General features: G+C 40.1%; 2 protein-coding genes across 2 annotated transcripts; one reads left to right on the top strand and one right to left on the bottom strand.

Moving 5' to 3' along the window:
• Positions 1–33674: 33674 nt before the first annotated feature.
• Positions 33675–99842, top strand: LOC110960824 (synaptic vesicle glycoprotein 2C-like). The gene is made up of 13 exons (XM_022208207.2): positions 33675–33878; positions 48378–49292; positions 63746–63926; positions 70632–70783; positions 76608–76741; positions 79949–80038; positions 80128–80238; positions 80345–80433; positions 83245–83409; positions 87436–87569; positions 91051–91254; positions 91437–91596; positions 93658–99842. Exons 2-13 carry the CDS (start codon positions 48686–48688, stop codon positions 93839–93841), a joined length of 2211 nt encoding a protein of 736 aa, XP_022063899.1. The 5' UTR covers positions 33675–33878; positions 48378–48685; the 3' UTR covers positions 93842–99842.
• Positions 99843–105591: 5749 nt separating this feature from the next.
• Positions 105592–109226, bottom strand: LOC110960820 (proteinase-activated receptor 3-like). The gene is made up of 2 exons (XM_022208198.2): positions 109023–109226; positions 105592–107424 (listed from the first exon to the last, which is right to left on the bottom strand). The coding sequence occupies exons 1-2, from the start codon at positions 109174–109176 to the stop codon at positions 106397–106399; spliced, it is 1182 nt and encodes a 393-aa protein (XP_022063890.1). The 5' UTR covers positions 109177–109226; the 3' UTR covers positions 105592–106396.
• Between the last annotated feature and the right edge of the window lie 11469 nt (positions 109227–120695).

The raw sequence follows: 120695 nt of genomic DNA, 5'->3' as shown, positions 1-120695 counted from the left end.
AACATGGCCGTGTAAGACTTTAGTTTAACATTGTGGAAGGAAGTAGTGCTTAATTTTCTGAAAGAGATGGTGGATGACAAAGAAAATCACAAAAAGTTGAATATTTAATGAAGGAATGATACAAACAATTGGCTAGAAAATATAAACTTTTTTTTCAAAATGCAGAAAACATCTCTGCAAAGATGAGTAACAAGTAGAACAAGAATCTTTGCCATAAACTACAGTATGACCAAGGAACTACAATAAATATTTATAACACAATCAATTATTATTATATTTCTTCTACTGCTCATGTGCTGAAAAACCTACATGGTTGGTCATGCTGAGACATCCCTATTTTTTTCAGAGAGAACAGAGTTGTGGACTTTTCAGTCATTTGCAGTGAGGATCTAAAGATCGAGGGTGATACATGATCAAACAGTAAAACTCTGATAAACTGTGGGGTTTGGGGATTTATAAGTAAAACTGACATTATCTGATATAGCTTTTGTTCTTTTTTTATCCATTTTTATTTTCATTTATTTATATTATTTAAGTAGTTTTCTATACTTGCTGAGTACAGACATTTCACTTACTCAACAAAAATATAAACACAACACTTTTGTTTTTGCTCCCATTTTTTATTTTTTATTTTTTTTTTATTTTTAAGATCTAAAACTTTTTCCACATACACAATATCACCATTTCTCTCAAATATTGTTCACAAATCTGTCTAAATCTGTGATAGTGAGCACTTCTCCTTTGCTGAGATAATCCATCCCACCTCACAGATGTGCCATATCAAGATGCTGATTAGACACCATGATTAGTGCACAGGTGTGCCTTAGACTGCCCACAATACAAGGCCACTCTGAAAAGTGCAGTTTTATCACACAGCACAATGCCACAGATGTGACAAGATTTGAGGGAGTGTGCAATTGGCATGCTGACAGCAGGAATGTCAACCAGAGCTGTTGCTCGTGTATTGAATGTTCATTTCTCTACCATAAGCCGTCTCCAAAGGCGTTTCAGAGAATTTGGCAGTACATCCAAGCAGCCTCACAACCACAGACCACATGTAACCACACCAGCCCAGGACCTCCACATCCAGCATGTTCACCTTCAAGATGGTCTGAGACCAGCCACTCAGACAGCTGCTGAAACAATGGGTTTGTATAACCAAAGAATTTCTGCACAAACTGTCAGAAACCGTCTCAGGGAAACTCATCTGCATGCTCGTTGTCCTCATCGGGGTCTCGACCTGACTCCAGTTCGTCGTCATAACCGACTTGAGTGGACAAATGCTCACATTGGATGGCGTCTGGCACGTTGGAGAGGTGTTCTCTTCATGGATGAATCCCGGTTTACACTGTTCAGGGCAGATGGCAGACAGCATGTGTGGCGTGGTGTTGGTGAGCAGTTTTCTGATGTCAATGTTGTGGATGGAGTGGCCCATGGTGGCGGTGGGGTTATGGTATGGGCAGGCGTCTGTTATGGACCAAGAACACAGGTGCATTTTATTGATGGCATTTTGAATGCACAGAGAAACCGTGACGAGATCCTGAGGCCCATTGTTGTGCCATACATCCAAGAACATCACCAAATGTTGCTGCAGGATAATGCACGGCCCCATGTTGCAATAGCTTGGAAAATCCAAACTGAATCTCCATGTAATCTCCTATCTCCATGTTAGGAGATACAGGAGAATCAGTTTGGCATTGGGCGAATTAAATCGCGTTTCCCTCCCGGGAAAGTTTGGTACGACCAATCATAGCACGGGAGGTGGGAGTTAATGCTGCGTTATCTTCAGCGCCTGGATTACCCATAAAACACCTGCGCACCTCCCGTAACCAAACACAAACATTAACAAAGTTATTCCTAACACCGCTAATCGTTCGGAAGGAGTCTTTTGTTGCGTAGCCTTTTCAAAAATAAGTGTTGTACTTGAGAGTACCCCATGTATTCGCAGATTTTTGTGACAAAAACAGCAGTAATCATTCACTGCGATGCTTTCTCGGCTGCATGCCATTGTTGTTTGGACTACATGGACTTCAAGGTCGATTTGTTTGTGCGTCACATCCATGTTACGCTGATTGGTTCTTTCTCGTTCAAGCTGCATTCGTTAGCCCGTCCTTTTTGAAATCGTCTCCTATCATCACAATGCCAGACTGCCTTTATTTGTATTTATATTAATACATAAATAAAGTCAGTCTGGATTTTCCAGGCAAATGTTGCAAGGATCTGTACACAATTCTTGGAAGCTGAAAATGTCTCAGTTCTTGCATGGCCAGCATACTCATCAGACATGTCACCCACTGACCATGTTTGGGATGCTCTGGATCGGCGTGTACCAGTTCCCGTCAATATTCAGCAACTTCGCACAGCCATTGAATAGGAGGAACTGCTCATTTACTGTCCAAAAGTTTTATTTTCTATTTTTTGTAAGGTACCGTTATTCAATTGAAGCTAAAAAGTACAATGTGTGAACAGAATGGACACATAATTTAAATATTCCCATATATACTCCAAGTGTAGTGTTAACGGCAACATTAATGACAGATGTGCTTCACATGCACCATGTCCCAAAAGTTTGTTCTCCCCAGAAAAATAAAGCTCAAAGACTGACTATGCAATATAATCAATTTGCTCATTCAAGTAATGGGCACAGAGGTAAGGAGCTTGCTAGTGTTTAAAAAAACAAAGAAGAAAACATTCATCCACCTTAACATTTGAGGGTTACCTCAAGTAATATTTTATTTGTTTGTTATGTACAAGTAAAAACAACAACATGCAGTTCTAATTTATGGTTACTGTCAAGTAGAAGTAGTATGGGGGCGACCCAGAGGAGGACGTCTATAACCCCACTGGTCAGGTACTTACAATGCAGTCTTGAGATCCCTGCTGAAGCAGTTTCATGGCCATTCGGCCTCCATGCATGCAAGTCTTTGGTAGATGAGTCATGTGATTTCAGTGTAAGAAAAATACCTGAGACTTCACCATTCAAGTTGGAGGCGAGAAAGCCTCTTCGATGAGCACTGGAACACTCAAGATTACAATGACCTGGATGACTGAGAATCTACACAGACGGAACTCAGCATAACAAGATTTATCTTGAAAAAAATATATATTATAAACAACATAAACAACAGTATTCATAATATATCAACTAGGGATCACCAGAGCAGTGAATAAATAGCATACTGGCCTATATGTTACATTAAAACAAAAAATAACTTTAAAGAATTCAAAAGCATGAGTCCTGAGTGCCACTTACATAAGATGAAGCACAGTTGTAAACGTGCTCGGTGTTCCTCGCTCATTTTATATTCTGGTACAAGACTAACTATAGATTCTGTCAGAAAACAGTGTTCTCAGTTCTTGGTGCCTCAGTGACACAGGCTGTGAATATTAATAAGATCAGGCAGGAACGAGTCTTTCTGTATTTCTGTGTGTCTTGGTCTTGAGGAAAATCTGAAAAAAGAAAGCTGTCTGGAATCTATTGTAAAAGTGATTTTCAGTTTTGCCTCCTCACATTATTGCTTCTATACTCATTCACTCTAATTCCCTTTGACTATTCACAGAGCCATTCACAGGAGTGTGTACTGGAGACGCCTCTTAACCTTCAGAAGGCTGCTAATAGTTTCTAAGAGGACTTCTGTGGAGGGGCTGCTGAAAATGAAAGATCTTTAGTTCAGTCTTACCGAAAAAAGCGAAAGAGAAGACAGCCACAGAGACAACTTTAGCAACACGTGAAGATTGTGCAGACTACTTGAATCTAAGTGCATAAAATTGTGTAACTGCGTAGAGTTTTCCTTCTGTGAAGCCTGTGACTCCTTTAAAGCTGACGTGTTGAAGACCTCCACAGCAAGCATGACATGTAGCCGGTCACTGCTAGCATTGCTGACTTCTGCGCTACACACTTGTTTTCTGGTGTTACATAAGCTTTAATAAATCTAATCAGGTAAATGTAAATCCTTTGTGTGCCCTCCACGCTGGTCACTTTCTTTGAGTTCGTTTGTGATGAATGGCGGCTTATCTATTTAAAAAAAATACTGTTAGATATGATGTGTATAGGCAGAAAGACCTTTACAGTTCTGTTCCTAATTAAATAACAAAGAAGACCAAGAGAAATAGCTTGACGCCACCAGTCAACAATTTCACAACACTGTAGTGGATTGTTACCAGGACGGTCATAAATCCAGTTACGCTTTATAACCTGGTTTCAGGATAATGGTTAGGAAAGTGAGAAAAGCTGAAATCCTGGCATAGCAGTGTCACCTGTAAGTTTCTTCCCAATGCATCATCAAATGGCATCACATTTTAATCTTACTATTCTTTTCCTTTTCTTAGTTGTTAAAACAAACAATCTGCTTTTGGCATATTTTAACAAACTAGCACTTTATTTGACAGTAAAGTGACAGTTCTGTTGTAGTCTACACAAATTCCTGAGAAAAATATGTCTTTTTTCAGGTGCTAAATGCAAAATAGAGAGAAGAGGGATTAAGTAGGAACATTCAGTCTGCCAACACATACTCAGCAGCACCCGGCTCCTCTAATGGCCTGACCAGCACTACAATTCTAAATGAAAATCCCCTGCTTTGACATTATTTTCTACGGAAAAATCAGTAGGGGGCACTGCTGCACACAAAATTCTGCAGCAGGACAAAATACTGGTTGCGTTGCATTTCAAGCTACGTAGGCAATGTCACTGATGACTTTTTAAAATTCTGGATTACCACAGTGTGACTTTTCTACACACTGCTACATGTGGTTGTTTGGGTGTTCATTTGAGAAAACATTTAATAGTGTCGTTCTCTCATCAACATAAATCTTTTTCGTGTCAACATTAAGTGCCCATCCATACCGTATGCTGAGAGACTCTCTGTCATTTAGTTCTGATGGTTCGTGGAAACAGAAGTTGTCAGAGGATCTCAGTTCAAACGATTTAAAGAGCGCACTATACCAGATCTTGTAAGGTCCAATAGAAAAAGAGAACAGAGTTTCTCATAAGTAGTATTTACTCTAACCTGCTGAATTTTGGAAGTCATCCAGCCTGGCATGCAAAAACAAACATTCCATTTCCGTAATCTGTGCCATCTATAGAGACCTTCGATGTACAGTTCTACAATTTCCTTTAGCAAATGCTTTTATCCAAAGTGACGTACATCTGAGAGTAGATACAACACAAGCAAGGATCTAGTCAGGAGAAAAGCTGGATAAGTGCATTAAAGCAAGTTTAAATCGGGTAATAGGATCATAGTGCTTATAGGCAGTGTGGAGGTATTGTATATGTTTTGGCTGTCTGTCATTTTATGTATGAATTCTTCTGAGGCAGTTGAGGCAGCTTGGACAGAGGTGACACTTGAGACTTGTGTGTGGGGTGTGAAAAATGATGGAGTGATACATCATCATGTACTGATATCTGGTGAGAAGAGTTTTCAAGACATTCTTGAAGTTGTGTGTCCTGTATGACTCTCTTAAAAAAATGATGCTTTCCCTCAAATCTCATTGTCCAAAGGTGAACAAGAGGATCAAAACACCTCGTCATTTCTACGTAGTGCTCACATAATGATGCATAGGTCTCAACTTGAAGTCTGGGAACATTGCTTGAGGACCTCGTCTGCATGTACTGACCAGGCTCCTCTGTGAAACATGGAGACAACACAAGCTACACAAATTCTTTAAGGTCCATTCATATGCTCCATGTTTCATCTCCTTCAGGTACTATATTTGAAACTATTACTGGTAATAACCTTAGCAAATTTGAGTTTTCACGCCTATTCCCATGAATGCTTAGCTTAGCAACAAAGTTCTTGGGACTCTGTTGTGGTTGGGCAAGCCTTTTATTGTGCTGATTGGAAAAGTGCAAATTTTCGTGCTGAAATGTTCAACCTTGAAATATGTACGGTGAATTGTCTCGTGGGCCAAGGCCAACTCAAGTGGGACGATACCCTCACATAGGTCGTAAAGTACGATCAGGTGGAAAACCAGTAATGGGAAGAAAGTGCCACAATCTCGCGCTGAGAGAACACTCGCTTGTAACACTGAAGTGTCTAGTTTTTTCTCACCTCATGACATTCCGCACATGAAGATCATGGGAGGCTTTTGTTCTCATGCTAAATTCCCCCTCAGAAATTTCAGTAAACTGTATCTGGTCTGCAAAACAGCAACAGACTCTGCACACACACTGTTCTCACAAACACTGCATGAAGCCTGCAAGACCACGGGCAGCCAAATTATTGGCTGCAACACACAGCACAGTGCCCCTGATATACTGACCAACACTTCCAATGAAATTACATTGATTATGGAGTTTACTGTTGTTTTTGAGAATAGGGTTACAAGGGAACCTCTGCCTCTTGCACCACTGGAATGATGCAACTTTTTTGCTCTTCTCAATGCAGCTGTCAATGTGCTCTTTTAAACAGACATCATATTTTCCCAATACAAGTGTAAGTTCTAAGAAATTACCATGGTCTATCGTGTTGTCATTCAGGGTATATGCTGCCTCGTTTTCTGACCGCATGTATGCAAGTCCCCTCTTCCCAAGAACCTTTATGACATCAATGATGCACTCCAAAACCTGTCATCTCTTTCAGACCTGTTCTCTATGATTTGACATCTGACTGCCACCCAGTAAACTGCCTGTGTTGGCACTGGAAGACTTTAAAAGATAAGCTTCAGCACAATTTCTATGTGCCTTGCTTTTTTCATGCTCCTCTGTGTGCTGGTGTATATGCCTCCAATCTGACAATGAAAGGGCTGGTTTCTGTTTTACGACACTTTCTACAGAACTGGGTTGTCCGTGTTTTGTTGGGGCTGGTAGATTTACAAAGACTGCAAGTCATTTTGATCAGGGTGTGAAAAATAATCTTGGCTTTGTCTAGCACACTCCTGGCTCTAGAGTTTGTTTGTTTTGGTGGTCATTCTGTGTTTTGGCTTGATGTCTTGGGCTGGCTGTCGCTCTCAAGGTCTTAAGTGGACTTGGCCTGAACCTGGCTGAGCTGGACAAGAGTAGAGAGTGTATCATTGGGTGAGGAAATAGCTCAGATATAAAGAACTTTTAAATTTTTTTGCAAAAATACTTAAGAACCATTCCGAAATTGAGTGAAAACACCTTTCTGGAATCAGAGAAATAACATGATTTAGTATTCTAGCATTTTTGCTAAGCTATATACCCATACACTCACTGGACACTTCATTAGATACACTTGTCCAGTCTAATGCAGTCAAACACATCGGCTCTGCCATACATCCTACATTAACAAAGCTTTTACATTTTCAGTTTTTGTTCACATTGTTGCAGAGGTTATAGTTTTACTTTGTCTTTGTTATTGAGGTTATAATGTTTGGTGGTGAAGTGCAATGTATTGAAAAGTGTTCCTAATATTTTGTCCCCATTAATGTACATTAACAGATTGGGCAAAGGTATAAGGAACACACAGGTAATATTATGCACTTAAGTACACCACAACCATCCACTACGACCTCAATAATGCAAATTTTGTAGAATGATCAGACTCCTGACAATGTCAATAAAAGCTAAAAATGTGTAAGCTTTGCAAAAATAGAAATTGTGGCATAGCAGTTGTATTTGGCCAGTGAGTGTATATCTACATATAAAATACTGAATTAATAAGCCAGCCCCCACTAGACAACGGCCCACCAGGACAACGCCTGGTAAGCCAGATGGCCAATCTAACCTGCTCAAAACAACGCTACCGCTTGGAAGTATTTATATTCTTACCGTGTGTAACTAAAAACAAAGTCAAAAGCAGCTTTTCCGTGAATCACTGGAAGCGTCGACAGGAGAGCAGGGAGGAATCTGGGAGCAAGAAATGGCACGGTCACGCCGACGGTTAACTCTTACAGGTCCCACAAACCAAACAACAGCCAGAAATTATCCTCCTCTGTTTACCCACAACATTTTCCAGTTGAAAAATTCCCTCAGCCTGTCTCCAGCGGTCTAACTTTATGATGCCATGAGCAAAAATGGCGGATTCTCCCAGTTTCTCAGAACGCGTTTGCACACAACAGTGACGTCATGCAGACGGACAATATTTGTCAAATAATTTGAGTACAATGAGAGAATAACATAAGTGGTTGAGTACTGTTTACTTAAAAGCAAAATCTCATTCTAGTAACTCAAAAATAGCAGTGTATTAGCTTTTTTTTTTTAGCAAGCTACTGTTCAGTCCTTCAGTGCAATCGTCACATGTACTCACATTTTTCTAGCCGTTTGTTCTGCCTGGGTCGTTTAATCATCTTTGGACTCGTGTTGCATTTGTGTTCTGCTTGCATGACTGGTATGAACGCTGTTAAAGCATACTACCAAAAAATCAGCTTTGGCATCCTAAGTCAATCTTTTCAGCCCATTAGATTATGAAACTGCTACAGTGACACCTTTATACGGACACATGATCAAACACATCTTTGGCACAGAGTCATTCTCTTATCTAAATCTCGGTTGGAGAGGACTGTTTCCTTGATTTTATGTTCATTTCGTAAGGATTTCCCTGAAAACCTTGCCAATGTTCACAGTTTGCACAAGGGCACAGTTGTTTTATTGGTCAAAGCCATAGCTGGCTTTTTATTGGTTGGGCATTTTGTTTTACTAAGATCAAGAGCACACATTATACAGAGTCAGTCTGAGAAGATGCTCTCAAGCTGAAGCAGCAGCATCATATCTGAGTGCAGACAGTTTAGAGCATGAGCAGATATGAACCCACGCAGGGCCTATTTCCAAATGTGAACATAAAATAATGAAATAATGCTCTAAAATTGGAAGACTGCACTCTTAATTAGAGATAGGAAAATAACTCCATATTTTTGGCTGTGGAAGTCTTGGTCTTTAATAATGCATGCAGCATTGAAAAAGCACCTCTTCAAAAATGGGACATGAATGCAGCCAATCTGCATTATTTTTAGAGAAAGGTTGACAAAGCTGATAAAATATTAAAGGTGTGCAAGCTCAGATGTGGAAGGATTTGGTGGATAATGACTTACAAAGCTGATAAAATAGTTATTTTATGGTGGGAAGCAGCTGTGCAGCGCTTATACACTTTAGACATTTATGACACCTCTTTGGTAAGGATTGAAAATACCCCATATTAGGTGGAGATGCATTATATGCCAATAATTGTGTGTGCGTGTTTGTCTTTTTTTCCCCACACTGTGTCCAACTCTGAAGCTATGGGTGATTGTATTGGGACAGTAATGGCTGCAGTGGGTTTTGAAGCACATTATCTGGATGCTAACTACAGCAGAAGGAGCCCTGATGGATATGACAAACCGGTGTGTAAAGTAATAGGACAAAGCAGCATCTCTGTATAGCTCACAAATAATTGCTGCTTGTTAAGAAAGTAATTAAGACAGGGCTTCATTCCATACTTTAACCTGTCAGCTCATTCCAGATGAAAGTGCTGAGGCAAGGATACCCTGTCACAGCCGGATTCGCCACCCGAGGACTTCCCAGCTGTGAGTCATACAATGGTTTATTGATGTGTGAGACATGCAGGAGTGGGAGGGAAAGCTGTCTTGCAGGAATCTCTGATTCCCTTCACCACTCATCTGCCTCATTTTTTTAAAAGGAGAGATGCTCACTGAAGTGCAAATCAGCTCTGATGACGGCCAATAAAGTAATTTTGATATTTTAACACTGATTTGCAAGAGTTTTATTTATCCACTGGCATTTCCTTGCTCCATTTTTGCAATAAAAGCACTAAGGGAGTGCAGTACTCCGATAAGGCTGCTCAGTTGTTGCATCATAGCTAACAGATGAAATCTTTAATAAAAAATGACCTTGTCTTGCACACACGACTGTGCAGGCGTGTGTTATGCATGTGTGCATTATGTACAGATATGAAATTGCGTGACCTAAGTATGTAGCAGGCGGCGGGTATTGATGGGACTCGGAAAAACCCTCACAATTTAAGCAGTTTTTCGTTGTATGATATACGATGGATAAGTCCCGATAAGTCCGCAACGGTCGATTTGTAGTAGGATCGCGATCATGTGATTGTCAGCAGGCAGCTCATATAGTGTTCACTTGTTGTCATAGTTACAGTGACGCCATGCCACTATCTTGCAATGATACAGAAATCTTGAACAAACCTGTGGATCCAGACTATAATCCGCATCAGTACCAAAATGTAATTAGTTGGTCCTTGCGTCATTTCTGACCTTGCCTAAAAATTTCATCCAAATCTCTTAGTCTGATTTTGAGTAATGTTGCTAACAGACAGACAGACAGACAAACAGCCACATGTACGCTGTGTTCTTTGGCGGAGCAATGATGGCACAAAACAAAAGCAGCTCACAATATCTCCATCTCCTACATCTTTCATCCATGTGTCTACTTGTGCATTTATGCATCTCTCTGGCCATATGACTCAGTTTTGATTCTTTTCTTTGTGTCTGCAAGCAAATACAAACCTCCTGCTGCAGTATCACAGCAACACTTTGCGATCGTTGAAAGGTTAATGGTAACACTAATGGTAGTACTACTTGATACTGATTTAGTGAACAGACATTAGTGCGAAACCATAAGAGATTTCTTAATGCAAGTAATTTTACAATAAAATAGTGTGGTATCTGATCTGTTACATGTATTACTTAATAAGTTAGTAGTATAGAATCTGTTTTGTTTGTTCTAGTATTTGATATGAGTTGCTTGTTATATGTAGTGTCTGCTCTGGTGTCTCTGACCACAGATGGAACCTGCATTATATTCAACCCATGCCATGGGAAAGTGTTCTCCTGTTTACAGAGCCCTGTTGGAGGTGTTTTTATGAGGGTTCTTCTGTCCAAAACACTGATTTAGGGATTCTTCAGCTGTTGTAGACAAGGGGGTTTGTTTGGGGATGCTCTCTGCTTTCCCCATATGGTAGGCAACAAAGAACCATTTGTTTTAACCCCTCCTATATGTTGAAAACCTATAAAAGTGATTGCAGGTCATTGTCCAGCAAGGGGGATTCAATTGGCCGGCTCCTTCCAGGCAGGTTCTGTCTGTACTGATGCTGCTCTTTCTTTTAATAAAATACTTTTAAAGAAAGTCAGTGTCACGGACATTTTCTCCTTCGCCTGCACATCATGGACACCAGAGAGAGAAACAACAACAATAGTGAAGCAGCTGAAGAGAAACTGCTGCTAGCAATTCATCTTCAAACACAATAAATGATACCTCCTTTCTTAGGCTTCCTCTCAAATATATGGTGTAATAGAAAATGGATTGAACAATATTTGCAATTCCGAGGCAAATTTAAAGAAGACGAGGTTCTGGGATCATGCTGCCTCAGCTGTGGAAGGACATTGTAAATACAGCCTTCTTGGGATATTGTGATCTGACTACTAGACCATGTAGAAAAGCACTTCTGGTCTGAATAGCCCAGCTGCTACTTGAGCACATAGATCACGTATCTGTTCCATTTCTGGCTTGAACACACCCTTCAGCTTTGTAAGGACACCCCCGACTCGTTGCCTTTGGCAGAACTTTGGGGAACTTTCCAACTACCCCGGTGACCTCGGCCAGTGTGACTTCATAAAAAATGGAGTTATGAGAACAGGTTGAAACACAAAAGAACAACAAAAAAAATAAGACTTTGGGCAGGTTTAGGAAGAACGTGTCAGCAATTTTTATTCTGGTTTTAAAATCACTGCACAGACGTGGCCCAGTTTTCGCTGGTGTCTTTACTGCCAACGTTGTTGCTCCCGTATGCAACACATGAAAGGAGTGTAAAAGCTCTGCAGCACTTTAGAGCACAGCCTGCAGAGCATAGAAAGTGTTTACTGCAGAATCACATATCAGTAGAAAAATGGGCTTTCACTCCTTGAATGCGCTGGTAGTCCTGAATCCTCCATGTATGTCTCTCTGTCTCTGAATTTAGACAGGATGACTTTGGTTCCACCGTTTTAGTGCAAACATGGATGTCCACCTCATTTCAAATAACTGCAATTAGAAATTTACAAAGGTTCAAGAACCTCACAATTTAACAGTCACACTTTAAGGCTCAAATGTGTTAAGTATGCTACTTCCCTGCAAAGTTAATGTGTGGTGTCTTCTCTATGCTGTGAAACTGATCGATAGCTGTATTGACTGCATGATGTGGCTTAGTGTCTTGAAAGACTGTACTGTGGATTGTAGTGTTGTAATCAGTATTTAAAAAGTTATATGATTCCTGCTGTACTAGTACCCCATGTACCCAGACCTAGCGGGACTCATCCATTGAAAATGACAAAACAACTAGGCTGCCTTGGCATAGTACTGCACTCTCTGTATACTTTTCTTGTTTTCTGTGTAGCAATCTGTTGAATCTAATATAACTAAATCAGTTATAGAATGATCATGATAGGTTGTTAATCTACTGTAAAGCAACTAGAGCTGCCAGATAGATGAAGTGAAATAAGAAGTGCAGTATTTATCTTGCAAATACACTCAAATCAAGTACCTGAGTTCCACTGATCGTAGTAAGAGTCATTCACTGTACACCTTCTCTGCTTAAATCTACCTCGTGCTGAGTCATTGTGACCATAGATGGAGGAAAATGTCGCTCAGTAAGAACCTGGTCAGTGACACCAGCAAAATATCAGTGTGAGCTTCTTCGGGGCTCTTGTTCCTGTCAGCTGGAGCCACATGACATCGGTGAACCGTGAGGTGGTTAGAGGAGGTCTTGAATGGCACCATAATAGGATTACTCTTGTCATACACAGTTATTTCTGGAAGGGTCCTGCTCTGTAAGATTGCTCTGTGTGCACTTATTCAATTGAATGTAAGCATGACAGCTCACACCACGTACACATACCTGCTTGTACCTGTGTGTCCATCCATAATACTCACACAAAGCCACGATGACCTCTTTAAGAACTCGGCATCTGACAGGGAAATGTGAGTAACTGATTGTGATGTCCCCTCCCTCTGGACTGGATTCTATGTTAAATCTCACTATTTTCTGCCCCCACTTTGTTTGCCACCCTGTCATTAATCAATGCCTGTAGTCTCTTCTTTAACCCTCACCCTGGGCTCTCTTGTATCACCTCATGACTGTCTTTGACAATAAATCAAAGCTGTGAGCAGCGGTCAATATCTCATAGTGTTGCTGTCACTCTGTGCTACATAATTCACCTGGAGGTGTGCAGCCGTCGTGACCAAGCGTCATGTAGCCGCACAATATCCTCTGTTCAGTTGCTGAGCAGGAGATTCAATTACAACTGATGTTCAGTAATCCTATTAACTGCCAGTCTTGTGCTCTTGAAGTGAGTCAGTGTCTGTGGGACATACAGATGAAAGTGTACACTGTAAAAAATGTTAACTGTAATTTTTACCTCCGCCAGGAGGTTATGTAATCACCGGAGTTTGTTTGTCTGTCTGTCCGTCTGTGTGTGTGTGTCTGTCTGTTTGTCTGTTAACAGCATAACTCAAAAAGTCATGGACGGATTTTCACCAAATTTTTACAGGATGTCCGGAAGAGCAAGAGCAAGAATCGATTAGATTTTGGAGGTGATCTGGATCACCGTCTGGATCCAGGAATTTTTTGAAGGTCGAAGGACAATTGAGAGATGGCCACCATTATTGCAGATTTAAACTAGAAAAGCACTCGGAGAGCGCATACCTCCGCCGTGCCATTTGTCTGTCCGTCTGTGTGTGTGTGTGTGTGTGTGTGTGTGTGTGTGTGTCTGTCTGTCTGTCTGTCTGTCTGTCTGTTTGTCTGTTAACAGCATAACTCAAAAAGTCATGGACGGATTTTCACCAAATTTTTACAGGATGTCCGGCGGCCATCTCTCAATTGTCCTTCGACATTCAAAAAATTCCTGAATCCAGACGGTGATTTGGATCACCTCCAAAATCTAATCGATTCTTCCTCTTGCTCTTCCGGACATCCTGTAAAAATTTGGTGAAAATCCGTCCATGACTTTTTGAGTTATGCTGTTAACAGACAGACAGACAGACAGACACACACACACACGGACACGCAGACGGACAGACAAACGGCATGGCGGAGGTATGCGCTCTCCGAGTGCTTTTCTAGTTTAAATCTGCAATAATGTCATTCTTTTATTGGGTTGAAAGAAATTGTAAAATATTTGTATATCTGGCATTTTACACATTTTTCTCCCATTTGGTTACATCCCAAATAATATCTAGAAAAATCTTCATTACTAATTAGAATTATTTATGTTCATGTTTACAGTAAACAAACATACAGGCCAAAGACAGACATAGCTGTAATGTGTATAGCTGTCTATATTTCAGTCGGCTAAGAATATCATTATTTTACAGATAGTTTTCACAGTGTTTGAACATTACAGAATCCAAACCTTTTCTAACATATTTTCTTCTGGCACATTTGCTGCCAGAATTTTATTTTTTGTGTGTTTTTGGTCTGTTTGGTTAATGTAAGGTAAGATGAAGTCCCTTCGTATTTTTTGAAAGCAAAGACAACTGTATTACATAGCAGCCGCTGTATTTATCTTTCCATTTTTCAAATGAGGACATAGCCAATTTTAGACACATTCATGGAAGCAGTTCTTCTACCTGAAGCTTCTGGTTGACACTGGCTGACTGATTTCTGCATCATCTACCCCACACAACTTTGGTTATGTAACAGTTTAGAACCCATTTCCTTCATTTGGGAGAACTCATAGATTTATGAGGGGACACATGGGAGACATCGCCATCAAAATTTAGAACACAAATTTTTCCCTCATTACACTCCCATCAGCTGAATGCCTGTAGATGTTTAGCACTGTAAAAAAGGAGCTTTTTCAAACAGTTTTTATCTGTGATTTTTGAACAATTTACTGTTATTTTACAGATTTTCCCTGTTTTGTTTTATTACAGACAACACATTTTAAAATCATAGAAAAAACATTTATTTAAATAACTGACTGTAACATTACACAACTTTACTACCTCAAAATCAGCAATAATATGCACTGATCAGACATAACATTATGATAATTGTGACAACTAGGCGGCCGGGTCAAAGCATCTCCAAAACTGCAGCTCTTGTGGGGTGTTCCCGATCTGCAGTGGTCAGTATCTATCAAAAGAGGTCCAAGGAAGGAAGGAATGGTGGTGAACCAGTGACAGGGTCATGAAGGCTCATTGATGCATATGGGCAGTGAAGGCTAACCCATGTGGTCTGATTCCAACAGATGAGCTACTGTTACTCAGATTACTGAAGAAGTTAATGCTGGTTCTGATAGAAAGGTGTCAGAACACACAGTGCATCACAGTTTGTTGCGTATGTGGCTGCTTTGCTGAAAATGAGCCAGGGTACCCATGCTGACAATGGACACATTAGTATCAGAACTGGAGCACAGAGCAACGGAAGAAGGTGGTCTGGTCTGATGAATCACGTTTTCTTTTTCATCATGTGGATGACTGGGTGCGTTTGCGTCACTTACCTGAGGAACACGTCACCAGGATCCACTATGGGAACAAGGCAAGCTGGCGGATGCTTTGGGCAAAGTTCTGTTGGGAAACCTTGGGTCCTGCCATCCATGTGGATGGTACTTTGACACATACCGCCTACCTAAGCATTGTTCCAGACCATATACCTCCTTTCATGGAAACTATATTCCCTGATGGCTGTGGCCTCTTGCAGCAGGTTGATGCACCATGCCAAAAGGAAAAAATGCTTCAGGAATGGTTTGAGGAGCACAACAAGTTCGAGGTGTTGACTTGACCCCCAGTTCCCCAGATCTCAATCCAATCAAGCAAATGTGGGATGTGCTGGACAAAAAAGTCTGATTCATGGAGGTCCCCACCTCACAACTTCCAGGACTACAAAGTTCTGCTGCTAACATCCCGGTGCCAGATACCAGGAGTCTAGTAGAGTCGATGCCTCGATGGGTCAGGGCTGTTCTGGCAGCAAAAGAGGGACCAACACAAGATTAGGCAGGAGGTGGTAATGTTATGCCTGATTCGTGTAATTTTTTATCTTTTTTCGTCACCGTTTTTACAGTTTTTAAACGTTACAGCTGTCCATTATTTTTTAACATATTTTTCCAGCACCATGCTGCCAAACTTGTAATGTTTAGTTTCGGTAACAGAGTTTGATATTTTTTTTTTGTTGTTTCATTTTTATTTGACAATGTGGCACTCTTGCAACCCCCAAACATCGTGTTAAAGCTGAAGTTACCTCACTAAGCCCAAATCCTGCTTCATCGTTCAGGCGTCTAGACTTGGCCTTAACTAAAAAAGCAAACAAACATTTTACTTTGATGAAGCTAGCTGTGTTAGGATTGTTATTTTAAGCATATTAGCATGTGACTAAACCATCACTATATTTAAATGCAGCATCACAGTTATTGTTTTGCCTTTAGACTTCAATACCCTGTTCGAAATACAGTTTTGGTTTCTAAAATTTGTTTAGTTTCTTGCAGCAAGTGAGTCATGTGTTGTTCAGTGCTTTTAAAAACTGCAAATTCAGAGCATCTCTTTACAAAAACATTATCTTTGCATCTCTGCAGTAGTTTGAGTGCGCAACCTTTTACATAATACACAATAACACCACAACTTATGCTTGAAAATAGAGGAGCAGCAAAATGTGTAGTGCGTCTGTCATGAAGACCTCCCCGCAGCATCACCTCAGCTGTCATTTATGACATTTATTCCCAGTCAAGCTCATGTCAAGGTAACTGTGCAGGCTACCAGTGGCACTGCATGTCATGTGGTCATTCTCTATCCTTTATCATTCCCTCTGATCCCTCACATGCAGTCACACACACTTCACAGGCTGCTCTTTGGGCAGAGTTTCTGAGTTATAGAAGCACTTTCAGGGCAAATGGAACAAACTACTTTACTGCATCCTCTCTCTCCCTAACACACACACACACACACACACACACACACATAGGAGGTGGGCCATGGCATCCCATATTGCGCTCCATAATTTGTCATCTTCCATTAGGATGGAGGATAATAGATGGATAGTGACAGTGATGTTAATTGGTTTTCCCCTCCTTGTCAGCTGGAGGTTGGGTGAAGAGACAGCAGCAGAGGTAGAAAGAAAGGAGAACAAACATGGAGAGAAAGGTTTTACTATACATAATATTTTGCCCCAGTGCAAGAATTACACCTCTTAGCTATGCATTCCATCTTTCTTCTTCTTTGTTTTGGTGCCACACATTCTGCTTGAATCTTTTCTCCTTTCTTACATGTGTTCGTTCACTTCAGTAGTGTCTGGCCGGTCAAATCCATCCTGAGTCCTCTATCTGCATTTTTAATCAAACTGCCTCCTCTTTTGATGCATTTCTGCATAATATTTTCTTCACATTCTTGATGAAAGTTTTATGCTAACAATCAAAAATATAATACACTGTTAAAGTAAATGTTAAAGTACATGTCAGCTCACTCTTAAAAGATGTTGTGGTGTTACTAGTGGAAAAACTGAGTTTCATATACACTGTATAAAAAATCTATAAAAACAGACTAACTAAAAAACATGTTAAAAACAACAGAATTCTGTAAAGTTACGAAATTGAAAAACCTGTGAAAACAACGATGCAAATCATTAGAATAATGTTATTTTTAGCTGATTTAAACAGTCATCATTGTAATCGAACCAATTATTGTAAAAAAAATACAAAAAAACACAGATTTTTGATGTAAATATTTTGTATAATTTTGTACTTTTTGAAAAAAAAAAAGGCCAATATGTAAATTAATCTTTGTGATTTTTCTAGGTATTATCTGCAATTTAACAAAACTGAGGAAAATCTGTAAGATAGCAGTTAAAAAAATCAGAACACCATTATCGTTATTAAAAATAGTCACAAACATCTGTAAATTGATGATTTTTTTTTAATTTAAAGACCGTAAAGCAGTGCAATTTATGGTCATACACTGTAAAAGAATTAATTATCGTTTGATAAAATACAGATTTTTCATGTGGACATTATATACAGTTTGTGGCCAGCTTTTTATTTGTTTGTTTGTTAGTTTTTCCGTGTTTAACATGCATATTTAAAAACATATGACTTTCTGTAATTTTATTACACGCCAGTTTACGAAAACAGGGAAAATCTGAAAAATGAGAAATATTTTTTACAGTGCGCCGGCCAGATTTTCACATTTGTTTTGCATTTTTTTGTTTCCAGTGTACATCATACACAGATACGAGACATGTCGTTTCTCTTTTCGTCTCACTCCTCGTAATAAATCAGACTGATCAGTTTCCAAATGAAAGCAATTTTGCTGAACCTCTCTTCACTTAACAGTTTCTTTGTTCTCCTCACTTCTGGTTGCCAGCATTGAGTTCTTTATCTCCACGCTGACATCTTAGGACTGCATGCTTCAGCACCTGAGGGACAAACTGAGTCAGTGTTCATTTCTCTCCTAAAAGAAATATCTACGTCTTCTTTACCTGAGGCACACCGCGGTTCTCTGGGTGGACCACGGTGTTCTCATCTCAGGGATCGTGAACCTCGAGGCCTCCACCCTCCTCCTCCCCTCCCAGCTACCCCCTCTGACGTCTTTCCTCCCTGCACCTCTTTTGGTCATGCTTAACATTTAGCATCTCCACCCGACCATCTTTTATGAATTGCCATTCGTCATTCAGCTTTTCTCTGCTGTCGTAGTCCACAGGTCAACTCAATAACCTGTGAGGGACTACATGCTGCTTTGACGGATGCGTCCTGGCTATCCTGCCGCCCACACTTGCCTCATTGCATTAGGTTTCATGTGACACTCACTCACGCATGCACTTGACAGCATCTCCACACCTACACACATACACAAAAGTGGCATTTGCAGTGCTTGTAATTATCGCACAAGCGCTTTGTGAAGAGCAAAGGGCTTCAAAGATGCTGTGAAGACGTTTGTGGTGAGGAACGACGTGAAAGATGAGCTGAAGGAACAGCCCTGAAGCGTTTTCCAGCATCATCAGGTTCATGTGCAAAAGGGGGTCGATTGGTCTTTTTAATGCTCTGAAAATAGGCTGTGTGTGCGGCTGGACAGAGAAAATGATGATAGCAAGATACTGAAATAGCAAGATACTTCTCAGTGCAATCATAAAACAAATTAAAGTCACTTAAGCAGCCGGGTGTCATGAAACAAATGCGGTTGGGCGAGGCTTGCTTGAAAGTGCAGATCAAAAACATATAATGTGTCAAAGTATTGCATATAAAGCAAAGGAACAAATACTCCCATGCCTCTGAATGAGTGCTTGCGTCACGAGCAAAACGACTTGACATTTTGGCATTTGCAGGAGGTTTGTGGACAAAAGTATCTGCTCTCCTTGGGGTTTGGAGACGTGACACATAAAAGATCACAGGGCAAAGGCAAATCAGGCTGTTGTCATGGAACTTTCCAGGTTAGAGACAATGAATAGATTTTAAAAATAGCATTTCCACTAGCCGGCGTATTGGCTGCATTTATTTAAGTTCATCCACAGAGCTGATCATTGATGGAGAGATTTCGTTGTGGTGCCTCTCAGTTTTATTTTCAGACATAAAATACACGGTTTAAGGAACCCCTCTGATTAAAATCAAGTTCTCACGCAGTTGCTGCAGATTTGTCAGCTGCACATCCATGATGCCAATCTCCAGTTCCACCACATCCCAAAGGTGCTCTATTGTATTGAGATCTGGTGACTGTGGAGGCCATTGGAGTACAGTGAAGTCATTGTCATGTTCGAGAAACCAGTTTGAGATGATTTGAGCTTTGTGACTTGGAGCATTATCCTGCTGGAAGTAGCCACTGTGGTCATAAAGGGATGGACATGATTAGCAACAATACTCAGGTAGGCTGTGGCATTTAAGTCGTGCTCAGTTGGAAGAAAATATCCCAAACACCATTACACCACCACCACCCTGAACCACTGATACGAGACTCATTAGACCAGTCAACATTTTTCTAATCTTCTATCAACCAATTTTGGTGAGCCTGTGAAAATTGTAGCCTCAGTTTCCTGTTCTGAGTTGACAGGATTTGACACTCGGTGTGGTCTTCTGCTGCTGTAGAACATCTTCTTCAAGGCTGGGTGTTGCCTGGAAAATCCAGACTGACTTTATTTATGTATTAATATAAATACAAATAAAGGCAGTCTGGCATTGCGATGATACGAGACGATTTCAAAAAGGAGGGGCTAACGAATGCAGCTTGAACGAGAAAGAACCAATCAGCGGAACACGGATGTGACGCACAAACAAATCGACCTTGAAGTCCATGTAGTCCAAACAACAATGGCATGCAGCCGAGAAAGCGTCGCAGTGAATGATTACTGCCGTTTTTGTCACAAAAATCTGCGAATACATGGGGTACTCTCAAGTACAACACTTATTTTTGAAAAGGCTACGCAACAAAAGACTCCTTCCGAACGATTAGCGGTGTTAGGAATAACTTTAAATCGGAGCCAAACCAAGTCGGTGCGTATGTGTAAAAGTTGCTTAAATTTACTCACACGTTTGGAACGGGATTTTCCTCTGTACAAACAATGGCAAGAAGCCAAAAGTAATGAGCCATCCACTGCCTCCTCATCGTCGGAAACGTCAAGTGAAAAGAGGCAACAACTAACGCCATCCAAAACGCCAAGAGACCACAAAAAGATTCGCTTTGGCCCCCCTCCTCTCTCTCTCTCTCTCTCCTTCTTGTTTTATAGCGGTGGTCCCCCTCCTCCTCCTCCGGCATCATCTTTATGGGTAATCCAGGCCCTGAAGATGACGCAGCATTAACTCCCGCCTCCCGTGCTATGATTGGTCGTACCAAACTGTACCGGGAGGGAAACGCGATTCAATTCGCACAATGCCAAACTGACTCTCCTGTATCTCCTAACATGGAGATAGGAGATTACATGGAGATTCAGTTTGGATTTTCCAAGCTAGGCTGGGTGTGTTGTGTGTTCAGAGATGGTATTCTACATTTGTTGGTTGCAACCAGTGGTTATTAGAGCTACTGTTGCTTTTCTATGATCTATATCAGCAAGTTGCTTGACCATGTCTACATTTCTAAATGCATTGAGTAGTGGCCATGTGATTGGATGATTAGCTATTTTTGTTAAACAAACAACTGAACCTAGTTCAATTTATAGGTGTGCCACTAAAGTGTCCAGAGAGTGTACTTTGAGACACACTCAGATTTCCAGTAAAGCCTGTTTTCATTAGCAAGAAGCCATAAGTTGATTTTCACACATTAAATAAATCCAGGTGACAAAAATATATATATTTTTTGGCTCTCAGCTCCTCCTCCCTGGTTTGAACGTTGCCGCCTCTTGGATCTGACTCCCCTCCTTCCATCCTCCTGCAGCTTCCTCCTCCTCTGCAATCCTTTACCCCCATGTGTTCAGAAATGTAATTAACCTTGCTTTAACCTGCAAGGTTATTCCTGAGGCCATTTCTCTTGTTACTTAACACATTTACTGGTATCTTAACCCTCAGGAGTTTTTGGATGTAGCTTTATGAGGGTGGAAACAGAAGCCGCAGATGAGTCAAAGTGTGTCCAACTGAGTACGAGACATAGTTTCTACATGTGTGAGGTGATGAAATGACTCATGTTGATCACTTTGTGAGTGACATCTCATTACTTGCCGATATGATCAAACAATAACTAGATTATTTCAGTAGTCAATTCCCACCTGGAACATCATTTTCTATTACTTTCAGAAAGTACTTAGTCAGTGGTTTGGAAGTTGTAAAAACAAGTGATTGCCTACCTCTCTGAATACATTTTTGAAAGAGGTGTGTGTGTGTGTGTGTGTGTGTGTGTGTGTGTGTGTGTGTGTGTGTGTGTGTGTGTGTGTGCGTGTGCGTGTGCGTGTGCGTGTGCGTGTGCGTATGTTTGTAAGCTATGAGCAGGGAGACGAGTGGAGTGTGTAATTACAGGGGAAACAAAGCAGTGTATCCTGATGCATTCTAAAGCAGACCTTGCTAACAACCCCCTTTGTTTTTTACGCATGAAATTATGCGCCCAGCAGGGTGTATAATTACAAATCAATTAAACTCCATATCACACATCCAACTAAAGAGCTCAAAACAATTTTGCAGTATATTATCGAAGCGTACTCCCTGAAGGCTGTAATACTGAGAGGTTTGGAGAAGACTACAAAAATGTCAAGTTTTTTCATAAGTTTTCAGGAGGATGTGAGCGCAGTTCTGTGCATACACAACACGGTCTCACGGGGATTCGTGAAACTGTTACGTAAATTTTTTGTTTCTTTTTCGTGCGCACCAACACGATTTCGTCATGTTTTTCGTGCCGCTCACCACGAAATGTTTTTCGTGTTGCTCACAACGAAACCCGCTGTGGTAATCACAGCTGAAAGTGGTTTATACCAGCGGATTCATGACGATCTAAGCTGTCCATCGGCGTATACTGCTTGTGTGATCGCGTTTGCGGCCGCCGGCCGCCGGACATTCTTGAAATTCCTATGCAAATTGGGGAAAAAAAAAAAAAAAAAAAAAAAAAAAAAAAAAGGTAAGTGTACCACCGGGTTATGGTTATGGTTAGGGTTATGGTTAGGGACGATGTCATGCAAAATATAGCGTTGGATTCGCCATGGTTTTACATTAAAAATATAATACACACATTCGTTTGAAATACGTTCTGGGTGGCACGAAAAGTCCGCCGTTTAAAATACATTGGTGCGCATTTCGTGGTGAGCGGCACGAAAAACATGACGAAATCGTGTTGGTGCGCACGAAACCGAAACTAAAACTTACGTGACAGTTTCACGAATCCTCGTGAGATCGGGCTGGCATACATTAGTCCTGATATAAACATGAGCAAACTATAGTTGTGTGATAGGCAGTTGCCACACAGATGTAGACTCACATGTTTTTTTTTTGTTGTATTTTGTATGGTTAAGCAGGTAATTTTATACAGATTTAAAACCATTACACTAAGACCCTCAGACAGAAGCACTTGGTAGGCCGTAAGTAAGAGCTGAAAATGACACATTAAATGATTTGTACGGTAATTGTGTTGTCTGGTGTGCATTTGTGTGTTGCTAGTAGTTGCTAGTAGGTAAGCTCGGACCAAAGATGCTGGATTTTCCATGTTTATTGTAAAAACCCATTAGCATCATCCCTGAGCTGTCTAGGAAATACATTCATTTTCCTAATGTTTCATAAAGTTTGTAATATTTGCAATATTGTTAAAAAAAAACACTTTGGGCCCTACACTGTATAGAAAAGTATGGTCATTTTCCTTTTAATTTGACAGGGTATTTGCATATTTTTGAAAGAATATTCACAAAATTACAACAATACATGTTAGCTGTAAAATAACATTGAAAACTGTAATTACAAGAATGAAGAAATATTTGGTTTTTGTACCTAGAATGGCTGTTGAAATTTGTTCACAAGGGAATCATCTATCTATCTATCTATCTATCTATAGGCATGAAATTACATATTTAGACTTTTTTCCCATGAAAATAATTACTTCCTGTATCAAAATAACTGAGATGTTACTTGATTGCCTGCAGTTTCATGGTGGAATTGCTCAGCTTTGGTGTGTACTGCTTGTTATTTTGCTCATGATGTGTCTTCCTGCATAGAAAACCCCACATGTCAACATGCGATCAATGTGAAAAACTTTTTCACCTAACCTAACCCATACTAACCTTAACCCTTAACTACAGTCTTTGCCTTAACCTAACCAGCATTTTTAGCTGCTTTATCCTATCCATAACTAATTTGCTAGAACTGCAATCTATCCTATACTTAAACTGTGCTATATTTACGTTATGTGACGATCGGCATACGTTTGTCTGTCTGTTGCACAACATTACTCAAAAATGGACAAAGGATTTGGATACAATTTTCTGGAAAGGTCAGAAATGACACAAGGACCACCCAATTAGATTTTGGCAGTGATGCAGCTTATAGTATGGAACCACGGATTTGTTAAAAATTTCTGTATCATTGCGAGATAGCGAAACTATAACTATGACAAGAAGTGAACAAGTGGAACTTATCGGAACTTATCCGTCAGAAATCATACAATGACTGAGCTATCTTGACAGAGAACTGTGTTTTCTGAGCACTTTTCTTGTTTTCAATAGTTTCCAGGCACCAGTGCTGTACAAAGTGACAAATATCTACAAACACTTGTGTTTGAGATTCAGCTTTGGCATAATTATCCAATATCATTATTCATGTCTGGTGATAAGATTGCCATTTGACAGTCCCTGTTAACGAACACCCACATCACTCAATCTCCATGTCACAAAAGCAGGCTTTTTGTCAAAAAACAAACAAACAAAAGACAAATTCAAGGGCACTCTGACGGTGGCTTCATCCAGGTTTTGTTGTTAGACATTAGAGAGCTCTCCTATAGCCAGAGAAAACTTTATAAAGCTGTCTTACATGGTGAATATTCCTTGTGTTCAATCAAATTTACCTCAAATAACTGCAAAAAAAAATAATTAAAGCAGATGTCAAAACAGAGAGATGAGCACCTGGGAGGAGTGGTGGATGTGATTACAATCATTTTATGTTACATGCACCACCTTAACACTCTTTTGTTGTGCTTTTTGCAAAGACAAAAGCACACAGAACAGAGATCTCTCTTCCCCGTCTAATATTATTCTGTGCGTCCACCCACTCGCCTATTTGCATCCTGCAGATGAGCATATTTTCTGATTGATCAAAGACTGTGGGTGAAGGTTCATGAAAAGGAAAAGAGAAGAAAAAAGAAAAAGAGACGGTGATCATGTGAAAGTGTGAGTTTATAAGCCCAGATTGTGATTTCTGACCAGTAGAATATGGCTCATGATACGGTGCCGCATGAGCAAATTAGTGGCAGTTGTGTTCGTCTGTGCGCGTCCTGATATTAATAATGTGTGTGTGTGTGTGTGTGTGTGTGTGTGTGTGTGTGTGTGTGTGTGTGTGTGTGTGTGTGTGTGTGTGTGTCTGTGTCTGTGTGTGTGTGTCTGTGTGGTTTTATTCATTTCAGCCCTCACATTAAACAACAGCTGCTGGATAGAAATGCAAATCTATCTGCATTTTTATTTGACTGAGTAAAAGGGACGTCCTTCCAGGCTTCCTTCCTCGCTCGTTGAGATTTCTCCCTTAATGGTTTATTTCTGAGAGCCGAGCAGAGGAGAGCTCATTCACTCCGCTTCATAATGGCTCTTCTCTCGCCACACAGAATAGGAAGGGTTTTTTGGGGATTGCTTACTTTCTCTCCCCAGACTTTGGCATTGAAATCTTTTAGCCTCAGTGCTTTTTTTGGGAGTTATGAGTCACTGACACTCTTCAAAAATACAAAGACATTATAAAAAGAAGAGCTTGTGCACACACATACAGGTGATGAGGATTAAAATGTAAAGTAATGGAAACACAAGGGAATAATTTGGATATTTTTGCAAGATTTTTATTCTGTCATTGGCTTTTTCTTGCTCCGTTTTTGCAATAAAAGCATAACCAAAAAAAATGAAGTTAATAACATTTAAAGATAATTAAATACAAATCAGGTACTACCGGTAATTTAAAATTTCTGACTTGGATCATCAGTTGCTTTTACTCTTCTGAACTCCTGTGACATTTTTCTCACTGTAGACTCATTTTTCACTGTAATCTAAAGTCCTGTACCTCTATAGAAACAGCACAACCATAACTGAAATGTCTTCCGTGGAGTTATAGTGCCATGAATCATAAAAAAAAGAAAAAACTAAAGTTAAATTTCTTTGATTATTTTACAAAACTTGAAAGACCTGGAACCTCCAAGTACCCACAGCTGTTACCAATAGTGAGAAAAGCATGTGCCGAACCAAGCTGTGGATAATTCAGTTTTTACATTCTTAACCCTCGTGTTGTCCTTACCTAAAAAAAAAGTTGTTGCCTTGTCTGATGAAAGTCCAAAAATTCAGAAAAAATTCCCCCAAATTTATAAAAAATTTGCAAAAAAAGAAAATTCCTGAAAAGTTTCCCTCAAAAGTTTTATTTTTTTAAAATAAAAAATTCCCCAAATTTGACAGCGAAATACACTGGATTTTGGTTGATTTTTTTCTGAATGTTCTAAAACATTTTTTTTTATTTTGTTTTTTTCCACCAAAAAATTGAAAATATGGAAGGTTTCATTGTGAAAATATAGATTTTTTTTCCACATTTTTAAAACTTTAAAAAGGGTGAATTTGATTCGCAGGACGACAGGAGGACTAGAAAATGAATGTGGTACTTTAAGGTGGACGTGCTTCAGTGAAAAGAAAACATGCAACAAAGCATCAAAGCTCTGGGAAATTATATAACCTTAAAAGATTAATCATGATGATGGATTAAGCCGCGTTAACTGGTTTATTTTGACAGCCCTAGTGTTTACTATATAGACCATTATTGCATTGCATTCACTTTATGTCTCCCTGTGTCTTTTCTCCAAGTGTCCCTGGTCCCAGAGCTGGATGCTTCTGATCTGTGGTTGCTGTCCCAACAACTGGCTTAGTCTCCATCATATCCTCTGTGGGATGCTGCTGCTGTTTTTCCTCCAACCCATTGCTTCCAGCTTCCATAGCAGTAAACTTATGAATAAGTTTTAATATTGTGTAATTCACTCTGTATTCATTATGCATCATTTTGTATGTATCATCTGTTATTGTTATCATGTATTTATGCCAATGTGTGTCTTCTCCTGTCCCTCCCCCTCTACGCGGCCAGCAGCAGATGGGTCCACACTATATAAGACGGATTCTGCTCAAGATTTCTTCCAGTCAAAAGGGATTTTTTTTTTCTTGCCACTGCTGCCTTAGGGCTTGCCCTGGGCGTTCAGGCAACGGATTCTGTAAAGTGTCTTGAGACAATCTGAATTGGAATTGATGCTATATGAATAAAATTGAATTGAACTGAGCAACAGCCCATCTCAGAGTTCTGTCACTGTTGGTAGAATAAAAATACACAATGAGGTGTTCTTCGGTTTCTAATTAAAGTCTTTGGTGCTGGAGCGTCTGAAAGGAATCTGAGGAATCCAAAGCATGGACAAATTAATTAAAACTGGATTTCTATATTTCAATCCAAGTGCCTTGAATCCCTTTCAGACTGCAATATACCAAGGACTTCCAGTAAAAAAATGAAAGGAGCAGGCAATATCTTTTCTTTGGTACTTGAACATTGCAGTTTTCACTTTTTTGGTTTCAAAAATGTTTGCCTAAAGTTGGAATGATTTACAGACTGTAGCTGCTTCTGACCGTAACTAGTAATTAGGTGATTCAGTCAAGGATTGCAGTCTCTGTACCAATGGATAGGTTGAAATTTATTGGCATTTAAAAAATGGAAAATTAAAATTCTGTTATTTCTTTCAACACAAAAATGGAGAAACTATTTCAGGTGCTACTATCAAAAAAGAGTTTTATTTCTGTATTGGAGAGCACTTGGATTCAATGTTTGTTGTTTTGAATGTGCCTTGTACAGAAGGGAGTTAACCCCAAGCAATCTAAAATTGTACCACTTTACAGTAATCAGATAATTTCTAAGTTGAACAAGAGTATTTCCACTGATGCAAAATGAACAGATTAGATTTAATTAAAAATGCAGGCCCCCAGCATGGAGGACCCCTCTGGAGAAACACTGGAGTTAAAACTTTAAAGTATAAAATAAAAGGGCTGTATGATAAGATAAATAAAATTAACAGTTAAAAGAATAAAAATACATAAGATAATAAATAAGTAATGATAAGAGCGTAGGAAGGAATTAAAAAGTTAGTTAAAAGCCTGATTGAAAAAGTGCGTTTTTAAGCTTCTTTTAAAAACATCGACAGTCTCTGCAGTCCTGAGGTTCTCTGGCAGGCTGTTCCACAGGCGGGGGTCATAGTGGCGAAATACCGCCTCACCGTGGGTTTTTGTCCTGGCTTGTGGTATGGATAAAAGGCCGCTGCCAGAGGACCTCAGGATCCGCAAGGGTCGATACTTTAAAAGGAGATCAGACAGATAAGAAGGCACAAAGTCGTTAAGACATTTGAAAACTAATAAAAGAACCTTAAAATCGATCCTGAAGTGGACGGGGAGCCAATGCAGCGACTTTAAAACTGACGTAATGTGTTCCCGCCCTCTGGTCCTCGTCAGCACGCGTGCGGCTGGGTTTTGTAGTAACTGTAGATTTAAAATGTTCTTTTTGGGAAGACCAGAGAGCAGGGCATTACAATATTCTAAACGAGACAAAATAAAAGCATGCATTAGCACCTCCATGCTGGCCTGCGAGAGAAATGGGCGGACTCTGGCTATGTCCTTAAAATGGTAAAAACCTATTTTGTTATTTTTTAATATGTGGAATAAAATTCAGCTCAGAGTCAAAAATCACGCCCAGGTTTTTTTATGGATTGTGCTAGTTTAAAATCTTGTAATTTTGATAAAAGTTTCTCTTTCTGGCCTTCAGGACCTACAACTAAAACCTCAGTTTTGTCCTGGTTGAGCTGTAGGAAGTTGGGTGCCATCCATGACTTCATGTCTAAAATGCAATTTAAAAGGGTTTCTATTGGACCTGTGTCATCAGGAGACACGGCAATGTACAGCTGTGTATCGTCAGCGTAGCTATGGAAACTGATGCCGTGTCTCCTGATGACGTCCCCAAGAGGAAGCAAATAAAGATTAAAAAGAATGGGACCTAAAATAAAATTAAAGGAGCGGCACTGGAATTTTAGTAGCAGCGGGCTGCCGCTGCAGAGTTTATGGGATTAAAAGGAAGGAACACAAGACCTTTGAGACACTGCTCATATGAGTCATTTAAGTCAGTGATTCTGCCCTGACAACTAAGCTGAACTTTTACCTGTTAAGATTGTGCACGGCACAACAGAAAATTAATGTTCCACGGACTTTTTTTCTGTGAAGAACTGTCAGAAAGCGGATTCTTTTGTTACTGTCATGAGGAAAAAACACGACGCAAGGAAGACTCAGAGTCAAAATATTCAGTTAAGAATATTTAGTAAAAAATGCAAAGGATGAACAGAAAATGCATGCATGCAGATTCTATCTTGCTCAAATCACTGACAGGCAGAATTGCTAAGTTAAAACAATGGTTTTCTGCATGCAGCTGTGATCACAAGAAAGAATGAATCTCTAAGCTAATACATGAGTTTTTAAACTAAGAATTTGCAGTCTTCTGATTGGCCCCCGCCAAGTCAGCCTCTCCGGATGTCTTGGGTCTTGTCCAATCACCGCCGTCTTCCTCCTGTAGAAGGTGTCTCTGAGTGTGTGTGTATGTGGCCGCTCCCTGTGACCTTTACACAGATTTTTAAGAGCTCAGTTCTGCTGTGATCTGCAGATTTCTGTTCCATTTGGTGTTGAATTAAACAATTTACTGATTCAGTTTTATCCAACTTAACTTTAAACAATATTTTAATAATTTAATCACACCTCTATGGCAGATTTGAATGATTCCATCTCCTTTATCGATTTACTTTAATCCTGTTTTAATTAGTAACAGATTCCTTCATTCTCTCCCATTTTATTGTTAATTTAATACATTGCTAATTTGGATTTCCTCTGTAGTATTTTCTCACAAAGCTAGATATTTTAATCTTAATCCTCAGCATTGTTTTATGACTTAATACTTTAACTTTTATTCCTGTTTAAGCATTTAGCTGCTGTTTGAACTTTTCACCCTTTCTCTGTCTTTCTGTGCGTACGTGACAACCTGCACATCTCTGTAACCGCAGACCCCCCTTTTTCCTTCAGTTTTTCACAACTTTTAACGGATGTTCTTTACTTTAATTAAGAAGTTGTCACCTGACCACGCTACTGCCATCTTAGATGCTATTCTTGTTCCAGTTTGTCAGTTTTGAAGCGAGGGGGAAAGTTCTCCCCCCAACTCTTGAAAGATCAGATGTAACCGCAAACCTTTAATCAAGCGGAGCATGAAGCATTTATCTTAAACCTACTTTCCTTAGGTCTGATGTTGAAACCTGCACCCTGCTTAGATCAACACTTTTCACCCTGTTCAGAGCTAGAATTCAAACATGCATTCATAAGTACTTTAATACATTTGATTATAGGGTTAATACAAGTTGCAAGCACATTAATATATGATTAACACCCAATATGATCAACCGAAGGTTAATGATGATTATAAGTAATAATGAGTGATTAAATGATTATCGTAAGTAATGAATAAAAGCAAGAACATCATTACTAAGCAAAAGTAATTAAAATGATGATTATAAGTAAAAGTAATAAAATGATGATCATAAGTAAAAGTAATTAAAATGATGAATATAACTGGTAAGCAAAAGAGTAATTAGAACTGATTATATGTAATATGCCAAAGCAACAAAACACGATAGTTTAATACACATGCAAAAATGAATATTCTCCACAGAACCCAGAGAGGGTAATTTGGTTATTATTTATTTCATAAATAGTGTTATTTATGTCAGTAGCCCTATAAGGTGCAGTCAATTCCAGCCATTTTCAGTACAAAAAATCGCTAATATTATATTTGTAAATAAAAATATGACAAGAAATACAGGGAATATTGGACACGCATTGCGAGGTGCATTTCCTTGAAAACAACCTATTCGTGGATTATATACCGACTTCAAGACATGTTTTGGACAAAATATTTTGCTGGCTTGTTTCGTCTGGATGTCTAAGGTTGGATTATGGCCGTTTTTTTGTGGAATATTTTCATCTGTGTGTAATAATGAACCCGGAAATGTGAGTCGTGCTGTGTACGTTAAAGCTGTGTATAGAGAACGGATGGATGGATATTCGTTGTTTGCCAGACAAATGTGTTTATATTACCCGCTGTGGTAATCACATCTGAAAGTGGTTTATACTACCCGTATTCGGGCCGCTGAACCTTAATGAGTTAATAGTGTTATTATTTATTTACTGACTTTTTTTTTTCTGTGAACATCCCGGAAATGGTTATTAATATTTGGTTATGTGTGGCTTTCTGGAAAACAATGTTTGTGTGGTCTGTAATGAGTTGAGTGAAATGGGAAGATCTTGCCTGTTTGATTGCATTATTGTAGGTTTTGAGTTGCTGATGTAGAATTTCATAATGAACTATTAATTTAGTTTTTCTCCATCTCTTCTCAGCACTCCTACAGTTTCTTTTTAATTGATTGATTTTATCGTTTTTTCCCCACGGGGGTATAGGTTTACTTTTGATTGCTTTAGTTAAAAGTGGAGCCACTAAGTACAAGGTTCACTTCAGTCTACTGTTAGAAATTATCCACGATAAAATCACAATGCGGGTAGAATTTCTGCAGGAGTGCTCTGTAAAAGCTCAATAAAATTTGCAGCCACTTCAGAAGTTAGGTAACATTTCCTCACTGTTCTCACCGGGGCCTCCCACTGGTTAAAACCGGTGATATTAAAAAACACACAGTAATGGTCAGACACAGCCAGGTCAACAACAACAGAGGACACACCAATGGACAGGCCATGGGTTATAACCAGCTCCAGGGTGTGTCCTCTGTTGTGAGTTGGCTGCGTGACGTGTTGTTTAAAATCAAAGCAGTTTAAAAGATTTAAAAAGTCTCTGGACATTGGGTCCAAGAGGTTGTCCACGTGAAGATTAAAGTCAAATTCTGTCATATTTGGTGTGAATGATTGATAGAAGTTCTGAAAATTCACTGATAAAAAGGTTGAAGTGGTGGGGTGGTCTGTAGACTGTTATATACAGGATCTGAGTGCTGCTAAAAACAAAGGCATGATACTCAAATGATGAGTAACTGTTAAAAGACACTTCATTTGAGGTGAGAGCTTTGCTTGTAATGGAGGCTGTTCCGCCTCCTCTTCTACCCTGTCTGATGGAGAATAAAAAGTTAAAATTTGGTGGGGAAGCCTTGGTGAGAACAGCAGGTGCATCAGTGCCAAGCCATGTCTCTGTCAAGAGAAGACTATCCAATTTATTATTATATAAAATCAAATCATTTAATTCATGTGCCAACACATAACTGTGCAAGGGGTTTCTAATCCTCAATTAGCCTTTATTAGCTAACACAATGTAGCATTAGAACACAGGAGTGATGGTTGCTGGAAATGTTCCTATTCCATTAAACATCAGCCGTTTCCAGCTTGAGTCGCCGGTTCGATCCTTGGCCTGGAGAGCTCATGTCGAGGTGTCCCTGACAGCCTGTCCTCAAACAAAAAACAACCACATAGGTCGTCTGTACATGCCCGTATTACAACCCAGTGTTACTGTCCCTATCCCTAACCCTAACCTTAACCATAACCCTAAAAACGTGTTGGGAAAGTGAGAAAAAAGCCGTTTTGCGACGGAAAAGCCGTTTCGCGAATTAAATCCTGTAATGCGTTCGTTTTCCCCGAAGGGGTGCAAACGTTCATACGACCGCATAGGTCGTATTCCGGTGCACGGTGCAAACGACCGATGCAGTCGTATGAATTTGAGGACTTGTTGGTCCCTGAGCAAGACGCCAAACCCCTAACTGCTCCTGATGAGCCGTGGTTAGAGGTTGTTGCTAGAGGTACGGACCCGTACCCGTAGCCTGTGGACTACGGATATGGCACTTTCCATTTGCCAATCAGATACGCGAGATCTGGTCACGTGACTCCCGGTAGACGCTAGCTGTACGGACCCGTAGCATCGGTACGACAGGTACGGACCCTAAACCTGACCCTAACACTAACCCTAACCTTAACCTTTGCTTACCTTTCAACAGTTTGCAGTGGTTAGCAGCTTCTTGACTCGCGAGACTCGCGTACGGGTCCGTATCTGTCTGGCAAATGGAAAGTGCCGTACCCGTAGCCTGTGGGCTACGGATACGGACCCGTATCCGTAGACACTACCTCTTGAACGTGGGTCAGTATGTGATAGCAATTTCGTTGTACTCTGTATAATGACAATAAAAGACATTCTTCTTCTAGAACAGTCATTTACCACATTAACAATGTCTATACTGTATTTCTGATTCATTTAATGTTATCTTCATTGAAGAAACAGTTTTTCTTTTTTAAAAAAAAGGACTTTTCTAAGTGACCCCAAACTTCTTAACAGTAGTGTATACAATTGTGTTTTGATTTTTTTCTGGTCTATGTTGAGTATAATAAGACATATAAATAATACAAAAAAATGATATAATGTATGTTTTGTACATTAGTAATTAATTTGACACATAATTTTACATTATTTTAGGTAAGAAACTGATTTAAGCGACAGAAAATCCGGCTCATTTATCACATTAACAATGTCTAGACTGTATTTCTGATTCACTTAATGTTATCTTCATTGAAACAAATACTTTTCTTTTGCAAACAAGAACATTTTTAAGTGACCTCAAACTTGTGAACGGTAGCGTATGTGGACGCCAGGTCTTAGGAGGTTAATAATCACAGATTATCTAACTCTTATGTCGGTGATCACAGGTGTACCCTCTCTTGAAGCAGATTTTCAACTTTAAGGCCTGATTTTTCAATATTTCTGTATTAATCATTGGTCATTTGACATAGCTGCACAGATGAGCGTTCAGTGCTGTTGTATACTGTGAATAGCTAAATGAACCTGGTGAAGCTGCAGATCATGTTAATAAACTTCTTCCCTGGAGCCACATTTCAGCTTCTTTGTTCTCATCCTACGTCCAAAACTCAGCAGCCTGAGATGCTGCCAACACCCCGCATCACTGAGCCCTGGCCAGATACGCTTGTACTGTATTATAGGGAAATGCTCACTGTTGTCCTGTTGGATGCAGACCCACTATCGATCTAAGTCTGCCTATTACATCCCTGCTGCCTTCCTCCCTCCCCCCACCTCCCTCCCTCCACACTCACGCTTCCCACCTCCCCCTCTCTCAGCCTCTCTCTCTCTCTCTCTCTCTCTCTCTCTCTCTCTCTCTCTCTCTCTGCTTTCTTGGACTGCAGCAGAGAAACCGCTGCATCGAAGAAGACAAGAAAAGAAGAAAATCTCGGCGCGATGCCTGCTACCTCCGCCGCCGTGTAGAGGAGGGAACCGGGGAGCGCACGCTTGATCCAGCGCGTCGGTGCAATGAACGCGATCCTTTGTGGACTGTAAGTGTCTGTATTGTTTTTTCTTCTTCAAAAGAAAAATCTCCCCAACTGCAACTTCATCCTCACTGCGCTTTGGCAGCTGTCGATGGTATCTTTCTCTATCATTTCATATGTAAAAAAAATCCTCCTGCTGCTGGAGCGGCAGGTTAAATGATGGATTGTGTAAATGCCGTGTGCGCACGATTGGACGGGAAAGTTGGGGAAGTTTGCAAGTTGTGCAGCGTGAGCATCACTGAGTGGAATTTGGGAATGTGTATTTGGTTAAAACGCGTTTGCTCTTTTGGTGAAGTTTTCATGAGATGCAGCAAATTTAAAATCGCACAATTCAGTGAGTTTGGGGTGGGTGCTGTAGGTAGGTGGGCGGGCGGATGCAGCCATCCTGACGTGATCGATGTTCGTGGAGAGATGCGCGCACGGCGAGGCAACCCCGAGCTTCCCCCGTGCGCGCACATGCAGGCAGAGTGGATCTGCAGCAAGCTACGCAGGAGGAAGAGGAGGAGAGGGAAAGCGGCTCCATCCATTACTCAGGAGTCGGTGCGGCTCGATGCGGTGCGGGGAGAGTCGTCTTCACCGTACAAGCCAGGCACGATTGATTCTCGGCCAGCAGGACAGACCCAAATCTAATTATGGGACGCGACTTGCGTCAGAAGACTCCGTGCGATGATTGATGTTGCTTCCTGTCCGCGGTCTGCGCTCCAGCCTGTGGAGCCGCTGTGCGCAGGCTGCAGCAGTAGTAAAACGCTGCAAGTGGAACAAAAGAGGAGGAAAGTGACATATGAGTTGTGCAATAGAGCTCCCCCCTCCTCCCTCACCTAAAACTTCCCATCCTGGAAATTCAGAGCAGGTGTTCGCTTCCAGGCAGTTCCCTGACTGGATAAATGCTCCCTTTAAATAGATATTTGTCAAACACCCAAGCCAGTGTATGAATGGATGTTTGCCTTAGGCCTGTATACCTCAGTGTTTGCTTCAGCTGGGCAGATGACAATCACTCTGTTTAGCCGTTTCTCATTGTGTCGATTTCTTTTATATAAGAGCACACTGAGCACAGAGGAGGGTTTTGGCTTGTATTTCTGCAGCACACCTCAGGATGATGGCCGGAGAAGAAAGTCAGAATACAGTCAGGCAGCAGATCAATAAAGCGGAGAGAACAAAGAAAAGAAACGTGAGGTTTTGATGGCAACACAGTCTCAAGTCTTTGTATAGATTTTGGTTTATGACTTATTCCTACTGAAGAGTTCTGTTGCCTGCATGTCAGAAAAGGTAAGAGTTCAACAGAAAAATGAAAAGACCAGTCGAACATTGGAAGTTTCAGCTACAGTGCCTACACACAGAGTTCACTCCCCTTGTTGAATCACAGTCAGTAGAATTTTTGACAGGAATTTACAAAACATGGCACTTGAGCAGATTTCACTCTATTAAAGTTTAGCAGATTCACCTTTGACCACAATTACAGCATTGAGTCTTTATGGAACGGTCTCAGTCAGCCTTGCACATCTGAACACTGCAATGTCGGCCTATTCTTCTTTGCAAAACGGCTCAGGTTGTGTCAGATTACATGGGGATTGTAAACAAGCAGCCCATTTCTCGTCCAGTCATAAATTCTCAATTAGAATCAGGCTTTGACTCGGACACTAAACAACGTTCACCTTGTCGTCTTTAAACCATTTTGGTGTAGCTTTGGCTGTTTGCTTTAGATTGTTGTCTTGTTGGAAAGCAAATCTTCTACCAAGTCATAGTTCTCATGCAGATGCATCAGATTGTCCTCCAGGATTTCATTATACAACGACGAATGGTGCGATCTGACACTGATGTACCTTGGCCTTGGAGTTCACCTTTAATTTCTTTGGAGGTTGCTCTGGGCTCTTTGGATACAATTCCAACGATCCGTCTCTTCAATTTGTCATCAATTTTCCTCTTGCGGCCACGTCCAGGGAGGTTGGCTACTGTCCCGTGGGTCTTGAACTTCTGAATAATATGAGCCACTGTTGTCACAGGAACTTCAAGCTGTTTAGAGATGGTCTTATAGCCTTTACCTTTAAGATGTTTGTCTATCATTTTTTTTCGGATGTCCTGGGACAATTCTCTCCTTCGCTTTCTGTTGTCCATGTTCAGTGTGGTACACACCTTTTCACCAAACAGCAGGGTGACTACTTGTCTCCCTTTAAATAGGCAGACTGACTGATTATGAGTTTGGAAACACCTGTGATGTCAATTAAATGACACACCTGAGTTAATCATGTCACTCTGGTCAAATAGTTTTCAATCTTTTATAGAGGTACCATCATTTTTGTCCAGGCCTGTTTCATTAGTTTGTTTTTTTAAATAATTATGTTAATCAACAATTCAAAAGTAATGGCTGTTTTTGATTATTTAATTTTCAATAAATTTTTATTTATTGTTACTTTTGTGAGTTTCAAGTGATTTCAGTGAGAATTGTGGGTTTTTCCTTCTTTAACTGAGGGGTACCAACACTTTTGTCCACGTGTGTATCTACTTCAGAGGAGTCATAGGTGTCTTGATGTCCTTTCTCACTAATCTCTTTCCTGTGCAGCCACTCAGTTTTTGAGGACGATCTGCTATCAGCAGATTTACGTGTCATATTCCTTCCATTTCTTCATGATGATTTAACTGTACTCCAAGGATTATTCAGTGACTTGAAAATGTTCTTCTATCCATCCTCTGACATATGCTTTTCAATACCACATCCACTGAGTTGCTTCAATAGATCTTTTGTCTTTATGGTGTAGTTTTAACCACAAATATTTATTAACCAGTGACTCAACTTTCCACATGCAGTGTCTTTAAACTACAATTACTGAGACACATTCACTGCACTCAGATAATCACTTTTTCGCCATTTGTGTGACTTATAACACCAGCTGTCTGCTTCTGTGTCGAATTAGTTAATTTCAAACTGGCAAATTCTCGTGCAATCACTCATTTTACAATTTAGTTGTGATTACTTTGCAGAAATCTGTTTTTGTTGTGGCATGAAAGTTTTTTTGTTGTTGTTGTAATTTCTCATCCATAAAGCCAAGTGAAACTGATCACGACTCAGTGTTGAAACACTTGGCCAATGGGGCATGAATGCTTTTCATAAGCACTGTATAGGAGTGTAATGTTTGTGACACAGGCTACGAGTTAGCCAGTCTAGCTGATCTTCCATTTTCAGTTGTATTTTCCAAAATGTCAAAAAAAAAAAAAAAGAAGAAGAAAACAAGAAAAATGCAAGGGCAATTTTAGGACAAGAAAATGTGTGTATCCTCATTTGGGTTGAAAAAACATCGAGAAAATTCAATTTCTACATTTCACTGCACTGATTGTGGACACACACACACACACACACACACACACACACACACACACACACACATACACACACACACACACACACACATACACACACACACACACACATACACACATACACATACACACATACACATACACACACACACACACACATACACACACACACACACACACACACACACACACACACACACACACAGAGAGAGTTTCTATCCAATCACGATTTGAGCCTCCACACAGGGACCCCCATAGCAGCTGGCCAAGCTCCAGCAGTCGGTCAACCCTCACAGCCATCATTATATACAGGCAATCAGGCAGCTGTGTGTGTGTGTGTGTATGTGTGTGTGTGTGGGAGGAGATCCCACATTAAGTGCTGTGTTGTTTGGAATTTCCCTCTGCATCAGTGCATTTGTGAATATATGAATTGATGCGTTTCTGCTCTTCATTTGTGCTCAGCGAATCTGTGAGCTGTAAGGCACAATGCTGATGTATAATGTAGTGTGTGTTCGTTACTTTTGATCTAAACCTCCTCTTCCCTGCTCCCCCCGGCCGTCCTACTACTTGAACAGTCTCTTGAGGCTGCCCGTTCAAAGTGCCTGTTCATCAGTCCGTTTCTTCCTTTGGAGTGCCAGACAATTTTCAGTTTTACATGTTTGGGTTCCTGTTGAAGATTTCCATCAAAGAAATCTATGTGTGTTTGCTTGCAAGTGTTTAGGTGTTTGTAAAAAGCCGTCACTCTGTGTGTTGTGCTGCACAGTTGCTGCCTGTGACCTCTGGACTTTACTGATTTGGTCCCATTACGTCTTTCCAGTCAGTCTTGGGATTTAAAAATCAAAAACTTATGTTTTAACCTTTTTGCTGCAGCGTTGGCTTTGCAACTTCAAAGATTTGCTCTGTGGTTTGCAGTCAACTTAAGATAAAATGTTTTCCACAGATTATGGTGACGTTGTTCAACTACAAACATGGCTAAGCTTTACTTTTCTGCACTGTCCTGATTTGGAATTAGCAAGAGCAACAGACATGACGTGTGGGTCAGAGTTTGGGGATTGTTTTTGGTGATAAAAGGTCCAAAGTAAAGATTTGCCTGTGTGATGAAAGGTGTTTTTTTTTATAATCTGCTTTCAAAATTAGCCATTTTTGAGACTTTTATTTCGTGACAGCAGCTCTCTTTAAAAGGGTGTTCAGGTTTAAAACAGCTGAGATAAATACATGCAAAGGGCCGTGGATTGAGGCGATTTGCTTCAGGCACCAGTGAGAAAATAAAAATGATCCAAGAAGTTAAATTTGAACTATAGATGCATCCGTTTGAAGGCCTGCCAGAGGTACAATATGACAATTGGGTTTATTCTTTGGCTCATCATAAATCATCGTCTTATTTGGAGATTACTGAATTCTGACCTGTTTCTTCTAAAAACCCCTAGGAAGCAAAAATTAATCAATCTGCGACAATTATACTGTAGTATATGGAACTTGAAGTCAATAAATACTAAGAAAAGAAATGTTCTTAAGATCTTTTAGTCAGCTGAGCCGGTGAAAGTGAGACTGTTGGTGATGCACCTCATCGTCAGATCACTGAGAACAGGCTGAAAGACGTGACTCGAGCAGCAAATTGACAGACGTTACGAAGCCACTCATTCTTTGTTAAAGAGCCAAACTAGCAGCTGGGCATGTGTTGTGTTACATGGTGATGTAGAAAAGTAACAGAAGAACTTCAAATGAGGTGGTTCAGAGCGGTAAAGAGAAAGAATAAATATCTTTCGCGTGAAGTTTGGGCTTCGTAAGTTTGCAGACTTTTTCATGCCCATACACTATCGTTCAAAAGTTTGGGAACACATTGAAATGTCCTTATTTTTGAAAGAAAAGCAGTTATTTTCAAAGAAGAAACATTAAATGAATCAGAAACACAGTCTAGACACTAACCCTTTGATCCACAACATGGAACGAAAATGACCCAAATTCAATGGAAAATGGCTATGTCTTGAGCCCTGTTGTGCATCAAAAGGTTAATGTGATAAATAATTATTTTAGCTGGAAATGGCTGATCTTTAATGGAATATCTCCATAGGGGTACAGAGGAACATTTCCAGCAACCATCACTCCTGTGTTCTAATGCTACATTGTGTTAGCTAATGGTGTTGAAAAGCTAGCTGATAATTAGAAAACCCTTGTGCAAATATGTTAGCACCTGAATAAAAGTGTAAGTTTTAATGGAAAACATGAAATTGCCTGGATAACCTCAAACTTTTGAACAGTTCCAATGGTCTCCATGAAGGAGACTGTGGGTCAAATGCTGTGTTGAGCTCATGTTTTGTGGCATTTTTACTCACTGTTTACTTCTGGTGTCTGCTGATGTTTTCAGTCACTTTTGGCTTTTTGCTAACACTCCAAAACTACTTAAGCTTTGGCACAAAAACTTGTTGGTTATGAAAAGATCATGGTTTGAGTTAAACTACACCTGTGCATGAAAAGAAGCAAGGCAAAACGACACAAAAACAATAAATATGACTGTTTACATTACTTACACCTTCCACATGTGCAGATATAAATGTAGTGTGTAGAACTGCACTTAAAAAGACATAGAGAGTAACAGCGTTGTATTATGTTTTGGTCATATTGGAAAATATTTATGCTACAAAATACTTAAGTTCATGCACCACAATTAATTAGTCAGGTTTTGGAAAACGCACACTTGAGCAAATGACAAGCATAAAGCTCATGCTGTTTTCTACGTATTATTATTATTTCTACATAGTTTTTTTGTTATAATTATAATAATTTTATTTGCGGCACACATTGCAGGTAGGACAGTACAAAACGTTGAACAGCTGCCACAGTGTTTCGGTTACTTTTTTCTGTTTAACAATTTTCATTGAGTTTCCTATTAAATTCATTATAATACATTTTGTTTGCGGCACACATTGCAGGTAGAACACCACGAAACATTGAACAGCTGCTGCAGTATTTTGGTTATGACCAAGACAATGCTGCTGAAACATTGGAAATAAGTAAAAGCAAATGAAAGAAAGGGAGACTGCACCTTCAACAAGCTTAATTTTCTTTTTATCTCGGCATATTTGTTAAAGTCAGCAATTCGGGTCAATACTTAAGAAAACAGGGAGAATGATTCTTGTTGTTTCAGTCCTTTAAAAACATTCAGTTCAAATGAAGGGGCTCACTCTGACAGACCTAAAACCGACTGAATTTCTCTGTTAGAATTCAACTTGTAAGGCTTATGCATTTCTAACTGCATGGGAGGTTTTGTGTTATTTCTGTCAAAACCTAAACCTCGCATCTGCAGAGCTTGGCGTGTAGTTTTATTCACATGATGTGCATGAGCAAATCCTCACTGCAGCCATCTGTGGACACCGCAGACAGCCTGTAGGGCTCTGCACACACCACTTGCATTTACATATTGTCGACCAGTATGTCGCTTGCAGATACAGGATCTCATTGGTCTGAGCTGCATGTTCTGCCGTTTCTCGCAGTCAGTTTCTGTTCTGAACAGGGAAAGTTTTTCAGAATATGACTCTGTCCTGCAGAAAATGATTTCTCCATTTCGCCCTGCACAGTCCCAGAGTAGGCACCGGCAGAGTGTGCGCGCGCACGCGTCTACTGTATTTTCGTGTGTGCGTTTGCGAGTGATTAATGAACGTGGCTGGATGGCGTCAGCGGGCCATGACAGCACGACTGCAAGGAAATCATTTCTTCTCTCGCTGTGGACTGCTGATTCAGAGCTCACTAGAATTTTGCTGATTGCTAAAATCACATCATAAGGGTGCTGTTATAATAACCCCAATCACAGCATCGCAGCAGAAGGAGCGCCATCAAAAAGGAAATAAAAGCAGCCATAAACAATATTAGCTGGGCTGTTTATTGGGGGGAAAGGCCAAGGTTGTGTGCTGACTTGTTGTATAATGATGCTGTGCTAATAAAATGTATTCACCGCCCATAGTTTCCCCGTTTTACTGCTTTTAAACCCTGAATTGCGGTCAGTTAAAGTTGGCCTTTTTTTTGACGAAAATTTGTTCTTTCATATCAAACTGATTTCTACAAATGCATGAAAAATATTAAATGCAAAATAAGTGATTGCATAACTCTTCACCCCCTTCAATTCAGAATTTAGTAGATGAACCATTTGCCAAAATTACAGCATTGAATCTGTGTGAATAAGTCTGTCAGACTTGCACATCTGGACACTAATTGTACTCCATTTTTCTTTTTCAAATTGTGTCAGGTTACACAGGGAATTCTCTTTTTCAAGTCCAGCCACAAATTCTCAATTGGATTGATGTCTGGGCTCTAACTTGGCCATTCTAGAACAGCCATCTTGTTGTCTTTTTTTGTGTAGCATTGTCTGTGCTCTTTGGGTTGTCGTCTTAGTGGATAACAAATCTTTTCCCAAGCTGAAGTACTCTTGCTGACTGCATCAGGTTGTCCTCCAGGATTTCACTATACTTTGCTGCAGTTATTTTACCCTCTATCTTTACAAGCCCAGCATCCACGTATGATGCTGCCACCACCATGCTTCACAGTGAGGATAGTGTGTTCGTGATGATGGTGTCCCACAAAAAAACTTGCGACCTAACAGTATTTGTTGCATGAAAATGCTATCTAATGCAGGTTGCTTCAGGGAAAAGACTGGACATGCGGACCGGACTTTTAAGAATTATCTCTCAAACTGCACTGAAAGACTCCTAAATGTCAGCATTAATGGGAATTTGCATAAGGAGGAGAACGGTTGGCCTTTCATGAATAATGAAATGTCAACAGAAGAGGCATATCTTTCATATTCTGCATTGCCATCAAGACGTTGCCTTTGAAATTCATTGCGCACTTGGATAAGAGAGATGAGAGGAAAAGGAAGAGAGAGAGAGAGAGAGAGAAAGCAGAAACGAAGAGAGATTGACAGTAGAGAGCGGTAACCACAGATCAGCTCGGAGACCGGGGATTACAGTACACAGACCTGTCTGGTCTGTTACGCACCGTTATTCATTTTCCCTCTATTATAAAAAGTTCTCTCAGTGTTGCTGGACAGAAAGTTGATTGGCTATTTTCTCCTTGGCCATTTGGTGCCGAAACTGTCTCAGAGCATATCATGAGGTTTATCACGGAGTTCGACCTCTAGTCCCAGACATCAAGCACTCAGATGAAGGAGCTGCGTTGCTGGGAATGAGCACGGAGGTAGTTTGCAAAGACGAATGGGTGCAGAAAAGAGCTTTATTCAAGTCATACAATTTTTCTTTTCAGCAACATAAAAGTACAGAATCAACAGCTTTAAATACAGATAACCAGCATTGCTGTGAGTGCATATCAGTGTGTATGACTTCTTCCAACTATTACATTAATCACCAGCTAAAAGTAATCCACTTGAGTGATTTTTGAAGAAAAAGGCATCATGATTCTTTGATTCCAGCTTCACAGATGTGAATATTTTTGTGGTTTCTTCCTTCTTTCATCAGGAAACTTAATATCTTTGGGTTTTTTTTTTCGCATTTTAAAGACCAATCAACAGTTTAATCGACACTGATCATTAATCATTAGTTAGCCCTGCTTATTTTAATGTGTTAGTTTAAGCAACCAAAACATCTTGGTGAAAGCTATGGACAGCTTCTAGTACCAGCTGAAGGAGTAATTCGTCATTCTGGTAAATAAAATTATTTTTGCCAAGCGTTAGATAAGAAGCTGATGCCACTGTATAGAGTATAGAGTCAAAAGGCAAATAGATTAGGTTCAGCTCAAGCCCCAACCTCCAGAGCTGAATAAAAACAAAACAGCTAAGAAATCAAAAAGCAAAGGCTACGATTTAGAATATACTTCATGCAGCATGTTTGACCCGTAGCTTAAACTGTCAGATCAATGCTTTTAGAAATTCTTATGTCATGTTTTCATTGTACCGTATGTGGTCATGCTCCATCACATGGTTTAAACTTATTACATGGTGAATATTGACTTTACTTTAGAGATAATGTTGCAACATATAGCTGTATCTGTAAGAAAAGTTGTAATTACATACTTTCAGCCCTGCAGGAAAGTACCATAAACCGTAAATGTCCTCTTGACGTTGGCACCAAAAGCAAATCAATCCCATTAGACCTCCACATTAAAATGTCTATCTTAAAGCAGAAAAAAACATGCTTACAGCCTGGTAAAAGATACCGTGTTGGTCTCCATAGCTAATTTTCCTGTTTGTGGCAAAAGTACAGGGGTTGAATCTTTATGGAACTCGCCTGTTTAAATTGTATTAGGGCTTAAAGTTATGCATAGTTAAGGATGTGGCTGCTTTGAGTGACATGTAGGCGCTGTGTTATGGTAACCAGATTTCATTCAGCCCACCTCAGCTCCAGTAACACTACACCTCTTTGCTGTGTTGGATTAGCTGCACCACACTGAGCTTCAAAACTGCTCTTCAGGAAACCTATAGTCGAGATCCATGTGAGAGTTCATACATCTTTATATACTATATACAAATGTAAAAATGGCATGAGAGTTAGATTTTTAGTGAAGAGCGCCCAGCAGCACTGACTACTAGGAGTCTTGTCATCACTGAGAGGTTGTCAAACATTAGAAACACACATTCCAATCCTGAAACAGGACTCAGTTTACAAAAATACTGACATTAAAAAAAAATCGCTTTTACCATCAAGTTTTAACTCAGCTGACTGATTTTACTGTAGGACGTGCAGGTGCAGTGTAGAAACATTGTTCTCTTTGGCCTGGTGCGTAGATACCTTCATGGCCAGGGGGAGTTCGTGTCTCATCTGGCTGTGTACAAAGTTAGTTAGGACACTTTTCCCACTTCATTTGAATGCTGCATTGCACCAAAATCTCTCGGGCTGCTTTACGTTGCTGTGGAGCACGGCCGCTTATGTTCAAATGACAGATCCCAACTGATTTTATCTAATCCTGCAGAGCAAAGGTCAGCAGAAACACCATACATCAAGCTGCCACGGTCTATTTGGGCACTTAACCTAGTCCTAACACCTCAGTGTGAGCTTTTCATTCCAGGGACCACAGATACATATAGAAGCATACTAAGCTTAATGCACAGAAGATGGACTATCTGCCTTTTATATGTTGATGGTCACAGTCCAGTCATGTGATGCCTTGTTTCACCTTACTGCTACTGACAATGACACACTATAATACCGAATTCTACAAGAAATCAGAATCTCAAGGTCTGGGATATTTCTGCTTTGATTAATTGTCACCGTAGAAGCTGTGCTGAGCCTCATCTTACCCTTTCAGGTTTATCTGTCACTAGTGTTAGTGCTGTTGATAAGCAGATGTCACTGACTGCAGTTCTTCTCGAGACCAACACTGAAGTTAACCCACTGAGATCCAAACAGTTTCTGTTTTTTTTTTTTGTTGCTCCTGTCACAGTTTTACTTAATGTTGCCTAATTTTTCACTGCAATATAAAATCCTGCATGTATATTGAAACAGCACAACCATGGATTGATGTAGTTTGAAATTGGTCATGTTTTCTGTGCAGTATGACACATAGAAGAGAAACAATAAGTTCAATTTCTTTAACTATTTGATGTACAGCAAGTGAAAAACCCTGAAATCAACATGTACAAGATTTTACCAAGCGCTCACAGGTATTGCCAATACTGGAAAATACAAATGGTAACTGTACGTACCATAGATATTTCACAACTTACATTTTTGATTTATTTCCATACTTGTTTTCATCTTCTCTGTGTAAGCATTTCAGCCCAGTTCAAGCCAAAAACCTGTTCTTTGTTGACACATGACTGTCATATTGGAGTCACTAATGACTTCCTAGTTGTGCCAACGAATACAGAATATTTTTGTTTGTTTTTACAGAAACTGGTTAGAGCAGATACTTTATTTTCTGCACATTTTAAAATGAGACGTAAATTTTATTTAGGGATAGTGCACAATAATGAACATCTATCTAGACAGCTATAGACGTAAATAAGCTGGATGATAGCAACCTTGCTAATTTACATCTGCAGTCCCTTTTTAAGCTTAAATGTGGTTAATTTCCTCAACAGAGCAGCACGTCACAGACTGATTCTTCAAGGACTGTTGGAAAATACAAAATCCAGTGATTCATTGTGGTTTTACAGTTTCTGAATCTGATTAATGGTGAAATTCTGGTGATTTTTAAAAGACAAAATGCTTTCCACTGTATGTGTTTTGCAGATTCGGTACACTTGTACTGATTCAGTCTGAACTCTGTAATAGTGTAGTGGTGCTTTGGAGTGGGATGTGAGGATCTTAAGGTTGCTCATGTTTCTCCCGCAGCATTATTTGACCACAGTGACTGCAGGCCGCTCAGACGGCTCGGCCTGGTGTGTTGACAGATCTTAGAGGCCAATGCCAGTGTCATAGTAGAGAAATCCCTGAGGGGAGTCAGTCATACTCCTAGCCTAGAAACATAAACCAGAAATGAGTCAACCGTGACAGAAAACATGGCCACTAAAGCTGCATTTCCAAGAACCTCATATTTCTAAATGCATGATAGAAATGAATAAATAATGTCAGGTATGAATAATATTTTTTCCACTTAATCCAGTTTTATCTAACTTGGCATGGATGTGCACTGCATGTAAAAAAGGTCTTTCTGTCATATCTCATACTCTGCAAGCCTGTTACTAAGACCTCACATACACAGTACAACAGGCAGTGTAGAGCTCCGGTATAATATGATGTAGTACTCTATTTAGTAAACCTTGATTTTAATATTAATAAATAAAAAAAATTGAAAATTCAACTGCAATCAATCAAATCACAGATCAGTGCCCAACAATGTTATAGAAAGAATAGTTTGACATTTTATGAAGCATGTTTATTCATGTAAATGAAGCTACACTCAGCAACAGGTTAGCTTAGCATAAGCACTAGAAGCACGAAGAAACTAAAAGCTTGTCTTTGTCCAAAAGTAGGAAAAAAATTTTTTACGTTAGTGCCTCGAAAGCGCACTAAATATCAAATATTCTTTTTAATCAATATAGAGAAATTGCAAAAATGTCAGTGTGATTTCACAGAGCTTAGCATGGGACTTCCAGAAGTTAGCATAGCTTACTAAGCTAATTAGTCAGCTGTAGGGGATTGCAGCTGGCTGTTTTTCCCCCTATTTCCAGCTGCTATGCTAAGCTAACCAGCGAACATTTGCACAATAATTCACAGTAGTTGTCATTACTCTCAACAAGCAACCAAATTTCCACAACTGGCAATCAACTGCAAAGTTTATAGTGATGAATGTGTAACAATGTCCTTCTGGGTAGTCTTGCCACTTGGTAGCCATCTTGGCAGCCATCTTGGTAGCGCCCCAGACAGTTATTTCAGGCTAACAAGACCAGGCCGCTATGTAAGCGAATACAAAAAAAGCCAAAACTACAATTTCAGTGGCACATAGTGGGACATAAGTTTGCCACATCTTGTTTCCTGGTTCAGCTGTTACAAAGCGGTGATTGGCTGTTGTGGTGGAAGAATGGGACGTACAATCACCAACTTCAGCACGACAAAAATCTCCCTTTGATAATAATGTTTCTGGTATGAGCTGGCCGATATTAATCATTGGTGATCAGGACGATGGCAGCCGATATTTAAACAAAAATTGAAGTTTTTTAAACAGCATTTTATGGAACAATTTACTGTGATTTAGCATATTTGTTCTGCTTTAATAATTAACTTTAATTTACATATTAACCGTAAAAAAACAGGTCAAAACTGTAAATAATGTCTTCACCAAAAATTGGTATTTTTACAGTTCATATTTCATTCTTTTACAATGTTTGACCATAAAAGTACACAGTTTTTTTTTGTTGTTTTTTTACAGTACCTAAATCAGCTAAACTACCCTTATTGTCACATTACTGTACTCTACCAATTTTATCGCTTATTTTTTCCTGGCAACAATTTTTCCTTTTTTTCTTTCAATGTATACGGGACCTCTTGGTGTCGCTGGGTACCCTTCGCTGGATTTTTCAATGTTCAAGTAGTTCATTAGACCTATCAAATTCTCTGAATTTTAGGATTAGAGACTATAAGTTGGTAGTAAAATGTTCTCTGCTGCTTCTGCGCTGTTGCTACTTTTCAGGCACCAAAGAAATTTGCTTTGTAGGACATAGTTAATGCTGTGAAAGGGAGTATTTTAACCCAAACTATGATCTTTTTGTATCCAGAATGTGAGTGAAAATTAGATTTCAGTCACAAAATGAAACTAAGCCAACTGAAAAAGTAGCAAACCTTCCTTATCAGGTGCTTTTAAAATGGGAAACCCCCATACATCTCTCGACATGGAATATTAGCACTCGTGGCATTGACGCCAAAGGAGACCTTGAGTGTGTCTCTGAGATGCCAGCGGTTTTGATTAAGCTGTATTCTTTGACACTTTAGGAATGAGAACCGGTTGGAAATACTCATAAAATCTTTGAAATGAATGAGTAATAATTAAATGGAGTTCTGTTCCTGGATTGCAGTTGCTGGTTTACAAGCCTGGCTGATAACTTATGGACTTGTTGCCATCATAGTGCACAGTTTGTTTGCAATCAGTCACATTTGTTTGGCCATTTTCTTGTTTTTAATTCTAATTGAATTGTTGACTGACTTGTAAGTAGCTATATAAGTGAAAATATACCAAACTCTGAGTACAGCTGAAGCTTTGGCCCAGAAAATACCGAAAATAAAGAAGTCAACAGGTCATGCAACATTTACATCCAAATACTATAGCCCTGAAATAAATCTTGCCTTTGCAGTATTGATAACGTGTTTATGTAGACTTTGCATCAAAGCTTGTGCTGGGTTGTATTTTATTCACAGATGTCACTGGATTTATGTTGTATAGCTTTATTCACAGCTTACTGCGTTTTCAGGATGACAAAAAATAAAGCAGTTGCTTTTCACAAGACATGATGCAAGTATTTATGCTTCTCACAACCTGAAATTATTAATGGTATGTTTAGATCTTCAGTGTGAAAACTCAATGACACTGCACAATTTCTTCTCAATGAATCATTTTCTTCTTTCATCGTTTGTTATTCCCCTCTTAGTACAGCACTTCCACTTCATTAGCAGACTGCAGTCTCTGTCAGCCTCAGTGGGAAGTTGTTCTTTTGGAGTTCTTTTCAGAGTGCCAAGAAACACTGCAGTCAGGTATTTGTGACAGACACCTTTTAATCGAGCTAAACTTGTCTTTGTCTTTGTGTGCCCACAGGCTGATGGTTTCCTCTGCTGAGCCCTGACAGCACTGAGGATCCTTCCAATTTGAGATCAACTGTCTCCATTTCAGCGCTGTCTGGTTACTCCCATCCAATGGAATTAGACATCATTACTTAATCATTAGTTGCCTGGCAGCCGGCTGGCTTCTTAGTGCTGAAAAACTGCCTTAACTCTCGCTCAGTCTGGAAAGAATAAAGCAGGAGAGAATAAAAATAGGTAGTATATGTTTGTTGCACCTGGTGGAATAAAAGAGCAGTAGAGCTGAGATAACTGACATTTAGTTCCAGCTTTCCTTGTGCCAAGATGGATGAAACACAAAACAACAGGACTTCCTTGGTTAAAGGTGCCAAGGACATCGCTAAAGAAGCCAAGAGGCAAGCTTCCAAAAATTTCAGCAAAGCTGTTGATCGTGCCTCAGATGAATACTCAGCCCATCGCAGCTACAACCGCTTCCAGAACGAGGATGAAGAAGAAAACAACTACAACAATTACACTCAGCAAGATGGTCACTATGCCGGCAATGCGGCCAACGATGAGGACGGGGCCTCCAGTGATGCCACGGAGGGCCACGACGACGAAGACGAGATCTACGAGGGGGAGTACCAAGGTGTGCCTGCCTACAATGATGGGAAGCCGCGGGAGGGACAGGTGGCTCTGGGCCAGCCGGTCTCCGACAGCCTAAAGAGCCGCAAGGAGCTGGAAAATGAGAGACAGGCGGATGAGGAGGAGCTGGCCCAGCAGTACGAGCTGATCATGCAGGAGTGTGGCCACGGGAGATTCCAGTGGCAGCTCTTCTTTGTACTCGGCCTGGCCCTCATGTCGGATGGCGTGGAGGTGTTTGTAGTGGGCTTTGTCCTGCCAAGTGCTGAGACAGACATGTGTGTCCCCAACTCTGGTGCCGGATGGCTCGGTAAGGATGTGCACGACAGTGGAACACCCCTCTATTCAAATAACATGTAATACACGGAATTTTTTTTGAATTACTGTGTCAGTACAATAACTGCACCATGTTTCCACACTTTTCAGAGTAGTTCTTACACAGTTACATTACAAATACTTCTGTCTCTGACATCATACCCCTCAACCACCACACAGGGAGTCACATGTGTGGGCTAAAATACATAAATCTGAAGGCCAAATTAACATCGCTTGAAAATCACGTTTTGTTGCTCTGCGGTTGCCAGACTTCTTTCTCTGGCTGCAGTGGGGTAGAAGTGTAGTCTGAGTTGTCCCAGTTGGATGTAGTAATGGGAATACTTTTAAGAGATCTGGTTCTTATGGCTTGGCTCGCTAGAAAGAGCCAGATTTTCTGTTGCTTAAATCAGTTTCTTACCAAAAATAATTTAAAATTGTGTCAAATTAATTACTGATCTACAAAACATACGTTATATCAAATTTTTATTATTTATATGGCTTATTATACTCAACATAGACCAGATTTTTTTCCAAAAACATAAACCCATCTCAGACTGGCAAAAAGATTCAGTCTCTGATTGTATACACCACTGTTCAGAAATTTGGGATCACTTAGATAAGTCCTTATTTTTTGAAAGAAAAACTGTTTCTTTAATGAAGATAACATTAAATTAATCAGAAATACAGCCTAGACATTGTTAATGTGCTAAATGACTATTCTAGCTGGAAACAGCCTATTTTTAATGGAATATCTCCATAGGGGTACAGAGGAACATTTCCAGCAACCATCACTCCTGTGTTCTAATGCTACATTGTGTTAGCTAATGGTGTTGAAAGGCTAGTTGATGATTAGAAAACCCTTATGCAATTATGTTAGCACATGAATAAAAGTGTGTTTTCATGGAAAACATGAAATTGTCTGGGTGACCCCAAACTTTTGAGCGGTAGCGTAATATTTATAAACTTTTAACTATTTACAGTGAAAAAACAGAGCACCAACTGTCTCAGACTGTGGATTGTAGGTCTTGGTAGTTGTGGTGGTTACTGGATGTACTGTAGACATTGTAGCAGCAGCAACAGTAGACAAACTGACACTTTCATTAGTAACAGGTTCACTTGCCTGTCTTTTCTCTTCCAACTGCACTGATGGATGTACAGTTGAAATGTGCCTGTGTAGGTTATTTGTAGAGCCTGCTCAATAAGAAATTTTAACCTTGCCTACTCTACACTCTGCCTGTGTGTTATTGATGTCATTCAAATGAATCCAAATTTTGCTACGTTTCCTGTGGCTGCTCTCTCGCTCTGTCTCTCTCTCCCTCAGTACAGACGTCACATCATGTAGTTGACCAATCATGTGTAGCTTGAACAGAAGAAAAAATAGAGAGAAAAAAAAAAGCGGCTCCGTCTCCCAGGCGATAATTCACTTCAAAGAGCTGGATCTGAGAGCGGTTTCATTCACGCCCGACACGTCACTAGTTGGGTGCAGATGCTGACCAACTATGTAATATTTAATAGCTAGACTGGATATTTACTGGAGATATCCGAATTCATTCTGGATGACGCCACTTTTAGCATATGTAGAAATATTTGAAAAATGAAACTAAATTTGTGAATGTATTTTAACACACTCTTATGTTAGAAAAATATCAAATTCCCTTTAAAAAAAAATGAAGTTTGTATTATGGTTACACACTTGCCCCCCCCCAATCCTATTATAAACTATAAAAGAATACACACGGAATTATGTTGTAAAGAAGAAAAGTGTTAATCTTAAATATTAATCTACAATGCAGAAAATAATAAAAATAAATAAAAAGCACTGAATGAGAAGTTGTCCAAACTTTTGACTGGTAGTGTGTGTCTTTACAAAAATGCTGAAATATTCTGTAAAATTACCGATGCTTTTGACAGTATGCAGCATTTAGAAAATGCTTAATTTAGTTTGAGTTTAATCATTATTCCCCTTCATAAAAACAAGAATAATCAGAATAAGAAAACAAGTTTGTGTAGCACAACTCATGCACAAGGCAGTTGAAAGTGCTTCACAATGACAAAGAAATTAATTACAAAGACGATTGAAAAGGTAGGCATTAAAATCATAGAAATAAAACACAAAGCAATAAAATAGCATGAAATTTTGCAAAAAAACACACACACACACACACACACACACACAAAGCAATTCAGACAAAAAGAGATAAAATAAAATCACTTTAAGTCACTGTGCAGTGTTAAGAGAGAGACACAATGCAGTGCTACTGAAATATGGAAAGCGATGGCATAAATAGCACATCGCGCTCCACAATTTTACAAGTCATGTTTCCATTGGGGCTCATGATTTATTATTAGAGCTCATTCCAGTATGTAGAATGACAATAACAGCATACTGTTCCCCATGTTTTCTGAGGTTGAAACTTTGTCGCCCATTCAGTCAGAAATGTAGAATTTAAGTATCTATAAATGCCTGAAATCATTTTTCATGGGTTTTTAGAAACCATCTGAGCTGAAACTGACAGGAAGGCGCAGCTGAATTAGATTGCAGCGTACTTAAAGTGACAACGTAATATGATGGAACACGGAAGTGCTGGTGTGTTGGAGCTCATACCTCGATTTACCCGGTGAAAGCTAAAAGCGAATCAGCTCATCTGACATGTTCTTTTTCTGAACAGTTTAAGATTTTTGATTCCTTGCTAAGAGTCGTCGGACTGTCAAACAGTCCCTAAATATCTAGCGAAGTGAAATTAAGACTTCCAATTTTGCAAAATCCCGAGTTAATCTGGAATCCAGCTTCCAGAAGCCATAAATTCAGCTGAAAATAAAGTTTGCAGGCATGCAGAAGAATTCTGTTTGATGCAGATGGATAGAAATGCAAGCACAGATTGGCAGAAAAGATTGGGTGTTGATGGAATTAGTTCCTAGCTGGAAAGCTGCTAATGATTTGTGTTGTTAATGACATGCATGCAGAGTAGTGGTGGGTGATACTTTCAACTGTAATCTGCTTGCTTTAGGAGCTGCCAGCGGGTTGTCATGGCACCAGGTATTTGGATACATGAGTAGGAGGTGTGTTCAGCTAGATGGATCTCTCCCACTCTTTTTGAAAAGTTGCGTTTGTGTTCCACTGTGTCTGCATGTCTGAATGTGTGCGGTTATTATTATTCCCCAAAAATAGCTGCATAGCACTCGTCATTTTACTAAAGTGTCTTAATGCTTGGTGTTTAAGGAAAGTTTTAGTTAATGTACAAGGCTTCCGAGCCACAAGTCACATTTTCCTTGCTGCATTGTGATTGTGTGGTTTTGTAACTGAAAATAGAATGCTAACCTTGTTTGTTTAGGGAGCAGAGTAGTTTATTATTCACTCAGGTTTCTCCCGTATTCTGACTCATCTCTCAGTGGGAGACAGGAGGGAAATAATAGACAGAATGAGTCATCTTTACCAATTCACTCACACGCCACCTCATAAATAAAGCATGTGTGTCTACGCTCATTTGTGGATGCCTTTTAAAATAATAAACCTACACAAGAGAACTGATTGGTACTTTTACCACAGGTGCTCTATGAAGGTCAGTGACTCTTTAAGTGATAAATAAGAGCATCTTGAGTGGACATCCTGCTGGAAAGAAACAAGTGAGAGAAAATGAGATCCTGCTGCACCGTCAGATTCAGTTATAGCACAGTCGTCACTTACAGTTCATTGTGCGACTTAATGTTTGGGCTTAATACCATTATTATAGTGCATCGTTCACTCACTTTAAATGATTCATTTTTCCAAACAGCTGATGTACAGTACATACACACAGAACACAAACGGCTAAATTGACTGTATCATGAGGAAAGTTATATCTGCCATTCAAGCCACTGAGGTCATGTGACAGCTGTGGTTCAGGCTTTAAAGCCCACTAATCACAAGCACCTCCTGTCCATGTGAAGAGGTATATTATAATTGGGGCCGGGACTTTAAGGGGGATTTAATTTCAATTATTTGATTACAGAACAAATAACACACATCTCAGTTCCCTAATTTCTGGCACACCGGTAACACTGATGCACACTCCAGCCCAGTAGGTGGCGGTAATGAGCTGTGCTGAATGTGTTGGGCAGAAAGTTTTCTTTTAAAAAAACTTTACGATTGCAGCTTGGATAAAAGCATGGTTTGGTGCAATTTGTGGAACAATGAGTTTTCTTATCCCTTCAAGCTGATGGTTTCACCTCAATGCAAAACATGTTGCTGTTAGCACCAGAGCTAATGTTAGCTACAACAGTCCTTGTACCGGCAAGCATTGTAGCCACCCTATAATAGACCACTTTTCAAGACATTGAACGTGCTTGAGTTTACAAAAAGTCTTAACATGTTGAATAGAATTGCTATAATTGCACTTAGAGTTTGCAGTAATCTGTGAATGCAGTAGACAGATGAAAAATGAAGATAAATATAAATGAAATATAAACATTTTTTGTTGTTTAAGTTCACATATGTGTCTATTCATCAGTTCATTGTCAACCAAAATTTATTTGAACTGAAAGACTTTGCTTATTGATCACGATTAATTAATTACCAAGCCTCTAATTAATTAAGCTAATTTTGTAATCGCGTCCCACCACTAATTATAATGTATTAAATTGTACAATAGGCTGCTCGATACTTTCACTTACATACATAAGATACAGACCTCCATTAATGCATAGCACAAAACTGCAACGTTTGTTTGCATAAACACAACAGGCTCATAATAGTGTGTTGTATCACTTGATAATGGAGCATACTACCATCTTTGTCTCATGTCTGCCACCACCTAATTCTACCATCACCCATATATATCTGTCTCTGAAGGAGACTGAGGCCAGCAGGGACCAATGATGGCTTCTGCAAGACGGGGACCTCATGCTCAAATAACACCCCTAATCTGGACCTCACTCACAATCAGACAACCTGGGTTCTGCTCAAGGTTTCTTGCCATTTAAAGGTGGCTTTTTCTTGCCACTGTCACCTTAGGGCAGGGGTCACCAACTATATTTGCCAGAGGGCCAGAATTTTACCGGACAGTCACTTTGGGGGCCGGACCCTCAAACAAAAATTAAATAAAAATCGAATTTTGGCATAACATTATTATTTGATTTTTATTTTTTATATTTTTTTCCATTTCATTACAAAACTGAAGGCATTTTTAGCCTTTATGAGTCAGTGCTCCTATCACCTGTACCACAGTCAACCACTAGGAGTGATAGAGATATTTTGCCTCATCTCAAGTCAACTTTATTCACAGAGCACTTGAAAAAGAAACACCGCAGAAGTGACAGGAAAAGGCCTCTTAACACGGGTAAAATGGCACTCTCTAAGGCCATGAAACGAAAAGTTGATGTGGAAAACAGATCCTTTAATAATGACTGGACTGACTGCTTTAATAGTGTGGACCACATGATATTTTCTCTTTGATCCTCACAATTTTGGAATCCAGTCGCGGGCCGGATTGGACGGTTCGGCGGGCCGGATTCGGCCCACGGGCCGCCAGTTGATGATCACTGCCTTAGGGCTTGCTCTGGGAGTTCAGGTGTATGGGTTCTGAAAAGCGTCTTGAGACAATTTGAATTGTAAGTCGCGCTATATAAGTAAAATTGAATTGAAATACATCAGCTCTGGCTAGAGGTCATTAAGCATCACAGAAGTCAGTGTCATGGTGGCCTGTTGCTTGCTAAACCCTCACTATGCTCTCTGCTTGGCGATGCAAAATTGACCACCTCCTCGGGTTGGGGAAACAGTTGAAAGTTTCACCTGGTGGTCCAACCAGGTACTGCAGCCGAAGAACAGTATTTGAAGTGTTTATAATCTGAGAAAATGGCATCAGATCAGCAAATATTGAAAGACTTGGATTGGATTGGAGGCCAAAAAAAAAGAATACTTGATCAAAACATTTATAAAACTTATTATTTTAGGATGATAGTTTCAATTTTAATATTGGTAACATTTCAAATGCAGATGGTAAGTTTACAGTATGGTGGTAAAATAAGAACTTTCTCTTCCTGTAAAGTCTTTATTAAAAATAAGTAGCTAAAATTATAAACATTTCTCAATATCACCTAGGCAGCTATAGGCTTGCCTTGAAACAAGTGTTTCATATGAAATGTTTTCTGATTACATCTCAAGATGCTGACGGAAAAAGCCTGCTGGCATAGAGAGGAGTAACACTTTCTAGCAGTCTCTGGCTGAAGACATTCACTCAGTTGTACATAAACGAATAATGAAAAATGAGAGAGAAATTCAGACTCTCCATACTTTCACACCTCTGCACACTTGGCTAATCGCTGCATAAAGTGCCTGTCAGATTGTTGACTTGAGAAGATTACACGAAAATCGTCAAATGCAGCTCTCTTAATCAGATGTCAGACAGGTTAGATGGGGACAGAGTTTTAGCTGTCGACTGAATGTGTTTTTAATCATGACAACATACATATCCATCGTTTTAAATCCTATTCAAAGACAAAGCAGAAAACAGAAATTTCCCATCAAATACAGTGAGCATTTTTGTGTAGATATGAGCATCTTTATTTATCACTGATAGTAACTCATGAGACTTCCATCATATATCCAGTCATAAACTTAAAGTACAGTCAGTCTGGAAAATTCTGTAGTATTTTCCATTAGGATGCATTGAACAGAAACAAAGCACACTTTTAAATTTGGTAAAGAAGTAAATAAAGGTGTTACTTTTGTAATATATTGCAAAATATCTATTAACGTTCTCTGCAGGAGGTTTTACAAAGAAGCTTAAATACTCAAATGTGACACCTTCTGCATTTTCAATTAATGCACTTCTTTTCTATTTCCTCCAGAATAACATAATCATTGATCATTAGCATGCATAATTAGCATTTCCGTGTGTGATCTACTCCAGATGCTCTCTGCTCTTGAAAATGGCTTTCCCTGTAATATAATATAAAAGGTGAGATGCTATCCAGATACGGGATGTTCCGTCTTTTTTCTCGCAGCTCTTGTCTGTCCTCTCTGTTACCCTCCTGCTGTAATCCCCCTCTTACACTCTCCCTCAGCCTCTCTGTGTCTCACAGCCATGCCGGCGATCTGAAGATATGGGCTCGAGTTAATCTCTGCAGCATTGTGCTTCACTGCAGTTTAGCCATGGTAGACTGGCTCACGTACCTCCCCAGAGAAAGAGGGAGGGAGAGCGCTCCTTTTATACCACTTCCTATCAATGCCCTCCCCTGCCTTTCCTCCTCTGCCACATATGGCTCTAATTTGTCTGCGGGTGTTTTCCTGCGGCACAGTTAGCACTTTCACGTTGTACGGTAAAATGATGAAGCCGTGGCTGCAGGTGTAGCATACAGCGAAGACCTTAAAGGGCTACCTCTGAATCAGCGTCATCTCGGAGGAGCTTTGTGGAACTAATAATTTATAAGGTCCAACTGTTTTGTGCGTTGCGGTGACTGTACGTATACGATCACTGACAGCTGAAGTTAATCAACACGGTGTGGTGATGAATAGGCTCTGCAGCAGCTTGAGGCTAGCTGATTAAATATCCAGGGACAACAGCATTTGTGTTTCCAACCACCCCTCTGAAAAAGTGAGAGATGTCCCTTTATACCAAAACGTTAAAGATTGAAATGTGCAGTGGGGTATTGATTAGACATGGTGACATGGAGAGCAGAAACCATCTTGTGAAGTCTCTCTGTTGATATGCTGACAGTGCTGCATCAAAACTTGAGCATGCATCAAAAAGTTAAGAGGTTTTTTTCCATACAAAACAAAAGCCAGGCGTGATTTAAATTTGACCACTGCTTTCCTTAAAAGTAGTTACTTTGTGCAGAGTTACACTGCACCAAGTGCTCCTTCCACAGGCACACTTGGAACACTCCCTGGAGATCGTGTGTTTCTGACCATCTGCGACTCTTAAACTTTAATGTCATTTTAGCGCAAAGGAAAAAGTAGCAGGGACTGTGCAGTGACTCGATGGTTAGCACTATCGCCTTGCATTTAGAAGAACCCCGGTTCGCATCCTGGTATCTTTCTGCAGAGAGTTTGTTTGTTCTCCCTGTACATGCGTGGGTTTTTTCCGGTTTCCTCACACAGTCCAATCATGCTGAGGTTAATTCTAAATTTACCATAGGTGCAGATGTGAGTGTGATTGATTGTTTCTATATATAGCCATGCGATAGACTGGTGACCTGTCCAGGGTGTCCCCTGCCTTATGATTAATTCAGCTGGGATAGACTCCAACCCTCCACAACCCTAATGAGGATTAAGCGGTGTATAGATAATGGATGGATGGAAAAAGCAGCAGGAAACAGGTGTGGAGAGCAACAATTTTGTTGGTTCACCTAGAAAACTTGTGAGCGCTTTCAGCACGGTAGGAGGATGCATTATTTGACGCAATGGTGCCAAATGTTCACCCTTAGATACCTAAAGATGTTGCACTACAATTTGGCCTTGACAATCAGACTGTAGGGGACACTTTCATAGTGCCCAGCCCTGTGACTGTAAAAGGAAATAAGGAGCATGCTCTTGGTGCATCACTGATGCACCTTCAAGGCTGCAAGGCGTTTCCACTGAAGGCTGCTGTTTGGTCTCTGGACCCATCTACTATCAGCAGTGATGATTCTCTGCATGAATTCAATATTTGCTCTCTGTGTACGTTTGATGAAAAGAGTGGAAAAAACACATGCGCACCTGCAAGTGGTCAAAACAGGTCTTCCAAGAAGTATTCCAAATGTGGCAAAAGCACTGGAAGCAGTGTATCCTTAGAAGATTATTTAGATGGGGATGGTGGGACAATTTTAATCAGATATCTTGTCAGTTTTAATCAAAACTTATATGATGTCATAAGGACAGCGAGTGATCAACTTGCCTGTCAAATGACAAGAAGTGAAAAAAGCTGTTGAGGACATGTACAGCAGAAGACAGAAGTGACTATTTTTAGTAAACTCCTCCTGCTGAGCAGAATCAGCGACTATTGGTATAATTAAAACCTGAGGACTGTGCTCTGATCCCGGGGGTCTCCTCCTTCCTACCAGCCCTTGTCTGTCTCATTCCCTGCTGCAGCAAAGCTGTCAATCACCCACCATCCTCTGGGAATCCCCTCATCTGTCGGAATCCTGAAGCTCCGACTCTCAGGAAATTAGCACCGGATTGTACGGCTGTGACTGCTGTCAGTCTGCTGCGCTCTCCTCTCATCCATGCCAAGACACTGCGAGAGAAAACAGAGCAGAAAGGTGTCGAGAGAGAATTACACCTACACATAAGAGCCAATTACTATAGAAAAAAGCAGCATGTGTGAAAGAATCCCTGTGGGTACCATTAAAAGAGAATATAGACTGTCTACTGTTGCTTAAAAAGATTACCACTTCAGTTCAGGTGAACTCAGGACAGCTAAGATTTGCTTTGTCCTTTGGATGATTTACTCTTACTGTACAGAAAATAAGTAAAATCACTCACATAACTATTCTTTTACATGTTAATCCTTTTAAAAGTCCAAAACTGTAAATAATGTGTGCACTTTTTGCACTATGGGCTGCACAGTGGCTTGGTGGTTAGCACTTTTGCCTTGCAGCTAGAAGGCTTGAGCATGAGGATTACTCTGTGTATAGCTAAAGGATGGATGGACTATTTGTACTGAATGTGCACCGCCTGCACCAGAAACAACTGGCTTCTTTTGTTCACTGTGTTCATGTACTGTTATCCATATCTGTGGTCCTATTCTTGTTAAGCAGCATGTGCTGTTTTCTTTTTTGACTTTTTGTGTCATATGATGACTGCAGTTTTGAGGTTTTTTTTTTTCTGGTGGTAGACATTATATTATAAAAAAGAAAAAGAAAATCTAGCAGCAGCAGTGCCAGAAAAAAACAAAAAATTAGTAAATACTGTAATGTTTAAATAGTGTGAAACCCAGTAAAGATGATGGCAAATATCTGAAAAATAATGGTATTTTTTTAGTTGAACATCCACCTATTATCTATTACCCTGCCTAAACCTCATTAGGGTTGTAGGCGGGCTGGAGTCTATCCCAACTGACTTAAGGCAAAGGCAGAGGACACCCTGGACAGGTCACCAGTCTGTCACAGAGGCAAACAAACAAGTACTCTCAAATTCACACCTACGGAGAGTTTGGAGTTGCCAATTAACCTCAGCATGTCGGAGGAAGCCGGAGTACCAGGAGAAAACCCACGCATGCACAGGGAAAACATGCAAACTCCATGCAGAAACTCTGGGAAAGCCAGGACATGAACTGGGGATCTTGTAGCTGCAAGACGAAAGTGCTACCCACCAAGCCACTGTGCAGACTTTAGTTGAACATGCAAATGAAAAATTATTTTTGTGATTTTACTTTTATCAGTAATTTAACAAAAAGTGAAAATCTTTCAACTAAAGCTTAAAAATAAATATTTTTCAGTTCTTAATAAACCAAATTTCCAAACATCCGTAACATAATGATGTAAATGCTGTAAAGATAGTATTATTTGATTGTCTAAACTTTTAAAGGAACTCTTTTAAATACAGATTTTTGATGTGGACATTATTACTCCGCCAAGGAACGTCAGAGTAATGTGGTGATCGGTGTTCGTTTGTCTGTCCGTTTGTCTGTTATCTGTTAGCAACATTACTCAAAAACAGACAAATGAATTTGGATGAAATTTTCAGGGAAGGTCAGAAATGACACAAGGACCAACTAATTACATTTTGGCAGTGATGTGGCTTGTAGTCTCGATCCATGGATATGTTGAAGATTTCTGTATCATTTCGAGATAGCGGCATGACGTCACTGTAACCATGACAACAAGTGAACACTACATCAGTTGCCCGCTGATCACATGATTGTGATCCTACTACAAATGCACCACTGCAGACTTATTGGAACTTATCCGTTGGAGATGATACAAGGAACAACTGATTAAGTTGTGGAGTTTCTTTCCAAATCCCATAAATTCTGCTACATATTTAGGTCACGCGATTCGGTATCCGTACATAACACACACATGCATAACACACGACTGTGCTCAGTGCAAGGTCATTTTGTTTGTGTGTACATCTATATTAAGTGGCCACATTCTGCGATGCCATGATTTCTGTCACAAATGTTTTCCAGATTTCAGCTGTCGGAAATGATATGATGACAGAGCTGCCTTGACAGAGTCCTGCGCTCTCTGAGTGCTTTTCTTATTTTAAGTTTTGGCCCATATTTTTTATGGTAAACATGAATTATTCCTGTTTTCTGTGATTTACCAGTCATTATCTGCAATTTAACAAAACAGGTCAACTTTGTGGAATAACAGTAAAGTGTTAAAAAAAAACGCAGAGTAGATTTTAAGTTGTTTGCTTGGCTTCCTGCATGAGACAAACACTTCAACAAAACTACCGTCCTCGTGCTCCACTGACTTTAACTGACCCTTTCTAATTTACGTAAAAGCCCTTAAGGTCTGACCTGAGTTTGAACCCAGCAGGAAATCACAAATCCAATTTCAGAAAGATTCCTACTGTGCCTCAGATGTCCCATCACCATCAGCACCCTCCCCCTTTATTACTGATACGAACCCAGTGTGAGCGCAGCCATAAAACAAATGAGCTAGTGTTCTCAGATAGCATCTTCTTCAGTACACGCGTTCAGATGTCGCTACACAAATCAAAAGATGTCACCAGTTTGTGCGAAATGCCGCCGTTTTGATATTCAGTTTGATATTTGTGAGCCAGCTGGAGTGTGGCCTCCTCTTTATGTCCTGCTGCCTATAGGAGAGCCCTCGCTGCTGCGGCGCTGCAAAGATCCAGCGGCTGTCACCTGTAATGAATCACCAGCTCTCAGCATCATGTCTGCGCAGCTTGATAAGGCCCTCTACTTTCGGCGTATCTGTCCCATCACTGCAAACACAGGGAGCGGCGGGGAAAAAAAAGAAAGAAAAAGCTTCCTTTCCTCTCGCTGCTTTCTTTTTGCTGCTGCCTCGTCAAACAATTGCATCTCCCCTTCCACACGCATTAGCATTTTTATTAGCACATAGAGAGTAAGGTGGATTATTTACTGGCCTGACAACCCTCAAACCTCTCCACCAGTACCCTTTCCTTTATGCTCCTGGGTATAGGAAGAGAAATGACCTCAGTTTCCTGCGGGTAAGCAGCAGTAAGAGACAAATGTGCAGATTTAAAAGTGGGGCTGTTAGGTCAACTACTGCTCTGTTTCCCCCACAGTCACTTTAAGGAATATCAGTCACCGGACGGTCGTTTCACTCAGAGAAAATTAAACTGGAGTCAAGTCTTTATTACACCACAATAGATATTTGGTTTGCAGCTACCAAACGCGTGTCAAATGACCATATTAGAAACCAGTCAGTAGATAAATTAAATGCAATGTGTGTTATTGTGAGTGTGCAGCTGCTGTAACTTTATCTGTCTGATCACGTAATGTGCTAACTGAATGTTTGTTATGTGATACTGATCCTGAGTACATGAGCCCAGATATACTGAGGACCAGTTCAGCGAGGCAGGTCAGTGCCGTCAAAACAAAGTGGAGCTGATCTACAGTGTTGTGGACCGGTCTCACAGAGTTGCATTGCTGTCGAGCTCTGAGCCAAGTTCATCTAATCGATCCCGGCTGTGCTATTTATATAGACTAACATCTTATGAGACCACTCAGCGTTCTGTCGATACCCGGGAAACAACAGAACCACTTCCAGGCTGAGCTCAGTTACTCCACTGATGCACTTGGAAAGCTTTTCTTAATTCTTGCAGACCCCTGCAGTGTGAACACACGGATACCTGCAATGCCACAAGGTGTCACAGAATTATCACTTGACTCTGCAGCTGCCCTCTGCTTTTCACTCTCTGTTTCAGTTTTATGGCTCAGTTTCCCTGATTATCACATTTAGAGCTGCAGCTGCTTCCAGCACAAACAAACTCACTGTACACTGTGTACCTGCACAGCAGCGGATGGATGAGACAGAATGAGCAGCTTTCTGCTGAAGCGAGTGGACAGGGGCTGAACAATTATTTGGTCTGTTATCGAAATCGCAACATGGCCAAGTTCAGCGTCCAGATCGCAGGAGCTGCAATGTGTTCGATGAATTTCAATGTGTCGCAGCGTCCAATTATAAATGAACCACTGTATATAAATAGGCTTGCAAATTATATTGTCTAGATCAGAGGTGTCAAACATATGGCCCGCGGGCCAAAACTGGCCGTCAGAGGGTCCAATCCGGCCCACTTGATGACTTTGTAGAGTGTAAAAAATTACAGAGGAGGCTAATTGTAAATTTGTAAAACTAAATTTTAAATAAATACAAGACATGTTTTTTTGTACATTTTCTGTTAAGATTTGTATTTACAGCTTATACTATTTAGTTATTTTTGATTCTCATTTAGTATTCTTCTTTATTTTGTATGTTTAAAAGGGGGAAAGTCGTCCAGAATTTCATTGTACTCTGTGTATAATGACAATGAAGCTATCTTATCTTATCAAGATAGTTCAGTAAATGTGAACATTGTCAGAATGCACTTTATTTGCACTAAAACAAAGGGAAAATCTGGAGTTGTGGTTCTTTTTATGCAGTGATTTTACTAGTCTGGCCCTCTTGAGATCAAACTGGGTTACATGTGGCCTCTGAACGAAAATGACTGTTTTACACCCCCTGTCAAAAGTTTTAGGACACTGTCTCATTCAAATAAAGTAGAACCTGTCCGACAACTTTTGACAGGGGGTGTATTTCATCACATGGATGTGATCAGGGCAGGACTCTGATCATACATGTAAAGTTTGAGGCAGATTGGAGCATGTTCAGGGCATTTACACAGCATTTGAAATTTCATGGCAAAGGATCAAAATTCCAGAGGCTGCCACAGACACGCCCTTTGACTTTGGAAAAAGATTTTAATAACTTTGGATCATTAAGGCCTCCTGTATGTACTGGCTGAATTTGAGGTGAATTGGAGTTTCCCCCTAGGAGGAGTTCACTCTAGAAAAAAATGAAAAATGGGCAAAATCTGGCATTCAAAATAGCTCACTTCCTGTTGGGTTTGGAATGTGGCTGTCATTGACTTTTTTGTTCACCCTGATGTGCTGCATTTGTGTGCCAAATTTGGTAGATACACCCCCTGTCAAAAGTTGTAGGACAGGTTCTACTTTATTTGAATGAGAAAGTGTCCTAAAACTTTTGACAGGGGGTGTACATTGGGTGTTTCTGTTAGAGACTTAGTAGGAAGCAAATACTGGGTGGTACATTATGGGATTTAAATATCAGTATGGATTGTAAGTGAACACTCAGTCAGATTTGGTGCAGTGAGTTCACTTTTCTAGTTGAATGTTATATACTGGTTGTGTTGCAGGAATGCATGAATGACGACGAGCACAAACTGTCTCCATCTTTCTGAAGTGTGAAATGTGTTTTATTCACTCAGCAGTTTCACTAACAAACATCCAGATGGCTGTGATCACTTACAGCTCTCTCCTCCCCGTTTCTCTCCAGGTAGCATTGTGTATCTGGGGATGATGTTTGGAGCCTTTTTTTGGGGCGGCCTGTCAGACAAGGTGGGCCGCAGACAGTGCCTGCTCATATCCATGTCTGTCAACGGCTTCTTCGCCTTCCTTTCCTCCTTTGTCCAAGGCTACAGTATGTTCCTTTTCTGCCGCATGGTGTCTGGCTTTGGGTGAGTTCACTTATTTTCATCTCTTTAGTACTTTTCTGCTTCACCTTTCTCAATAGCCATGTTCTACAATGTATTTTTATGTGCACTTTTATATATCCCATTAGAAGAAATTAATGGAAATAACAAGATTTGAAAAGCTTTCTAAGATTCGCAATTTTAAAAAATAAGGTTTGAAACACCTTCTCTGAATAAATTGTGAACATTTAACCCCCTGAACACAAAAACTCACCTGTGGGTTTGGAAAACGAGTTCTTTTTTTAAAAAAATCACCAAAATAGTATCATTTATCAGAACCAGAGACTGAAAATACAAGCAAGTGAAGATTCACCTAAAGATTTTTTCCAAAATTAATTATCGAAGAAACTTTTGTTTTCATATTTTTTCATTTATTTGTATGGGTTTTTAATTTGTATTTTTTTAGTCTTGACCTTTTAACTTTTTAAACTGCAAAAAAGACATTTTGAACTTTTTTTTATCACTAAAATAGCATCATTTATCAGAGGCAGAGACTTGTCAGAATTGTCAGATTTTTAGCTTTGAAGTGGTTCTTGAAGTACTCATCTGTAAAGTGCTGTTCCATCAAAAAACTTAACCAAATCTAAGCTTAAAATTATGATATTTCATGAAAAAATCACATGTGGGCATTTGGAAAAATGCTGATTCCATTTTTTCCCCCATTTTTCAATTCAAAGTTTTCCAAAATAAATGATCAAAGAAATTCCACTTTTGTTTTTTGAGGTTTTTGTTTGTTTGTTTATGTCTTTTTTTAATTTATTCATTTATTTTATATTTTCGGATTTATGACATTCTAACTTTTTCACACTGCAAAAAAGACATTTTGAAAAATTAACTCAGTCAGTGTAAATGTGACATGAGCAGAAACAACAAAAAACTGCCTTCATTTCTAGCTGACATGAAAGAACAATTACATGAATGAATGATGAAAAACCATTCCTGAAGACTTGCCTTAATTTTTGTCCCCTGGATGGACAAAATTTGTTTGTCTCTTCATCTTCTTTGAGGTTTTTTTAACAGCTGGCAAACAACTGGTTTTGTTTCTGGCTTTTAATACCCTGTTTATTTCAGCTAATGCACCTTGTATCACCACCTCCCTGTTTATTAGCTTCAAAACACTTAATGGGAAAAACTGATATTTTAGGAATTTGCGTCAAATTCACTTGACAATCACATGGAAACAAGACTCTTGTGTTTGAGAGACTGAAGCCTCATGGAGGGTTTTCCCGTCTGAATCCAGCCCGCTCTGTCCTCCCACCTCTACTGTCTCCCCTCCTCCAAAGTCAAAGCGCATGACAAGAGGTTATTCTAACTGCCTGGCAGCCGCCCATCCTCATCCCCTGAGTGGGGGGAAAAAGAACAAAGCAAAACAGAAACGTTTGCAGAAACGAGCGAAGCACAGTAAATGAACATCTGCGCGCCTCAGCGTGGTCTGCTTGGTTGCCCACATCCTTGATAAATGACACGTTCTCCCATCTCACTCAGCTGACATCCTGCTATGTGAACCTTTAGCTCCAGTGGTGGGGGCTGAAGCTGGTGCAGGTCTGTGGTGAGGTCCAAATGTAAATTCAAATCTGACAGTGGGCCATCGGGGGCCTGAGGTTTAGAACACGTCATCTGCACGGGAGACAGCTGTCAAAACCGAGAAAAAGTCAAAAATATATGTTTATTTTCATCCACTGTATTAGTGTAACGAGTACGTGTCTCCATGTAATCCATGACAACATGCAGGGTCAGCCTGTTGCCAATAGTACCTGAGTTACTCTCAGCTCACTTACATTTAATTACAGCTGTATAAGCAACTAGTAAGCCTCTCATTGCAGCTTAGTCTTAGAAACAGCTTCTACCTTAATGGATTTCAATTTTTAATTAGCATCCGTGCCTTTTATTTCATCGCTTAATTCTCAATCTGCATGCAGAAGCAAGTTTATTGTGCAGGAAGATATTCATAATTGCACACACACCTTTGGGGATAAAGAATATCACAGTGGAAATGTGCATAAACAAACAGATGTGTACTGTTCGAAGCTGCGGTGGCATTTTCTAAGGGGATCGCACAGTTTTCCATCTTTTTTACATCATCAGTCTGTGAGAAATACAATCCGGTGCTGAGTGTTGTCGCAGCTCAACTAGATACTGTTTGTTTCATTAAGCTTTTCCTTACCTCATTAGCTTTGCTACCATAAGCCATCTAAAGAAATAGCAAGAGAGAGAAAAAAGAGATTCAAAGTGCCATTCTGACAGATCACACAGACCAAGGTTCAGTGATCTTCTTGACACCTTCAATGCAAGAGGTCATCATAATGTCATTTTAGAGTAATCATCCTTAGCATATGTTTTATTTCATTCATAATTTATTTATTTTTTGTCGTTGCAATTTTGGACTACATTGAGAAAAAAAGCCTCATTAGCTTTGATTGGTTTTAACCTGCTACATTAAGATGTATTGGACTGTGTAATATTGATATCTTTGTTGAGAAACAGGAAAAACATGGCCTCACAGACTGCTTTGATGTTTGTTATGCCCTCCTGTAGTAAGAAATCAAATTGTCTCAGCTTGCTGATGTAGCCACTTGTTCTACAGCACAGATCACGACTTTAGAGGAAGAGAAACAGAATAATTTTAGAAAAATTATTATTATATGTGAAATACTTTTTTATTAGCCCCCTTAAGAACTGACCTTTTTATTGAGCCAAAGCACAAACCACTGTTGTCCAGTCATGTTCTTGAACTTGGTAATGCTCACAGCTTGTAATCAATCAAAGGTCAAAGATTTTTATGGTCATTTTCACTGTGCATTTTCACACACGGGAATGAAATTTCATTTCTTGATGAGCGACTGCAGTGCAAAAGAATCATCAATAAATAGTATGCATCATATTAAAAATATAAACATCATAATAAACTAATAAATAGCAATTAAATCTGGCAAAAAACAATTCAATCTCTCTATCTAGACAGGTGACTAGCTGTCCGTGGTGGGTGTGTGTGTGTGTGGGGGGGGGAGGATGGGTCCATTAATAAGTCTTACATCTTGGGGAAAGAAGCTATTCAGCTCCCTGCTAGTTTTGCAGTTAATGCTGCTGTATCTCCTCCCTAATGGCAAAAGGGAGAAGATGTGGTGGGAGGGGTGAAGCAGGGCCATGATGACCATCAAGTTAAAACTGAGGGTTGTCATACATTTTCCATACAGTATAAAAATGTCCTTAAGGATTTGAGCTATCACTTGAGAAAGCATCATGCTACCAACAAAATAAATCAGTTCACACATCAGAAAAAGAATTGTTGATGCTTACAAAGCAGGAGAAGAGCATCCAAAGTTATCACAGCGCTTCCAATTGTCAAGAAGTGGAATGAGAAATGTCATCAAGAAATTCAAAGAAAGCCACACAGTACAGAACAAATCTGGCAGAGGTAGGAAGCCAAAGATTCCAAAGACTCTGGAAAGAAAACTTGTGAGAGATGTGTCTAAAGATGCACCACCAAAACACTAGTTAATGATGTAGCCAAGTCAGGAATTGGAGTGTCAAAGAGAACAGTCACTAGAGCCCTGCACTGCAGGCTAAGAAAAAGTCCACTTCTACAGAAGAGACACCTTCAAGCCCAACTGAAGTATGGTAAGGACAATCTGGAGAAGGATTATGAACACTTGAAATGATGTCCTATGGTCAGATGAGACGAAACTAGAGCTCTTCAGCTGTAGAGACTTTTCTGATGTATGGAGAAAGAAGGAAGAGGCATAGAACCCAAAGAACACCATCAGTTAAACACGGTGGTGGCAGTATTATGATGTGAGGATGCTCCAGTGCATCTGGAACTGAGAATGTTGTCAAGGTTGAAGTAATCGCAAAGAAAGAAGAATTTATGGAGATTTTAAAAGAAAACCTCATGTAGTCAGCTGAGAAACTGGGTCTGGGTCGTCACTTTGTCTTCCAACATGACAAAGAGCCAACATTGCTCCTGGTGAAGAACTACCTCCAGAAGACCAAAGTGAACATTACTGACTGATGTGCACAAAGCCCTGACTTGAAATCCATTAAAATCTGTGGGATCAGCTGAAGACCAGGATCCATGCCAGAAGACCAATAAACCTGGAGAAGCTTGGGAGATTTTCCAAAGAATAATGGGCCAGGATTCCTCAGGAGATGTGTCAGAGACTTGTTACAAACTGCAGTGAAGGACCGCAAACTGTTATCCAGTAAGAAGGATATACAACTTGACTATTTGCATCAAGGGGGCTAATAATTTGAACCCTGGTAGCTTCTGGTTTTTGTGAAATATTTTTTGTTTCTGGTTTCTGTTTGCAAAGTAAAATAATTTAAGCATGCAAACTAAACTGGGATGTTTGGAAAAACCGTGTTAAAAATTTCTTGATATGTTCAACAGCACTTTTTTGGAAAACAAACTAAAATTTCATAGGGGGGACTAATAATTCTGTAAGTTTTTGCTGACAAATATCACAGTATGAGAGTTAGGAGAGAGCTGACTAATTTATAAGTTTGCAGACACACTTTGAATTCCTGTCAAGTTGAATCTCTAAACCAAACCCCACCGGCACCAGAACCAGAAGCTGCTGCCGACGGTGGAGCTGAAGCTGCTGTGTGCATCAAAGGAACCAAAGTAGCTATCAGCCACACACGTCCAGCTCCATTGTGTCGCTGGGAATATAATCCTCCTGTCTTAAATGAGAGCTGCACGTGGCGACCACGTCCAGGTGCAGCAGTGAAGTCTGTTCACAAAACTCACCCAGACATGAAAGCAGCTCTGCAGTTAGGAAACGTGTGGACAGGCTGGACTTTGTGCAACGTGCACAAATTGAATAATTCACTATGATGAGAAATTGTGAGATGCAAACCGATTTACCTAAAAAGAACTTTTCTAAATCATAGCTGCTCAGACTCACTTACACCTACTGCTGCACAGAGCACTGGAGCTGAGAAGACTTAATGTGAGGTAGTGTGACCCACTGTGGGCAAAAAAATTTAACTTTAAGATCACTGCATAAAATTTACAATGTTTTCAAGTAAACTTACACCTTTATGCCTCATAATTTTAGGTAAAATTCAACCTACAAGGTGATAATTGGATTTTTCTTTGGTCAGGAAAGCTGCTTTCCTCTGTTACCAGTCTTTATGCTAAGCTAACAAGCAGTGGTTCACATTCATCGACGTTTAATCTTTGGCAATCCACTTAATCCTCATTGGGGCCGCAGGAGGGGCTGGAGTCTATCCCAGCTGACTTGGGCTGAAAGCATGGACAGGTCAAGAGTTTATCACAGGGCTACATACCTATGGAGTTATTGTTATCATGATCTAGAATTACCAGTTAACCTCAGCATGTTTTTGGACTGTGGGAGGAAGCTGGAGTATCCAGGGAAAACCCACACATGCACAGGGAGAACATGCAAACTTCATGCAGAAAGATCCCTTAAGGGCCAGGACATGAACCAGGGATCTTCTAGCTGAGAGGCGAAAGTGCTCGTCACCAAGCCACTGTGCAGCTCTATTTCCAAAATGTCAAATCTAATAAAATCAAATACAGTGTAATCAAATTAAAGCACAAAAACCTTTCTTCAGTTACCTCTTACTAAATCTACAAACGCCACACAATAACGTCTGCATGATATGTGATCTCAGAGAAAGAATTCGAAACTATACAATTGTCAAAAACATCATTTCACATTGAAGAATATACCCCAAGGCAAGGCTTAAAGAAGCAAAGCAGCTGCGTTTTACTCTGAAGCATTTACCTTCATGCTGCATTGTGTAGTATGTGTTTGTAATGAATGTTCAAATGGGCTCTGCAGGAACCTCTTAGCTTGATAGAAACACATGTATAGTGATAATAATATAATACAAACATCCCTTAACGCAGAGAGTGGTCTATTTGTCTGCTTCACATTTGCAACACTTGACTCACTTGTCAGATAGTTTGCCATTTGGTTTTTCTCCACTAATGTATTTTTGAAACTCTGAAGCTGTGAAACAAACCGACAGCGTCACTGCAGTCACAGATGGGCTCCTGCTGACTGTGCCGACGCCTCACTGATGGTCCAGTTCAGTGCCGATATCATCACATAAACTCAAGACATGGCGACATATTAGTATGGGACTATGTAATGTGAGACTGTCTCCCCATAATGAAAACACAGCTTCTGTTTCTGTGTAATAATGTAACCGGGAGGGAAAGGGAAGAAGATGCAGCACAGATTGTAATATCCTGTGTCCTGCTCCTTTTCATTTTCTTTAGCCAGAAGACGACAGCGTGGTTTCTTAAAGCATAGTTGCACTGGACAACATCGCTGCCTCTAACTGATAGGAGTTCAGCTACTGTGGTTTCATTTAGGAATCCTTCTTAAGATTGACGTTCTTCAGTTCTGTCTCACTTTCAAAGAGAACAAAAAGGTGTTAAAGACTGAAAAGATCCTGCGACTCCTTTGTGGTCAAATTAGTAGAAATTTACAATCTAACCTTGTTCATGTAAAGTATATGGGACATTTACTGTTTATTTGTTCTCACAGAGACAAATGAAGAAACTCTGAACTCCTTCGCTTCTTCCCAAATGATTTTATGCAGCCCTAAATCAGATTTGCACATTCAAAGATGTTTATCACTACACACATTACCAAAAGACAAACGAGGGCTGGCGTCTGAGCATACCTAGCTAATTACAGCTAACTGTATTTGCAGGATTGGTGGAGCGGTACCCATAGTTTTCTCCTACTTTGCGGAGGTGTTGGCTCGGGAGAAGAGAGGAGAACATCTGAGCTGGCTGTGCATGTTCTGGATGATCGGAGGAATTTATGCCTCAGCCATGGCCTGGGCCATCATCCCACACTACGGTGAGCAACCGTTCGGACCCGATGCACCACTCATAACAACGTCACCACAATCACTTTTTGCTTGTTAGTGTTACAGTGATTGACTTCAAATTTTTTGTCAACAATCCTCGGGTTGATCACAGAGTTCACAGATTGCGCCTGTAAAAATCAAAAATTGTTGTTGATTTAAATTTGGCCGCCATCCCAATTGAAGTAGTGTTACACTGCTCCCAGTGCTCCTGCAGCACACTCTCTGGAAGTCCAGAAAAATGCAGCCTTGTGTCATTTGCATGTTAGCAGAAGGCATTTTTTGTATATGCTGTACTTTTATCCATGTAGTTGCAATCAGTGACCACAAGGAGCCAAATCTAGCAAGTAGGGTAAGTGGGGAGCAACGATTCTGTTTTTGTGGCTGAAAAACAATCACTGCTCTGTGACCAGGATGCTATAGTAGAACTCTCCTGGTTACACCTCTGTGACCATGACACACTCAGCTCGATCAGATCATCAACTTCTTGATCACTGAGCACAGTGTTTGAATGAAAATGGGGGGAAAAAACAGCAACTGAGGGTTAAAAATATAATTATTTCAAGTGAAATGGATCCAAATTGTAAGGATAAGGACAAGGATAGAATCTAAAGTAAGATAATTAGAACAATTACTGCAAATTGTAGCTGTCGAATGAAAAGCCACAGAATGAAAATGACATTGTGGGACAAGTTTACAAGAGGATGTTGTTTGTAGTAACTCAGCTGAGGGACCAGGACAGCAAACGTCTGATCACTCTTAGCAAGTGTTTAAATTACAACAGCTCATTGTTAAAACAAAGCAAAGGCTTGCATTGATAAAGTTCAGTCAGTGGATACCGACCATTTATAGTTATTGACAATAAGGTCTTTAAATAAATCAGAGTAAGAAAAACTCTGAGTGCAGTAAGGCTGCTCATTCCCCCAAATGGCACTGTCAGAATTGCAGCACTTTTTTTGAAGAAATGCAGCGTTTGTTTATTAGTTATTGATGATCAGAAATAATGGCAACATAGAATGTGGCCATTTAATATCAATGTGCCCACAAACAAATATGTAACTAAATATGTAGCAGGAATTGATGGGACTCAGAAACACCCCCACAATTTAATCAGTTGTTCCTTGCATCATTTCCAACGGATAAGTCCCGATAAGTTCGCATTGGTGGATTTGTAGAAGAATCACAATCATGTGACCGTCAGCAGGCAGCTAGCGTAGTGTTCACATGTTGTCATAGTTACAGTAACGCCGTGCCGTTATCTCACAATGACAGAGATTTTTAACAAATCCATGGATCCAGACTACAAGTCGCATCACTGCCAGTGTCTAATCGGGTGGTCCTTGTGTCATTTCTGACTTTCCCTGAAAATTCCATGCAAATCCGTTATTCCATTTTTGAGTAATGTTGCTAACAGACAAACATACACCGATCGTCACATAACTCTGCCACGTTCCTTGGCGAAGTAATAACCACATTTAAGTGATTTAAAATGCTGTAAATACTCGCTTCTGTGTCGATTAATGATTCATTCAGGCTAGTAGTAGGTAGAGTTCAATAAGTGCACTATGGTCAGAGATAATGTGCTGAATTTTTTTAGTCCCACAATCAGTCATTTGTTTGAAGAGTAAGCAGGATATCAGTTGACTGGGATTTTCTTTGGTTTAAAAGAGAATGCAGCACTGTACATGGTCCAAAAGCAAGAAATAATAGAGGTGAACCTCTGTTTTCATGTGAAGAATACAGAAACAGCAGACAGTATAGAGAAACAGAAATTGCAGTGTGTAAAGTAAGTGTCTTAATGTACATCTGCTTTCAACTCGCGTGGCCCAGGTTCCACAGTGGAGATGTTTCCCACTGTCAGGAGTCACACGCATCACCAGTTTGGACATTACTGTGAACAGGGATGGCAATAAAGTTTGACTTGCCTGTATTGTTCTGCTCTTGATGGTGCCCCCTGCAGTGGTGGAGCACGTACATCCCAACATGATGCATAACATGCAGGGAGCATCGCAAACAATTCCCCAATCATGGGGCTTAATTTAGAAATCAAGACCCTCTAGGGGTGAACACAAACACAAAGCAGGTGGCAGTGTAGGTGGAGGCTCCGACAACAGCAGCGGCAGAGAACGCGTTGAAGCGTATGTAGTAAAAGAACAGCAAAAGTCTGGCTCAAATCTCATAACGTATACTGAAGGCGAGCTGGAGGATAAGCGAGCGGAGAGGAGGTGTGTGTCAGAGGATAAGAACAAAATGAGCGCAATGAAATCAATCTGGTCTGGAGGGCTGTGGATGAGAAAAGAGGAGCAGAGAAGGAGATTAGGAGGACAAGGGGGAAGAAGAGGTGGAGAGTGTGCTTGATTTATGTGGCCTGTGTCAGGGATAATCGAAAGGTGAAGGGATACAGCAGAGGGCTAGAGGGAGGCGGGGAGACAAAACAAAGACAAAAGAAGAGGGTGAAATGGTATTAGAGGAGAGGAATGGAGAAGGCATGAGTAAGGAGAAGGATTTCTTTTTGAGTTTCCATTTTCAGAGTCATGTTGATCAGACATAATGAGGTTTGCTCTCAGAGTGTAGCCATCGGGATGTTGTGTGACTCTGTATTGTGTCGTCACTGGGTTGATTAAGTACCTCTACCAAGTGGTGTTCTTATCCAGAACAAAGTCACAAGAACAACCTCTCTATACCATGTCGAGAAAACTAGGCAAAGAGTGCAAATTAACTTACAGAGAACATTACCTGCTGAGCAGCACTAACCATCATGTCAAAGACAGAATCTAATATATCTGCTCTTCTGTGTAGGCTATTGGAAAATACTCCATCGATTAACATTCTAATCCTTGAGAATTCGGTCTAATTTAATACTGTACACATCTAATAGCTTGTGTACAGTACCTGCTTTTGCCTGAAATAATCTTTATTTTACTCTGGATATTACACAGACAGTGCCATTTCTGTGGAGTTCATTCAGTTTAACTGTAATATCAATAGCTACCGCATTAGTGCTAAAATTAGAAGTTACCGATTCTGTGGAGAAAAATAAAAAAAGAAGAAAAAAAAGCCCCCGAGAACATGAAGACGGGTATCCGAGTCTCATGTGACATGACTTCCATGTTAGAGCTCTCCAGTGGTCTTCTTCACAAACTTTATTTGCGTGAGTGGATGTGAGGGAGCCGGCAGAGGTTTATAATTGAGGTCAATTGATTAGACGCCAGTGTTTTAACACATTTTTTCTCCAAGACGCAGTGGTGTGTGGGTAATAGGTTCCGCCGCAGTGCTCTTTGCATTGACTGGTGGACAAAGGCCAGATGACTGTGTGTGTGTGTACGTGAGTGTGTGTGTGTGGTATTTTTTTCATTTTTTATGGTGTTAAGAATCTGATACAGTAAAGGAATTACGACAAAAAAAATCCATGCAGCCTCCTGTGACCAGCCTTGATGAGTCGCGGTGTAAAATATTAGGCAGGTTGGTGTGTATCTTTTCAGTGTGTGTGTGTGTGTTCATGCACCTGTGCTTCAAAATTCGTGCCACTGCATTAAACAATGGCCAAGGACAGTGTGTGTGTGTGTGTGTGTGTGTGTGTGTGTGTGTGTGTGTGTGTGTGTGTGTGTGTGTGTGCTTTAGTCGTGCTCACTTACTGTAGAGTAGGAACATAAATCTTGCTGAGTATCTGAATCAGTCAGCCATCCCCTCCAGTCCATTACAGCTATAATCCCCCTAATGAGGTTTGTACTGGTACAGGCGAGAGCATCTCCACAGGACACACACACACACACACACACACACACACACACACACACACACACACACACACACACACACACACACACACATACACACACACACACATGCACACGCAGTTCTGTGTCCACATCAACATGCTATCCTGATGCTGATTCTTTAATACAGATTGAATCTAAATTAATATAATTCAGACCTGCCAACCCTGCAAAACTCACATTAACAGTTCCATCACATGTTGTAACTCACAGTTTGTTGATGATCAGTGTGTAATTACGTTTGGAGCCACTCTAATATATAATTTTAATTGAATTTGCACAAATAATGAGAATGATGGAGAGGCTTGGGAGAGATCCACATCTTTCACACTTTCTGAGAAATCACCAGCTTCATACAGCTCGTGGGAGAGATGTCACCAAAACACTTCTGACCCCCAAAAGCAGATTTAAAAGGCATGCAACATTTTTTTTTTCAATTTCTAAATTAACACTAAAATTCTGATGCTTATCAGAGCACAAACCGTAAAAAAAGAATTAAAACTGTACTTTTTTTTTTTTTTTACAATGTAGGTATATTTGTAAAACCTTTTTTTTCTCTCTTTTGAAAAGTGCTTTGACTCCACAGCTGTTGTTTTAAATGTGCCTTAATTAAAGATGTTGGTTTGACTTAACTGTAATACCTTCAAATCTCATGTTAGTTAATATACCATTCAAAAATTTGGGATCGCTTAGAAATGCCATTATTTTAGAAAGAAAAGCATTTCTTTTTCAATGAAGATAACATTAAATTAATCAGAAATACAGTCTAGACACTGTTAATGTGGTAAATGACTATTCTAGCTGGAAACAGCTGATTTTTATTGGAATATCTCCATAGGGGTACAGATTAACATCCCCAGCAACCATCACTCCTGTGTTCTAATGCTACATTGTGTTAGCTAATGGTGTTAATTAATGATTACAAAACTCTTGTGCAGTTATGTTAGCACATGAATAAAAGTGTGAGTTTTCACAGAAGACATGAACTTGTCTGGGTGACACCAAACTTTATATATATGAAGAGTTCATTTGCAAAAACAGATAACTCCGTTTTGATACATTTTCCGAAAACTTTTTTTTTATTGTTTACTTGAGATAATATCAATCAAACTGAAGTTGAGTGTATTTGACTCAGTAGTAAAATACATGACAAAATAGAGAAAAAATAAATTATTAGTGTTATTATTATTATCTCAAGTAAACAGAGTTACCTGTTTTTGCAAATGAGCTCTTCATATGCAACACCTTCTTATACGTTTGTGTCATGTGTGGCCTTTGCTCCTTTTTTATAGCTTTGAAATGCACCGAGTCTCCTCCTGTTGGATGACGTGATTTATAAATAAACTTGATGTGATCTGAGCACAGTGGATTGTGGGATAGTGAAGCCAGCAGAGGATGTATCTGTTATATCTTCCTTTCACAACGTTACCTTTATCTTCCCTCCATCCCATTCCACCCAGGCTGCACCTCATAGTAACTTCTAGCCTTAACAACCACTTGGCGACACCCTAATACTGATTACATTAATATTCTGCCTCTAAACACTGAGCAGTCACCTAGCAGCAGCCTGGTGACGCCCTCAACAACCACCTGAACATCAATAATGTACCATGAAGCCGCCTCCAGCAGCATCTTCACATATGAACAGCATTGCCGCCACAAACCCACAGCAAAAACCTTGGTTAAGCATGTATTTCTTAAGCAGCAAGCCTTTTCTAATTTCTTTTACGCTTAAAAAAAAGACAGTTAATCTGAGGAAGACAACAGGAAAACGAAATGAAGGACTTTGTGTCTGCATGTGCCAAGATTGTGTAGTGACACTGGGGAAACAGTTGACCTGTGGGTTAATTAATTTCATTAGCTAGTGGCAGAGAAACATTACAAATCCACGAAGACTTGATAGGTTGAAGTCAGGAAAGAGTTTTTGCATTAGTTTCATTAATTTTTAATTAATTTTAATGCATTATTGGGACTGAAGCCCTGACCTGATGCTGCACCACATCATTTTTTCTGACTGTTGTTTGTGTCCTTCTGTGTGCAGGCTGGAGCTTCAGCATGGGATCAGCCTACCAGTTCCACAGCTGGCGAGTGTTTGTGGTGGTGTGTGCGCTGCCGTGTGTCTCTGCAGTGGTAGCGCTCACTTTTATGCCAGAGAGCCCACGCTTCTACCTGGAGGTAAAACACAGAGAGTTTACTGTCATACTGCAGCTCTGTCTTCTCTCCTAAAGGCTCCAGCCAGTCATTTTCTGTACATTTGTTATTGTGAACAAATCTCAGCTAAAGACCAAAATAGCAATGAATTGATCCCATAAAGATGTGTATCCAAAACTCCATATATTAGGGCATAACCATGCATTCTTATGAAGAAAATAGTAATCTGTCCTCCTAATGTACAAAAAATATGTTAAATATGTCCTCCTTTCAATGTATTTCCATTTGCTAAGGAACATAAATGTGTACCACACCCCACCCAATCACCTCATATATCCAGAGCAGAGCTTGACGTAGAGGACAGTGATGTATAGATGAGTGTAAAAGGCTTTCTGGGAAATTTTGGAAGAACATTTCTATGAACATTGTGAACATTTCCTTTTTTTCAGTCTAGTAAGTGAGACTTCAAAGTGTCTTTAAGGACACACATTTCACAAACAGTATCAGAAATAATATCACTACCATTAATAAATGATTGCATAGAAATTCTGAAAATGATAAATGATTAAACAAATGATTGAAACATGAAAAATCACCACGTGTGCATTAGCGTTACTACTTACAGTGAGGGCATTTTCCAGTGTTCTTCACGTTTCTGCACAGAGAGTGGCCGATATTGAAATTTGCAAAGAGAACAGTCAGTGTTTCTACAGTCAGCAGAGCTCTACAACATCACCGATCCTGTATTATGCTTCTATTACTTCTCCCACGTATTCTAGGCCGTCTGTTACACTTCTTTTAACACAGTACAACACACCGATGGACCTGAACGCATCATCAGCTTAGTTTACTGGGGTCACAACATCACACAGCAGCACCCAGGTCACCCGGCTAGGATTGATCAAGCCCCAGCCACTCATGTTCTTATACATAACATACTAACATGTCTGTCAAAAAAGGGCTGCAGTCCCTATGCAGCGGTCATGGGTTCGATTCTGACCCATTCCCATGTACTGCATATCTTTCCCCTGCTCTTCTCCCCACGTTTCCTGTCTCTCTCTCTCTCCACTATGCACTATAATAGGCCAAAAAATTAAGGCTATTGCAGCTACTAATGGGGACTCAGATATTAAACGTGTTAATGTCTGACACAATCTTGTATTTCAGGTTTCACTGACTGTAATCTAGACTTTTGCAGAAACATTAATTGAAACATAAATAGAGCTACTTTCCTTTGACTTTAAAGGTCCCATATTGTTCCCCTTTTTAGCTAATTCATCAAAGTCTCACACATCCTCACAGTGTGTCTATCAGTTTTCAGCTCAAAATACTGCAAAGATGCTTCATTTCACCATGATGGTATAACTAGTAGTTTTAGGGCTGCTCCTAATGAGGTGTTTTGCTCTGATAACAAATCAAGCGCTGCTGTTCCCATCCACTTCAGGAAGAACACTGAGCCAGAGATGTCAGTCACAGTGTGTGCTGTATAACTATTGGTTTGTTAGAAATTACATATGTAGCACTGTGGTTTTGCCTGATAAATGGCAGAAATAAATATCTTCATATCTTAATTTCTACTTTACACCTCCAAGTTTCTAGAAACCAGAAAACAATAAAAATGACATTTCATCACCGTATGAAACCTTTGATAAATACCTGCAGCATCACAGAGCAGCAGGGACGATGAGTGCTTCTTCAAACTGAGAGGATTAAAAACATATCAGTGAGCCACATTACCAACAAAACAACCTCTTACAGCAAATCACCTGCCTGATCCTTTCATGACAATCATTATATGGATGGTAGTGCGGTTGCTGCGTTCCTGTGTCATGGTTTTGGCTTTTTGTTGAAGTAATTTCTGAGTACAAAGTTCAATTAGTCATGTCTGACTGTGGTTGTCCTGCCAATCACAAAATGCTGACAAACCAGACACGGATGCTGTAGCATGTGGCTGCTCACTGTTGTGCGTATTTATGGCACAGTTGTAGAGTTTTTGTATTTTAAGTCAAACACTGGCTTTACAGATGTTTATGGATTTCTTGATTTTTGTGTGTCAGTTATCCTTGATCAAATGACCATTTTTATTCCATGTTTTATTTGTTGCTTACGAATCGTGCTCACAGTAACAAGGTTGCTAATCCATGCTAATGTTAGCTTTTGCTCAGGAGTAGAAGCTAGATGTTTAGCTAGCTTTACTGCTGACCAAGAGGACAAACTTACTGATGGAACAAAGTAAAGAAAAAAATATGTAAAATGAATTTATCTTATCCTGATACGCATAACAGGGTTGCATGAGGTAGAGTGAGACATTCAATCAAGGCTGACAACGTTATGAACATATGAAAAATAGAAGAGAGGACATAGCTTTGCTCTCCCCATTCTTTTGGAAAACTGTTTGATGTTAATTCCAGCATATCATGTGATTCACTGTTTTCTTCTTCTTCTACCAGCTAAAAATGTTATACTAACAGGGTTTGCAAACTCATGAAACCCTACATGAGTCATTCCAGAATTGGAGGACATTTTACGTCCTACCCGTCAAATTTCAAATAATCCATGTACAAAATACTAAAACATGCAGTTGTTGTGTAAATGTACTTGTCCTGAGACCAAATCTAAAAAAAATAGGAGAAAAGAGTGTTTGAAAATCTTCTTAAAAATACATTCGGGGCCTGTGTCATAATATTGCACCCTGAACTTTGCCTGTTGCTGTCTGTATTGTAAAATTTGTAGTGATCTGTCTGTCTCAGCATCTCAAGCTTGTTTAAACTTGTGCTTGACATGGAGACAAGTGCACAGAGGATTGTGTGTCTGAATGGCCAGAAAAGCTTACTGGTTCACTAACTGCAAAATCTAACTGGATGTAGGTGCATATCCTGGTATTTTTGGGCATCTTTTGGAACATTCTCAATAATTTGCTATATAGTATGATAGGAAAGATATTGGATATTCAGCCTATGTTTCCTTCATCCACCTCTCTAAGCTCCCAAATTGTGGAGACTGTAGTTTTGGATCAATCTGCCTTCATCTAAAATGCAACTCATGAACACGCAAGAGTTGTGCAACATCTGTAAATGTGCATTAGTCTGACTTTGCTTCGAGCACGGGATGAGGGTATGATTAAAAACACAGCTTGAAAAACCAGCACGGCTGACTAAATCTGGCCAACTGAAAAAGAATGCGGAGAGACTATTTATGCAAGATATGTGAAACTGTGAAACTGTCTCATAGATGGGTAAACATGACGAGGCCTGGATGGTGCTCAAACAAATCCACGACACCAACATGCGTGCCCGAGGAGAGCCGGAGAGAGTGTTCACTGTGAGTACCGGCTGCATGGCCTCGGCACTCCATCACTCCTGCTGCTGCAGTGCCGTTAGCAGGTGACAGATCAGTGTCTCCCCCTGCAGGTGAACCGCATAAAGATCCCCAAACAGCTGGATGAGCTGGTGGAGATGCAGAATGAGTCAGCCAACCCCGTGCTCAAGGTCCTCTTCAAGATCAAGGCCGAGCTCAGAGGAGTAGGATGCTGCTCTACTTTCACACTTTCATGCTGATTTTTATTTTTATTTTTTTGTGCTTGTTGTGATTTAAAGTCAGTAAACACGATTTTCCATCTTAATACAGATCTGGTTGACTTTCATGAGATGCTTCAACTACCCAGTGAAAGACAACACTGTGAAACTGGCTGCAGTCTGGTTTACTCTGTCTTTTGGGTGAGAAATGTTCCGCACGTCACCTCCGGTTCTTCTTCTGCACCTCTGTGTGTGGTTATTGCATGTTTCCATCATGTTAAATGTATTATTAATGTGTTATGAATTGCCCTGAGTGGTACTTAGCTGAGTTATCACTACTTTCCAGCTGAAGAACAGTTTCTTTTTAAGTACTTAACACAGAAGTTCATGTCCACTTACATTAGTTTCATTTTGTGCTGAGTCATGTTTTTATGTATCAATTTGTCTTGTACTTTCTAAACTTCTGAATTCTTTTTTATTTGTGATTTTTCCTAAACATCTCCCCATTGGTCCTCCAGTTGTCTGTCTTGCGTGTTTATTGTTTCATATATGTTTTGCACATGCAGAAACAGAATCAGGATTGTTTTCTTTTTAACCATATGAGCAGATTTTGGGCATTTAAACTCATTCTGGGCTCATTTTTCACTACAACATAAAGTCCTGCAACTCCTATGGAAACAGAACAACCATGACGAGAAGTATAAGAATCAGAATCAGAAAAAAAACTTAATTTATCCCAAAGGGGCAATTGGGTGGGCAAAGAGTGGCACATTAAAAAAAGGCAAGAGAGAGAAAATACACAAAAAGATGGTTGGGCAAAAGCAGCAGATTGTGTGCAGTGGCCGGCCTGCTGCCAGTAACAGTATGAGTGGTTGCTGCAGACGTAGTAAAGGCAGTAGAGTCTGTATAAGTGTCAGAGATGTAAAGCAGCAGATTATGTATTGCAATAAATTGAAAATAGATTAAAATTGAAATATTTAAAAAAAACAAGTATATTAAAGCACCAATTAAAACACAATATACACAATGGTAATATTGCACAGTGTAAAAATAATAATGCCATAAATACTAATTAATACTATTAACAAACAAAAACTAAATTCCAAATACGGGAGAAGAATGGTGACTGTACATACTGTAGGTTTTTTATTATTTATATTTAAAATAAATTTTTTGATACGTCTCTACTCTCTACCTTACATGAACACAGCTGAAAAGTTCCTGAATTTTTGTTACATCACTTTGTTTTACTGAATCTGGTTAGCACAAGTTATTTATTTTTCTTGAACTTTTAAATAACAATAAAGCAATATTAAGCTGAGATTTGGTAAAATTTTTCAATGCAACTATACATCACAGATGAGTAGTAAGGACCATCTTTGTGTTTTTACAGCCTCTTTGACAAAGATGGTGTCATTTGATGATTTTTTTTTTTTTGACCTTTCACATCTGCCACCAAGTTTTAGGGTCTTGAGGTGAGCTCCACAGCCAATATAGCATTAACGGGGTCAGAGAAATGACCCTGAAATGTACCATTTCTCTGACCCTTGAAATCCTTTGTTACTCCGCCAAGGAAAGCGGAGGAGTTATGTGTTTTTCTATTAATCTGTCTGTCTGTCTGTCTGTCTGTGTGCAGCATTACTCAGAAACGAAATAACGGATTTGGATGAAATTTTCAGGGAAGATCAGAAATGACACAAGGACCACCTCATTACATTTTGGCAGTGACACGGCTTGTTGTCTGGATCCACAAATTTGTTAAAGATTTCTGTATCGTTGCGAGATAGCGGCACGGCATCACTGTAACTATGACAAGTGAACGGAAATTATACAAGTACTGAGCCGCCTTGGCGTAGTACTGCGCTCTCTCTGCTTTTCTGGTTTTATTTTATTGATGGGCTCCGTCATTTAGAAAGACCAATATATACACACGTTTAGCTGCTTTTTAATTACAGTTAATTAAAGCTACTGTCATGAAAAGTTTAGTGGTTTATTTTGACAGCAGTTGCTGGTGGTAAGAATGTGATTAATTACAATAGCTCACTAGATTCCAAGTGGAGCAAAAGACCAACTATTGTAGTCTTAAAGAAGTAAGGCAATTTGCAGTCTGATTTTATGTTGTACATGGTATCAGGAAGGAGCAGGGCACAGTGAAAGTCAGACTTGGTTGCCTTACAGAGATGCTTTTATTCCGCCTGTGGCCTTCATCTAACAGCTCACTGTGGCTGCTCCTTCTGCATCCATTACTCCCTGAAATATGTCTAACTGATCTGCGCTTGCAAATTGGTGATCATGACTGTCATTGTGTTGTAGACACATTTTTTGATGAATGATAGCAGTAAGCGCTACGCTCGCTAACAAACACGTTCCCTCATTCATAATAAGTCATAGTGAGTCAGCTCGTGTTTTAGCAGTTAAACGTACAGTTTAATGTAAAGCTGCAACAGTAGGATGTTTAGTTTGCATTCACATTAACTTATTATAGTTTTTCCTGGGAAAGTGGACACAGATAGCCATGTGATAATATATAAATATTTATAAGGGTAGGTTCAATCAGCCTAAGTGTGACCTCATTCGCTTATAGACAGCAACTAAAAAGACATTTATTTCAGTCAACATCTTTGAAAAGCAACACTTATTCATACATTTAGCACTGCTGCAAAAAACCTTTTGAAAGTCGGTGAATGATTATTATTTAGTAATATTGTTTGCGTGAAAAGAGTCCAATTCAGAGAAAAGATCAGCAAACATCAATGATTTGTGATTTTTTTTTCCACCACAGGCTTTATACTCCATTGATCTGATGAGCATGTGAATATTTTTGAATAAAAGTGGGTTTAAATCTATTTTAAAAAGGTCCCCATTTCTACAGTACCAACAGATTTGCGTGAGAAAATACCTCTTTTACTTCTTTATCTTTGTAACACTCATTGCATCTTCCATCGTCAGACGTGGTTTTGAATTAACTTGGGTGTAAAACGCTTTACTACAGAAGCTTGTTGCTGTGTTCAGATACTACGGACTGTCTGTATGGTTCCCGGATGTCATCAAGCACCTCCAGGCCGATGAGTACGCCTCCAGAGTGAAGATTCACAACAGCGAGCGCATTGAGGACTTCACCTTCAACTTCACCCTGGAGAACCAGATCCACAGAAATGGAGTCTTTCTGAATGACAGGTACAACAAAGTGGCTTCAGCTTGGGTTGAGATATTTTCTAGTGGCCCCACCTTTGTCAGACATGAGGGTGAAGAAATGATTTAAACCAGCTGCAGTATAGCACACTGTGATCCCAACTTCTGTGCTTCCTCTGGCACAGTGTCGTGGTTAAAGCTGCCCGTCCTGTTATGGGATAGCAGCACTATTCGTCTTCACTGTAAACAGCACACCGCTGCAGGTAATATTAATCCTGCCTCCTTTATCTCCTCCACCACCAGGAAATTAAAAGGCTTATCTCTCTCTCTCTCTCTCTCTCTCTCTCTCTCTCTCTCTCTCTCTCTCTCTCTCTCTCTCTCTCTCTCTCTCTCTGTCTCTCTCTCTCTCTCTCTCTCTCTCTCTCTCTCTCTGCTTATTTCTGTCTCTTTCACACACATCTATTCCTCCTCCTGGTTACGATCCTCACTTACACAAAGGCGAGGGAAAAGACGCATTGATATGCGGTTTTTGTTCTTTTTGCATTTTCACCGCAGACCAGGATGCAGTTATTGCAAGATTAAATCAAAACCAATACAATGATGCTGTGTCCAGTTACAGATCACAGAGATAAATAACTGACCCTGTCATGTTGGACACACTAGTTTTTTAAAAGCAGGTTTGAACACTCCAGTTTTATTGTCTTTACATTGTCTCTCAGTACATTTTAGAATTAATTTCAAAATTCTTTTAATGACTTACAAGGCCTTACATGGTTTGGCATCCCACTGTATCTCTGATCTGTTATCTTTCCACAACTCTGCTCGTACTCCGAGATCTTCAGACAGACGCTTTCTATCTGTTCCAGACTTTTGATTGAAAAAGAGCTGCAGACATAACAACTCTGAGGCTCTGGAATACGCTGCCTGAGGACATAAGGCAGCATGAGACAATGGCTGCTTTTACATCTATGCCTAAAACATATGTTTCTTCCATCTGCCTCTATTTATCTTAAATTATTCTAGCTAATATTCCATTTGTGAGTTTTGCCATTTCTGATTTTAATTTGCCTTGTTTAGTAGTTTAGTCCCTTTTACTGTGTATTAATGTCATATTTACGTGATCTCCGGTTACAACAGCACTTTGCATTTTTTTTATTAAGGGCTATACAAGTAAATATACAGTGGGTACGGAAAGTATTCAGACTTCTTGAAATGTTTCACTCTCTGTGTCATTGCAGCCATTTGCCAAAATCAAAAAAGTTCATTTTATTTCTCATTAATGTACACTCAGCACCCCATCTTGACAGAAAAAACAGAAATGTAGAAATTTTTGCAAATGTATTAAAAAAGAAAAACTGAAATATCACATGGTCATAAGTATTCAGACCCTTTGCTCAGTATTGAGTAGAAGCACCCTTTTCAGCTAGTACAGCCATGAGTCTTCTTGGGAATGACGCAACAAGTTTTTCACACCTGGATTTGGGGATCCTCTGCCATTCTTCCTTGCAGATCCTCTCCAGTTCTGTCAGGTTGGATGGTGAACGTTGGTGGACAGTCATTTTGAGGTCTCTCCAGAGATGCTCAATTGGGTTTAGGTCAGGGCTCTGGCTGGGCCAGTCAAGAACGGTCACAGAGTTGTTCTGAAGCCACTCCTTTGTTATTTTTGCTGTGTGCTTAGGGTCATTGTCCTGTTGAAAGGTGAACCTTCGGCCCAGTCTGAGGTCCTGAGCACTCTGGAAGAGGTTTTCCTCCAGGGTATCTCTGTACTTGGCCGCATTCATCCTTCCTTTAATGGCAACCAGTCGTCCTGTCCCTGCAGCTGAAAAACACCCCCACAACATGATGCTCCCACCACCATGTTTCACTGTAGGGATTGTATTGGGCAGGTGATGAGCAGTGCCTGGTTTTCTCCACACATACCACTTAGAATTAACACCAAAAAGTTCAATCTTGGTCTCATCAGACCAGAGAATCTTATTTCTCATAGTCTGGGAGTCCTTCATGTGTTTTTTGGCAAACTCTATGCGGGCTTTCATGTGTCTTGCACTGAGGAGAGGCTTCCATTGGGCCACTCTGCCATAAAGCCCCGACTGGTGGAGGGCTGCAGTGATAGTTGACTTTGTGGAACTTTCTCCTATCTCCCGACTGCATCTCTGGAGCTCAGCCACAGTGATCTTTGGGTTCTTCTTTACCTCTCTCACCAAGGCTCTTTTCCCACCAGTGCTCAGTTTGACTGGACAGCCAGGTCTAGGAAGAGTTGTGGTTGTCCCAAACTTCTTCCATTTGAGGATTATGGAAGCCACTGTGCTCTTAGGAACCTTGAATGCTGCAGAAATTCTTTTGTAACCTTGGCCAGATCTGTGCCTTGCCACAGTTCTGTCTCTGAGCTCCTTGGGCAGTTCCTTCCACCTCATGATTCTCATTTGCTCTGACATGCACTGTGAGCTGTAAGGTCTTATATAGACAGGTGTGTGCCTTTCCTAATCAAGTCCAATCAGTTTAATTAAACACAGCTGGACTCCAATAAAGAAGCAGAACCATCTCGAGGAGGATCAGAAGAAATGGACAGCATGTGAGTTAAATATGAATGTCGCTGCAAAGGGTCTGAATACTTCTGACCATGTGATATTTCAGTTTTTCTTTTTTAATAAATTTGCAAAAATTTCTGTTTTTTCTGTCAAGATCGGGTGCTGAGTGTACATTAATGAGAAATAAAATGAACTTTTTTGATTTTGGCAAATGGCTGCAATGACACAGAGTGAAAAATTTCAAGGGGTCTGAATACTTTCTGTACCCACTGTATTATTTTGATTCCGTGGTGGTGGGAAAAAACTAGCAGGTTATTTCTTTTACTTGAGTAAAACTGGCAGTATTACTTTGTAAAGACAATCATTAACCGAAGTAAAAATACAGAAATATTAGACTCAACATGTACTTAAAGAATTGAAAGTGAAAACACATATTTTGCCGAGGGTTCCCTTCAAAGGTGTGATTCATAACAAAGGAAGTCTTCGCACATTTGTTTCGTGAGGTAGGTGTGTAGCAGAGGGACAAGCATATGTAGAGCCTTCAAACAGATTCTCAGACTGTCAAACTTGCAGAAAAATATTTATTTGCAGCAAATTTAGATTTTACTGTTGTCACTTTTTTTTTACATTAGATATGCAAATTATGTCTATTTTTGTAATTTTGTTTATTTTGTCTATGTGTGTCCCCTGCCTTCACCCTAAGTCACCTGTTATAGAGTCCAGCCACCCCATGACCCTGGTGAGGATTACATGGGATAATGGATGGATGGAGAGCTGGATAGATTTATGGATGGATGGATATTTCTTTTGTATTTCAAAAAAACTAAAGAAATAGAATTTGAAGAAGATTCTGTGGTCAGATGAGTCCAGTTTCCAGCTTTATCTCCCTCCTGCTAATGTGAGGGTACACAGAAGGCCAGGTGAAACATTATCTCCAGCGAGTATAGTACCTACTGTCAAACATGGTGGAGGAAGTATGGTTTGGGGATGCGTGAGTGCTGCTGCTGTTGGTCATCTAACACTGAACTCTGTGAAGTATTGTGCCTTTCTCCAAACCCACATGCTCCCTTGTGCATGTGCACTGTTCCATCTGGGTCAAAACTGGATGTTTCAACAAGATAATGCTCCTTGCCTCATGATAATATTTGAGATTGTGTAAAATTTTAAGGGTATCCGAAAACTTTTTTCCACCTCTATAGTACCTCAGTTTGCATCTGATTAAATGTACTTTCCCCTGCTATCCTTTCATAAGACAACTATTACTCTGTCTCAAGAAGTGAGATCCACATTTATTTTTGACTGTGTGGTTAAAAAGTAGCAAACTTCCTCTGCATTTGTCGTCCGTGCGCTCAGTGAAAAGAGTGACTCAGCATTTCAATTACACGATTTGCTCGCCGTATGCATTTTCTCAAAGGGACATAATTCAGCCTTAACACCTTTGCTGTCAGGAATATGTTACTTATCCCGGTTAATCCTTCCTCTCTGGTTGCTTCCTTGGATCTTTCATATCATTTCACCCCCTGTCCACCTCCCTCCCCTCCAGGTTTATCAGTATGAAGTTCAAGGCGGTCACGTTCATCGACTCATCTTTCCTCAACTGCTACTTTGAAGATGTCTCCTCAGTGGGATCCTTCTTCAAAAACTGCACCTTTGTAGATTCCTTCTTTTACAACACAGGTGAGTCCACACATGTGAAATCCACTCCCTTTCAGGGTATTCCTCTCTCGCACACAGCTCCCTGTATTGAACTGAGGTACTTCCTTCCACCCCCAGAAAATCCTATTATACTGTAGGTGGCTTACACATAAGTCTCACTCAGTCGCTCTGTTTCTGTCTGACAGTTCATTTTGGGCCTGACGTCCAAGCCTCTGCCTTAGAGGAGAAAGAATGGGTTTGAGCATTTATGGCTTTGCTTTATGCCACTAAATTACTGCTTAACCTCTCTGCCCCCTGTACGGATTGCCTTTCTGAACTACCAGTGACTGCATTTAACAAAAAAAAGTGCGCCAGGCTGGGCTGCAGAAGACTGAAAATGGCAATTCCCATCCACACAAAGACTGTGATGCTTTAGATGGCACTGACATAAGCTTGCTTCTCTGAGAAATTGAATTTTAACTAAAACAAGCTTTCCCTTTTCACTTGCAGATTACCTCATCACAGTTTTTTTTGTTTGTCTGTTTTGAGAAGGAAATTGAAACCAAGGGTCCTGCATCAGCATCCAAAACATCTAATTGTACTATTAATGAATCCTGGCTATTTTGCAAAAGTACAATTCAGTCATTTTCTGAGTGACAACGACACAGTCTGGAAGAAAAGGAAAGGCAGGAGAGGCTTTTAAAGAATCTGAGAGAACTGGAGCTGAATCAGACCTTGTGGGAGTACAGGGTGGAAAAACAGTTCCCTCCAGCACTCAGGAAAGCGCTGAACATGGAAACAGTGAGGGCACGTCAGGTTTGCTGTAATGCCCCATGGGAAATGAAGTCTTTTTGCCCACAACAATGTGTCTCTGGAGGGAGAGAAACGACGAGAGACAGAATGAGCTTGGGAGGGACGAGTGTGTTGTGAGAGCGGGAATGTTTCCTTATTGCTGCAGCTGCTGAGGTCTATTGAGACAGCATTTCTATTTAGGGAATGAGCTGATTAGAACCAGAGTTCTACAGGGGTTCAGTTTTGCAAATTCAGTCATCTCCATGTCAAATTGAGACTCTCCCCAATGGCCTTAATATCACACCTGTGTCTACTGAAGTCCATCTCAACATTTTGTTTTGTTTTTTGCCCCCGATGTGATCTGAGTTATTTGATGTTTAGTGATTTCTGACATCACGTCCCAATCTTCTTTGATATTACACATGAAAAAATATTTTATTTGTGCACCCAAGCTGTTCCTTGATGTCCCATTAGTGGTTAGGGATGTTGTTTCAAAACTCCAGTAGGGCACTGAGGTAGTGTGTAGAGGGTAGCTCCAAGCTCCAAATGACAGTGAAAACTTGTATTCTTTTCATGCTTGTCAGAAAATGTTTTGTAGATTAGCTGTAGTACCTGGTTGGACTACCAGGAGGATAGACTTACCATCTAATACTGCAGCTAGAAGGCTATCACTGAGACTATACATGTTCCAGAAAGCAGCAAGCAGAGAATATAGTGGGGGGTTTAGCTAGCAATGGCAACCATGACAAAGACTTTGGTGACACCTGATGAGCTACAGCTAGAGCGCATGTGTTTACGTCAAATTGCGATCATCAGCGTCAGTTTTCCTGTATTCCGTGATGTAGCTTCATTTTAACAGCAATGTCAGCACAGGACAAACATCCACTCTGCTCGATTTGTGTCATCAGTTATTGATTGCATTATCAATTATTGACCAGGTCAGATCATTCCTGTGATGCCAGTCAGTTGAAAATTACCTGATCAGCCTCGATTCATATCTTTGGCCCGGCCAGCAGGCAGATGGGTCCCCCCACATAAAGAGCCGGGTTCTGCTCAAGATTTTTTTCCTGTTAAAAGGGTGTTTATTTCCTGTTAAAAGGTGTTTTCCTTGCCGCTGTCGCCATGGGGCTTGCTCTGGGGGTCAGGCATATAGGTTTTGTAAAGCGTCTTGAGACAATTTCACTGTAATTGGTGCTATAGAAATAAAATTGAATTGAATAGATAAGGACATCCCTACTCGTGATTTAACACGCAGGCTACACAGTCACTTACTGCTGTGCTTAAATTTACTTGTAGACTTGGAACATGTAGAAAAATAAGCTGAAATAATGTTTTTTATTCTGTCACCAATATTGAATCGTTTTTCACTCCCAAAGCTAATATTTTAGAGCGTCCCAGGCCTTTGTGCATGTTCCAACCACAAGAACTAAACTTTAGAACCTTTTTCAGGGTCACTTTAAGGGAAGAAAGAAGATACCGACTGCAGCATAGGTACTTCAGACTCTGAAAGAACTCAAGTTCCATCCACTGTTATTTGTTGTTGATTTGGTGTATTTCCAGTTAATATCATGGTCAAAGCTGGCAGATCCTACACTGCGATGGAAACAGAAATGCTGAGATCTTTTCTGTAAACACTTGTTGCTGCTCACTATGACATTTAAATGCACTTGTAGTTGTGTCAAAGTTGCTTTGTAGGCTTTTACATTAAAAATAAATAAATTCCTGACAAGTGAATTGAACTGATTTTGACGCTAAAAATACTACAGTACAGTAATTTATGTTTTCAATTTCTCAAGATGAAAAAAGGTTGTTTTCAGTCACTTTCCATCTGCATTTAGATAATTTTTTTTTTTTTTTTTTTACCACAGACTGTATATGAAGATGAACATAGCCACTGAGGTGCTGCTCATTGGTTCATGGACTACCATTTGGACAGCTTGAAATGGCATTTAGCTGTTGCCATCTTGCTGTTTTCAAACCAGACATTGAGAACCAGTCTATGACAACATAATCCTGCATCCAAAAAATATGCTCACTTATCGTCTGAATAACTCTAAATGGGGGTCGTAATTTACAAAATGAACATCATGCTCTGTTCAAAAAGTCTTGAAACTAGTGATTTATGTTATAAACCTATTAGGAAAATTCTTACTGAAGTAACAAATCCAGTGTCAAACCCAGCAGTAATCCCTTTATGAGCAAAAATGTAATGACAGTGAAAAGAAAAAGCAGTCTTGTACATATTTAGTTTCTTGCAAAGAGTTAGAAGAGAAGATTGATACCATGTCCATGTTTTTTTGTAAATAAGCTACAGCAATCAGCTGGTTAACTTAGCATAAACAGCAAATCTGGCTCTGTCCCACCAGCACCTCTAAAGTTCTCTAATGAGCACATCTAATTTGTTTAATCCACACAAAGACAGGAATAAAAAGTTAAAATGACTCCATTTATATAATATTTATAATTCAGAAATAGTGTTTTTAAAGTCCAGATTGGCTCCAAGTCTGCTATTACTTGGTGTAAACTGCCATACTTATCTAAATGTAATAAAGCAAACACTTTAAAAAGGCTTCCTTCTACAGGATATATAAAAATATAAAAATAACACATGCAGGTTATAACATGCATTTTAAACAAGCAGAAAGAGACTGTAATATGTGCCAGGCAGATACAAACTGATGAATCAGTATTTAAACGTACTGAAAACTTCTCTCTTCTCTCCCTTTTACAGATATTGATGACTCCAAGCTAATAAATTCGAGTTTGATCAACAGCTCCTTCCACCACAACAAAACAGGCTGTCAGATGACGTTCGACGATGATTACAGCGCCTACTGGGTCTATTTCGTTAACTTCCTGGGAACGTTGGCTGTGTTGCCTGGGAACATCGTCTCTGCTCTCCTCATGGATAAAATAGGACGTCTTAGCATGTTAGGTATGACATGACATTCCTGTCTTTGTGGCGGCTGAGGACCTGCTCTGACTTTCTGTTTGGGATATGAATAGCAGCCTCTCCTCTTTGAAAATGTCTTGATGTCTTGTGATGTTGGCCTTTGTGTCTGCAGTGACCTCTAGTGACGTAAAAGATGTTATTTTGTGCTGCACTGTGTCCTGCAGGAGGCTCCATGGTGCTGTCAGGCATCAGCTGCTTCTTCCTTTGGTTCGGCACCAGTGAGTCCATGATGATCTTCATGCTGTGTCTCTACAACGGCCTCAGTATCTCTGCCTGGAACTCCCTGGATGTGGTCACCACTGAGCTGTACCCAACAGACAGGAGGTGAGCGCTGCTTTCACTGTATACAGAACTCCGATAGAACTTTACTGCAAAAAGCAGCAGTAATCTACAGGATATTGCAAGAGGACGCCTGTGCTTCATCACTGAGTAAACCAATATGTGTATCAAGTTTTCATCATATCAGTCCAGAACAATAAGAAAGAAGGAAATTAATAAAAATGACTTTACTTATATATATTTAATATTATAAGGCATTAAGTGTGACTTTTAAATTACTCAGCTAAATTCACATAAATTTAACTGTAGCATTGTAATCTCAATTTTTAGATTTCTTTGGTACCTTCTCAAAGGAGATCCTGTTTTTGTGCTATATCATAACAGTGACTGACTCAACTTTGATGTGCAAAGACTGCGGATTATAGCCTAGCTGCGCTAGACCCAGGTCTGAAGACACAAGAGTCTAGGAACTCTCGACAGGGAGGGAGGCGGGCTAAAGGGTTGTCTTTCAAATCACTCTGCAGCAATTGGGTAGGTATACAACCAATCAGCGCAACGAATAGGCTGACGTAGTTCCTAGAGCGCCGGAAATTAGAGGATGCGGTAGTTCAGTGAAGCCTTATTTATACAGTCAATGGGTGAAGCTCAAGTATATTAAAGACATGTTAACAGAAAGATTATTCAGAGTCGGTGCTAATGGAACTCAACGACTGTTTAAATTCGTTGCGGTGGGTTGTCTAGCGCAGCTAGGCTAGTTGTTTCCGGTTGTTTCTGTCAGAATCGTCACGCCTCTGTCGTCACTCAGTTACGCCCGCCTTCTGACTCTACACTTCATGGTGATTCGTCGGCCAGTTTTAGGAGCATCCAACCTCGAGGCTTACCTCGGTAACTAGACCCACCCTTGCAGAGAATTAAATTAGTTGCCGTGGGTTATCTAGCGCGGCTAGGCTATGAGGATTAATCACTACAAAAAAATCCTAAAAGACGACATCAGTAGTGGAGATTTCAATAATTAAGGGGAAAACTAAGTTCAAACCAAGTCTTTTACTGTAATATCCAGAAATCTCTAATGTGAAATGGTGAAAAACACATAATTTGACACATGAATAAAATAGAATAGCTTTATTGTTATCATACATAGGGACATGATGAAAATGTAAGTAGCTACAGATGTGACATAGTAATAATAGTAATAGTAAGATTGGATTTCTTAACCCTCCTGTTGTCCTCATTTACAAGCCCCCGAAAACATTGTTTCCTTGTCTGAAAAAAAATCCAAAAATTCAGCAAGAAAATTCCCCAAATTTCTGAAAAGTTGCAAAACCTTCAGGAAGAAAATTCCAATAATTCCTTAAAATTTCCCTTAAAAGTTTTATATTTTAAAAAAAATTTGGCAAGAAAAGTCTTGTAAATATAATTCAAAAAATGAGTAAAAATCTTCCCCAAAAAATCCTAAAAATATCTAAAGTGATTACATATATACACTCAACAAAAATATAAACGCAACACTTTTGTTTTTGCTCCCATTTTTAATGAGATGAACTCAAAGATCTAAAACTTTTTCCACATACACAATATCACCATTTATCTCATATATTGTTCACAAATCTGTCTAAATCTGTGATAGTGAGCACTTCTCCTTTGCTGAGATAATCCATCCCACCTCACAGGTGTGCCATGTCAAGATGCTGATTAGATACCATGATTAGTGCACAGGTGTGCCTTAGACTGCCCACAATACTTCAAATTTACAACTAAACCTTTGGGACAAACATTTAAAGAATTATATGCAGTAGATGAAGGAAGATGATACAACTACATGTGCAGCTTCTCACCTGAAATTTATTCAGTAACAGAATCTGGGTGATGTTGAGCAGCCGCCATCATTTTGCAGCTATATCAGGTATATTATAGTTTTATTTTTTCGTTAAATGTTCTCTTGGATAGAGCAAGGCCTTAATAAAAGGGAAAAAATATAAATATAGTAATAATATATGTACTTCAATGTGCTACTTGGCCCAATTTTCAAATTATCCAGACATGAGTGTGATGTACATGCTGTGCATTTCTGACTCCTCTCTACCTTCTTTGGCTCTTTGCTTTCAGGGGCACAGGATTTGGCTTCTGTAACGCCATGTGTAAGCTGGCAGCAGTGCTGGGCAACCTGATCTTTGGCTCGCTGGTTGGCATCACCAAGGCTATTCCCATTCTGCTGGCATCATCCGTGCTGGTTGGCGGCGGCCTGGTGGGGCTCCGACTGCCAGACACTCGTGCCAATGTCCTCATGTAAACCTCAGTACAAAACAGTATGTTGTTTACCAGGTATTTACTCAGTGTGCTGAATAATGGAATATGATTTATTAGAATATCACAGAAACAACTACTGCTGTCATCCTTCTTGTATTATTTATTTGGTAAACAATGCTGAATATGTCCACCAACTCAAATACATGACAGGCTGTTATCGCAATTCTGTTAGTTCTGAGTTAAATACCTGGTAAATTTGATAGTCAAATGCAGTTTTGAGAGCTGTAGATGTACAGAAGAGCAGAATTCAGGCTATCAGATGTTTCAAATGTGCCAGAGCTGTGCGTATTCTTGCAGGAATTCAAGGGGGAAGAAAAGCGACTTGAAAGCAACAAGCTGATCAGTGGCGATAACACTCTGTATATCAACAGCTCATTAACTACCACAGGCTGTTTCACACATGCAACCCACAAATGCATGTGCCAAAGCAGCAAAAGGCTTGGACATCAAACAACCTTATCTTTCCAAATCCCACTCAGTCTTGCTCAGATTAAAGAAATAGTTTGACATCTTTGGGAATATTCAAAGCTACTCCCCCTTCAGGCAGTCAGCTTAGCGTAAACACAGACTGTATATAAAAGATGAACGTAGACACCGTGACGTCCTTGAGTCATTTGTGGATTACCATTCTGAAGTTTGGAAGTTTGGAACTTTCCCGTGGCCACCTTGGTCTTTTGAAACCAAACTTAACCGACAAGATGTGGAATGTAACCTTCAAGTACACCCCTAAGTAGTTGCCTATTTTGCTCCAAATGGGGCTAACATTTACAAAATGAACATCATGTTGTGTTAAAGACTTGAAATTGTGATTTGAGACAATAAAGTAATTCAGAAAAAAAATCACTGATGTAGCAAATTAAATGTGAAGTGGACTAATTTTTTCATAGGCCTCTTATTCCTTTTTGCAACCAGAGGAGTTGCCTCCTGCTGGCTGTTGAAAAGAACACAGATTTAGGGTGCTTCTGCATTGGATTTTCTTTTCAGATTCGCAGGCTACATTCATCTTTAATATACAGTCTGTGAACTGGAAGTAAAGGGTATAGCTAGCTTGACTAAATTCTAAAAGGTACCACCAACACCTCTAACGCTCACTAATTAACATGTTGTATCTTGTTTGCTAAATATGTGCAAAAAATGAAAGTGTAAAATGACATGTTTTATGGGGCTCGTGTTCTGTAATAATCCTGAGTCAGGCACTGTCATTTGCAAAAAACGACACGTCATTGTGTTGTTTTAAAATGTGGATTCGTGCTCAGATTAAGCAAACAAGATACATTATGACTGTTTTTACATGGAGTCGAGTATCCTGGTTATGATTGGCTTTTTGACAATTTTTTTTGTGTTTGTGTATGGAAACATCATCTCCCAATTTCAGAAACTTGGATAAGACATTAGCTGTGCTTTGAGAACGCTGATTGTGCTTGGTGGAGTACTCCGGCTTACAATTCCACATAGATTTTATCACAGGCGTGATTACAGCCAGGTAACAATAAAAACTGTCCACAACTGCCCATTTTGGACAACAACTACGACCAGAACAGAGCCAACACTTGTCCAGTTTATTTCCTCTGGTGTCTTAAATTGTTCAACTGTGTCACACAACTAGTAAAAGAAATGGAAATGCATATATTTTCTAAACTCAGAGTCACTGAGCCTCATCATGACACAGCCCGATCTCACGAGGATTCGTGAAACTGTCACGTAAATTTTTGTTTCGGTTTCGTGCGCACCAACACGATTTCGTCATGTTTTTCGTGCCGCTCACCACGAAATGCACACCAATGTATTTTAAACGGCGGACTTTTCGTGCCACTCAGAACGTATTTCAAACGAATGGGTATATTATATTTTTAATGTAAAACCGTGGCGAATCCAACGCTATATTTTGCATGACATCGTCCCTAACCATAACCTAACCATAACCTAACCATAACCTAACCATAACCCGGTGGTACACTTACCAATTTGCATAGGAATTTAAAGAATGTCCGACGGCCGCAAACGCGATCACACAAGCAGTATACGCCAATGGACAGCTTAGATCGTCATGAATCTGCCGGTATAAACCACTTTCAGATGTGATTACCACAGCGGGTTTCGTTGTGAGCAACACGAAAAACATTTTGTGGTGAGCGGCACGAAAAACATGACAAAATCGTGTTGGTGCCCACGAAACCCAAACAAAAATTTACGTGACAGTTTCACGAATTCCCGTGAGACCGGGTTGCATGACAACCCCATCCCACCGGTCATGGCTGCCTATCTTTATCTTACACTCCTTTATCATGTGAGGTGACAGTTAAATCCTGACATCAATTAAAGAGGAGGTAGAAATCTGCAATGCAGTCGTGGCATTAAATAGTGCTAAGTCTGGCATTAGCCAAAAGGGCCATGTTTTCAGTAGCCACTGTCAAATTTCTTTAGTTAGGCTAACAGGTCCTGAAAAGTCACATTAAATTGCCAGTTTGACTTGTAAACATTACAAGTGAAAGCACAAACAGCACTCAGTAATCAGTAACTGGTACACATGCATTTATCATGTATACAGGGATGTGAAAAACAGACATCTGTGCTCCATGTAAACACCATAACCTGAATATGATCTAAACTACGGTGTTATGAGAATACTAGTGTACATGTATGTTTATCTGTGATCTTTAGAGGTTTAGGTGGATGGATTTCATTGCTTTCGGATAGAGTCAGGCCAGCCTTTCCCTCTGCTGCCACTCTTTATGCTAAGCTAACTAGCTGGCTGTAGCTTCATACAGATATGAGAGGAGTATCACATATTCTCAGCTTGCTCAGCAAAGAAAGTGAGCAAGTGGATATGGTTCAACAAAATGCTGACTTATTTATTAATTTATGTCTTATCTATTGCTGCACTGGAGTGGTTTTATGTTTGTTTTTTATGTCTTTTGACTTTGATCAGTGTCCTAATAAAGGTTGATGACACTTAAGCCTTTTGCTGCGACTTGCAAGAATGACAAGGCCATAGAAAAAGAAAATCAATAATGATACAGTAGTTTAGCAAAACTGGCAACTTCAGCAGCTACATTTCTAAAAGTGAAAAGAAGTTTACATTTTCTGCTTTTTACAGTAAGAGACTTTTGCCATTGGGATCCCTTTGTCTGAATGCTTCCTCTCTCCCTCTGTGTTCGTCTTGTGGCGCCGAGCTCACCATGAAGGGCTTTGCTCTCCGTTGCAATCTGATCCGTCGAGAAGAATTTTTATTGTGGGAAACTTCTGTTGGTGTCAAAACTTGCTCTTCTCTCTTTGTGTTTTCTTTTCCTCTTTATCTGTGTCATTGTCCTGTTTTCCTCGCGGTGTCTCGTGGCCCGTCTCGTCCTCTGTTTATCTCCTGCCTTGCTGCTGCTCCCTCCAAAACTCAAAGGCCTTTCTCAAATGTCGTGCCTCTCTCTCCATCGAGCCCATCTCTACTTCCAAACCTCACTGGAAGCTTTGCTGCTCTGTCCTGCTTTCTATTTTCTCTTTGATCCTTTATCTCCTGATACTGCAGTGTGTGTGTGTGTGTGTGTGTGTGTGTGTGTGTGAGTGTGTGTGTGACAAGACAAACCCTAGTGACCATCCCTTACCTGTACGTGGAAAACCAATTTCTTTTTTCATGTGTTTTGCTATACCAAGGAACTGAACTATTTGAAGAATTTGATTCATGTGATAAACTGAAATTAAAAGCCATGTGAAGAGTCAGCTTACCCAAATTCTTTAAAAAAATCACATTTTATAGCCACGGTGATAGTTTTGGTTTTATGTGCTGAGATTTTGAACTTGTTGAACATTTGCATTTTAATTGGAGTCTACAGGCATGCAGCACTGAGGCTGTACTTGAGTTAAATCTAGAATGCGGTGCAAAAATACATCTAAATGATGAGAAGACTGTTGTCATTACACAGTGCAGCCAACAAGCTACACTGAGTTGGTAGAGTTGGTTGTTGCTAGAGGTACGGATCCGTACCCGTAGCCTGTGGACTACGGATACGGCCCTTTCCATTTGCCAATCAGATACGCGAGATCTGGTCATGTGACTCCCAGTAGACGCTAGCGGTATGGACCCGTAGCATCGGTACTACAGGTACGGACCCTAAACCTGACCCTAACACTAACCCTAATCTTAACCTTTGCTTACCTTTCAACAGTTTGCAGTGGTTAGCAGCTTCTTGACTCGCGAGACTCGCGTACGGGTCCGTATCTGTCTGGCAAATGGAAAGTGCCATATCCGTAGTCCACAGGCTACGGGTACGGGTCCGTATCTGTAGACACTACCGGTAGAATTAGGTTTTCTACAATCTTTTTTTTTAATTATCAGTCTTAACTCTTTGGAATTGCTCAAATATGTTAAGAAAAGGTCAATCCTGAAGCCAAGGTGGAGAAAAAATGACATTATGAAGCCAATATCATTACATTTTCTCAACTTAATTTTAGTTTTAAGTGAGTCAACACAGATAATTACGCAGTTAATTTACTGATTTGGATAAACCTTTCAAATTACAAACATTTTTTTGATGGGTTGGGTTGACAAAATAATGTCCTATCAATTTAATATCGTTTTTTTTTTCCTAAATTTCTTTTTAGTCTTGCAGCCATGCACTCTGAATGACTTTTCAGAGTGCAACTGCTGAGAGCAGTGAAAAGCAGGTAATAGTTTCCATCACAGCTGAAAATGTGTCAAGCACTCGGGCAGTTAACATCTACCGTTAATGTTAAATGTGTCAGCACTTTTTACGGAAACATGGAAAGAGACGAAGGCTGTCATTCTTACACTGCAAAGACATAAAGGTTTCTTTAAGCAGTCTACCGGTGATGATGCTTTTTGCAGCATTGCAGCACCATGAGCTCAGTGATCGTCCAGAAATGTTGGTTATTTTGGATTTAATCTTGTATGGAAAGACGCAAAGACTTTCATCTTCTGACACTGTAAACATCACAAACAGATATTGATTTACCTTCACCAGTATGTGGCCAAATAAAACTAAAACTATCCCCATTGTACGGTGCCACTTGAGCTAATAAAGAAAACCTTTTTTTTTGTTTTCATTTTTTGTGACTTGGGTGAAAAGACTCTTGAAAACCTCTTCTGAATGGAATTCTTGCTGCTACTCTGTCAGTGCTTCGGTGTAAAAATGCATTAGGTAAGTTGTAAAATACAAATCTGTAATCTGTTCTCATCTGCGTTCGTTCAATCACACAAAAAAAGTCAGTCGACACAAAAATACGGTTTCATTTTGCTGTCTTCTAGCCATCATTAATGATGTTCTGTTTCTCTTCTCTTCCTCTATTTGTATAACTTCCTACATGCAGTGATTTCCTTTTAAAGAGGATATTTTTAATGACTGAAATGGAGCCGTTTCATGACACAAATCTGCTTGATTCTGTTTGATGCTTTACCTCTAGTCTTTCCCCTCCTCTAAACTCCACCACTTGTGCTGAACAACCTCACTAGACTTCACTGTTTCCAAACCCAAACCCTGCATGTTTGTTACTGAAGCCCCTCTGTTGTGTGTGCTTTTCCCATTTCGGTGTCCTTGGCTGTTCCTCTGCGGGGGCGTAGCAGACGTGATTCCCGGGTTAACGGTGATTGTATCATTCTCGTGTGTTGTCAGATTTGTCGTGGACAGGTGTTCATTATGCTCAGTTCACTTCTAGGCCATTGTGAAAGGGCATGCTCGTGTTGAGAGGACTGTATGTACTGCAAGATGTTAACCAGCAGGGGTGGTCAGATCTGCCACTGGGAAAGTTACCAGGTAGATGAATCACAGAGTCACTGGGGAGGGATTTAAGCAGTGTGACTTTCAGATTTGAAAACCTCTGCTGTTCAACAAGATGTGGAAGTGTGTGTTAAAAAAAAAAAAACAGCTACCCGTCCTTGATATGATTTATTTTGATAAGAAAAGACTCAAGTGAATGCAGTGTAAAGGTGGATTCCTCTGGTGTCTCCATATTGAATAAAGAGTTTCATTTGAACAGCTGCGAGGCTTCGGTCACAGTGTTGTCTGTTTTTTTAACCACCAGATGGCACCATTTATACAAACTTACCCATCAACACCTCTGTTTGCAGTGTTTTATGAGTAAGTCTGACCAATAAGATGATTCATTTATAATAAGCTTCTAAAGGATTTCAAAACCACTCACTGTCATGGCTTAATATTGATGTTTGAGGCTATTTTAGACTAAAGATCTCCAAGATTTTTACTGAATTTGGCATCAGTGCTGATTCTGTTTTCACTCTCATACACAGTTTAAGTGCAATTTTGAGATAGTTTTTCCCGTTTTCTGCTACATTAAGTTTCAACTCCATTTAGTTTCATATGGAAATATTATGCTTTCTGCTCCACTGCATTTATCTGACAGCTTCAGTTACTTTTAAGAAGAAGATTTCACACGATGGTTAATCTACACCAATCAGCCACAATGTTGGGACCAGCAGAAAACCTCCACAGGGGTCCACCAATGGAGACCAATATGAGCAAGGCAGCAGAGGACCTGAGTTTGGATCAGAAGACTGTAAGAAATCAGATATTGATCTGAGAGGGGGAATTGCTGTGAAGTGGTCCACATGAAGGACTCATCTGGGATTTGAACCCAGGTCCTCTCAGACCATAAGCAAGAACCAGACCCCTAACCCAAGCAGGATGGGCCCTTCAAGAGAATAACTTCAAACTCAGAAAGTCAATGCATGGGTTGGCCACAGAAAGTCATCAGTGGGACTGATAGTGGATATAAACCAATCAGCCACAACCTTCTGACCACTGACAGGTGAAGTGAATCCCCTCTCAGTGTGGCTGCCCCCCCCCCTCTTCAAGGTAGTGTCTTCCTTCCTTCCTTCCTTCCTTCCTTCTAGCCTCAGTTCTTTGCCATGTCATGATGATGTCATGTTGATACCTTTTGGGTGTGGACGTGTGTGTGTGTGTGTGTGTGTGTGTGTGTGTGTGTGTGTGTGTGTGTGTGTGTGTGTGTGTGTGTGTGTGTGTGTGTGTGTGTGTGTGTGTGTGTGAATGGCTGTCTATATGTAGGGATGGTGGAGAGTTGTTTTTTTTTATTCCTATTTCTAATTGTATTTATTTATTGTCTTCTTTGTTTTTAATTGCTTATGAAGCACTTTGTTTTGTTCTTACATGAAAAGTGCTATACAAAGAAATAAAGTTTGAGTTTGAGTAATCACATCGATCATCTTGTTATAATGCAACGTTCTGCTGGGAAACCTTGAGTCCTGGCATTCATGTGGATGTTTGACATGGACCACCCACCTAAACACTGCAGGTCCAGCAATTCCCCGACCCCCACCCACCATGGCGACAGCAGTCCTTGATGCCAGTTGCCACCCTCAGCAGGACAATGCACCCCATCACACCGCAAAACAGGAACATGACAGAGCTAAGCTGTTCACCCGGGTCCCACACTCCCCAGATCCAAATCGTACTGAGCATCTGTGGGATGTACAAGGATAAACCTGATCTAGGTAAGTCCCCCCCTGCAACCCACAGGACACACAGAATTCACTGTCACCACCTTGGTGCCACAAGACATCCCTAGAGATCCTGTGTCCATGAACCTCTGGGTCAGAGGAGTTTTAGCAGCATAAAGAAGACCAACTCTGTGTTAGGCAGGTGGTCATAATGTTGTGCCTGATTGGTGTAGCAAGCTTTCACAATGAACATTAATGCCTGAAGCTTTGGAAATAATTATCAGACCACAGTAAGCACTGTTCTCTGCAAACATACTGGGCAGAATATCAATTTCTGAGTCATCAATTAGCTTGGTATATTTGTTGACTTTGCATATGCAATTCCTGCACAAAAATAATGGTGACTTAAATATATTATTTATGAATGAATTTCAATGTTAGCTTGTACTTTGTATGTATCCAATTGTGTGTTATATGTTCCTTGTTCCCCACCCTCCTCCTCTACCTCTCTACCTCTTCTGTCCCTTCAACCCACCGGCCAGCAGGCAGATGGGTCCCCCAACATCAAGGGCCAGGATCTGATCAAGGTTTCTTCCCTGTTGAAAGGGTGTTTTTCTTGCCACTGTCGCCTTAGGGCTTGCTCTGGGAGTTCAGGCATATGGGTTCTATAAAGCGCCTTGAGATAATTTGACTGTAATTGGCGCTATATGAATAAAGTTGAATTGAATTGAATTGAAATTGAAATGTTTTCAGCCATTAAGTCTGAATTTAGAAATGTCTACAGTTACAATACATGGTATTTTTATATTACATGTATTGAGTTATTATTTCAATTAGACTTTTCCATGTCCATTAGAAAATGTTGTAATCATTTGACTAATGTGATAAAGTTCAACAAAATTATCACAGATTAAGGCCTGTTGTGTAGATTTTATTCCCAAAACTGGAGTTTATGATTAAACCAGTGTTTTCCATCCACTCTTTAAAAAAACGGTGTCTAGTCAGACTCACATTTCAGATGTCTGTGAGATGATAGCAGCTCCATCAAATAGTGATTTTTGTCTCTAAACTTCTCACGTCAATTCTGTAAATATTTTCAAGGTTCAGTATCTCACCAAAATGAAAGATAAGAGTAAAACTGAAAAAAAGATCAGTGTATCTGAGTTTTGTTTTGTCTGCTTTCCTCTCCTGATAACCATGTGGTTAACTCATAGGTGTATCTCCCCTTTCCTGTGTCTAAAACTGATATGAAGTAGTTCAAACCTGCAGCAGCTGCAACAGTAACATGCTGCTGACACACTGATGCTTCACTATTACTAATCCAATGATGGAAGATAGAATAATATCAGTGAGAGAGGCCAATCAAGGACTTCTACTTTATTACTTTACATTTTTCTGTTTATGCTTAGTAGGACATTGGTGTATCAATACTTAAGGAAAGGATCTTCCCATTAAATTAAAATAAGCCTGTGTGACTTTTACTGAACTGTGATGGCTACAGTTGTAAGATGAGTAAGTTTTATGTGAAATAAAAGTGAAAGCACTGCAAAACATTAGCAAATTCAGACAAAAATAATGTCAGCAAACTTTGAGTCCACACATTTCATGGTGAATGCAGGGGATGCATCTGCCTCAATACTGACAGCATGTGTGTTCATTTCCCTTGATAAAAAGACGAAAGAAGCAATTTACAATTTTGCAAAATTTGCTATAACATATTTTTTTGGTTTCTTAAGCTGCTGCAGGTCAGGCTGCAGCAGCTACAGGCGCTGGATTTGTTATTGTGTATGAATTTAGCTTATGAAGAGAACGAGCCACACGACTGAAAATTCTGAATATTAGAATAACAGATTAACTCTTTCAGATACAGCCTCATGATCATGGCAAATTAGAGGTTAAACTTTTCTTTTGATGAAGATGCTGCGATGATCGTACGTCGGCCACACTTCACAAAGATGATTGCTTGTTTAAAAAGTACTTGACTTCCTTATTCACACTTCAGTTTTCATTTCAGCAGCTAAATCTGTAAATAGGCCAATCAACAGACCTATTTACACACGTGGACAAAATTGTTGGTACCCCTCAGTTAAAGAAGGAAAAACCCACAATTCTCACTGAAATCACTTGAAACTCACAAAAGTAACAATAAATAAAAATTTATTGAAAATTAAATAATCAAAATCAGCCATCACTTTTGAATTGTTGATTAACATAATTATTTAAAAAAAAAAAACTAATGAAATAGGGCTGGACAAAAATGATGGTACCCATAACTTAATATTTTGTTGCACAACCTTTTGAGGCAATCACTGTAATTAAACGATTTCTGTATTTGTCAATGAGCGTTCTGCAGCTGTCAACAGGTATTTTGGCCCACTCCTCATGAGCAAACAGCTCCAGTTGTCTCAGGTTTGATGGGTGTCTTCTCCAAATGGCATGTTTCAGCTCCTTCCACATATGTTCAATGGGATTCAGATCTGGGCTCATAGAAGGCCACTTTAGAATAGTCCAACGCTTTTCTCTCAGCCATTCTTGGGTGTTTTTGGCTGTGTGTTTTGGATCGTTGTCCTGTTGGAAGACCCATGACCTGCGACTGAGACCAAGCTTTCTGACACTAGGCAGCACATTTCTCTCCAGAATGCCTTGATAGTCTTCAGATTTCATCGTACCTTGCACACTTTCAAGACACCCTGTGCCAGATGCAGCAAAGCAGCCCCAAAACATTACTGAGCCTCCTCCATGTTTCACCGTAGGGACAGTGTTCTTTTCTTCGTATGCTTGGTTTTTGAGTCTATGAACATAGAGTTGATGTGCCTTACCAAAAAGCTCCAGTTTGGTCTCATCTGTCCAAAGGACATTCTCCCAGAAGCTTTGTGGCTTGTCAACATGCATTTTTGCAAATTCCAGTCTGGCTTTTTTATGAGTTTTTTTCAGCAGTGGTGTCCTCCTTGGTCGTCTCCCATGAAGTCCACTTTGGCTCAAACAACGACAAATGGTGCGATCTGACACTGATGTACCTTGGCCTTGGAGTTCACCTTTAATTTCTTTGGAGGTTGCTCTGGGCTCTTTGGATACAATTCCAACGATCCGTCTCTTCAATTTGTCATCAATTTTCCTCTTGGGGCCACGTCCAGGGAGGTTGGCTACTGTCCCGTGGGTCTTGAACTTCTGAATAATATGAGCCACTGTTGTCACAGGAACTTCAAGCTGTTTAGAGATGGTCTTATAGCCTTTACCTTTAAGATGTTTGTCTATCATTTTTTTTCGGATGTCCTGGGACAATTCTCTCCTTCGCTTTCTGTTGTCCATGTTCAGTGTGGTACACACCTTTTCACCAAACAGCAGGGTGACTACTTGTCTCCCTTTAAATAGGCAGACTGACTGATTATGAGTTTGGAAATACCTGTGATGTCAATTAAATGACACACCTGAGTTAATCATGTCACTCTGGTCAAATAGTTTTCAATCTTTTATAGAGGTACCATCATTTTTGTCCAGGCCTGTTTCATTAGTTTGTTTTTTTAAATAATTATGTTAATCAACAATTCAAAAGTAATGGCTGTTTTTGATTATTTAATTTTCAATAAATTTTTATTTATTGTTACTTTTGTGAGTTTCAAGTGATTTAAGTGAGAATTGTGGGTTTTTCCTTCTTTAACTGAGGGGTACCAACAATTTTGTCCACGTGTGTAGATTGAAGAAAAAGACTATGTTTTCAGGAACCCATGACCTCATTTTTATCAGGTATAATAAGTGCTGTGGTGTGCTGGTGTGTCAGAGTACATCCTCTCACAGGCTCAGCAAGAAATGTCAACTCAGTGAGTGAGCAGTCAGCCACAAAGTAGGGGAAGTTAATTGTCTCTTCAAGGAGTTCAACCGATAAGCTGTTGATTCAAATTTGCATAGAATCTGGTGTAATCTGTCGTCAAGCGTATATTTTATATTATGAACATTTTCTAATTCCCGTCTCATTGCTTCCCTGCAAAACAATTTGCATCACAGGAATTACCAATCAAGCTGTAAGAAGAAGGAGTGAAATGAATTCAACCTCAAACATATTGTAGACAGCATAACCCATCCATGCTGGTTTAATACTAACAGAGAGCTTCACTCTGTATGTTTTCACAGGATTAAACAGTCGGGATTTTTTGTGTTACTTCTTGTAACATTTTGAGCATTCAATGCAAAACTTTCTCTTCAAAATGTACTTTTGCACTTTTTTCCATTTAACTCCAACAACATGAATATTCATATGTTAACACATTATGTGTATTATTCCAAAAATTATTCATTGGAAGCATTTATTATTCATCTCTTCTGAACATTATTTTATTGTAATTTAAAAAAAAAAAAATTAAAAAAACTCTCAATAACAGAATCTCCTTTACAACATTGTTTTTGACAAACATCCAGCTGCACAATTTAGCAGGTTATAGACTTCCAGAATATAACAGTTTAAATGAGATTTATAGGAAAGTTAAGAGAATGTTAAGTATCATAAATCACAAAATACTTGTCATGAATCATCAGCGTCAGCAATCATATCGAGGCAATCTGAACCAAAAAGTGTTTATCTGAGTGTGCCATATGTATATACAAATATACTCTAAAATATGTATCATTTTATGTGTCATTTTTCTTTTTCTACAGATTTTTTTTTGCATATTTGTGACATACACAAAGATATACTTTTGAAAATAGATTAATCTACATATGTAAAAAAAAAAAAACATAAAATTAAAAGACTTTGTTTTTTTACATAAAAAGTTAAAATACATTTGCAAATTTATTATAATTTCACACATATTTCCTTGTTTAGTAGATGAAATTTCCAATTCTATTTTTAAAAATTAGATAAAATTTAAAGAAATAGAAATATTGGTTTCTACCATTTTACACTCACACATACAGGCACATAAGCACACTCACATACAAAAAAATACACTCAAAACAATAATTCTACATAAAGTTAGTACAATAAAAGTCATTTAGATAGCTTTTATAAAATTAATACAGCAAAGTTACTTCTATTTTCTCTTTGGATTCCAGCCACAGAGAAGATTTTTCTCGTCATTATCTACAAAATAAGAATCAGAGTGAGTTTTTGGTGACACCCTCTTAGATAGATATGCTGAGGGCGTGGCCCTTGAAATTCATGAAGTGAAATTTGGAGCCTGCAGATTTGGACATGAGCAGAAAGAGGAAGGGGTCCAGGCAGGCATGGAGGCAGCACAGACACACCGCCACATTGAAGTACTCATACAAACTTTCTGTCCCATTTGCAGACTGCTGCACAAAATGGAGAAAATGCAGGACTCCGGCAGGGACAAAGCACACCAGGAAGATGGCAAACACCAGAGAGCTGGCCTTGATGTACATCACCCAGTCCCCAAGTGATCGCTTGAGCTCATGGATGATCCGGACAAAACACACAACTGTGACCACCAGCGGCACCAGGAGACCGAGGATGGTCAGAGTCAGGTTGTAGTAGGTCAGGAACAGGTGAGAGCTGTGGTTTAGAGGCAACACATCGTGGCAGGTGGTGATGTTCAGCTGAGGCAGCCAGTAGGTCTGCTGGACGATGAACTCGGGGACGATGGCGGCGCCAAACACCCCCCATACGGCCAGGCTCACGCAGGCAGTGCTCGTCCTCTTGGGCATGCTTTTGTACATGAACGGATACACTACAGCCAAGTAACGCTTGATGCTGATGCAAGTCAGCGTCATGGCCGAGCAGTAGAGGTTGCCATAGAAACAGGCCGTGACCACTCGACAGGCTGCTTCCCCGAGAACCCAGTGGTTTCCATGGAGATGGTAGTGAGCCTTGAATAAGAGGGAGAGGAGGAGGAAGAGGTCGGAGACAGCCAGGCTGCTGTAGAGGATGGCAGAGGACACCTTTCTGATTTTAGTCGACAGCAAGCACAGGATGGAGATGTTGGCCGGGATCCCGACAGTTACCACCAACATATAAATAATGGGGACGACCCGGGTGCTGAGAGAGCCGCGGAGGTAGCCCAGTGCACTGTTGCTTAGTGACTGCAGAGCTTCAGGGGAATGGGTTGAATTGGGAGCTTGAGTTACGGGGTCCCCTTTAAATATTCTGGGCACAATCTGAGGGCTGTTTGTCACCCTTCTTGTTCTTTGCCCTGCAACAAAAACAAGAAAATGCAATTGTATTGGATAATCATTTTCAAATAATTGCTATTAAAATCAATTTAAGACATGGTCTACTTGTGCAAATTCTATTTTTATTGCTACTGCAAGAATAAGTATTTCTAATATTATTCTTACGTATTTGGTTACTTGACTTTGGAATTTTATTGGTGAGCAACTTTCAATAGTGAATTTCATGTACAGTCGAAACCAGAAGTTCACATATACTGTATGAAAAGATTAGTGTTTATTTCTCACTGCCTGACATTAACTCAGACTAAACCTTTCCTCTTTTAGGTCAGTTAAGGTTACCGAAATTATTTCTATTTGCTCAATACCAGAATAATGAGAGAGGTTTTTTTTAGATTTTTTTTTTTTTTGCCTTTTGCAAAATCAGGAGTTTACATACATTTCCTTAGCATTTGGTAGCATTTCCTTGAAACTGTATGACTTGGGTCAAATGTTTTGGTTATCCTTCCACAAGCTTCTCATTTTAGTTTGCTGGAATTTTCTCTCATTTTTCTAAAACAGGAAAAATTTAGTCTGATTTAATGTTAGACAGTGAGAAAAAAAAAGGTTATGTGTCTTTTTATACAATGTATATAAATTTCTGGTTTTGACTGTATTACCGTTAAATAACATGTGGCAAAACATTTGTGCGATGTTAACAACAACAACATCAATAAAAATATGAACAGTATAATAATAATAATAATAAGATAAAGTTATTTTATTAACTTTAGTTATTATTATTATTATTATTATTATTATTATTATTATGCATAAAATATTGCTATATATAATTATCAATGTCAATAACAACAACAAGAAAAATAATATAATAATAATATGACATACTTCATAAATAATAATAGTTATTAGTAGTAGTGTTGTTGTTGTTGTTGTTGTTATTGTTATTATTATTAGGCATAATATATTACTGTATATAATTATTATTGTCAACAACAACAATACAAATACTAGGCATAATAGTAATAATGTGAATTATTTTATAATTAATAATAGTTGTTATTATTATCATTAAGAATAATGACTGTAATATATCACTACTTATATTGTTATTGTCAATAATAATGACCATAATAAATTCCTAATTTATTAAATGATTAATTGATCAATAATATATTTTTATTGTTGTTGTTGGCTTCAGTTATAAACTTCAGTTCTGTCAAAAATGAAGGAACTAGAGTTACTAAAGTAACTTTTTTGTATAGAAGGTAGAAAAAATGTTTATTTGTACAGATTCCAGTAGTAATTTTATTGTGAACTGATTCTGTAGTAAATCATCTTTCTTTCACAATGTTATCATAAATCTGTGAAAGTCCGCACCAAAAATTGCAGCTTCTTGTATTTCAGTTGATGAGATTTGACATCAGCTTACAAATCACCTCAGCCAGAGATCTGCTTTGTTGGACTGAGCGCTAACAGCAGATCACATTTTTCTACAGGCTGGACAGAATCACCCAAAGAGCTTTAAATGAACTCTAAAGTAACACGAAGCAGTATGATGCAAGAAGCTTATAATCGCCAAAGTTTGTCCTTACACCAAACTGTGAACATCATCTCTTACCTTCTTGTTGAAGTGTCCCACTTGTACAGAGAACCAAAACCAGGAAAAAGAGATGTTTCCCCATTTTTTTGTCGAAGAACAGCACCCTGCTAGAGTCTCTCATGTGAATCCCACTTCTGTCTGTGTTTCTGTTCTCATTGCTGCTCAGTGTCATCTCTGTCTGCTGTTGCTGTTACATCTGTGAGTTCCCCTCTAGTTGGAAACACCTCCCCAAGAGTTAAAAAAAAAAAAACCATGACAGCTACAAAGGAATGTGGTTTCTCTTCGGTTTCTGTTTTAACATGGAATGTACGTGCTTAAAGTAGCACCCACGTGGTCGCTCTATTACAACCTTTGATGAAACACAACCAAATCAAACCCTTTCATATAACTGTACATATTGTCTGGACATTTTTTGCTACTTACTGTTGAATACTTTTTATTTTTTCACTCTCTTTTGCATTTTCTACTCCGTATCCACTTATGACCACAGCTGTTTTCAGTTACCTCAAAAGGAAATGTTGCCATTTTATGACCCGTTTGGAAACTTTAAGAACTTTTTGTCCCAGCAATATGTTGCCGGGGGGGGGGCTATATGTTGCCTAATGAACAGAGAAGGGCCCACTGTAAGGAAATGGCTGTTTGAGAATGATAAGCTTGTCTGAACATGAGCAGTTTTGTTTAGTCTTCACTTCCATTCTGACACACAGATATTTTCCTGAATAACTGTCAAATTTTGGTTCATAAACCCTGTGGAAAAGTTGATGCTTCAGACGTTCAAATGTTAACCATATCAAAGGTGCTAAGTGGGTGGAATGTTGTTTCTCAGTCTGCATGTTTCATTTCTAAATTTTTAGGAAATTTGATCTGCTTGTCATCACCCTCCCCCCAGGATGCATGCAGGCTGAATCAGGCTTTTACTGGCCTTAACTGAATAATATTTTATTATTCGAGCATTCGTGTCCTGCTGCTTACAGATGTGACCCGAGTCTTGTTTTCATCTTTTCTGTTTACTTGTGAGGGGAGGTGTTTTCAGTATGAGCATCTGTTCAACCACAGATCCAACACAACACACGAAGATGCCAGCAGATATGCGACATCCTCTTCTCGCCTGTGACGTCAATCTAAACACATCACAGATGACTCAAATTAAGAGCAAAGGTCTTCTCTGCACCGCAGCTCGGTTATCACTGACAAAAAGTACAAACATGTTGTTTCCATATTTGATAAAAATTAGTGAAAAGAGAGGATATGTTTGTTGTATAGTTCAATAGCAGAATTAGCTGTACTGATCACATTTGACACTTTACAGCATCATACAGGAGTTTAGTAACACCTTTCATTTACACTCAACAAAAATATAAATGCAACACTTTTGTTTTTGCTCCCATTTTTTATGAGACAAACTCAAAGATCTAAAACTTTTTCCACATACACAATATCACCATTTCTCTTAAATATTGTTCACAAATCTGTCTAAATCTGTGATAGTGAGCACTTCTCCTTTGCTGAGATAATCCATCCCACCTCACAGGTGTGCCATATCAAGATGCTGATTAGACACCATGATTAGTGCACAGGTGTGCCTTAGACTGCCCACAATAAAAGGACACTCTGAAAGGTGCAGTTTTATCCCACAGCACAATGCCACAGATGTGGCAAGATTTGAGGGAGCGTGCAATTGGCATGCTGACAGCAGGAATGTCAACCAGAGCTGTTGCTCGTGTATTGAATGTGCATTTCTCTACCATAAGCCGTCTCCAAAGGCGTTTGAGAGAATTTGGCAGTACATCCAACCAGCCTCACAACCGCAGACCACGTGTAACCACACCAGCCCAGGACCTCCACATCCAGCATGTTCACCTTCAAGATGGTCTGAGACCAGCCACTCAGACAGCTGCTGAAACAATGGGTTTGCATAACCAAAGAATTTCTGCACAAACTGTCAGAAACCGTCTCAGGGAAGCTCCTCTGCATGCTCGTCGTCCTCATCGGGGTCTCGACCTGACTCCAGTTCGTCGTCGTAACCGACTTGAGTGGGCAAATGTTCACATTGGATGGTGTCTGGCACGTTGGAGAGGTGTTCTCTTCAGGGATGGATCCCGGTTTACACTGTTCAGGGCAGATGGCAGACAGCATGTGTGGTGTGGTGTGGGTGAGCGGTTTTCTGATGTCAATGTTGTGGATGGAGTGGCCCATGGTGGCGGTGGGGTTATGGTATGGGCAGGCGTCTCTTTTTTGGACGAAGAACACAGGTGCATTTTATTGATGGCATTTTGAATGCACAGAGAAACCGTGACGAGATCCTGAGGCCCATTGTTGTGCCATACATTCAAGAACATCACCTCATGTTGCAGCAGGATAATGCACGGCTCCATGTTGCAAGGATCTGTACACAATTCTTGGAAGCTGAAAACGTCCCAGTTCTTGCATGGCCAGCATACTCACCAGACATGTCACCCATTGAGCATGTTTGGGATGCTCTGGATCAGCGTATACAACAGCGTGTACCAGTTTCCACCAATATCCAGCAACTTCGCGCAGCCATTGAAGAGGAGTGGACCCCCCCCAATAAAACAAAACTGCACCTTTCAGAGTGTCCTTTAATTGTGGGCAGTCTAAGGCACACCTGTGCACTAATCATGGTGTCTAATCAGCATCTTGATATGGCACACCTGTGAGGTGGGATGGATTATCTCAGCAAAGTAGAAGTGCTCACTGTCACAGATTTAGACAGATTTGTGAACAATATTTGAGAGAAATGGTGATATTGTGTATGTGGAAAAAGTTTTAGATGTTTGAGTTCATCTCATAAAAAATGGGAGCAAAAACAAAAGTGTTGCGTTTATTTTTTTGTTGAGTGTAAATGAGTTTTGCTTTTTTCTTGTTAATGAACCTAAACTGTCCAATTTCTGCTGTTTTCAGATCACTTTACAAGTTAGAAACATGGGTTCTTATAGTTATAGTCAAATACTTCAGTTCACTCAACTCATTAAATTACTTTTATAAGAAAAGCAGCATAAAGCAGTCTTCCCAGGATGCACTGCTAGAGTTAAAACCCCTCAGAGACTGTTTAAAAAGTTGTTTGCTTGGTTGGCTGGCTGGTTGCTTGGTTGGTTGTATTTGAGGAAAACACTTATTTTGGAGATTTGCTGTGTGTCTGTTAAATGAAATCATAACTATTATATTCTATTAAAAACAAAAACATTGTTTTCTGATAAAGGTAAGCATTAAATTCAGTCCTTACAAATGCATGCTTATCTTTTGCCTCACTGTGACCAGGAGAGGCCTCACTGAGTGTATTTACACAGACTCTGGTCAACAGCGGCTTCAACACACAGAAATCACACATTTATTTCAGGAACATGAGTCTAAAGCATCTCCTTCCTCTCTTCAAAGATCAGCACTTCATCTGCGCCAAGCATCTGCTTCCTGTGTTGTAGACTGGAAAGACTTACTTTGAAAATAAAAAATGAAGTGTGTTAAAGTTAAAATGGCTGCCTTGAAGTCCCAAGTTCGGCAAAGTGGGACTTTTCAGTTGTTTGCATATACATCTGAGTTCATTAAACTCAGAATAAACAAATGGGATGACAAAGATTAAACAACAAGGTTTTAAGTGATAACAAAACATTTAACCATGTGCAAACTCAGTTCATAACGAAGACAACTTAAAACAACTAGTGAAACCAACAAACCTATGTCGATGACTTGAATTGTCAAAACATGAATATATAATTTGTCTAAAGTGAACATCTTCTGGTATTCATTTGTCCTATACAGCTGGGAAAACAAACTCATAAAATTGGTCTAAGCATTTGATTGAATGAACTTATTGAGGAATAGTTTATCTTAGCTAAAAAGTCATTTGCTCACATAGCTTGTGTTTCTAACAATACTGCAAAAAATAAATATATGCATCCATATCAAAGACCATTCAAAATGCCTTTTTTCTTTAATTTCAGAACTTACAGTGGCATTTTTGGTACAAATCTGTTTTCTGTTAAAACACTACCACAAGTCAGAGCTGACCATTATCATTAAAGCTCGTGTCCGGAGTTTCCATTTGTTTTCAATTTATGTATCATTGTTTAACAAAGCTTAAATGTGTTAGTCTAGTTCGATACTATAATATAATGTTAGTATGACACGATATGAAAATTTATTCCTGAGCTCCGCCTTCCTCTCATAGACCCCCATGTTATTCCAAAAAGCGCCGGTCGGTAGCTAGCCAATCAAGTTCGAGCTTCAGCTTTGTCATGCTGTCAATCAACGGTTACGCGCACAGCAAGCAAGCCCATGCAGAGGTGGGCGAGCTACGCACTACGCAACCGCGCGCACATTTGTTTTGCTTGTGGAGGAGAGAGCATCAGGGCTCAGCAACTTCCAGAAAAGTTACCAATCCCACGGCTTGTCAGGCCAAAAGACTGCAGGACGTTTTTTGGCTCGGGGTGCTCGCGTCGCTCCCCGACCACGGCCTCCATAGCCCGTCTGACGGCTTCGTTTAGATGCCCGACCTCTGGAGGAAGATGTTGGGGCGTCTGGGACATACTCTTCGTCAGAGGAATCATGCAATTCTGAACTCTAGATAGAAATAAATAAACAATGTAACACATATACACGCGTAAATGCATTAAGTTTGATAAACAACGTCATCGAGAGGGATACACGAGTGTAATCACAAGCATAAAGGGGCGTCACTAGGTATCTCGCGAAATCAGAGGGAGGGTGGGACCAACAGTGTTTTGGGAGACGCTGCGATTCAAACTCCAGACATGAGCTTTAATGCCACATATTTAACATGAGTCTCGAACATTTCTCTTAAAAAAAATTGTACGAAAAAGCCGCAGTATTAGGCTTTAACCATGCAAGAAATGTCTGTGAAGGTATACAAGTATGGAAGCGAATGTGACTCAAAACTCAAATTCAAAAGCATTAGCAGAAATGCTTTTGCATTTCAAAGTCATGGCTGCACTTTTTGACTCAAAAATGAAATTAAAAAGCAATATTCCAAAATGCAATTTCATTTTCTTCTTCAACACTGCTCATTTTGTGACGAAATGAAAAAGCAAATGCAAATCACATTTGACATTTAATTTCCAAAACGTTCACCAGCAAAAAGGTAACAAAATTCAATTTCAAATGTCAAATTCGAAAATGCAAAAGCATTAGCAGAAATGCTTTTGCATTTCGGACGGACAAGGTACGGACAAGGTACGTTTTATCCGTTTGATTCCCGGCTATAAAAGACACAAGCAGAAACAAAAAATCAAGCCGTTTTTTCATTTTTTCGTTTTGAGCAAAAAACAAAAAAAGCAGGAAACGGTTCGTTTTTTCGTTTTTTCGTTTTCACCCCCAAAATGAAAATATGACTCCATATTTCGTTTCATTGGTGGGCGGGGCTTCGGAGCCTGCCAGTGCACAATAAAGCTCCTGCCCATCACAATAAAGCTCTTGCGCTGGCATTCATAGACAGACTGACTTTCATTGTATTGCCTGCCCCCACTGCACTTCCCCTAACTCTAAATCAAAGCAAGTCGTGTACACAGTAATGACAGTCATAACCAGTGGTGTAGTCTAGTTTTTTCTAGTGTGTATACTCCAACCTCATAAACCAAAGCCAGGTCAGGTCAACGCTGCTCGGGGTATTGTGCAGCGAGAAATACGGCCGCCGTCTTGGTCCGGTCAGCCGCTCCACTCAGCGCTGTTTGACAGCGCATTTAATCCATCTTAACTCTGAAAATTAAAATGATTTCCACGCGTTTTTTATTTTTATTTTTATTTTTGCTGCAAACGTCATACATGTAGCTATGATCAGTGATGTAGTCTACGTGATACGCAGGTATACACCCCACCACTAGAAAATTTTCCAAATTTCTGTTTACCCACTTAAAAATGCGCAAAGATACGTATACCCAGGGGTGTAAACACGCAGGTATACGCCTTATACCCACTAGAAAAGGTCCCGAATTTCCATATAACCACTTAAAAATGCGCAAACACATGTATTAGTATGTTTTTTTGACATAACGTTCACTTTTCTCTGTGTCAGGAAGCGGTGAAGCTGTATGGGACAGGGGAAGGTGTCTGGCTGAGAACAGGGCTCACTAAAGGCCGACCGCGGTCCGGATCCGGACCCAGACGCCGTCTATACGGGTGTAAATTTGACAAGTCGCTTCTATTTTACCGGTGCAGGGTGCAGCTTTCCAGTGTTTATCATTGGTCTATCGGCTCAGAAACGCACAGACCAATTATGTACGAGTTCAGGCATCCCACGTGACGCTACTCAGCTAATGACGTCGCTGAATCGCATCGCAGCTCTGCCTTCAAAAAGCAGCTGAGAGATGAGGGACAGAGAGGACTGTAGTGATGGAAGTTCAGCTCTTTTCAGAGAGCTTTTGGCACTGCTTCCAAAGAAAAGCCGGTTCTTTCGGCTCCCAAACGGCTCCTAATTTATTATTCTTTGTAGCCTCATGTTTTTGCCTAACCTGGCAAATATGAATCATTTGTGTTTTGACAAACTCTTTTTCATTCAGTGTTTTTATGAGAAGCCTTATAATTGACTCATTTTGTACATTTGCTCTGTTACAAAAACAGGTATTCTTGCTTTTGTTTATTATTTCAACCAAACTTTTTTGCACAAAAAATAAATGAACAAAACTCTGCACATGAACCCACAGAACCAGAACAGAAACAGAACCAGACTCAGTATTCGAACAGTATAAATGTCCTCAGAGCAGGCTGACATTCAGAAAAATCAGATGGCTGAGCTTGGATGGGCTGATACATTTCTTCTTTCAGTGAATATCTGCCGTGTTTTTGAGAAGATTCTCTCAGATGGAAGAAGTTGTCTCTCCTCCATCACCTTCACCAGGTGGGGCAGACTGAGGCCTTGTCCTGCTCCAGCTCAGTGGGTCGTCTGCTGGTTGGATGAGGGCTTCCTCTCGATATGATCCTCCATTACCACATCAGCTGTAGGATTTCTTCTGAATCATCTCCTGTAGCTCTTCCATCAAAGAGCCTCCACACAGCAGAAGTTTGAGGTTCCTCCTCCACTTGGTCCTCTAATGGTGGAGGTGTCAGACTGCTGCTCTTATTCTCTGAAGTGTCTCATCAACAGCTCTGTTGTCACTGAAGGCAAGCTTCTTTAATCTAGGATCCAGTAACATGTTTTCTGCTAGGACAGTGTTAAACTCCATACTCCATTAAATACGTTAGGAGTCGGCTCTTCAGATTTACTACAAAGCATCGGCTCTGAGAGTCGTATCTTTTGTGCCTTATACATCTCTAGAGGACAGACTGTGGTCACATGCTGACCATGTTTGGCTCAGCAAACAGCTGTAAGGCAGCTTTCTCAACTATGAACATAATCAAAATATGTTTTGAGAACGGCTCAAACAAGCAGCAGCTCAGTTCTCCCATTAAGCAGCAGAGATATTAGGGGAGTGATATGAGACAGACAAAAATGTAAAAGTGTTCAAATGTTTACATTTATGAGATTTATGTATTGTTAAAGATGTATAGAAGTTGATTCAGGTTGTTCAGTCATGCTTTTTTAAGTTCTGCACTTTATTCTAAGATATACAGTTACATAAAAGTTATTTATTAATAAATGTCCAAATGTTTTTGAACCGTACTGAATTTATTTGACGGTCAGTTTTTGATTACAGGCAGACTCTAATAAAACCACCAGGTTACATCAGCATATATCACAGTAACTCAAGTTAGACATTATGATGTTCTGGACCTTTGCTGACTGGACCTCTCTGAATTTTAGCTGAATACCCCTGGCTTAGAAGAAGAGGGACATGAGTCTAGAACTTCTAATGACCCAACATCAGTCAGTGGAGAAAAAATAAGAATAAGAAAGCAAAGCTAAATGAAACTATTTCAGTGTTTTAATAAGCCTGTTGCTTGTCCTGTGAATACTGCCACTTTAGGGAACACTACAGCTGGAGCTAAGGTTAACATTTAGGAAAGGGAGCCTGATGAAGAGGAAACATCAGGTCTACCTGATGAAGAGGAAACATCAGGTCTACCTGATGGCAGGAGGAGGAGCTGCTGACGCTATAATGTCTATAAGTATCTAATTGGTAGTTTGAAATAAAGGAGCTGCTGCTGCGTGTGTGTGTGTGTGTGTGTGTGTGTGTGTGTGTGTGTGTGTGTGTGTGTGTGTGTGTGTGTGTGTGTGTGTGTGTGTGTGTGTGTGTGTGTGTGTGTGTGTGTGTGTGTGTGTGTGTGTGGACATGTGAGTGCACGCGCACATATATGAGAACCTGACCTGGCTTTGGTTTATGAGGTTGGAGTATACACACTAGAAAAAACTAGACTACACCACTGGTTATGACTGCCATTACTGTGTACACGACTTGCTTTGATTTAGAGTTAGGGGAAGTGCAGTGGGGGCAGGCAATACAATGAAAGTCAGTCTGTCTATGAATGCCAGCACAAGAGCTTTATTGTGATGGGCAGGAGCTTTATTGTGCACTGGCAGGCTCCGAAGCCCCGCCCACCAATGAAACGAAATATGGAGTCATATTTTCATTTTGGGGGTGAAAACGAAAAAACGAAAAAACGAACCGTTTCCTGTTTTTTTGTTTTTTGTTCAAAACGAAAAAACGAAAAAACGAACCGTTTCCTGCTTTTTTGTTTTTTGCTCAAAACGAAAAAATGAAAAAACGGCTTGATTTTTTGTTTCTGCTTGTGTCTTTTATAGCCGGGAATCAAACGGATAAAACGTACCTTGTCCAAGGTACGTTTTATCCGTTTGATTCCTGGCTGTAAAAGACACAAGCAGAAACAAAAAATCAAGCCGTTTTTTCGTTTTTTCATTTTGAGCAAAAAACAAAAAAAACAGAAAACGGTTCGTTTTTTCGTTTTGAACAAAAAACAATAAAAGAGGAAACGGTTGGTTTTTTCGTTTTTTCGTTTTCACCCCCAAAATGAAAATATGACTCCATATTTCGTTTCATTGGTGGGCGGGGTTTCAGAGCCCACCGGTGCACAATAAAGCTCCTGCCCATCACAATAAAGCTCTTGCGCTGGCATTCATAGACAGACTGACTTTCATTGTATTGCTTGCCCCCACTGCACTTCCCTAACTCTAAATCAAAGCAAGTCGTGTACACAGTAATGACAGTCATAACCAGTGGTGTAGTCTAGTTTTTTCTAGTGGGTATACTCCAACCTCATAAACCAAAGCCAGGTCAGGTTCTCATATATGTGCGCGTGCACTCACACGTCCACACACACACACACACAGCAGCTCCTTTATTTCAAACTACCAATTAGATACTTATACACATTATAGCGTCAGCAGCTCCTCCTCCTGCCATCAGGTAGAGCTGATGTTTCCTCTTCATCAGGTAGACCTGAAGTTTCCTCTTCATCAGGTAGAGCTGATGTTTCCTCTCCATCAGGCTCCCTTTCCTAAACGTTAACCTTAGCTCCAGCTGTAGTGTTCCCTAAAGCGGCAGTATTCACAGGACAAGCAACAGGCTTATTAAAACACTGAAATAGTTTCATTTAGCTTTGCTTTCTTTTTCTCCACTGACTGATGTTGGGTCATTAGAAGATGTTGTCACGAGTTAGCTAGGCAGACCCGAGCCGAGAGCCACTATACCAGAACCGGAGAAGTTGAAAAAGGGTTTTATTGTACAGGGGCGGATATGGCTGGAGTGCAGAGACCGGGATGCAGGAACAGCGATGCTGGTGGAGGGAGGATGTGGCCGGGTGGGTCTGGGGACGGGGATCGGCGGTTGTCCAAGGTCCGGGCGGGACCGGAGCGTCGCAGATGGCTGTGGGGGATCCCTGGCGGCCAGACGTCAAAGGGCTCAGAGTTCGATGGAGGAGGAGGGGTTCGGAGGGAACGAGACGTAGCACTCTGACGATCCGGGGGGCCGAGGTGTTGGACTGGCAGAGACGGCGTCTCGCAGGTGATGTTCCGGGAGGAGCTCCGGGAGGCAGGGAGCAGCCGGTTGACTGCTGCAGCTCCAGCGGCCGGGAAGGAAATGGGTCAGGGGTTCCAGGAGGGGGTCCGGGCGGAATGGGGGATCCGAGTGGGGAGGAGACCGGTGCCGAATGGGTTGGGGGGTTCAGGTGAGGGTTTCGGGTGGGTAAGTTCTCGGGCAGCTGGGTCTGGAAGAAGGCAGGAGAGAGATACGCTAGAAAAACGTCAAATTTTCAACAAACTTTCTGGAGGCTAGAGAGTGAACTGACAGCAAAGTCTATTTCAACAATCTGGCAGGGTGTGGAGTGTTGAGCCGGTACTTATTGCTTGGTGAGTAATCAGGATGATTTCTTCCAGCTGCCCGGAACTCGTGGAGGAGGTTGATTACCTGAGTGGAGACGGCTGTGAAGCCGAACTCCACTCAGGTGCAGTGCTGTGAGGGAAAGCAGAGGAAAAGGGATGGATGGGAGACAGGAGGCAAGACAGGGAGGAAAAGGACAAGGGAGGGGGTTTTGTTTGGGATGCCAGGTGGGGAGGGAATGAGGAGAGGGCCCTGACAGTTGTAGACTCATGTCCCTCTTCTTCTAAGCCAGGGGTATTCAGCTAAAATTCAGAGAGGTCCAGTCAGCAAAGGTCCAGAACATCATAATGTCTAACTTGAGTTACTGTGATATATGCTGATGTAACCTGGTAGTTTTATTAGAGTCTGCCTGTAATCAAAAACTGACCGTCAAATAAATTCAGTACGGTTCAAAAACATTTAGACATTTATTAATAAATAACTTATATATAACAGTATATCTTAAAATAAACTGCAGAACTTAAAAAAGCATGACTGAACAACCTGAATCAACTTCTATACATCACCAATTATGTACGAGTTCAGGCATCCCACGTGACGCTGTTCAGCAAATGACGTCGCTGAATCGCATCGCAGCTCTGCCTTCAAAAAGCAGCTGAGAGATGAGGGACAGAGAGGACAGTAGTGATGCAAGTTCGGCTCTTTTCAGAGAGCTTTTGGCACTGCTTCCAAAGAAAAGCCGGTTCTTTCGGCTCCCAAATGGCTCCTAATTTATTATTCTTTGTAGCCTCATATTTTATCCTAACCTGGCAAATATGAATCGTTTGTGTTTTGACAAACTCTTTTTCATTCAGTGTTTTTATGAGAAGCCTTATAATTGACTCATTTTGTACATTTGCTCTGTTACAAAAACAGGTATTCTTGCTTTTGTTTATTATTTCAACCAAACTTTTTTGCACAAAAAACAAATGAACAAAACTCTGCACATGAACCCACAGAACCAGAACAGAACCAGAACCAGACTCAGTATTCAAACAGTATAAATGTCCTCAGAGCAGGCTGACATTCAGAAAAATCAGATGGCTGAGCTTGGATGGGCTGATACATTTCTTCTTTCAGTGAATATCTGCCGTGTTTTTGAGAAGATTCTCTCAGATGGAAGAAGTTGTCTCTCCTCCATCACCTTCACCAGGTGGGGCAGACTGAGGCCTTGTCCTGCTCCAGCTCAGTGGGTCGTCTGCTGGTTGGATGAGGGCTTCCTCTAGATATGATCCTCCATTACCACATCAGCTGTAGGATTTCTCCTGAATCATCTCCTGTAGCTCTTCCATCAAAGAGGCTCCACACAGCAGAAGTTTGAGGTTCCTCCTCCACTTGGTCCTCTAATGGTGGAGGTGTCAGACTGCTGCTCTTATTCTCTGAAGTGTCTCATCAACAGCTCTGTTGT

This window comes from Acanthochromis polyacanthus, chromosome 18 (assembly GCF_021347895.1).
Source record: "Acanthochromis polyacanthus isolate Apoly-LR-REF ecotype Palm Island chromosome 18, KAUST_Apoly_ChrSc, whole genome shotgun sequence".
Classification (NCBI taxonomy): Eukaryota; Metazoa; Chordata; class Actinopteri; family Pomacentridae; genus Acanthochromis; species Acanthochromis polyacanthus.
This window is presented reverse-complemented; position numbering and strand designations above follow the sequence as displayed.

Coding starts and splice junctions, on each gene's coding strand:
- LOC110960820 (XM_022208198.2), bottom strand. CDS start 109,176: ATGACACTGAGCAGCAATGAGAACAGAAACACAGACAGAAGTGGGATT. Junction 107,425..109,022: donor TGGGACACTTCAACAAGAAG/GTAAGAGATGAT, acceptor TTTTTGTTGCAG/GGCAAAGAACAAGAAGGGTG.
- LOC110960824 (XM_022208207.2), top strand. CDS start 48,686: ATGGATGAAACACAAAACAACAGGACTTCCTTGGTTAAAGGTGCCAAG. Junction 76,742..79,948: donor GCCCACGCTTCTACCTGGAG/GTAAAACACAGA, acceptor ACTGTCTCATAG/ATGGGTAAACATGACGAGGC. Junction 91,597..93,657: donor CTGTACCCAACAGACAGGAG/GTGAGCGCTGCT, acceptor CTTTGCTTTCAG/GGGCACAGGATTTGGCTTCT.